At 40.3% G+C, this 122,324-nt stretch overlaps 7 protein-coding genes across 9 annotated transcripts; 5 read left to right on the forward strand and 2 right to left on the reverse strand.

The window, feature by feature from the left end:
• The first annotated feature begins 10,954 nt into the window (after nucleotides 1-10,954).
• nkx1.2lb (NK1 transcription factor related 2-like,b) lies at nucleotides 10,955-15,320 on the forward strand. The gene is made up of 2 exons (XM_084430041.1): nucleotides 10,955-11,285; nucleotides 13,296-15,320. Exons 1-2 carry the CDS (start codon nucleotides 10,970-10,972, stop codon nucleotides 13,952-13,954), a joined length of 975 nt encoding a protein of 324 aa, XP_084286167.1. The 5' UTR covers nucleotides 10,955-10,969; the 3' UTR covers nucleotides 13,955-15,320.
• Nucleotides 15,321-16,208: 888 nt separating this feature from the next.
• uvssa (UV-stimulated scaffold protein A) lies at nucleotides 16,209-58,827 on the reverse strand. 2 transcript variants are annotated; one of them, XM_084430163.1, is made up of 14 exons: nucleotides 58,687-58,827; nucleotides 58,259-58,380; nucleotides 56,399-56,729; nucleotides 56,006-56,126; nucleotides 48,490-48,816; nucleotides 48,253-48,362; nucleotides 46,300-46,428; nucleotides 34,676-34,781; nucleotides 27,590-27,791; nucleotides 26,064-26,204; nucleotides 25,509-25,692; nucleotides 25,323-25,434; nucleotides 16,712-16,901; nucleotides 16,209-16,575 (listed from the first exon to the last, which is right to left on the reverse strand). In XM_084430163.1, exons 2-14 carry the CDS (start codon nucleotides 58,366-58,368, stop codon nucleotides 16,482-16,484), a joined length of 2,157 nt encoding a protein of 718 aa, XP_084286289.1. In that variant the 5' UTR covers nucleotides 58,369-58,380; nucleotides 58,687-58,827; the 3' UTR covers nucleotides 16,209-16,481. The 2 variants fall into 2 exon arrangements, with proteins under 2 accessions (XP_084286289.1, XP_084286290.1); XM_084430164.1 differs by having other exon boundaries at nucleotides 58,046-58,380; nucleotides 58,687-58,816.
• Nucleotides 58,828-59,162: 335 nt separating this feature from the next.
• Nucleotides 59,163-60,093, forward strand: LOC311304338 (trypsin inhibitor ClTI-1-like). Its single transcript, XM_084431297.1, has 4 exons — nucleotides 59,163-59,373; nucleotides 59,557-59,597; nucleotides 59,684-59,793; nucleotides 59,890-60,093. The coding sequence occupies exons 1-4, from the start codon at nucleotides 59,337-59,339 to the stop codon at nucleotides 59,933-59,935; spliced, it is 234 nt and encodes a 77-aa protein (XP_084287423.1). The 5' UTR covers nucleotides 59,163-59,336; the 3' UTR covers nucleotides 59,936-60,093.
• A 3,386-nt stretch (nucleotides 60,094-63,479) lies between these two features.
• LOC311304224 (PI-actitoxin-Avd5a-like) lies at nucleotides 63,480-64,430 on the forward strand. The gene is made up of 4 exons (XM_084431128.1): nucleotides 63,480-63,558; nucleotides 63,928-63,953; nucleotides 64,041-64,147; nucleotides 64,245-64,430. Exons 1-4 carry the CDS (start codon nucleotides 63,519-63,521, stop codon nucleotides 64,309-64,311), a joined length of 240 nt encoding a protein of 79 aa, XP_084287254.1. The 5' UTR covers nucleotides 63,480-63,518; the 3' UTR covers nucleotides 64,312-64,430.
• Nucleotides 64,431-77,578: 13,148 nt separating this feature from the next.
• LOC311303339 (uncharacterized protein) lies at nucleotides 77,579-84,407 on the reverse strand (the record flags this gene model as incomplete). The annotated part of the gene is made up of 2 exons (XM_084429765.1): nucleotides 77,579-77,651; nucleotides 78,144-84,407. The coding sequence occupies one exon, from the start codon at nucleotides 84,405-84,407 to the stop codon at nucleotides 78,348-78,350; it is 6,060 nt and encodes a 2,019-aa protein (XP_084285891.1). The 3' UTR covers nucleotides 77,579-77,651; nucleotides 78,144-78,347.
• Nucleotides 84,408-90,996: 6,589 nt separating this feature from the next.
• Nucleotides 90,997-92,524, forward strand: LOC311304184 (uncharacterized protein). The gene is made up of 3 exons (XM_084431059.1): nucleotides 90,997-91,266; nucleotides 91,609-91,746; nucleotides 91,994-92,524. The coding sequence occupies exons 1-3, from the start codon at nucleotides 91,182-91,184 to the stop codon at nucleotides 92,419-92,421; spliced, it is 651 nt and encodes a 216-aa protein (XP_084287185.1). The 5' UTR covers nucleotides 90,997-91,181; the 3' UTR covers nucleotides 92,422-92,524.
• Nucleotides 92,525-100,010: 7,486 nt separating this feature from the next.
• Nucleotides 100,011-101,759, forward strand: LOC311304185 (uncharacterized protein). Of its 2 annotated transcripts, none has more exons than XM_084431061.1 (2): nucleotides 100,011-100,598; nucleotides 101,210-101,753. In XM_084431061.1, exons 1-2 carry the CDS (start codon nucleotides 100,514-100,516, stop codon nucleotides 101,653-101,655), a joined length of 531 nt encoding a protein of 176 aa, XP_084287187.1. In that variant the 5' UTR covers nucleotides 100,011-100,513; the 3' UTR covers nucleotides 101,656-101,753. The 2 variants fall into 2 exon arrangements, with proteins under 2 accessions (XP_084287187.1, XP_084287186.1); XM_084431060.1 differs by having other exon boundaries at nucleotides 100,208-100,598; nucleotides 101,078-101,759.
• Nucleotides 101,760-122,324: the final 20,565 nt, after the last annotated feature.

Raw genomic sequence — 122,324 nt, forward strand, 5'->3', positions numbered from 1 at the left:
AAGTTTAGCTTGTAATAAGCAGAAGATCAACATTTTCTCACCAGAACTAGTTAAAGTGCAAGTCACAGGGAAAATATTTAATATACAAAGTTTAGGACATGGGGACATTTTGTTTCAACACCAATGATAAAAAGTCTAAAACCTTTTCCCAAAAAGGTGGAACTTGGGGACACTTCCATAAGCAATGATATAAAGTTCCTATATAAGTTACATTTTAGACATTGATTGGGAATGTTGGGATTAAATGTATGTAGTAATTCTGGAGTTATGTATACTCTCATAATCCACTTTGACTGCAGAAGTTTAAACATGGTATTAATTGGGTTTATATATATATATATATATATATATATATATAATAAAGGGTTTATTAAAGGGATAGTTCACCCTAAAATGAAAATTAAGTCATAATTTACTCACCCTGGTGTTGTTCTAATGCCATACGCCTTTCTTTCTTTTTAATGTTGTGCTCGTCCATATAAATGGCAGTGCATAAAAGCTTTAAAAAAGATGCAAAAGTATCCCAGAATGATCCATATTCCACGTGTTCTGCGGGTTTATGATGGGGTTTGGTGAAAAACTAACAGAGATTTAATGTATTATTTAATGAAAATCCTGCCGTTGATCTTCTGTGCTCGACTGTGTTCATGAGACTCTATTATATTGCACTGCAAACACAGCTTTAAGTTGGCAATGTTGGCAAATGGCCATGGTATAAGCAGGATAATCCACTGCTAGCTGTGCGTTAAACCATTTGAAAGCACTCCGCTTCACATCGGGCGGTTCTTTGCCTCCACGTCGAGCATTAAAATCATTCAATGCACAGCTATAAATGTAGCATAACTATAATGTGTACAGTATCTTGTGCTTGCTGTCGTACTGGATTGGTGTCATGAGATTTAAATGCTCTAAGGTAAGAATGGTAAACAGGTTACTAGTGTAAATCCTGCCGGAGGTTCAGTTGACACTTAGCAATGAGCAATCAGTTTTTCTTCTGGACAGTGCATACATCATTCATACCTAATCCCAGGGCCGTGCAGAGACCTCTGGAGGGGCAGGTGCTCAAAGTATAAAAGGGGGGCACATGGAACAAGGCTTTAAATGGGGCTGTGCTTTTCCTGGCTTAAAATGAGGCGGAGGTGGTAAAATCCTAATAATGTATTTTAATAATAAGATAATAAAATGTGTATTTTTTTGTAGATCATCATATAGCCTAATGTGTTTCCCACATTTTTGAAAATTTTGTACATTTTAAAGATAAATTCATTAATCTGGTGCACTTTGAGTCACCCGAATCTGCCCGAATCCACTGTTAAAAATAAATAATCCACCCGCAAACCGCCCATATTCTTTGATTTAGATATCTGCATCTGATCATCACATTACAATTATTCAAATTCTTAGTGTTAAGCATGATAGTATGGTAACATATCACACTGAAGTAGGCTGATTTAAAATGAACATTTAATTAAAATAAAAGTTCTTCTTTTGGCAAAATGACATTTCCTTAATAGCCTAAACAGAGGCTTTTCTCCCTTCAAACTTAAATTGTCAATGTTTCATTACATCACTGTTTGAAATCTCTAATTTCTTGTATCTTTTATAAAGAGCATCTTTCCCTTAATTTTATTAAATGTATGCTCCAACTTTCATTTCAAATTCTTAAATTTGATCAATATATTATAGTTATTATATTATAGTTACCAATCACATTAAATAATTTACATTGAAAAATTATAACTGTATTAAATTAGATTATTTTAAATATTTTTGAATATACAAAAATAAGGAATGTTGAAAAGATGATACTTTATGAAACTAAACCGCCAGTAGGAGGCGGCAGGCGACCGTTTTAATGAGCGAGTCATTGAGTCATTCATTCAAACGATTCGTTCAATCGGCTGATTTATTCAGAATGAGGCAGTTTGTGAATGGGTAATTGAATCTTTGACTCAACCGATTCGTTCAAAACGCTGAATCATTCAGTAATGCAACAAGTGTTGCTGTGAGATGCGCTATGGTTCTGCGGTGATATTTGTTTGGAACTATTTTCGCTGCTGAAACAGAACAAAAACAGTCATTGTGTCTAAAATGTAAGTGACTTAATTTTAACTATTTGTTTATTGACCTGTTATGAAATCAGTCTCGGTTTTAATCTTGATGGCATTCAGGAAAACAGTTACTTCTACCTCCTACACACTGCAATATAAACAACATCTCTGCATGCTCTCTTCACGTCATCCTTGTAAAATAATAATAATAAGTAAACAAACATCAAAATCACTTCGCTGAAAATGAAACGCCACTTACCAGCAGCCGCAGATTTTAAGATATCTTCTGGTAGTGCGCGTAGCCGCGCGAAATTAAAGAATGTGCGTGAGGAATAGTTCCGGATGAGTTCGTCAGGTGAAAGGTCATCATGTGGATCATTTCATTTACGGCTAAATTAATATTTATTAATTTTACTAATAGTTAGGTTGGGCAGGCATCCACAAAAGGGCCTTTAATTACAAAAAAAGGAGAGGAAATTTTGCCTTGACAAAAGGGCACTTTGGCCACCAAGGGGCAAAGGGGCAGGTGCTCGAGCACCCAACGCCCCCCCCTCTGCACGTGCCTGCCTAATCCTAACCTTTAAACACACAGAATGAGTCGAATCATATCCAGAGCACAGGCCTGAAGACTGAACCATCAGAATATTACATTAATAGGTTTTATGGATGAAGCCAGTTTCATCTGGACTCATTCTTGAGATTTGACGTCGTGCGAGGCAATGGCGCTCATATGAATACTGATTGATTGATCTAGTGATGGAGTGAATGGCGTTCTCTCTTCAGTATAAGTGTGTAGGTATGGTGGATTTACAGGCGGCGTCCAGTGTGTTCATTTAGCTTATAGGACTCCTGGTTTCAATGCATTTAAACAGCTTCTGTCTGCTGTGATGCACAACTCAGAGCTCCAGATACCAGATACCAGAGCGGACCTGCATAAATCCCCCAAACACACTGAGAAATAAGAGGAATCAGACTGTCATCAATATGTCCTCTTGCCTCAGTGGCCGGGGAATGTTTATCTGCGAGCCGAAGGGCCGTATTGCATATTGACTGCGGCCCCGTAACCTCGGCGTGACACTAGAGCAGAGCCTCTCACCTGAAGACATCGTCCCAGCACACGTTTGTCTCCGGCCTTCAACATCCTGGATGAATATCACCCCAACATTCTCATTACCAGAGTGAATCTGCCAGGAGATTTTTTATTTATTTTTTGTGATTACCATAATCTCACTGATGATTCTGATAACAAATACTGTGATAATGTTTTTTTCACATGTATTCCCAGAGAGCAACACAGATCTGGCCGTGTGGAATCCATGTGTACCAGATGTGGGCCGGATCTCGGCCGACACTATGTTGCTGTTTTTTAAAACCATCTTTGTACATTTTTTTTTCTTTAAAACTTTTTTATGCATTACAGTAATGAGAATTGTGAGGAATGTGATTCATTTTCAAAACTGTCATTGATATTGTCACAGTATAAACCAATTAATGGTCAATAAATCAAAAATGACTGTAAAGGTTTACATTGTATAAAAAAAAAAAAAAAAAAAAAACTATCAGTTTCCACAAACATACGAACCGTTTTCAACATTAATAATAATCATAAATGTTTCTTGATCGTCAAATCATCATATTAGAGTGATTTGTGAAGGATCATGTGACACTGAAGACTGGAGTAATGATGCTGAAAATTCAGCTTTGATCACAGGAATAAATTACACTTTACTAGATATTCACATAGAAAACTGTTTTAAATCGTTATTTTTTATCAAATAAATGCAGCCATGTTGAACATGAAAAACATTTAAAAAAAAAAAAAATCTCAACCATCCCAAACTTATGAACAGTAGTGTATTTGTTCATCTTAATATGATGTGAATTGTGCCATAATACAGAATACTTTTTTTTTTTTTTTTTTTTTGCCTTTAATTTTAGTTACAATTATTTCCATTGTTATTGGTAAAAGCATTCCAGTAATTTGATTAATAACTTTTATCTTGGTAACACTTGATGGTCCACTTTAGACATTCTACTAAGTAAGTAACTTTATCAACTATTGCCCTATTCGGACGGGACTAGTTTAACATGGAGAGGTGGGGTAAAGTAATTATTACCAGAGCTTCTCTGTGATTTTAGTCCCGTCCGAATGTGCATCTCAGTGATCATTACGTATAATGTCAGTAAAGATTACGGCGACTTTTACCTTCAGTAAAAAGGTCCGGAAAAATTACCTCAAGTAATAGGCTACTAATCCCGTGCTGTTGTTAGAGGCACGAAACATCTTTTAGCGTTAGGTAAGTGCCTATTACCAACACAATCCAATCTGAAGTTAATTAATACATCGTTCAACCTGACATAACTGATTTATATAAATATAGGTTATATGTGTTTGCGCACGTGATATCAGGAAGCAGCGTAATACACACATGACGACAGGAGTGATGGCGATGCGCAAATTGAATTACCCCTCCCACTTCTGCTAGTTTTACTGAGATATCATATCCTGTGCGAATTGGCCATTAATATTACAGATGTCCTGTGGTAAAATTGCATTACTCCATATACCATTGTAAAGCTAATCCCATCCAAATAGGGCTAAAGTCAACTATCAGTCATTAGAGTATGAGTGAACTGTCTGCTTAATATCTGCTATCACTATTTTGATGCTCCCCAACAGTCATTCTACTGCCTATAAGTATCTTGGCAACTACATGTCAACTTAACCTACACCATGTCTACTACACAGACGTGAGCGGAGCGACGTGACAAAAGCAAATAGAACGTCTCGGGTTACGACTGTAACCCTTGTTCCCTGAGAAGACTTGGCTCTCCAGAGCACGAGCATTGCAGCCTGCGCGATTGGTCTAGCGATGTCCACCCTAGTGGTCCAGCCCGCCCCGGCGGCCCGCTGCTGCCATCACCCCGCCGCCAGTGGCAGTTCCTCCGCCTGCTCGTTGCCGAGGGCGTCCCCTTGCCGCTGCTTCCGCTCCCGCTCCCGCTAGGCCACCGCATCAGCCTCAGGCCTCAGCGGAGAGCCAACAGCAGGCAGGCCGCCCAGCCTGTGTCAGACACTGCCAAGCCAGGTGGCAAGTGTAAGACCAAGCGTCCCTGACACAGGCCACCCAGGGATGGGGGAATGAGCTCTTCAGATGGTTACCGTTCCGCTGCTGGCTCTCCGGAGTCCAGCGGTACCCAAATTAAAAGAGTGAATTCCTCCGTTCCTGGGTCCCAAGAGGGTCAGACTGGCGGTGTGCGACCCTGTAAAGCCTTGCTCCCCTCGGTCCCCTCTTGTGTCGCCAGCCAGCAGCCGGGTTCGAGGACCCAATTACGCCTTCTCCTGCACCCCCTGCTGACCCGTGGAGACAGGGAAGTGTTGCATCGCACACTCAGACCTGGCTTCGGGCCGCCCCCCGGCCCTTCCGAGCCTGGTCCCTGTCCTCCACCTCACTGCCCCACTCCGTCTGTGGTGTCTCTGGTCCCCCTGGCCCAGTTTGTGGAAGCCTGGAGTGTGCTTCCCAACCGGTCCAGCTGGGTCCTCTGTACCATCAGACTCGGCTACACGATTCAGTTCGCCTGGCATCCGCCCAAGTTCAGTGGTGTTCGTTACACTTCGGTGTTGAGCGAACGTGCCCCTGTCATGCGCGCAGAGATCGCAGTCCTACTGGCGAAGGATGCGATAGAGCCGGTTCCTCTAGCCGATATGAAGACCGGCTTCTACAGCCCGTACATCATTGTACCCAAGAAAGGTGGTAGGTTTCGGCCAATCTTGGACCTTCGACTCTTGAATCAGGCCCTTCACAAGCTTCCGTTCAAGATGCTAATGCAGAAAAACATTTTCAAGTGCATCCGTCCCCGAGATTGGTTTGCAGTGATCGACCTGAAAGACACGTACTTTCATGTCTCTATCCTACCGCGACACAGGCCATTCCTGTGTTTCGCGTTCGAGGGTCGAGCGTATCAGTACAAAGTCCTACCCTTCGGGCTGGCCCTGTTGCCCCACGTCTTTACGAAGGTCGTGGAGGCAACCATTGCTCCCATGTACTCATGGGTTCGTGTACTCAACTATCTCGACGACTGGCTGATACTAGCTCAGTTGTGCTTGGGAAGAGTTGTGCGAAGACAGGGATTTGTTGCTCCAACATATCAGCCAGATAGGTCTTCGGGTCAACTGGGAGGATTTCACGGTATGGAGCTGGACTCGGTCCAATAGACGGCACGCCTCACAGAGGAACGTGTCCAGTCGGTGCTGACCTGCCTGAATACTGTCAAGAGCAGAACAGTGGTCCCACTGAAATTTTTTCAGAGGCTCCTGGGGCATATGGCAGCCGCAGTAACACCGCTCAGCTTGCTCCGTATGAGATCGCTTCAGCACTGGCTTCACGACCGAGTCCCGAGGTGGGCGTGGCACAGCGGCACGCTCAGTGTGAAAATTAACCAAGCCTGCCGCAAAACCTTCGTTTCTCCGGGCTGGAGTGCCCCTAGAACAAGTGTCTAGGCATGCTGTGGTCTCCGTACAACGTGCATGCAGTAGCGGGGATTTGGACGGGCCCCCAACTGCATTGGCACATTAATTGCCTCGAGTTGTTTGCAGTACACCTTGCCTTGAGACGCCTCAAAACGCCACTGCTCGGCAAGCATGTACTGGTCCGTACGGACAGCACTGCAACCGTTGCGTACATCAACCATCAAGGTGGTCTACGCTCCCGTCGTATGTCGCAACTCGCCCGCCACCTGCTCCTATGGAGTCAGAAGCATCTGAGGTCGCTTCGTGCCACTCATATTCCAGGCCTGCTCAATCGTGCCACCGACGAGCTCTCACGACAGCCTGTGGTCTACGGAGAGTGGAGGCTTCATCCCCAGACGGTCCAGCTGATCTGGGACCACTTCGGGGCCGCACAGATAGATCTGTTTGCCTCTCCGGACTCATCTCATTGCCAGTTGTTTTTCGGACACTCGGAGTGTAGCTGCTTCCTGGGCGTTGGCGCAGGGTGCCTCGCTTACAGATGTTTGTAGAGCTGCGGGCTAATATACAAGTTATGTGTACATATTGAAGTGGTGTGTAATGCTGTCAAATCACTAGCCAATTTGGCAGGTTACTCACTTTGCTGGGGAAGTTCGTATAAGCCAAATCTGTGCAGATGTAGCTCCAATACTCAACTTGTGAGTCATCATGAAATATTAAATACAGCATATTGCGCAGAATCTGCTCATATCTGGCTTGCTTGAACATGCACGTCACTAAGCAACAAATAACGGCATGCTTGTTCATTTGCATTGAAGCAATAGCGAAGATTAAAAAACATTTACCCTATGCCTATTTATATATATATATATACAGTGCAATGCATAAGTTAATACACCCATGCTAAAGTTGACTAAAAAGAGGAATAAAAAATCATATTTTGGAAACTGAACTTAATGCCTTAATTTAAAAAATTAGGAAAAATCCAACCTTTAAGGACACCAATTTTCTTTGTGAATGAATAATGAGAGCAATGCAAATCAAACTAGCTTTTAGGCTAACTGAAATAAAACCATGCCAATCTCTTGGTATGGTGAATGCTATGTGATGATGTGGGGCTATTTTAATTCCAAAGGCCAAGGGAACTTTATCAGGATGCATAGTATCCTGGATCCATGAAGTAACTGGCCTTTAAAAATAAAAATCTGCCTGCCTCTATGGGAATTTAACATAGGGGTGTACTAACTTATGCACCATGTATTTTAAGGAAGAACATTTATTTATTTACGATACATTATTCATTCACAAAGAAAATTGGTGTCCTTAAAGGTTGGATTTTTCCTAATTTTTTAAATTAAGGCATTAAGTTCAATTTCCAAAATATGATTTTTTATTCCTCTTTTTAGTCAACTTTAGCATGGGTGTATTAACTTATGCATTGCACTGTATATGAATATTTATGAATATATATATATATATATATATATATATATATATATATATATATATATATATATATATATATATATATATATATAAACTGTGACGTAGTTAATCTGGTTTATTCCTTTTTGGCTAGAAGAAAAAAATTTGTAGCCAAATTGGCCGGTAAGTGAAAAAGTTCATTTCAAATCCTGGTTATTAGAATGTCTAAAGCAGACCAAGACTAAAATTTTTTTTTTTTTTTTTTTTAAGCTTTCATCTTTACATTTTTTCCCCACTCCAGAACTGTTAGTTATGATTCATGTGGAGCTTCTGCATTCTGAGCTCATTGAAGAGAAGCGCGCCCTCCTCTGGCCAGAGTCAGCACTGCTTTCTTCATAGGGCAGATGTCTCTGTATCTGTGTGCACTAACATCGAGATTTTAGCAGAATAAGTGTAGAAATCATAGAGTTTATTTCTGGAGGCTTTTATCAGATTCCACAATAAAATCTAATACAGAACATCATGAAATAATGCTTATAAAATGAGATTATCACGAACAGCACCTCAACCGTAATGACTTTTTTTTTTTTGGCCCAAAAACATTTCTTGAATATAACAACATAAATGTATCATAATCCATAAAGCCCGTGCAGTTGTTCTTTTCCTCGTCTCGTGTGCGTTCACAAGCCCTCGCGCTGAGATTGAAATTCTCCTTCTCATTACCAGTCTTAATAGACTCCTTCGACCTCATCCCACACTGAGATACCATCTGATCCATAGAATTAATTAATTATAGCCCAAATATTACAGATTATTAAAAATAGCATAAGTAATAGTGTAATATCTCAAGCTGTCGGGTTTAATAGTCAACATTGTCTTGGCAGCTCTTATCAGTGGGAGACACCCGGTCAGAATATTGATTTCTAGTCGTTTTAACCATCATCTGCTGTTGTGATGGAGAATTGTCAGGCTTTTACTGCTCTGTGCTCATTTAAAATCATTAGATTGCTTCTGACGCGTTGACTAAAGCTGTCTTTCTCCCAGAGCACTGGAATATTTATATACTGTGAAAACTGACAAAGAATGTGCATGTGTTGTGCCAGAGGAACAAGAGCTGGAATAGTCAAAAATAACATCATTTAGTGCCCTAAAAATCTGCCACGAAACAGCCTTTTTTTCATCTGCCACAATATCTGCATTATATAAATGATCCTTTTCTGAAAAGATTTTGTGCTGATGCATTTAAACCAGTTGAAACCGGAGAGTTTTTAATGATCAACTCGACCAGACTGAAGGAGATTGGTCAAATGATCTGGAATATGTAACTGATTTGTTCTGACATGTCAGAAGTGTCATGTTATTTAATTGTCAATAATGAATATGTTATTATGGTGATTTTCCTCACATATGATGTAGGCTGAAGCAGTGAGGAACTTGGTTCGATGTGAATGGGACAATTTACATGCAAATTATTGCGCATAATATGATTAAATTGCCAAAATCATGCAACGGGCTGCTGGGAGGGAGTTCTTTAATTACAACGGCAATTCGCCCAATCAGCTGGCCGAACAGACACATGAATTGAGTGTTCATGGATAGACATAGGCTATGAAGACATCTACTTTAGGGCTGGTCTGGTTTTATAAAGTTGAACTTATTGTAACTTCAGCGTGGCATGCGCGATGCGCGAATATACGCGACTGTTAAAGACGTCCGTCTAGCGCTTGTTTGTGTAGAAAAATAATGGAAAGGTGTAGTGTAATAGAAAACGCGTTCTGTGTGAACCTGCAAACACAAGGTTTCGTGCTGTAAAATCTGCATTATTTAATCAGCTTGGGATGATGCATTGGGATGATATGTAGATTTTTAGAATTTAGCCTACAGTCTGGAGAAACACTGTGTTTTTGTTTTTTTTTTTTTTTTGGAAAGATGAGATTAAAAGTTGAATGCAGCTCTTCATGATGACGGGATAATCATCTTCATCCTCACCGCTGATCGTTTTACCTATTATTTAGTGCAACTCTTAATTAGTTGCTTCCAAGGCTCATTGCCTTGAGTGATTGCGAAGAACTGACCTTTCATGTCGCACATCTGAAGCAAACAGAAGATTCAGTTTCGTCACACTTCTGTGGTGTTTTTCATGTGAACTACAACATTAGGATTTTCACTCGAGGTTGTTAGAAATTCAAAAACTTACTGCGCTTTCTTGTTTTTTTGTAGACTAATATAGAAGATAATCAAGTATAAATGTACTTTTAGGGTGATGATTCTAGACTGTGATTGAAACAGAATGCATGTTTATATATATATATATATATATATATATATATATATATATATACAGCCTATTTATATTCGTTTCTATAATAGGTGTATGTTTGTGATTTTGTGGTCAAGTGCATTATAAAGACTCGCTGCTTTCAAGTGTCCCGTTCTCTCCTTAATTTCTCTGGAAACAATGATTATCCTAACCTTAAGCCATGCAGTGCGGGAGATGGGAGGGAGAAAGTAAGGAAAAATAAGCCTATTTAGTGTGTTTCCAGTCCAGTGCTCTCGCTGACAGCTGTGTATATCAGGGGCCACATCATCGCTCACTCTCCTCACACTCCTCACACACTCCAGACGGAGATAATAGGCTATTAGAGGCATGGGATTAATTTGTAGCCAATTACCACTCACAGTGGAATATGAATGCATAAATAAGCCACGGCCTGTGTCTAAGTTTTGGCGAGTGTAAAGGGAAGGGGAGGGAAGGGAAGCCAGCTGCGCGCGCGTGTGCGTGTGCGTGTGTGTGTGTGACATAAACGCGGGGTGTCCTGAGGGGACGGTTCAAACCCAAAAAGGACCTGAGCAGGGGGACATCAGCATCTCCAGCTGGATCAACTCCTGACCAGCATCTTACAGACGCGTTTCAGCAGCATGTCTCGTGTTGAGTAAACAGCAGAAGTGCGAGAGCTGGAGAGATATGAACCGGGAGAAGGAGAAGACTGGAGACCCCACCGGAGTGATCGTGGCCCCGCAGGACGGCATGGACGACGCGCTGCCGGTGTTTCACTGCGCCGCGGGGAGAGACGCGTTACCGGCGGACAGCAGAGACACCTCACCGAGACACGAGCACGAGCACGAGCCCGCGGGCGCGCCGCCGACCATACACCGGACCACGTCCTTCTCGGTTCTGGACATTTTGGACCCCAATAAATTTACTAGTAAGAGGCAAGCGCCTAACAGGACAGGTTGTGAGTTCATGTTTGGTGCGGAGAACAGAAGCGAAGACTCGAATCACACGATCGAGCACAAGTCTTATCAGGAGGACTACGACTGTAAAAAAACTGCAGGGATTTTGAGTAAGTGACCGTGGTTATTCCCCTTATTATGGTGTGTGTGTGTGTGTGTGTGTGTGTGTTCAATATTATGTTTAACATGACGCGTTAAAGTAGCATACATAGTTAATAACATGGACATTCTTTTTTCCCCCAAGAATATTTAGGTTCAAATTATTGGAATCTTTTATTAAAAATTGTAATGCGAAATGTGTAAGTGAAATGGGTGTTTTAGCTGGACGGTCACAAAAGTTTTTCGCCGTTATAACACACTTTTTTAATCACTTTTATCCTGTGGTGTGTCAAATGAATTTATAAACGTGCAAATATTTCATGCCGTCTCATAATTATTTAGGACATCAAATAAAAACATTGTTGATTATTAGATTGAGTATAGAATGCCACTGCTTGAAATGTCCTCTACGTTTTAGAGCAAAATTATTTCTTTATTGTTAACAAATGCAACTTGGCCTTTAGCCGTCTTCTTCTTCACCTGGAGGTCCATAAAGAAGGACTTTGACTAAAGTTTATTTACAGAACTAATTAAACTAGTTTTGAAGTAATTACAGTCTCTATAAATGGCCATTTTAAGTCTTTCACGGTTTTGATTGAGTGGTTGTTGTGAAGTGAAAGAAAGTTTTAATAGAATTCGGCTTTTCTTGAGACTGGTGGAAACTTTCACTAAATGTTTGTCACTTGGCATGTGTGTGTGTGTGTGTGTGTCAGGTAAACTCCATGGTAAACTATATGAAAACAACCCCTCAGACGAGTCTTGTGATTAGGACTGCACTTTTTAGTTTTTTGGGACCAGTGATCGATATCACCCTTAATAAGTATAATAGGCTTTAATCTTGTAATTATCCGAATTTTACCTCTATAATTTAGATGTTGAGAGAGAGTTTGCAAGCTGCCTGAAAGAGATATACTCATTTCTATAATAGGATATCGACCAGATCCTCCCCATTATCCGCGTCTTTACGCAGAGACCTGCCTTAAATTAAGCGCAATCGAATGGCTTTAATTGTTTTTTGCTTTAGATGTGTTAGCGCTTTGTCTCGAGTCTAAATGGTGAAAACAGAGAGCGCAGTCTTCACGAGGATCGTCTTATCTTCTGTGCCTGTGTTTGCAAGGACAAATATGTGTCAACCTCTATGATTGATCGGAGGCCGCGCGCGAAAGCAATTCTCAATAAACAGTAATTGTGGGCTGCAATAATTTGATAAGGTTTGTGCTGTTTTTAACAGCCGCTTTAAATGGTTGAGTAAATTGAGAGTTATCGATTAGTTGTGATTTAAGATGTCAAGACGAATTGACACGCCAAAGGAAGTGGCATCTATTCACTCACTTCATAAACGAGACAAAAAACGCTCATACAGAAATAGCAGCTTTATTTCAATTCAATTCAATTAAAAAAAAAATCATTCTGTGTGTTTTTTTTTTTAAACTAGTAATGCTGCAACATAATTATTTAAATCAAAAGGTCCATGCATCTGTGCGACAGTTTATTTCAAACATTTAGGAAGAAAATATTTTTGCGCTAACCAGAGGACAGCCAAAGAAATTTTAGGACAAAATAAAATATAATATTTTAGAATGTTTTATTTACACTTAAAATGAAAGGTTCTTTATCGGCATCGATGGTTCCACAAAGAACATTTAACATCAGTGGAATCTTTCAGTTGCACAAAAGGTTCTTTAGATTATTAAAATGTTTTTCACACTAAGAAAAAAAAAAAAGGTTCTTTTAAGAACTGATCACTTAAAGATTCTTTGGCGAAACAAAAACTGAGAAAGAAAAACAAAAAATCAAGAGGGCCTTTATTTTTAAGAGTGTAAAAGGGCAAAATAACAACATTTATAGCTACTTACTAAAATGCCTATTTTTTCCTTCCCCGTAATAATTTATCGAAATTCGGTGAACCTGTTGGTGGAGACACATCCATGTCAGTGAGTGTGTGTGTGTGTGTGTGTGTAGCTGTGTGATTCACCTGTCCAATGCAGGAGTTTTGACGGGTGTTTTGGTGTGTTCCCCAGAGGACGGGTTCGTGTTCCGGTCAGATGAGCGCGAGTCTGACGGAGAGCTGTGCAGCGAGGAGAGCGCGCTCACCGGGAACAACGACACCGAGTTCGGGCAGCACGAGGACGACGACTCCATCAGCAAGAGCCCGGACGGACAGCAGTCGCAACAGTCCTCGACAAACGGACAGAATCACTCGGCCAAGCCCAAGCGGAAGCGCTCCGGTTCGGACTCGAAGTCAGGCAAACCCAGGAGAGCCCGGACCGCGTTCACGTACGAGCAGCTGGTGGCTCTGGAGAACAAGTTCAAGTCGACGCGATACCTGTCCGTGTGCGAGCGCCTGAACCTGGCGCTGTCCCTGAGCCTGACGGAGACGCAGGTCAAAATATGGTTTCAGAACCGCCGGACCAAGTGGAAGAAGCAGAACCCGGGCGCAGACACCAGCGCGCCGACCGGCGGGAGCGGAGCAGGGCAGAACGGGTCCCTGAGTCCCCTGAGCCCGTCCCCTCCTATGAGCGCACACCTGTCCATGCACACCGGCTACCCGGGCCACGCGCCCGGAGGACTCGTGTGCACGGCGCAGTTGCCGTTTCTGCCGGGTCACGCGGTTCTGTCGCCCTTCATGCTGGGCTCGCAGACTTACGGCGCGCCCACGTTTTACGCGCCGCACTTATAAGAACAGAATCACGGGAGGAGGACAAAGAACACCTCTAACTCGAAGCACTATATTCTCTCACACGCGTGCAAAGACACTCGATAGGTTTGTGATGGGAAGCGAAATGTTTTTCAACCTTTGCTGCACTGTGGCAAACCCAGAACTCAGTTTACGTGCTAATAATTAGATTTCGAATTGCTTCATTTTGATAAAATGTGAATATTTCTCTAGGTCAGACTGTAAATATTCAGTTATTATGAAATGTGTTTAGACTTTAACTTTGAATGCAAATGTAGTAGGGAATAAAACGGTATGTATCGAAACAAAGAATGAGATTGTTGGACTTAAATCGTGTACAAACAAACATAGGCCTAATGAAAAGTTTATCTTGAGTTGTTTTTTTTGTTTTTTTTTACTGTGGGCCACATGATTTAATTCTGAAGTTGCATAGACTATGCTATTATTTAATTGTTTGTCTCACAATTAAAATGTTGAAATGAAATGACTAAGTTGTCAACTATTCCGTTGGCATAAGGCCGCTTTAACGAATAGCAGGAATACATCGCGTTATCATTTCAAAGTTTGAAACCATTGCGTGTAATTATTATGGAAATATTGTGGTCGACTGAATTTATTTGAACTTAACCTAAAAAATTTAATGCGATCTCTTTTTTTTAAAGCAGTTTTAGTGCAAATACAAGAATAAAATTCGGTTCCAGAAGGTTTAAAACATTCGAATTCGTTTAGAATATAATGTAGAAAATGTTACATTTTACATTCTAAATATTTACGGTCTTTTTTTTTTCTATTTGAGCACTAATGAGACATAATGTCCTCTTTAAATCGACTTATTGATTTGAGAGTTGCTTAAATATCAATAACGATGTCAGCTGATGGCTTTAGAAGGGCAGGTGAAAAGTAGGCTACTAAAATATTTCGATCGCAATTTACAGTTTATTGTTCGTTAAAAATATTGTTTTGGTCAATTAGGCTATTGCTGTTATTAATATATTTCCGTGTATTAATTCAATTCATTCGATTGTAAATGTTTAACACGGGTCTCTATTAAATCGTTTCTGAAATCTGCGCACTTTTTGCGATATTAAAGAGTCAAACACTTCGAGATGAAATCGTCAAATATGCGGCTAAATGTCGCGTGATTTCCAGCTTCACGCGATTGTTTTCAGTGCATGCTTTGTAGTTATTTTGCTTCCTTAATATTTGAATGACATACAATTTTACATTACACCCATGTGTATACCAAACTGTTCATTTAATCAATTATAGCCTATTCCACAGGATAATATTGTTAGCGATTTTTTTTTAAATGAGTTTTGCGTCAAAATTGTAAATGATTCTAAATTCGTTACTTCATTGTTTTTTTCCAATATAGTTTCGTGGCCAGAAATATAAATACACAATTTAAATGGCTGCTAAATCCAAATTTTCACAAGTTTACTACATATTTACTACTACGTATAATTATAATTATTAGGCTACAATTCGTTTTTTATTATGAGCTATTATAAATAATAGGTCCGTGTGTTTTGTTTTGTAGCTTGTGATGTGCATTTCACAAGTTTACTATTATTATTATTATTAAAACAATTGAAATCTTTATTATTAACTATTATAAATATTATAATCACAATGTGCATGTGAAATAACTATAATTTTTATTGTTATATTGCTGACATATGAAAAGACGGACTCGTTCATGATATTTTTACATAGATACAGGATTATTTTTGTCCGATTCGCGCTCGTTTATAAATCATCTTATACATGTTTCTATAGGCTATCTCTATACACAAGTTTGATTTCCGCTGCCGAACAAACGCGCGTGAGGAATATGAGCTGAAGATGGAGGAAAACAGGGTTTATGAGCTGAAGATGGAGGAAAACAGGGTTTATGTTTCTGAAAGAGTGAAATAAGCGAAGCTTTAAGCCAGTTTCCTTCTATCATTAGAAATGTCGTAGTTTTCTACAATGCAGTGTCCTGTTGAATTTAAATGTTCAACAAATGATGCAAAACTAACACAGTTTTCCCGCTGTTTTAAAATGACAGTCACCTTGTGAATAATTGACCAAATGATATATTAATATAATTTCTACACATATGATCGTAATAAACAGTTGCAGTGAGTGTTTCAGCAGGTCTAATGGATCAAGGGGAAACTGTGAGTATACAGTGAGACTGAAGAACATGCGAACCTTTATCATTAATATATCAATCTTCTCCATTACAAATATAAGAAAATCCTCAAAATACATGTTTGCTGTGGGGCATTTTTAATATTTACAACAAAGGAACCCTCAAGTGAAAAACAAGTTTACTCTATTAATATTCAAATACGACACATTAACAACACACTAATGTTTTAAATTCTGAAATATATAAATATTACAATGTAGCAAACAATGACAAAAGTTGGATTCAAAATTTAAATTAGTTATATTCCAGGCAGATACAAAAAAAAAAATCATAAATTATTAAAAAAAAAGACAATCTATGACATCTAAAGTTCATTTATACTGGTGTGAAGCCTCAGTTCAGAGCGTAGTTAAACTGATTGGCAAATTTGTCATGTTTCCTCTTGTCCATCTTGTTCATGACGTCCGTCACTCGTCTCATGGAGCTCCTGTGAGGAAAACATGCGCTTGACATTCAGATTATTCAGATTACTGAAATGTTCAATACACATGTACTCGTCTCCTAATATAAGACACAAATATGAGTCCTTTTTAGATTTGAATCTTGAACATCAATGCACTCACTTGTTGAAGACTTTCTTCTCTAATCTGGAACGAGACGTATTGGCATTTTGCTTCAGGTCTGTAAGGTTTGGGTACTTTTTCCTTGACTTCCCCTTTCCGCCCTTCTTCCCCTTCCCGTAAGTCCTGGATGATCCCAGATCTTCTCCGGTCGCCGCCTCGATGTCCCTCATGAGCTCTGGGTCTCTCCAGTCTGAAACAGTGTGAGGATGCTCACTGTATGCCATCGACACACACAACACACGTCTGCCATCGACACACACACACACACACACACAACACACTTCTGCCATCGACACACACAACACACTTCTGCCATCGACACACACACACACACACATACTTCTGCCATCGACACACACACAACACACTTCTGCCATCGACACACACAACACACTTCTGCCATCGACACACACACACAACACACTTCTGCCATCGACACACACACAACACACTTCTGCCATCGACACACACACAACACACTTCTGCCATCGACACACACAACACACTTCTGCCATCGACACACACACACAACACACTTCTGCCATCGACACACACACAACACACTTCTGCCATCGACACACACACAACACACTTCTGCCATCGACACACACACACATACTTCTGCCATCGACACACACACACAACACACTTCTGCCATCGACACACACACACACACACACACTTCTGCCATCAACACACACAACACACTTCTGCCATCGACACACACAACACACTTCTGCCATCGACACACACACACACACACACTTCTGCCATCGACACACACAACACACTTCTGCCATCGACACACACACACACACACGACACATACTTCTGCCATCGGCACACACAACACACTTCTGCCATCGACACACACAACACACTTCTGCCATCGACACACACACACTTCTGCCATCGAGACACACACACACACACTTCTGCCATCGACACACACAACACACTTCTGCCATCGACACACACAACACACTTCTGCCATCGACACACACAACACACTTCTGCCATCGACACACACACACACACTTCTGCCATTAACACATTATGCTGTGGAATAAAGATCTGATCACGGCCTCATCCTCTGCGTTTGGTATTATGTGTGTGAGAGTAATGCATTCTTAACTTGACAGTGTTGAAAAAGATAAACCTATAAATGCTGATTCGGTGGTCAGGAATAATTTCTTGTTATTATCATGTTGAGAAGAGTTGTGCTGCTTAATATTTTTGTGGAAACCGTGATACTTTTTTCCATGATTCTTGACGAAGTTAAAAAGGACAGAATTGATTTGAAATAGAAATCTTTTGTATTATTATAAATGTCACTTTTGATCAATTTAATGCATCTCTGCAGAATACAAATATTGATTGCTTTTTGAAAAAAATATTGTAAAATTTGAATGATAGAGACAGACAGATATATAGATATATATATATATATATAGATAGATAGATAGATAGATAGATAGATAGATAAGTAGACAGACAGACAGACAGACAGACAGATAGATAGATAAAGTAGATAGATAAAGTAGATAGAAAAGTAGATAGAGATAGATAGATAGATAGATAGATAGATAGATAGATAGATAGATAGATAGATAGATAGATAGATAGATAGATAGATAGATAGATAGATAGAGATAGACAGACAGACAGACAGATAGATAGATAAAGTAGATAGAAAAGTAGATAGAGATAGATAGATAGATAGATAGATAGATAGAGATAGACAGACAGACAGATAGATATAGATAGAGATAGATAGATAGATAGACAGACAGACAGATAGATAAAGTAGAGAGATATATATATATATATAGATATAGATAAGTAGATAGATAGATAGATAGATAGATAGATAGATAGATAGATAGATAGATAGATAGATAGATAGATAGATAGACTATAAAAAGAGTAAAAATTAAAGTGACACACAAAATGTGTATTTAAAAGGTAAAGCAGGAATATCTGGAATATTGTCCAGGTTTAGTAACGGTTCCTCTCAGTTCTCCAACGCTTCGTAGATCTGTCTTGTGTGAGACTCGGCACTCAGAATCATCAACTCTTCATTAAACACGTCCCTTACCGGCGAACATGCATCTCGCAATGATAAAACGGTAGCCGTTAAATTATTTACAATCTCTAAAGTGTTTAATTGCACAGAGCACTGCGCTTCATCAGTCTGAGGAAGACATGTGACCAACTAACAGCGTTTCAGAAGAACCCGAGGAGCGCTAGCGGGATTAATGTAGCCTTCAGGCTGAGGAGGAGGAGGAGGAGGAGGAGGAAGATGACGGGGTTAACTTGAGCTGAGCAGCAGGACTCACTCCTCTGTCAACAGCTCGCATCTGCAACAGCTGCACAACACACACTCACACACACACCAGTGCTACAGATAACACACGTGTGGAGTCCTGCTCTCTGGGAGGCTTGCACCTTCCTCAGAAAGGAAAAGGAATACGCTGGGATCAAAGTTAAGTTCAAGAAATAACAAACTCATCTTTCGTTTTCTATGAAAGAAAATCAGGCACTTAAAACGGAAGTGAACGAGATAATTTTGTGGAGGACAGAAATGCATAAATATAAAGCTTATACTTTTATAAAAGCACTTTCATTAATCTTTGTGTTATTTCATCTCATTTTAGGGTTTATGGCAACAAAGTTGTAAAATTGCATATAACTTTACTCAGAAAAGGTTATTAATTGATTTTTCATATTAACATGCGTATTGTTTACATCTTGTGGCTGTAGGCCCTACTTTAGAAACAGCGATTATTTTAATTAGTGCTGGGCAACGGTTACGATTAATCACATCCAAAATAAAAGTTTGTGTTTACATAATATATGTGTGTGTAGGCCCTACTGTGTATAACTATTTTGTATATAAATACACACACACATGCATACAGTATTTAAGAAAAATGTGTTATTTATATTTATTACATAGCTTGGTTGCGAAGTATAACACCGTTGCCATGAAAAACAGAGCGTTGCTATGGACTCGGAACGGACTATTTTCTTTAGCGAAAGCAATACAATCGTTTTTAAATCAATAAACTCCTTTTTAAATCAATAAACTCCTTTTTAAATCAATATGTTGTGTCAAATTATTGATTTATTTGGTAGGCAGTGACGTGCGGTGATGTCTTAAAGAGGCTAGGCACTGAGTTATGAAAGCCAGATTACCTGATTTATTGTTTAGGCTAATAATACATAATAACAGTAAACGTTACGCACAAGCGCGGCATATCAAGAAATGTACAAATCAGGATGTATATCGCGTGTATTCTCTCTCTCTCTCTCTCTCTCTCTCTCACACACACACACATACACACATACATACATACACGCACGTCGCACACACACAAGCGCGGCACACAGGCACACACAGCTCAGCATTAGAATGCAACCATTCTTAATCCTTATTGTTGCACAGCGGCCAAAAGTAAAAGTAAAATCACACACTGCTCAACAGAATATGAAGGCAAATGGCTTGCATTAATTCAACCATATTTATCAATTCAATATTAAGCCCAAAATAGTTTTTGACTCACCAATCGGTAGATTTGTAGCCTAAGTTACATAAAATTCATCCACAGCCCTTTCCTCGTGAAGACGTCGATCACAGCTTTGTAAATCTCGTCTTTACGGGCCTTCAGTTTGCAAAGTCTCTGGCACTCAATTTAAAACATTTAACTCTGTGATGACGGCCTTTTAACTCGGGTGCACTGCTGTCATTTTGGCTTTGAATTTGGCGCGGGGATTAGGCATATGGGCTAGCTGTGGTGTAACGTTAATGACGTTAGCTGCGCAAATGTCCAGTAATATCTCGATTTTAATTGGTCCATGTCTGATATGTTACGGAGATGTTACGGGCATACCATATTTACGTCCAAAGGCACAGCAGAGTTGTGCTTTTTGACGTACATGTTAAAGAATACAGGATCGAAGTGCGCATGCGCAACATGGGTTTTTCGCTTGCCGTCTGCAATGAATGGACAGTAAAAGCACTGCTTATTCTACGATTTGTTTTTTATTTGATTATGCGTAACTGCTACATTTGTCATCATAACGTCTAAATAATTGGAATAACACACATATTACATATATAAATCACAAGAATAAACAGTAAAAATACAAATACAAGTTTATTATTTAATAAACAATTTTATTTTTGAATTTTGGCAGGGTAGGCAGTGCCTAGTTTGCCTACCCAGACCGCACGTCACTGTTGGTAGGTAGCCATGTAATAAGCGGGATTAATGAATAGCGAGGCGGTTGTTATAGTGAATAACAACCCCTTCAGGCTGATTCAAAATCCCTCCGCTTCTCGTCCATAGACAGTGTTCTCGTCAGGGTCCAGTTCAGCCTGTCAGGGTTGTTATTCGCTATAACAACCGCCTTGCTATTCATTATCCCGCTTATTACATGGCTACCTACAAAATATATTTCTACATTATCCCTTACATAAAATATTTCTATTTATATAAAATATAAATTTTGTATAAATATATATACAGTATATACATGCAAATATTTCTTAAATATACATGCATGTCTGTGTGTATTTATCTAATTATACACAGTACACACACATATGTAAACACAAACTTTTATTTTGGATGTGATTAATCGTAACCGTCGCCCAGCACTAACTATAATGTTTCGGAGTTCCCCTCAATCGTCTCACTGCAACACATTTTCTATAGGAAAGGAGGGACAGGTGTAAATTAATTATTGCCACATTATGCAACAAATGCTGTCGACTGTTCTTAACCTATACTGAACCTACAGAACCAGAAACAAGTGTTCGTCCGACACGTTCCTTCAAAAGCATTGGCCACTGAAACAGGATTAGTAATTATTCCAGCTCTAGACACACTTACCATTCAACTTACTTTCAGATAGTCGATCTTCAAGAACTGAACTGACCAAAGCTGTAGCAATGGTGACAATACAACATACTTGCCTTTCCTGGAAAAGTGTTCATATGAAACCAAAGTGAACTCAGGCACAATACTTACAAACTGTAGTCCATACTGATCCATTACATTACACATTTAATATACAATCTGACTACTTTTGAACGAACTTGTTTATCATATTGATTTGAATATGATTTTCTTGCACCATATACTGACATAAAACTACAAAAAGAGAGAAAATACATTCCATCTTTGTTATCAACAACATAAAGTCCATTAAACATTACATTACTTCAGGGTTTCCTCTGGGTTCACGGAGGAACGGCAAGGGTTTGTGAGTTTAATTAAAGGATATTAAGTGATCATAAAAATGTGTTTGAAAGAAAAGGGTTTCCAAAGACATAGCAATACATGGTTAAATGACTCACTGAGTGATAATTCAAATAATAACTAATGTGTTCATTAGGAGTCTGATATGTAATGTTGCAAATGATCTCTGTAAATCCAGTGGTCAAATGTAATTATAGACACCTATTTCACAAAACTAGAAGACTTTCTGAATGTGCATAAGCAATATGCTTTCTTAGAAAGGAATATTTAAAAGAAGGGTTAGACTATATTTTAATGTGTCCTTGTAACAGTGTAACTACATGAACTTACTATAGGGTTAAGATCAGGATTAGGGTTTGGTTGAGGGTTAGTTGCATGTAATTATGCCTAATTTATAGTTATTACTATAGTAAATACATGTAACGTGTAACAACGACACATTACAATAAAGTGTTGCCAACAGAAGAATTGGGGAGACAATAAATTATGAATGAATTAATGCCATTGTGTGAATAATATGTAATCATGATTTAATCAATAAAAAAGTAACTGTAGTCTAATTACAACTAACTAACAACTTAAAGTCCCCCTGTGGTGAAAGTCCAGCTTTTAATGTTGTTTATGTGTCTATGTGGTGTTTTTAATATGCTTTAAGACAAACCATGTGTAAGTTCATAAGTCGACACCATTGCTGAGTATTTCCTCCTTAAAACTGCAGTGAACCAAAGACAGTCTCAAACACACGCTTTGAAATCGCTGGTGTTTCTGACGTCACAAACTACCTTGTAACCAATCAGATCAACGTGTGATCGTCAACCAGTGGATCTCTGAGCTGAGTGAGTGAGTGGAGGCGGGGCTCATTTGCATATTCATAGAACCGCGCATACTAAATGAGGCAAGGGTGTCGAGTTACATTCAAGCTGTTTTAAGGCATGAGGAATTATTTACATACGTTTAAATGTCATTTTAGTGATCAAAGATGAGTTTTAAGGGATACAATTATTGACTACAGGGGGACTTTAATTACAAGTACCCATTTTTTGGAATTGGATTATGTAATCCAGACAAAATTGTAAAAAAAATTCCCTGAGAGTCTATGATATTCTGATCTCTAGAAATGCCTCAGGTCTCTACTTGAATGTAAATCAATATGATTTTTCATCGAATTGCAAGATTGCTAGATCACACTTACTGTAGATCAGGGGTTTGTTTAAACTCAAGAGAACGAGAAACTTGCGTCAGACACACAGAACAAGCACAGTGTTGAGAGTCACGAGCATCAGAAGTGTTTGGTCGGGCTGAAGCAGAATTCAATGGTTCGAGTGTTCAGTCGAGGGGCTGATGGACACCGGCAGCGGGTGTGTGTGTGTGTGTGTGGGGGGGGTCCTGCGGTTACCCTGAGAACCGGCATGTCCACGGCACAGGGCGTGACGGAGTCGCCGGGATCGATAGCTTACTTAGTTACAAAAGATGCTATTTCACAAGCCAGTGGTCAGCGGGCCCTGAAGTCAGTTGCCTCAGATAACTGTTTGTTAACAAGTAAAGTGTGGCCAAAGAAAGCACATCCGACGCTCCAGTGACAGCATGGAGACGCCGCTTAATTGGCTTTTAGCACCCGACTCCACAAGAAAAGAAGCCAGGGAGAGAAAGAGAAGGAGTGAGATGCAGCCTGTCCTATTATCTGAGTATTGATGATGACTTGGATGGGATTGCATCAGTTCATCTCTTCCTGGAGTCCCGCAGACTGTGGGTGATGGATGTCTGGGATTTGGGATTCGGCCTGGACACTGGCTACTGAAGGGCTGGGGGTCTCCGAAACACGAGGGGAAATGAAAGAAGATTATCAGGCTTTCAGGTCTGGTGTGTGTGTGAGGTCGATTTGGCAAGGATGCATTAAACACAGGGTTTGACAAATGAAAAAAAAAATGCTAATAATTACATCAAATGTGACATTAAAATAAAAACACATGACTGCACAATTAATCTGAAGAAGTAAATGCTGCTTTTCAACTCCATCTATGTATGTACAGCGAGTTTGACGTGCATTTAGGGAATGCGATGTGCGCTTGGTTCACCTAATTTGCATAATTCCCAACATTTTGTGGACAGAAGTTTACAGCATTTCACCAGCATTCCTCCAAAATACAAGTTTGAGGATTTGAATGTGAGAATTTAAGGCATAAATATTAATGATGCGAGTTATTAATGATGTAATAATTATTAGAATTATAAAAAAAAAAGTTATTTTACAGGACCATTTTAATTTACGACAGTAATATATTTATATCTATGGAAGCTTGTTTCCGCCACAGAATAAAAAATAAAAAAAGTAACTGCGAGTTTATTTCTCACAATTCTGAGAAAAGATGTCATGATTGCGAGATATAAACTCGCAATTGTGAGAGAAAAAGTCGCAATTATCTTTTAAAATGTTTTATTCTGTGGCGGAAACAAGCTTCCATAATATCTTCACATAATAACAATAATCCCTTTATATGTCCAACCCTGTTTATAAAAAAAAACATGTCATGTGACCATTAACCAACATTACAGAACCGCAAACATGTGAATGAGTTGTTGTTACATTAATAAAATATGATTTAAAATTACAGGGAGCATATCGGCGGACAAAAAAGCCTGAAGACAAGAGGTTTGGCAAACATTTTAAGAGGCAGTTCCCCAGATAAGACAAAAGGAGATATTTTAAAGAATGCTCACGCTGCTCTTTTCCATACAATGCCTGTGTATAAGCACTGTCACGCTCCGAAATTACAAAAAACACCATTAAAAGTAATCCACTGTGTAAATTAAATCTACCTAAAGATTAAATAAAGGTTTATTTTTTTACTAAATAATTATTTGTCATTTTTTACTAGTGTGTTCAGGACACTATAGTTCATTTATGTAAGTGAGGAGAGCAAAGATAAAGTAAACTGTGACATATTATACCCAAAAATTCTTCATTCAGTGAAATACCAGTAACATTTATACAAATTAGGGACCAAAAATGATTCAGACACTTTGACCTGATCATGTTTTGCTGAAGTGTTTTCTCTTTAATAACTAATGCTCTTTTTACACACAGACTGAACACAATGAAGCACTGCTTGGTGATTGGTTGAGCTAAACTGGTATTATCTAATTGTGTAGTTAAATTTAACAGCTGACAGATATTCAACATAATTCATGTGTGAGACAGTCTAACAGAAGGACGGACAAAACCAGTCAAATATCAACTGAGTTCTGCTCATATTTATCACCATTATAGCGAATAAACTGTGATAATGTGTTGAATGTGTCTGAATACATGTTGGTTTGACTGTATATTGCATGAATTGTCTGACCTGGCTGCTGCTCCTGGCGTTTCCACTTCTCCTTCTCCAACCGCAGCGCATCTTCCGGGTTAACGGGCCTTCCCAGCTCATCCCGAGGGATAATGCGTCCATGGAACGGGCACTGAAATTACATCACATTTCATTTCAGTACTTTATTCAGTGTGTGTCCCGCTCGCACGCTGTTGCTCGTCTGACCTTTACTCTATCTTGACGTTCACACAAAGATCCATCTGGCATCGGTGCTTTGCACTTGTGCTCCACAGGTTTGAATTTCCCAGCGAACGTGATGTATCTCGACTTCATCTCTGCAGAAAGCTCCTCGTTTTCCACTTCTTCTTCCACCTCGTGAGGAACCCAGAACTGGTGCTGTGATGTGTGCCTGAAAACCAGTGAAAAAAAACAGGTCTGACTGAAAGAAAACACACACATCACATCATCATGTAGAAATTGCCTTCACAAAGTGCATTTTGTGCATGACTGTCATTGATCTCAATGACTTCTCCAGCCCGTGAGATGATGATTTCCTGATATTTCCAGGTTCTTCATGACTCTATATTGTGCACATTAATCTTGCATCACGATGCCAAACAGTAAATCTCCAGATCAATGTTTTCATCAGTTAATTTAGGAGAACAGGAGTTGATGTGAAGTCATGCAATGGTGCTCTCTAGTGGTCACTTCCCAGCACACATTGCACAATCCATTCAGTCAATGAGAGACGGATGGATGCATGTTTCTCATGAAGCGTACTTGATGATTTTCCCGGCGGTGGGCTGCTCCTCTCCCCAGTAGTAAAGGTCCACTCCGAACGGGACGACGGGCGCCTCCACCGAGGCTTTCTCTTCGTTCATGCCCTCCTGGCCACGGCTGCTCACCACGGACTCAGACACACTGAAACAACCACAACACACTTCTTCATCAAAACAACTTCTGCGTTTTGGTCATTCATTCACACGACAAATGCGTTTTGGGGCCTGAAACGCAAACTTTTGAAAACGATACCAGTATCGTCTCCGTGTAAAACTACAAAAACGTGAATTTGTGTAAACGGTGATATCATGCGCATGTGTGTTACATGTTCAGTGTATAGACGCGTAGTGTTTCTTTATAAAGTGACATCGCCATCTACTGGCCTGGCAGCAGAATACAGCGTTTTCGTGGATCCGTGTGAACGGGGATCTGGTTGTGCTTCGGCTCTGTGTGACTGCGGATGAATATGATTATTTTGCATAACTAAAGCGAGAGAGATTATTATCCTCCTGCTCATTTACAGATTATTAACATTCCCTGCTAGTCTTAAGAGAAATAAGCAGTTTAGATGAAAGATCTCAAGCTGACTAGATGAAGACGTTACTGTAGTTTTACACATTAATAAACACGATACTTCCTCGAGAATAAACTCCAGCACAACAACCATAATGAACTGATCTTCACAACAGATAAAGCTTTACAGTGAACTCTGTTAGAGAGACACATATGACAGTTTATCTGTTCAATAAAACACTTCCTCTCCTGTTGAGGAATAAAACACCATCATCTCCACCTCGCTTTACAACACTTCACATCCCTCAGGTCTCTCCATCTCCTGAAGCCAAGCTCATGTTGATTCTTGTTTTATTACCAGCTCACACACACACACACACACACACACACACACACACACACACACAGGATCTGATGTTGATTCTTGTTTTATTACGAGCTCTGTGTACCTGTGAATATTTTAATATAAAAATACGAAAAACATAATAAAATGTTTTTAAAATCATTAAATATAGAATCTGTATTTCTCTTACAAATCTAACTCTGTTACAGTAATAGAGGAGGGGAACATTTAAAGACACACGTTGAAAGCTCATAGTCAGAACTGCACTGTTAGACTGTTATAGAATACAGTATAGTATAGATAGTCATGTTAGTAGTGGTCAGCCAATACAGTTTTTAAAAGCTATTTTATATTTAATGTACACAACATTTTCTCAGATTTCATTAAAACACTTGACAATATTCCATACTGTTAAATCCTTTTGAGCATTTAATAATTTCCATATATTTCAGTCTTTCACTGCTATAATTTTTTTCTTCACTCTCAGAAAAAAGCTCCAGAAGCTGTCCCTGGGGCGGTCCCTTTCAAAAGCTACACCTCTGTACCCGAGGAGTGCATATTAATACCTCAAAGGCACATATTGTTACCAAAAGTGTAAATATTAGTACATAAATGGTACATATTAGAACTTTTTCTATCAGTGTGTGTGAACTGATGGAGGGCAGATCACCTGGTGGACGGGGCAGGGTCGAGCCTCTGTCGGAGCACACGCAGCGTGGCGGCAGCACAGGTGGGGTCCTGCTCTTCATCACTCATCTTCCTCCTGAGTCGAGACAGGCTGGCGGACACGAGGGGAACGGGCCGTTTGACCGCAGCTCTCGACGGCTTTGCTTTGACCTCAGAGGCTGATGTTGAGGGAGCTTCATCAAGTCCTGTGAGAGACAACGAGAAGAAGGACAAAAACGGGTCAAACGTTCAGAAGGCCACATCTAGACTGTGTTGTTCAGGATCCCAGCACACGCACCGGTGGTCTGATGGACTGAGCGGGGTCCTGTGGGAGTGTGCAGGGGCTTAAGCTGGACTTAAGAGAGACACGAAGATCTGAGACTCACCCGAAAGCTTCCCAGCTTAAAACTTGAAAGTACGGTGAATTCCTCATACGACTGTTTACGGGACACCTGACCACTATACATCAATGAGGACCTGGGTCTGTTCTTACAGCTTATCAACTATAAGGCTTTTAAAAGTCTACATAATGGGCAGTATTTTCAGATACATTTAATAAATACTGTATGTGTATATAGATTTTTTTTTTACAATAAATAACGGTATTTTATTTGACTTCACAAACATTTTCATGTATTTGTGCCCATTCCTGTTCAACTTTAGCTTTAGCTTGCAGCAAAACTAGGGCTGTGCAACGATTAATTGCGATTAATCACATCCAAAATAAAAGTTTGTGTTTACATAATATATGTGTGTACGGTGAATAATTATTTTGTATATAAATACACACACATGCATGTATATATTTAAGAAAAATCTGTTATTTATATATAAAATATTTATATTTATATATAATATAAATGATTTATAAATATATATACAGTATATACATGCAAATATTTCATATTTATATATATACATACATATACATGCATGTGTGTGTGTGTGTGTGTATTTATACAAAATAATTATACACAGTACACACACATATAATATGTAAACACAAACTTTTATTTTGGATGCGATTAATCGTTGCACAACCCTAAAAATATATGTTTGAGGTTTCAGGTCCCTCCTCCAGTGTAAGCCTAAGGCCGTGTGTCCACCAAAGCGTTCTTTCACGCGGCTGGCGTGTTTTTTCAATTGTCTTCAATGGGAGCGCCGCGTTTTTAAAACGCCATGAGCGTAACGAGGCGCTGAGCGTCTTTTTTCACACTGAAGCGCTGATCACTCAGTGTTTTTTACAGGTCGCCGAGAGTTGAAGAATGTTCAACTTTGGGTAAAACGCAGCGCTCATCACTGTCACTTTTTACCCAACCGTCCAATCACAGTGGAGGAGGGGCGGGGCTAATACCACAACCGTCACATTCTGCTTGTATAACGTCAACAGACGACAACAAGAAACATAATAACAGAACAAAATAATTTAAAACAAGAGCCAGAGAAAAGACATTACATTGTATCGACATTTTAATACAGAATCAACACAGAAACAAAATATGTGTGAAATGAGATACTAGTAACACTTTCGCGGATATTTCGTATCATAACAAGCAAAGCGTCTCAACTGGAAAAAACGAAACGCAACGCTGCCAAAACGCTCTCAAGCGCCCATAGCTAGGCGTTTTCAGCTGGCTAAAAACGCTTTGGTGGACACACGGCCTATGAGAATTTTTGGCCTGTTTTACTGTCCCCGTGTAAATATAACTCTGATCACTTATCAACAAATCTCTAACCCTAAATATAAACAATAGTGAAAGTGATGCCTTAGTTCAATTAAGCAGAGAGAGTGGTTTACACACTAAAGAAACTATGTTAAGGTCTAAGGACAGGATGAGAAACGAACGGCCAGATTCGTACGATCCTGATCTCCATCCTCTGGTGTGTACAGTTAATCCAGGCTCACTCCCTTTCAACGACTCACTGCATTACAGCGGCGCTCGAGTGTGTGGAATCATGAAATACGACCAAATCCTTTCTTTTTCTGTTCAAATTGACCAAAATGGTAGCTATTTGTCTGAAGCAATAAAGTTGCAGGTGCTAAAGAGATAAATCAATAAGAGGAAATAGAGAGGCCCAGCAGTAGACATAGAGTTGAGCTGCCAATGGTGGCGTTATTGATTTTCCTGAGTTCAGCAGGCCTTGTAATTAAAATGTAAATTTTGAGAGAGATAACGTCCTGACAGGAACGCTGGGATAAAGGGATAGATAAAAGCTGTTGTGAAAGGAACGGCGAAAGAGAGAGAGAGAGAGAGAGAGAAAGGAGGAGAGGAACAGACAAAATACCTTTCGAATGAAAAGGTTTCTCTCTGGATGAGAGAGCCGGAGCGATTTTGAAAGAAAGAAAGAAAGAAAGAAAGGGAAAGATTAGCCAGAGATGAGCTGGAGTCCTGTGACAGGTTGATGTAATATTAAATGAAACGGCTGATGCTAACTTGCGCTGATTGATAAATCTGAAATGATGGAGTTAACTTGGCAGTAAATCAGAATTATATTTCCCACGTCCCGTTTTAGGAGTGTTTAAATTATACTGCGAATGGTTGCGCTCTTAATGCACAATTTCCATTTTCAATCTATATTCCTTTGCATATAGAGTGCAGCAAAAAAAAATAAAAAATTTGTGCTTTTCGCATTTAATTCAATAGAAAAGAACTGACATACACGCGTCTCTAATCAGCCTCAGGTCTGATTCACTGCGGTACATGATTGCTGGTGGCGTTTGCTAAGGTAAGCATCACTAGTGCTATTGCTCATATTTGGGGTTAAGATCTAGATCAGACCCCTAACCGGAAGTATTAAAGGGGTCATGACATGAGAAATCAAACTTGCCTTGATCTTTTGACATTCAGGAGATCTTTGTACCATTAAATCAGCCTGCAAGATTCAGCGAGTAAAACTTCCTCATTTGAGTAAAACACAAAGCATTTATTTAATCAAAGCTTGCACGGGCAAATACATTCGCATATGACATCGGCGAATATTTTTACATCATCGCACCATCATCGCCCACTGGTCACTTAAAGGGATACTCCACTTTTTGTGGAAATAGGCTCATTTTACAACTCCCCCAGAGTTACACAGTTGAGTTTTACCGTTTTCGAATCCATTCAGCCGATCTCCGGGTCTGGCGGTACCACTTTTAGCATAGCTTAGCATAGATCATTGAATCGGACAGGACCATTAGCATCTCTCTCAAAAAAATGACCAAAGAGTTTCGATATTTTTCCTATTTAAATCTTCTGTAGTTACATCGTGTACTAAGACCGACGGAAAATGTAAAGTTGCGATTTTCTAGGCTGATATGGCTAGGAACTATACTCTCATTCCTGCGTAATAATCAAGAAACTTTGCTGCCGTACCATGAGTGCAGCAGGCGTAATGATATGACGCAGCGCCTGAAAATAGGCTAACTTCCGTCAACATAACCAACGTGACAACCTGCTTGCCGACTGAAACTACACAAACTTAGTGCCGGTCACGTTGGAAGTTACCGAGCTGGGGACTATTTTCAGGTGCTGCGTCATATCATTACGCCTGCTGGACTCATGGTACGGCAGCAAAGTTTCTTGATTATTACGCAGGAATGAGAGTATAGTTCCTAGCCATATCAGCCTAGAAAATCGCAACTTTACATTTTCCGTCGGTCTTAGTACACGATGTAACTACAGAAGAGTCCAGTTTTAAATAGGAAAAATATCAAAACTCTTTGGTCATTTTTTTGAGAGAGATGCTAATGGTCCTGTCCGATTCAATGATCTATGCTAAGCTATGCTAAAAGTGGTACCGCCAGACCCGGAGTTCGGCTGAATGGATTCGAAAACGGTAAAACTCAACTGTTTAACTGTTTAAGTTGTAAAATGAGCCTCCCTTTAACGGCTAACGTTTGCCTACGCTGGATGTGAGCGTCGTGTTAAAAGCAAGCAGAAGCCATTATAATGACTGACGCTGTCTACACTGTCCAGTTTAAACAGCTGGTTTGTGTCTCTGTACAGACTTCAGAAGGTTTCCAGCATCTGGAACAAGTGGATGGCTTATTTTAATGGCGTCCCGGATTAGTCGGATGATTATATGTTTGTTCGGAGCATTTTATTTTGTAATCGAGGCACAGTGCAATGGAGAGTTCGCAAAAAAACATTAGTTGAAAGATGAAGCATCACAAATCGCAAGTCAATGATTTCAAAATGCTTTGTCTGTAAATGTTTTATATGGATAATGTTTTCAGATCACTTACTCGTATGCAATAGCGAGTGTGTGTTGATCCTGTTTCCTATGCAGTGACATTAGCCAATCATAACAGTGTCTGTTTACTGACAAGCCTTAAATGAGCCGCACATTAAAAACTGATCATTTCAGACAGAAGGTCAGAATGAGGGTTGCATATTTACATATATATTATTTTGTTTTTGTGCAAAAGACTTTATTAACATTATAAGTGAAGTTCAAGGAACATTTTAAAGTAATAAAAAAGTCCACGTCATGACCCCTTTAAACTTCAGCACGTCCCTCATGTGGTTTGTGAAGAGTTTAGCGCACAGAAGCAGGTGTAAATCACCGCTCTAAGCTAATGGGCGCTCATTAACACCAGCGCATTGTTAATTTGGCATGGCCAGTGCACTGATCATTACATACTTTACTGCAGAAAGCAGCTTGGCTCTGTGAAGTTGTAGAAATGATATCCTAATGAATCTTCAGTTACAGCCTGCTTAGAGATGCTGAGAGGGAACGAATGAAGAAAGAGAACAGAGTCGCATCTCATCATTACTGTACGGCGTGGAGTTCATCAGACATTCGCAGGAAAATCTGGAAATTACTAAACCACTGCATGAACCTCATTAGCTACTGTAATCGATTATTTTCATGGCAGTAAATTCAAAACGGGACAGGATTTGAGGTCAAATATAATCTGTGGTATTTAGCTGGCGTTTGACCTATTGCGTGACCTCTGTCTTTCGCCTGTGGTCTTCCTGTCGATAGAGCTGTCCTTGCCCAGATGGACAACAATCTTCTGCATGTACAAATAGTCAGCTGTCAAAACAGATTTGTATCTGCGGCCCCAGGTTATAATTGATTTAAAACGAGGCTTAAAGCAATTTATTACCTTTCAAAAAGAGATCCGAGTTTATTAAACGTGCAGCTGTTTTACAGTGAATGTGATATTATTGTGCTTCTCACATTTCACACCAAATGATCATCAAACGGTGATTCTTATAACAGAAATGATTATTTTACCTATAAATCAACAAATTAAAGGCAGCATAACAAATGCATAATATTACTATGATGTGTAAATACTTTGCAATTTAAGCTTTTTTTTTTTTTATATATATAATTTAGGGGAAAGTGCTTAATTGTCATAAAATGTCACAATGCAAAAATCATTATTTTTCCTTTAATTTTGTAGTGACCAGGAAATAAATGTTCTTGACAGATTTGATGAGACTCATCTTTATAATAATACAACATATTTGTTAAGATATGAATCAGTTATTTTTCCGATTTAATCATCCTAATGGATTAAAAAAATGTTTCAACTAAAAACATGTGTATCTAATCAGTAACTTCTCATTAATGAGCGAACGCACAAAAGTTGCAAAGTTTTGAATGTTACCATGTTTTACCATGTTATTACTTCATTTACCCCCTTTTTATTAATTAAAACAATGAAGAAGTTCAAGAACTAGAGCAAAAACCAGTGTGATGCAGGATAATATATATTTCTCTCAATATTTATTAGACATTTTATTTTAATATATCATATTATCATTAGATGAAACTTATAAGAACATATAATAAGAAAATCACCAGAATGAACTCCACTAACTTCAATGGATTGAATTAAATTCATTTTAAAACTCATAACTGTTCAAAACAGTCTAAATTTATGAAACCTACATTTTTCTTTTCTAACAAAACAACATCAGTATTACTCTGAAATGGTTTCAAACTAAATATATTCATGATTTTACTAGCAAAAACGTTTACTTTCATATGGAAAAAAGACGATAAACAGCTTGAATCTCAAATGTTCATCAATAAGGAGGCAGAAAAATGTGGGCTTTTCCTTTACCAAACACCATTTAGACTGTTTGGTCTATGAACGTTTGCTCTACAAGCACATTAAGAGTGTATTTACACGACAACAATGAACTACGCATCTGCAAAATGTATTTTATTTATTAATTATCATGCATGGCAGGCCAGTAGTTGGCGATGCCACTTTGTCAAGAAACACAAACAGTTTGCACAAATTTGCGTTTTTGTTGTTTACACGGAGACGGTAAAGGCTTTGTTTTCAAAAACTTGCACTTTGAAGCCGGTTTTAAAGGTTTTTAGGAAGTTTTCAGGTTCCCAAAACACAAATAAACGTCCAAAACACATGAAAAGTTTTCCGTTTTCAGTTGAAAACAATGTTGTGTAAACATACCCTAAGACATTCATTTGTTTATGTCATTTTGTTTTAATTTCCGAATTATTGTGTGTGTGTATGCGCAAGCATGTTTATAAACTATCAAGGAAACTATAAAGGAGTGTAGGAAAGAGACTAAATGTATTTTACACAATCAATTTGAGACAAATCTAACTAAAAAATAGATGAAAAAAATCAGCATAATTTCCTTTCGGATCAAAACGGACCCGAACGCAAAAGGTGTAACAATTTAGCTTAAATGGCTATATCTTTTTTTTTTTTTTTGTAAAAAACAATCTGAAAATAAATAAATAATGTGTATTTTGACAGTCTTAACACACTTACAAAATTATGGATAAAAAATAAATAAATCAAAACGGACCCGAAGGCAATGGTTTTAATGCACTGTCAAATGACCTATTTTTGAAGTAAAACTTACAGCTTTTTGTCGTACGTTTCATGCTTTACACCTAAACTCTCAAAAACAAACTTTCCTTTAGCGCTTTGAACCTTTCAACGGCTAACCTTCTCAACTAAACTCCCCAATCCCACACTGAAATATCCCCTGCCCCGCACTGCAAACAAACAGGCTTCCCCGGAGGACTTAGACGCGTCACCATAAGTGTGTGGTCATATCCACCAGAGATTATGTGGATTATGCATGATGCACCTGAACAAACTCACCGTACTCAGCCCGCAGATGTTCAGGAACATGAGGCTCATAGCCCTCCTTCTCCGGCACGTCCACAAACTCCTCCTCGCTGTCCTCTCCATCCTCAGGAGCTCTCATCTAGCTCAGGAAACAGACATTACAGTAAATAACACTTAATAAAGAGGTGTTTTTTCTCGGTTTTCTCCAACTCTATGCGTGCTGTAAAAACTACTGTTGCAAAACACATCCAGTTTTTTTTGGTGGTTCTCCAACAAACAGCGCTGGTCTGCTGACAGTGTGTAATTCTCTGCGGGCTGATTAACACTCAGATGGGATATTCACTGTGGCCTCAGGATATAACACAGATTTACAGCACTCTCAACCGCAAACTCTGCAGTAACGTGGTGGGACATCTTAACATTTTAATTCAAAGCCTTAATAGAATTTCCACTCGACCACATCCAATTTTTTTTTTTTCTGGTGCTAGTCTATCTGAGTATTGTCCCAGCTAACTGTGACTGTATAAAATAGTGCTGGTTATGCTAAATACGTTTTCCAGCATCTGTCAGCATGCAAAGGAGACCTTAATAACTTGCTGGGTTTCAGAAAGCGGGGCAACATGGGACGACCCCGAATAAACCAGATCTGCCGGTGGATTCGCACTTGTGCTGGGTGTCTTAGTCTTAGGTCGAACTGTTTCTGATAACATCTTTTTGCAGGCTGTTCTACAAAAGAGAGGGTGATAGGAGTCTGTGTTCACATCACGCGGTGACTTTAAGGAGACCAGCTGGCACTAGATAAACCCGTCTTAACAGAGACCAGACCAGATCCAGACTATAGACCTGATCTTAAGCTGAGCTGAAAAGCTTTCATAAGTCTCGTGGTTTGAAAGAAAGTCAATGCCAAAGCTTATCGGTGCACTTTTAACACTTGTATGTGACGGATTTGATTTTACAAAATGATTTCAGTGAATTTTGAGCAAATATTGTGTAAAATAAGCACTTTTTTAAAATACTCGGGGGCAAAAGTTTGGGATAAATATGATTTTTTTCATGTTTCTGAAATACGTTTCTTCTGCTCACCAAGGCTGCATTTATTTGATCAAAAATACAGTAAAAATTCTGAAATATTATTATAATATAAATCATCTGTTTTCTATGTGAATATCTAGTAAAGTGTAATTTATTCCTGTGATCAAAGCTGAATGTTCAGCATCATTACTCCAGTCTTCAGTGTCACATGATCCTTCAGAAATCAGTATAATATGATGATTTGATGATCAAAAAACATTTATGATTATTATTAATGTTGAAAACAGTTGTGCTGCTTTAGGTTTTTATGCAAATTCTACCATCAAAAATATGGAGTAAGATCGATCTTGAAAAAAATAAAATAATAATACTTTTATTCAACAAGGACGCATTAAATTGATTAAAGTGACAGTCATAAAGACAAAAGATCATGTGACACTGAAGACTGGAGTAATGATGCTTTGATCACAGGAATAAATGACATTTTACTATATATTCACATAGAAAACAGATGATTTACATTGTAATAATATTTCATAATTTTCTTTTTGAAATAAATAAATTCAGCCATTTTGAGCATGACATTAAAAAAAAACATTAAAAATTCTTAATTATTCCAAGCTTTTGCCTGCCAGTGTAAGCAACAATTAAATAGTGAGTAAAACATTAATGTCAGCATTTTTTACTAGCAAATTTTTTAACAAAAAAACATCTCAATCAACCACTATATTTGCGGTAGGCCTATCACGTGAGTGCATTCAGCAAACAACGCTGGACACTTCAATACTTATGGTTATTAACTCTGAGTAGCCTACGTTCAATGAAAAAGAAGTGATGACTTAGCAAACACAACTAATTAAAAGAATAAAGCTCTATAATCATATTGTGCGTCCGTAAGTGGCGGAGACGAATGTGGCTGGTGTCTTCAGGTGCGCTTCACTCTCTCTCTCCCTCCGCCTCATCCATCACTCGCGCTGTAAGTTTTGTTATCACTCCAACACTAATCAAAAGAGAAAACTGTCACTGCCACTGACCTGTGGAACCTCCCAATTATGCTCTTCGAGAGCGACAGCAGCACTTAACTTCCACTGCCGGCTAAATGACCACCATCAATCTGCGCTGAATAGCAATGAGCCACCGGGCTGCAAATGATTTTTTTTTTTTTTTTTTTTTTTAAGGTACAGAAATCCCAAGCCTGGAATTTATGAAAGGTGAAAAGCAACTCAAGGCTGTTTTCCCCCTCCTCGCTCAGACTCGCGGGCCTGGGGAGACCACGACGTCTGCATTAGTGCTAAACACAATTTATGCCTTTTAATTTACTCAAAAGGTGCTTAAGCGGCCCGTGCGCTACAATGCAGAACAGAATGGCAGTTTTTAAATATGGGGGTCGTTGGAATAAAACGGTTTATATAATCTGCGTGCCCTTCCTCTTTCGAGGGCACTGCTTAAAGTCTAGCGTTCCTTTTCCATTTATTCTGTCTAATTGTCTCGGTGATGAGCTCGATATAAAGCACTAAAGATTCTAGCTTGCTTTGCTTTTATTTTTCATTATTGCGGGCCGGCTATATGTTGACAGTTGCAGATTGAGGTATAAACTGTCTTTGCATGAGGTCTCAATTACGTGCACTGGTGGCGTTTCTCCAGACACGAGCGCGCCCTCTATAGTGAACACACACACACACACACACTGTGGCTGTGAAATTAACTAATCCCTAATGTTCAAGCGCTGTAGTCGCAATCTAAAATCTGTAAGGCAATGAGTAGTGATACTTTAAAGTCAGCATAATATCAAAACGATTATTTCTCATCTTGTATTAAAATACAACACCCTGCTGCATACATCCTTCATGTGAATGTCCTGTCTAGTGCTGTCAATCAATTAAAATAAAAAATAACGAGATTAATCACACATTTTTTCTGTGATTAATCGCGATTAATCGCAACTAAAAACACTTACGTTTTTTTTATATATTTTATAATGTAATAATTTCAGTTATTCTCCAAATTAATGTAGAGATAACATAAAGACAGTATATATTTATATATTATTTATGTTTTTTATATATTTTATAATGTAATAATTTCACAGTTATTCTCCAAATTAATGTAGAGATAACATAAAGACAGTATATATTTATATATTATGTTATTTATATATTTTATAATGTAATAATTTCACAGCTATTCTCCAAATTAATGTAGAGATAACATAAAGACAGTATATATTTATATATTATGTTATTTATATATTTTATAATGTAATAATTTCAGTTATTCTCCAAATGAATGTAGAGATAACATAAAGACAGAATATATTTATATATTATGTTATTTATATATTTTATAATGTAATAATTTCACAGCTATTCTCCAAATTAATGTAGAGATAACATAAAGACAGTATATATTTATATATTATGTTATTTATATATTTTATAATGTAATAATTTCAGTTATTCTCCAAATGAATGTAGAGATAACATAAAGACAGAATATATTTATATATTATGTTATTTATATATTTTATAATGTAATAATTTCACAGCTATTCTCCAAATTAATGTAGAGATAACATAAAGACAGTATTATATTTATATATTATTTATACGTTTTTTTATATTTTATAATGTAATAATTTCAGTTATTCTCCAAATTAATGTAGATAACATAAAGACAGTATATATTTATATATTATTTATACGTTTTTTATATATTTTATAATGTAATATAATTTCACAGTTATTCTCCAAATTAAAGTAGAGATAACATAAAGACAGTATATATTTATATATTATGTTATTTATATATTTTATAATGTAATAATTTCACAGTTATTCTCCAAATTAATGTAGAGATAACAAAGACAGAATATTTTAAAAAAAAAACTTGTTTAATGGCATATTTTTTTATGAATGAAGGCCACTGATACTAATACAGCTACTGATGTCTCATTTTAAACATTAATTATAGCCATTCAACATTACAATGTAATTAAAAGCTATCAATATTTTAACATTAATGTTAAAAAATAAATAATATAATAAATTATATTAATTAATATTAATAATATAAATTAATAAATAAATTATATTAATAATAAATAAATTTATTAGGCTTAAAAAAAAGCATGTGCATGAAGAAGAGCGTGATAATGTAACTCTAGCCAAAGGATGACAGAAAAAAACATATACTGCGTTAATTGTAATAAATGTTTTTAACGCGTTAAACTAGGAAAAATGATTCGGATGCCTCTCGGACAGCACTAATCCTGTCTCACCCCCCGGGTATATTTGAGATTCAGGTTGATCAGTGTGTTCACTGTTGTTGCATTTAAACATATGTTTTTTTTTTTTCACTCCACATTTCCCTCACGGCTGGTACTTGAGAGTTTAATTAGTTGCTTCCACGTTTTTCCTAGTATTTAACACATGTAAACAGCACTGCTAATAGCCGATAGAGTCCACAGGGAAACAGGGAAACGGGAAAGTCTGTCACCGCTTTAAAAAAAAGAAAAGGGAAGGTAACATTCTACTTAAATTGAAACATTGATCAGTCTTTCTGCAACCTGCAGCTAATTACAATCTCTGAACATCATTTCAATCTCACCTAGACTGTTTTATGCCTGGTTGTCCACCAGATGAAGAACAGACTGTTTATTCATCTTGTCTTTATTTAACCCAATGCAGTTACTTTCTTGATAGATTAAAGTACATTGCACAATGGAAATTGTAGCTGTTATGTTTAAATCACTTTAATTCTTTTGCGATAAAATCAGCACCGTCAACCTGCGAAGGCACAAGGCAGTATTATAATTCTCGGCCTGGAGTGTGTGGACACTGAGAACGAGTGTGTCTTTGCTGACGCAGGTGTTGCTGACATTTGAAGAAAACCACCTTTGCATTTAAAACACTCATTCTCTCGGCTTCCACCGTGATTTGTGTGCGAGGACAATAAAACACCTGACAATCAGGTAAAGTAGCCCAGGAAAGTTTCTAGGGAATGATACAAAACATTTGGAGAATTTGATTCTTTCGTAGTTCACAAAACGATATCAGCGTAATTATTGCATGCTGAAACATGTCATTCCTGCTCAAAATAAACTAATTATGTATAAGTATAAGTATAAGTATAAAATAATCATAATATTTAAATGAATGTATAGACTAGATTCATTATAGACTAGATTTAGTATAAACTGCAGAATTAACATTTGTAATGTTTTATGCTTTTGCCGTGTTGCTGTATTTTCTACTATGCAATAATAGGTATAAAAATTTTTTTAATACTGGGATATTGTCCCTCCAATCAGGGTTATTATAGTAAACAAAAACTAAAACAAAAATTAAAACCATTAAAAAAATATATATATTTGTGTTACTTGAAATAAAATAAATGCTAACTGAATTAAAATAAAATATATTTATAAAAAAAATAAAACTTATTTGATGTCAGCTAGTTGCCAAACATTTCTTAATTTTATTTAGTTTAAGCAAGCATAACTGGGAGAATCAGACTAACTGCAACAATTAAAGACATTTTTAGATTATTTTAGTCAAAATGTCTGAAATATCACAAATACAATCACTACTAATGTGAATTGTTTATCACTTTTGACCAATAGGTGGCACTGTTATCAAATTATGATGGTGTGGTCAGTGTGAGCCGACGAACAGAGTTTGGTGTCAATATGGCAAAGGGTTGTGGAGTTACAGCCTCAGAATCAGCTTGGCATCATGCCATCACATTTTATTGATATAAATAACATCAAAAATCAAAAAGCGTTTAATAACTTTTTGCCAGCATGTGTGAAGATGATCTGAGCCGACTTTGGTGAAAATTGGACCAATGGTCAAGGAGGGGTTAAAAAAAAAAAAAGAGTAGGTTTTCAAAGAAATTCAAAATGGGGGACAGCAATTTTCAATGTCTCACAATTGGTATCATTGTTCTAGGCATGACCCAAGGAACCTATCAAGACCACTTTCATTAAAATCGGCAAAATTCATCAAAAGCTATTCGCATTTTTTTCATTTCATTATCAATTTTGACCAGAATGTGGCGTTATTCTGTAAGCACCTTCAGATGACACATACCGAGTTTCATAACCATACACTAATGCATTTCCAAAATACAGCATTATACCACAACATTCAAAATGGCCGACATTGGAAAATTGGGGATCATTCGACTCGGTGTGGTGCACTGAATTAAAAGAGACCAGTTTTATGAAATTATAATTATAAAAAAAAAATCATATCTTCTAACCAGTAGGTGGCACTGTGTTGAAAAGCTGAACGTAGCCTCAGGTTTGTGATGACATGCACCATGACTCATCTCAATACGCTAAAGCATTGTGGAGATAAAGAATTTTGATTCTAGCCCTTACGGTTCAGAAGTTATTAGCATAAACGTGAGTGCAACTTTGGACAGTTGGTGGCGCTAGAGGGATTGAGTTAGAGACTAGAAAATTGCTGTGGTTAATGTTCAGACGGTCCTCTATCAGTGTGCCAAATTTCACAACTTTTTACCATTCGGTTAAATTGGTTGCCATAGACTCAATAGCAGAAGTAGAAGAAAAAGAAGAAGAACACTTACGATTACAACAGGTGCCGTAACTCAGTGCTTGGCCCCTAATTACTAAACATTAACAAAAATGGAAAATATACAAAAAATATATTAATATATTAGTATATTAATAGCACTGTCTCTAAGCTCTCTGACTGGTCTCATCAGTAGACACGCACATATTAGAATAATGTAGACTAAACGAGTGTACAGCAGTCAGACGTTTACAGTGAACTCTATTGATCCCGCGCCGGCCTCTACCCTGAGACCGGTCCAGATAATGAGTTTCCGGTTAAATGTCCCCCACTTACTGGGAAAAACACATTCCAGCAGGGCTAAAGTGCTCCTCGCGCCCTCCAATATATTTTGTACGGTCTAATTAACTCTGTAAGCAATCTCAATTACTTTGTGCCCAGGGAAGCGTTGGCCAGGCACACTCCTTAAGCAAGTCTGTTATCCTTTTAAAAAATGAGCCGAGGAGGTACAGCCTCGGACAACTGAGCCCTACACTTCATTTGTCTTTGGCCAAGTTTGATAGCTATGCGTTTAAAAACCCATTCAATCTTATAAACCAAAAATTAAATGTACTCAGCTGTGATGGTCCTCTGTGCATCTGCTATTTATATGCTAATCTCCTCTCTTACGGGGAAGGTCTCGCAAATTATTACGGCAAACCAATAACTCAGGTGTATGGACTAGCGGGCTAGCTGACCGAAGAACAAGAACGAAATGCGCTTTGTCACGAGGACGCGTTCTAGACAGCCTGGAGTGAGGCTCCATGAAGTTTCCTGTCATATTTCAATTTGAAAGCACATAATGTTGCGTATATGTGTGTGTGTGTGTGTGTGTACGCTATAGCATGTTATTGTTTTCAGTTATTAACCTTTCTTTTGCCCTGGAATGTACTTAAAATTAAGTTCTTTCTTCTGCCCAAAACAATAAGCCCAGGAACATGTACAGTATACTGAAAAATTTGGTAACACTTTATTTTTACAGTGTCCTTGTTACACATGTAACATGTTACATGTACTTACTATAGTAATAACAGTAAATTATGCATAATTACATGCAACCAAACCCTCATCCTAACCCTATAGTAAGTACATGTTGTTAATTAATATCACTCAGTACTTAAATATATAATTACACTGAAACAAGGACACCTTATAATAAAGTGTAATCAAAATGTTTAACTGTGTTTAATGTTTAATCATTATGAAAATTGTAGTTAGTAACAATCTTTGATACTCATTTTAGGTATGTATTTATACATGAATGCTGAATAAATGTACTTACGCCACCTCTGTTTGACAATACAAAGGGCCCTATCTTGCACCCAGCGCAAGTGACTTTGTACAGCGACGCATGTATCATTCCTATTTTCCACCCGACACACAGCACACTTTTCCCTCCACAGAAGCACGTCGGTAAATTAGGGAATGAACTTGCACTCCCGGGGGCGGTTCAGCGAAAAGAGGAGGCGTGTTCCGGCGCAAACGTTCCCTGGTGCTATTTTGCAGTTTCAGAAAACAATTCCACCACTGACCAGGACAAACCTCGTCTAAAGTCAGTGGCTCGTTGCGCATGTTATTCAGATGCTATTTTAAGGGGCGCATGCTTGGCCATAATGTAGCGTGTGCACTACATGCATACACTTTGCTTCTCTCATCTACACACAGACGTAGCAGTTCCAGATTATTAGGAATATCACTGTTTTAATTCCTGAGAGAAGTTTCTTGTTTTACCAGTATGTGATATCAGGAAACTAGATGAGGTCAAATAAACCATGCGTATGGGTTGACATTCTCTTGATTTGTGCTTAAGTTTTCATTGATTAAAACTAAATTGAGACATTTTGTCCACTAAAATTTGACTTAACAAAACTAGTATAGGGTTGACTAAATATGATGAAAACTATAAAGTACATATGACACAGGACTAAACCAGCCGACAAAATGAACACTTCTACCCAGCACTGTGTTTAATTATGAGTAACCAAAAGGTGTCATTTCTTCCATGTGATGACAAATAATAGCATGGGATGGTGATCAACATGGTGATAAATAAACACTGGATAGTTCAGGATAATGGGCCTTATCACTGCATGTGCTGGGAGTTTTTGTTGGTTTTGTCATGCATTAGAATACACCTGATCATTTATATGATTATAACACACAGAGAGAGGCAGAACTGCAGTTTCACCCAAAATGCACTTAGGTCACGATCAGATGTATGACTGTCACTGCATTAGATACAAACGTCAAAGCAATGATCTCCGTTTTATCTCAGCGTCTTAACCATCTGGTGATTTTTAGTGGTCAGTTCACACAGATTTTTTTTTATTCTTTTTTGAAACTGAAACTCATTATCATGTGATAAAGGCAACACTTATAAATAGTCATTTTACAGCTTTCTCAGATAGGCAGGAGTTTAAGGAGTCGAAAGCAATTTTCGTCCCATGTCAGAGCAATGATACAGGGAATAAAGTAATGGAACGCTTTTAAGAGTAAAAAGGAAAAACTAATTATGATAAAGACCTTTTAGCTGTTTCTTTATCACAAAGCACCGACTTTTTGCATTGAAAGTCATCACTGAGAGTGATAAACCTCTCTGGCATGCAGTCGAGTGCTCTGTCAATGTCACGCCCCTCCTTTCTCTGTTCTTTTCGCCCAGTTAAAAACGGATAACATGTGTCATAATGATGTGTCTTCTAACTGCTCGCTGTGTCCCATTCCACCCTAGACTGAGCAAATCTCCATTAGCACATGAGCCGTGCCCCGCCGCACTGGAGCGATCTCGTGCTGTCGATGCAGAGATGCTCCACCAAATACCATAAACACTGTAATCTAAAAATGTACACTACACAAATATTCTCAACTCTTCTCATCTTGTGGTGCACATGGATCACTTGTGACAAGCAAACATTATCCTCCCAAGCACAGTATTTAGACAAAAGTCCAGTAATGTGTGAGGAAAGGGCGCCCTCCTCTGGGAATAATGCATTATTGTTCAGTTGCTGTGTTCAGAATGGTTATATTAGCGCACTGCTTTACTGTGTGTTGTGCTGCATGTCATCTTACAACACACTCAACACAGAACAGTCAGTTGTGAGTTTGATGAGTTTAGCGATGGGAAAATGGACAAGTTTAGGTTATAAACTTGTTGAAAATGAATGTATTGTATTATTAACTTTAGTAAGTTAACATTGCTGTAGCTGTATGGTTAAAAACAAAAGATGATTTAAAGAGGATCTTATGATGTTGTTTCAGGCTCTACTAGAACAGGTTTTCCTGCTTGAATGTTGATTATGTTCCTCATATTCTCCATTGTTGCGGCTCCTCTCTTCCCAGTCTGTCAGTAACGCTCTGTTTAGTTCCTGTCTCTATGAAGCCCCTCCTTCTGAAAAGCACACTGTGCTATGATTGGTCGGCTGGATCAGTGTGTTGCGATTGGTCGAGCGCTTCAGTGTGTTTGAGAAATGTCCCGCCCCTTCCCATAACCGCCAGTTTCAACACACTACTAACTAACTCAACCAGGCCCCGCCCCTTTATTCTGCGTATGAATTATTATAATGAGGAATATTGTGACAGTGTTTGTTCCCGGAAGAAACTCAAGACTACAATGGAGACGTTTCAGGGAGTTCAGAAACAGAAACACTGATTAAGAGAACAACTCAGAGCTTTTTCATGCTCAAACAGCAACATTACACACTAAAGACAGCACAATAGGTCCTTTTTAAGCAGACAACACCAGAAACATTACAATCTGGCTTTGATGTAGCGGTAAAAATTAAAAGGGGTCCTATGTACACTTTTACAAAATGTCTTGATTTTGTTTTTGGGGTGTACTAGAATACGTTCACATGCTTGATTGTTCACATATTTTACATTATTACAGCTCTTTCCCCAGTCTGGCTCGAAAACCCCGATTTCGATGAAGCCCCTCCTTCTGAAATACGACATGTGCTGTGATTGGTTAGCTAGCCCATTGTGTTGTGATTGGCAGTGCTTAGCTGAGTTTGGGAAATGTCCCGTCCCTTCATAACTGCAAGTTCTTCTCTAGTGTAAATATTGAGGATGGCGTCAATTTCAAAACAATTCGAGCCTGATTCAGACCCTGACAATGTTAACGAATAAGAGGATCGATTTCATGCACTGACTTTGCAAGCACGGGATTTGCAATTTCACAGGACGTTTCAGAGTGATATATTTTTGTTATTTTCTTATACATTATCGATACGATGTTATCCACCGTTTAATCATGATATTTGTCAGAAAATGAAGGTAATACAAACAGCAATCGATCGAAAAACCATGATTAATTTAATAATTTTCCTAAGGAGCGGTGAACCGTCTTACAAAAGCAACAGAAAACAAACTCTCCATTAAAAATGTGCAGCGCACAGATAAACGTTGGGGTTATAACGTTCAGGAACAGTGTTTAAAATAAGTTTTAACCACTCTAAGTTTGTCAGCCTTAGGAAGGTCAAACAAATGAGTTTTGGAAACGTTGTGGAAAAAACAGTGTCTCTTTGACAGAGACAACACTGTATTCTCTAATGCAGCTCATCCAGACCTCGTCCCCCTTTCTGTGTATTCTGTGGGCGGAGATTATTTAAATGAGGAACATAAGATCCGGATAAAAAAATGCGAGCCGTTCGTTGTAGTTTGTAAAAAGGGGATTCTGTTAAATGAAATATCTCCCTTTGGAGGGACTTTGAGCTTTGCAACCGTGCAGATCTTTGTTACGCTCAAACAGCAACATTACACACTAACTAAAGCTGAAAAAGTAGATCATCACAACAGTTGAGCTAATTAGTTGATATGTAATTTGAATAACATAAACCCTTTAAAATGTAGTGATCAAAATTGATATTTGGCATCGTAAAATCCTTTAAGATGGACGAATCGACACCTGTCAGTCAACTGAAGGTGCAGAGCCACACCACACAGATGCTTTCAATGAAGGAGATACTGGGAGAGTCTAGTACTATCAGCACTGCTTAATGCATCAGAATCAGTGCAGAAAAGTCTAAAACAAATCTGTCTGGAAAACAATCTCACCACTCTCCTCTCTCTGTTCTTGTAGTCTATATGAAGATCCTCATGCTTTCTCAAGGCGAGCTCCAGTGACTTCTTCAACTCGGTGGCTCTCCTCATCAGTTCTTCCTCAACGCCTACCTTTGTAAAGACCTGTAATACACATTACAAATCACACAATAAACAACTTCGTTCAAGTAAATAGTACATTTATGAGATGTATGAAAGAAAATCCAACGGTTTTAGAGCGATATGCCACAATTTGCAACATCATCAACACACAAATTGATTTCTGTTTGGATCATTGATCATCATTTTCCTGTTATCACTTTAAAGCTGCTTTGAAATCATCTGTATTGTATAAAGCGCTATAGACATAAAGGTGATTTAAAGCCTTTAACAGTTTCTGTAATGGTAACTGTATAATATCATACTACTCTTACTATTTCTGCAGTATGCCATATTAATATTTTCTTATTTCTCAGCCTCCACTTTTGAATATTCTTGTGTAAGACTGGCCTTGTGTAACTTCTTTTCGTTATCTTATGTGTACGTCATGAACACAGCTAGACTAAACCAGAACTAGGCCTTGGACACACACACACGCACACAAACAAGAACTCAAGACTCACACAAACATTTTAACATCTGACCTCTCGTTATTGTATCTCTAAATATGCCATATATGGTAGGACTTGATCTTTGAGCACTATGATTGGATGGCCTGGACAGCGTGGATGATTCAGCTTGTGTATAAATATCTTCTTTCACTGTCTCTGTGTCTGCTTGATCATTATCTCGAAGAGCCGGTTTCCACCTGATGACTGACAGCTTCAAGGCTGCAGAAAGTCTACCTGAAATACCATAGTACTTCATACTTACTTACTTAAGTACTTCGTACTTTCCGAGAGCCTCCTCTGCTCTGATTGGTCAGATAACCCAGTCTGTTGTGTTTGGTCTACTCTGCTCTGATTGGTCAGATGACCCAGTCTGTTGTGTTTGGTCTACTCTGCTCTGATTGGTCAGATGACCCAGTCTGTTGTGTTTGGTCTACTCTGCTCTGATTGGTCAGATGACCCAGTCTGTTGTGTTTGGTCTACTCTGCTCTGATTGGTCAGATGACCCAGTCTGTTGTGTTTGGTCTACTCTGCTCTGATTGGTCAGATGACCCAGTCTGTTGTGATTGGTCTACTCTGCTCTGATTGGTCAGATGACCCAGTCTGTTGTGTTTGGTCTACTCTGCTCTGATTGGTCAGATGCATCTGCATGAACAACACAAACCAAACTCTTCCAGTTTTAGCTACAACTACACAGTTTGAGGGCCGGGCAAAGTAGATGTTATTACTGACGACTCATTTCAGGCAGTTCAGAATCAGTTCTTTCTTTCAGGAGACAATCACTACATTTATCTGCACTTTGATCTTTGTAACTTTTCAGACCTTTTACATTCACAAACAGCTACATTATACACTACATGAAAAGGAATATCCAAAAACGCAGAATAGGGGCAGCTTAAAATGTTTTTACATAAAAAAAAGAAAAAAGAAAAAAAAAAAGTTGTGTGTAAAAGAGCAGCTTGAACATTCTGCTAAGGATCTCCTTCTGAATAAACAATGACAGATTGTTAATTTGGGGATGAATGATTCCTTTAAAGGTCCAATCACCGACAGGGGTGGGTGTTGTGAGGTTTTCGCGTGCAGCCGTCATAGGCAGCCGTACACGAGCGCAAAACCTCACAACACCCACCCCTGTCGGTGATTGGTTGGAACACTATTTATTTTGGTTGAGTGGTTGGTGATACCAATTGTTTTTGTGTGCAGATCTCAGAGCCTAGGCTGCCTACGGAGACGCGGTTTTTTGACGGCTTGCTTATGGGGCGGGCAGCTAGCGGATCGTTAGGAAAGATAAGATGAATGTGATAATTTATGTTTGGGCCTGAAATCGCTGATACAACCTTTAAGCGGTCGCAGGGTTTACCTGGATCCAGGACTGCACCAGAGGCAGGTGTCTGGTTGTGACGAGTCTATGAAGATCCCTCACCGTGTTTACCAACGCCTCATTCTCTTCCGTCTCTTTCAATTGTAAATCTGCGGACATGATTCAGATGGTTACTCACAAAATCTCCCAATAAGAGCTCCAATTCCATGCCATGCTATGACATGATGGAGGACACATATCATCAGACCGGCTGTGAACCCGATCACTCAGACGCACCTGTGGACACACTGAGCTCCAGCTGATATTTGTAAGACATTAAACCAGTGCTGCGGAGAAACACATTCACATCAGGAACATCCCCCGTGTCACTCTCGTCACTAGACTCGTCTGTTTGCCCTTCGTCGTTCCTCTTCTCTGGCATCTTTCCGTTCTGCTCATTGCTCAGGTCTTTACTGCAGCAGGGCTGGTCAGATTTGTCCTCGTCTCCCGTAGAGCTGTTAGCAACTTCTGCTTCCTCGTTAAACAGGTTTAAGTCATCGGGTGCAAGCAGTTTTATGCAGTTGTTCATCTCAGTCAAGGTTTCCTCAATCCCAGTCGTCATTTCTTAATGAAAGAGACAGAAAAACAAGCATTATAGCTTGGGAACGCACACTGTTTTCACATCTTTAACTATGGATCAGTAGCCTGGGTGCCAGCCCGAACCCCGCCCACAACATTTTTTGGTCGGGAAGTTCGGTCTGGACTCGCTCCGTTGAGGAGCTATTATGCCCGAACAAAAATTGTTCGGACCAATCAAATTGTCAGGGCGGGCTTTATACGATGATGGACAGATGAGCAACGCAACGTAATCGTCCACGTCACCAAAGAGCGCTTGATTTGAATTAGTTTACAACAAAGACGACTGCTGCTGGAGAATTGAGATTTCACGAGTTCACATTTACAAATAAGTCAGATAGAATAAATGCGTATATAAGATTTCACACAAATAAGTCGATAGAATAAATGCGTATATGACGTGCTGTCCGAGGAGGAGAGGGCTGTGGGCTCGGTAGCCATACTCCCCCGTATTCCTGGTTGTGAGAGAACAAGACAAGAGTGAGGATTCGGGGTGGTGGAGGGATGCTGAAAAACTGTCAAGGAGTGTTAGGTAAGTTGACAGAGTGAATATGCTTCCTCATGCTGATAGATAGGGTAACGTTAGACATGGTATTGTTTGATGACAAGTTGATATTGGATTGATTATTTGTACGTGCTCCTCCCGAACTTTGTTTATGAAACATCATGTGTAGATTCCGCCATCGCGTCTGTTATAGAAGATATCGGCAGCGCATTCATTTTAAAAGAGGAACAGAGAGCCGAGACATTTTGTTGGTTGAAAATATGAATGAAGAACATGCGTCATTTACTCCGTTGCTCTGATTGGTTGTAGGTCTATCCAATTGAGTGCAGAGTTTTTTTTTTTCCTGGTTTGGTTGAGACACGCCCCATAATCAAATCTCTATGGAGAAGTATCAGACTCACATTCTGACTAGAATCTGAGTATGACGACGTCAGGCTAATGGATCAGTGGTTAAATCCATAATTATGTTTTGACACCTGGTTAAACTTAGGCAAGCATCACTATTACTCCTTTTTTGAATGCAGTTTGTGTTCGTTTTTACAATCATTCTGGCACTAATTTCAGAAACATCATGTCATTTTTCAAAACTCTAGTCACAAAACCAAGTCATCACAGCCAGTCCAATGTACTAAACCTGCATTGTGCATTCATATTTTGTATGTAAAAAATGTTTTATATATATATATATATATATATATATATATATATATATATATATAAATATGTTTTATAAAAAATAAATAAATAAAAAACTATTTTAACATTAAATACCATAGGAACATTCATTTAGATCATGCACACATAAGATTCACTGTGCAGTTGTTGGCACAGTCATTACATTTTTTTTATTTATTTTTTTTATGCCATGCCAGCTTCTTTGGCTATTTTCATGGTGAAAACCATACTTATATATATATATTTATATCCATACTTAATTATTTAAAATAGAAAAAATAAAATTCTAAAATTAAAATTGGATTAACTTGATTAAAAAACGTTTCCCAGGTATTAACATAATTAAACAATTGTCTCAGAGGAGTAGAAATTATTAAATATTGTAGTACAAAATATGTGATTTTTTTCATCATGGTGCACATAAATACATCACTTTAAAGGACTAATAGAGAGAACACTACAGGAAAGAGGGAAACATGCTAGCGTTTTGAAAAATTACATCAATGTTTTAATAATAAGTGACTGTAAAAAAACTGTAAATATTCAATTTCACCTACCTTTTACTTTTCAAAGCAAGTCATTAACTACTTGTGGCAAGGCCTTTGTAGTCAAGAAGTTATTAATTGAAATTATTGATTTATTGAGGTAAATATTTGGCAGTTTTTTTTTTTTTACAATATTATACCTTTTCCAGGATATAGTTAATTTATTTTACAGCATGTCCTGGAAACTGTCTCTTGATGTTTAACTATCATACAAATTATTTGCTTAACAATATTGATATTTATTAATATTGATTCTTGGTGGAGCTGTGAAAGCTTAACATATGGATTAAAAAAATGTAACATGCTTTATCGCAAGCAGACATACAGGAATAGAGGTAATGGAATTTAAAATGTACACAAGGTTTACATGCACATCATTTAAATATCTTCTAGCTGTGCATTTAATGACAGCAATTCAGACCATATTTTAGTAAGCCCAACCGCAGGGCATCAATGAACAGACGATATCGTGAATGACCCAGTGCGCTGTGTATCAGTCGGAAAGGATTGGTTTTCAAGGACATAATGTATGTGAAAGCATTGAATTTGCACAGGATAAGCTATACAGACATTGCAGAGATAGGTGTGCCTACTGTATAGTGTATACTGTATTATATCTAGGATTATCAGGAGAAAGTGATTTAATCCCAGAAAGTGGTACAACAAATACTATAAGATAAGCCTGTAATACTTGAATGAACACCCTGGTATACAGTGCGATGCCTCGTCTGTCAGCTGATCTGATGTTCGATACTGTAAAGAAGATAAACATAACGTGCTGAACATAAACTCCTGTTTTTTACATGAACAACTACGTAAGACTCTCTGACTCGACTCAACTCTCTGAGAAAACAAAGGAAATTAACAGTTGAACTCACTCTTGTGCACGCAAGTCTCACCTCAGAATCATCCTAATGTACATCTCTTTCCCTCTTCCCCCATTCCTTCTCCCTCATGCTGAGATCACCAACATTCACCATAAGGTGCGGAGAGTTCAGAGATGTCTTGTTAACTGCTGTGGGTGTGTATCCCCCCATGTAAATCACCCTCTGTCCCCAGTAAGTCTGGGACGGTGATTAATGCAAATTCCCACTGTGAACTCATGTCTACATCTGAAAAGAGGTTTCTGCCTTGGTCTGAGTATTTAGGGAGATGCTGAAGAGGCTTGTGGCGATTTGTAGCTCAAATTAGCCTGTGATGCGGAGAGTGGCCGAGTCTCTCCGCATCATGTATTTTCTAATGTCAGGTTCACATATTTTCTCTTTATTCCAGAGCATTTGATGTTTTGTATTTATTATCTTTGAACGGATTATGAAATTGGCATGAGACATTTACCTGACATAATAAATTGAAACATCTGATTTTATTCTGACTGACTCTGAAATTGTTTTCCCAAGTAGATTGAACGGATTTGTATGTTCCCGTCAGATTAGCGACGACTAATATTTGGCATCAGTTCAAGTGTACTTGGTTTGCAAAGACAAGAAGTGAATTTCCGTTTAGAACAGCAAACGCTGCTTGACCAACCTAAATCTGGGTGTCTTACCTCTGTTTTAATTTAATGTTAGATAAGTGTTCGTGGGAAACCACGGCATGGCCAATCCAAAGCTATTATAAGATAAGTAATGTTGGTCAGCTTATATCTGTAGTAGTGGCCATACCTCTACTGAAGCAAACATTAAAGGGTTAGTTCACCCAAAAATGAAAATTCTGTCAGTAATTACTCACCCTCATGTTGTTCCAACCATGTAAGTCTTTCGTTCATCTTCGGAACACAAATTAAGATATTTTTGATGAAATCTGACAGAATTTTGACTCCTCCATAGGCTTCCAGTGTGACCGAAACTCACCGGCCCAGAATAGTTATTAAAACATTGTTAAAATAGTCCAAGTAACTACAGTGGCACTACATTAAGTTTATCATGCGACGAGAATACTTTTTGTGCGCAAAAACAAACAAAAATAACGACTTTATTCCACTTTTCATTTCCTTCTCTCTGGGCCTCGTAGTGTTTTTGCGCTGCGCGTCTGTGTTGCACGTCATCACGCAACACACACATGACCGGCGTCGACCAATAGTCAGCCTACGTGGTGACGTGTAACACAGACGCGCTGCGCAAAAACACTACGCGAACCAACTAGAGGTCGAGAGAGAAGGAAATGAATAGTGGAATAAAGTCGTTATTTTTGTTTGTTTTTGCGCACAAAAAGTATTCTCGTCGCTTGATATACTTAAGATTGAGCCACTGGAGTCACTTGGACTATATTAACGATCTCTTTAATAACTTTTCTGGGCCAGCAAGTTTCGGTCACATAGAAGCCTATGGAGGAGTGAGACAAGGCTCAGATTTCATCAAAAATAGCTTAATTTGTGTTCCGAAGATGAACGAAGGTCTTACGGGGTTGGAACAACATGAGGGTGAGTAATTACTGACAGAATTTTTATTTTTGGGTGAACTAACCCTTTAAGTTAAATTCAAGTGTATGCAATCCCACGGGGGCTATACCAAGGTATCTTTGATTGTGTAAGCGTGAATGTGACCGATCTCAGGTATATAGCATTTACCTCTGTTTGGTGACTAAACCTGATGAGCTTGTGAACGTGAGACCGTTAAACAGAAGACGTGAGGACCTCTGAGCAGCTTCCTGATCTGAACGGGGTAAAATATACTTACAGAGTTAAAAAGAATAATCAAACATTCGCTCACTTTTAATGATGCTCAGATATCATTAAAACCCTTTTCATTTATGGAGTAAGATGACATAACGAGGTAATACATACGAGAAAATGTATTTCATTTCATCTTGTTGTGTTGCGTAAAAGGAAAGACAGTAACGCGCAGAGACCTTCACCCATTTTAGCAAAAACTCCCATTTGGACCGATAAACGGGCTTATAACTATTTACTAACTATTTACTGTGGAAATTCTGCAGTACAGGCCGACTGCGGATCCAAAAACAGAGACTGGATGGGTAATGTTTACTTTACTATCCAGAATGTGTGGAAATACAAACATGGCAACGCGGTGACTTCAATGTTATGTTGTCATCAGCAAGCCAGCTATCTGTAATTCCACTTCCAGGAATCTGAGGTTAATTACTCGGCGAGACACGTGTAAATAAATGTAGACAACAGGTCAATAGTGCACTTCCACTCAATCGGCTCAAAGACTTGCATTATGAACAGTGTCGTGGCATTACAGGACCATTTGCCACATTGCCAGCACTATATGTAAGAATTTTCATGTATTCATTTTTTTTTTCTATTGCCAATGTGTGAACAGCTTATAACAAAACTTAAAAAACAAGGCCTTTCGAGACTTCCTAGGTTGTCTATGAAAGCCTGAAGACTGATTTTTATGTGAAGGACACGAAAATCAAAAGAAAGTGGCATTTACGCTCCCAAGAATGATGACACAAGACATGAATGCTTATTCAGGATAATACCGAAAGAGCCGTTCTGTCCAAATGTGTCATGCAAAGAAATGGATTCATTCAAACTATAGTCTCACATAGTCAGATCTATATATATATAGCCTAAAAATACTTTATAATCAAACTATCATAGCGGTGTGATTTTAATGAGCTCATCTGTCGACATGATGCCGCTGACTCTCAGCTCTGCTGCAAACACTTCCACATCACTGTGATCGGATGCTTTCTGAACTGCTGTTTTCTCACCGCTGTTTATTTTGTAATTGAGAGGAAAGTGTGCAGCACATATTTACATATTCATCAAACCGTCGCTCTCATTAGCGTGGACGGCGTCGGGTGTTTGCTAACAGTATATCACTGTAAAGGTATTTCACACGTCTGTTTCCATCTAAGCAAAGAATAAAAAAATTAGTACTGCTGCAGTTCACTTAACGGCCACCGGTGGCGCTAATAACAAGGGCTTCTGAATTCTACATACAGCCCCTTTAAGGTTCAGGGTACGTTTCCGCAACAATCGGGAAATATTTTTTCTTTGTATTTTTCACGTACATACAACAACGTTGTCTAAACGATCCCCATTCACACGGATCCATGAAAACAATTTCACTCGCTGTATTCTGCTACCAGGCCAGTAGATGGCGATGTCACTTTGTAAAGAAACACTACGCGCCACTGAACACATAATACACAAGACATCACCGTTTACACAAATTCACGTTTTTGTGAGACAATAACGGTATCATTTTCAAAAACTTGCACTTTGAACCCCATTTTCAAAAAAAAAAATTTGTTTGTTTTTAAGTTTGGGGTTTTTAGGCCCCAAAAATGCCATTGTCGCCAAAACACACAAAAAGTTTTCTGCCTTTAGTTGAAAACGGTGTCGTGTAAACGGCTGTAAATCTGTAAATATATAATGAAATAATGTATAAAAAATTCTATAATTATTTTATTATTAATTATTTTGTTCATTTTATTCATTTATTTTCATGTTTAAGTACTAATCTGTAAATAGACGGATTTTTTTTTTTTTTTTTTTATAGACCAGTGTCCATGTTATCAGGAGAACTGCATGTCCTCAGTACCACACTGTTCAAACACAGTGAACTCTGTGTTGACTTTTCACAGCTATATCACTGAAGATTTGAGCTAGTACTTCCATCCTACTGTTGACCTGCTTGTCAAGTCTACTACTGGTCTTATGTCTTATTAGCATGTCAGTATTGCCTTAGAATGTCATAAATGAAAATGCAGTCAGTGAATGCTATTTTATTCTACACTCTTAAAAATAAAGGTTCTTTATTTCCACTGATGGAACCTTTAACATCCATAGAATCTCTCCATTGGAAAATCGGTTATTTACACAGTAAAACATTTTGGGTTATTTTTGTAACCCAACCGTTGGGTTACACATATTGGGTCACTATGTTGGAATATTTTCCAAAAATGTTGGGTCATTTTTTAAATCGTTGGGTAATTTATAGTAATTACTTGGCTGCTGGGTTAACTGTTGGGTTACGTATGTTGTTAGTACACTCGTGTATTTTGAATTTATGTACACATTTTATGTATATTTACATTAAATTCTGGACTCCTCAATATTTAATTTGTCATTTAAAAATATGTTTGTTGACACATATTTATTGTTTTATACAAATAAACAATCTGTATTTGAAAACAAAGTGTATGATAATGTCATAAATAAAAATAAATAGTTAGCTTAACTGTTGGGTTACTTTTAACCCAACTGGCTTTTAACCCAATACACTGGGTTAAAATAACCCACAGTTGGGAAGGTGCTACACACCCCATAGTTGGGTTACTCGTTGGGTTATTTTTAACCCAACATTATTAAGTGAGTATAAAGGAAAAGGGTTCTTTAGATAATTAAAATATTCTTCACGCTAAGAAAAAAATCCCTGAAGAATTCTTTGAGGTTCATCTAAAACCCACTTTTAGAAGCTTTATTTTTAAGAGAGTAGTGTCAACAGGGCTGCCGTTTATGAACGTAAGAATGTACCTTCCATCTGCTGTTTGGCCTTTTCAAGCCTCTCTTTGTAAATTCTTTCCAATCTCTTCTGTTTCTCCTCTTGTCTCTTTCTTTCAGCCAGTGTTCTCGCTTCAACATCATGAAAATCTACCTGAGAAAAATATGCAATGTGTGATCAGACATATCACTATTATTGAGACAAATTATGTTTACCGATTATAAATCTGCCCAAAACAAGTATTAGAAAAATAAATAAAATACTATTTTGTTCTTCAGTTGTTCATTACCTTTCATTAAACAGCTAAACTCCACTCTTTTCCCATTACAATCTTTAATTACATAACAACAGTGACGTGTTCCAGGGTGCAAACTGATGTTATTATTAAATACTGTTTACTGTTAGAGGTGCAGCCGGATTAATACCTTTTTAATCTGCTTAAGAAAGTGATATCCCAGAGACAGTTTCTTATACGCCTCTCCATACGTGGCCTGCCACGACTGCACCGTCTGAATGGCGAGTGTCCTGAGTTTTCTGGCCACCTCTTTAGGTGGAGGCAGCGGCTGCTCGGCGTCGGTCTCGACTGTGAGCTCCAGGAACTCCTGGAAGTTCGTGATCAGAAGACCTCTGAAGTGATGCGACCGGCTGAAGATCTCACTGAGCATCTGGAAGGCAGAGAGCCGGATCTCCGCATGCTCTTGGTTCAGCTGGGTCATAATCAAGTGGTAGAAATGATCAATGTAGTCATTGGAAACTCTGCGGTCAGAAAAAGAAGAGGGATTTAACAAGAAGGCGCATGTGGTCACATGTCCAGTGCTGCTCTATGGACTCAAGAACAAACACTATACAAACACACAGGCACATATCCATTATAAACTACTTGCTTATAAATTAAATTTGACATATAACTGTTTGTATCTTCATAACTGACAACACTGATAAATAAACGCTGGGCAAGGCCAGTTCCTCATCCTGTGAGTGGACAATCAGTTCTCTATTCTCAAGAAGACTTTGGGCAGAGCTGGGAACCAAAGCTAATGTTGGGTTAAAAGTAACCCAACAGTTAAGATAACTATTTATTTTTAAGTATGACATTATTTCAATAAATAAAATACACTTTGTTTTCAAATACAGATTGTTTATTTGTTTAAAACAATAAATATGGCTCAACAAATATATTTTTAAATTACAAACTACATATTGGGGAGTCTAGAATTTAATGTAAATATACATCATTGTGTACATAAATTCAAAATACACAAGTGTACATACAACATACGTATTTAACCCAACAGCCGGGTTAATACTAGAAATCACCCAACGGTTTTAAAAATGACCCAACATTTTTTGGGGAAAATAACCCAACATAGTGACCCAATATGTGTAACCCAACGTTTTTTTTACTGTGTATTTATGATGCACTGTACTGTGATAATAGCATGGCTGTCTGAAATCAAAAATTGTGGAAGCATTTTTGTCTCACACCTGGTTGCCAGCACAGTTAAGCAAAAGATTGTAACCAGTTTAAACTCTTACTTCACTCCCAGGTAAAGTTCAACCGGCTCTAGACTAGGGTAATGGCCGTTTACTAATGCAGTGGATGTGAGGGGGCAAAATCTCTCACTATCAGCAAAACAAATTAGATATTCTGTTAGGAAGAGTGTGTTTTTGGAGATATGGACAAATTTACTGCAGTAAAATAATTTCATGTGAGGTATGCATATAGTATGGGACGTCCCCTATAAGAGCTGGTCATTATTTTCTTCTACTGGTTAAAAATTAGGTCTTTATAAGTGTATAAAGTGCAATTATGTGACATATCTCCAAACCGCTGCAGTGAAATGGTTACATATGAGGTGTGCATTTAGTATGGGTCGTCCCCTATAAGAACTGGCCATTCGTTTTGTCTACGTCTTAGTAATGAGGTTTTTATAGCTGTATGAAATGAAATATTGTCATAAAACTCCAAAACACTGCAGTAAAATGGTTTCATATGAGGTGTGCATATAGTATGGGATGTCCCTAATTATTAGAAATTAGGTCTTTATTGGCTAAAAAACAAATTCACATACCTCCAAAATGCTGCCGTAAAATGGTTTCAAATGAGATGTGCATATAGTATGGGTCGTCCCCTATAAGAACAGGCCATTCCTGATCCAATGAAATCTTTCCCAGAATGTTCTGAATCTATTCACTTTATGTTGTCTTTTTTTTTTCTTATTTTTCTTTTTCTGTGAAACGGTGTTTGTGAACAAAACGATACAACCAAAAGCTCTATATCATACTTGCACATTTTCTTCACTTCCTTCATTTTGTCTTGATTCAACTGTGGTTCTCCAGAGGTTGTCAACTCCTCAACCAGTTGTGAGAGCTTATCTCGCAGTGTTTGGTCCATCTTGATATAACCCTAAAACAGAATGAATAGAGGATTAAAGGATTAAAGTATAAGTCAAAGAACAATCACTGAGAAATAGTTGCTCCTCTATGTCATCATTACTCACTGTTACTTGTGTTATGCAACTGCTGTTATAGATAGATAGATAGATAGATAGATAGATAGATAGATAGATAGATAGATAGATAGATAGATAGATAGATAGATAGATAGAATCTAACGTCACTAGTGACAGAGAGCTTCTCGTTTCATCTGACTATCTGTATCAGAAGTGTATCTTTCCTCAGTTGAATAGGACGAATGACACACAACACGTACCTCCTCATCCACTTGCTGTACTGAAAATGGCTTTATTAATTACTGGTATTGTATAAAATGTATGTTTCCGTGTGGGGATGAAGTGCACTCATCTCAGTGTCTTCAGTGCGACTGAGCAGGGAATGTAAACAAAGATACAGTGAGCAAATGTAGCAGTGAAGAGTCAACCATTTTCAAAATAAAAGTCTCGCTCGTGTAACATTTCACTGAAAACTGACTTAACTACAGCCGAAACATAATCATTAATATAATTTTATAACAATTACTTTCACTGTAAAGTTGAATATGGGTGTGCCTATTACAGTTACACGTGCGGGAATCGCTTATGATTATTAATTAGATGCTGCTGACGTTGCTTACGTAACAAAAAAAAAAAAAAATCATTAGCCGAGCCTTCCTTAATTCTTATTCGCCACGCTAACATCCGCCCACTTTACCCACGTCTGGTTGTCAGCCAATCAGTGAGGCAGATTAATGAATATTCAAAAGCCAAGCCTTTGGCGTAGTAGGATTCGAGTGACGCACTTTGTAAATGTGTAACTTTTCTGTGGGCGGGAGTAAGAAACGTTAATAAAAAGAGCAATAAAGGTTCTCACCACACCTGAAAGTTATTGATTACATAGTCAACACAACGCTGTAAACAAACAATCATGCTGGGACGGATTTTGCTAGTATTCTGCTTGGCAGGTGAGTTTATCACTGGTTTTGGCAATAAGGATAATCAAAGTTTTGATGTTTTGAGCGTGTTTTGTAACAAAGACGACGTTATTTTTTATCTTTAATCCTTAAAAGTTCAAACCACAAAAAGTATAAAGCAGACTCTTCATATCACGTAGTTATGTTTTGTGTGTGTACGTTTCTTCTATACAGCCTTGGCAAGCGCAGCTGTGATCCCTGATGGCTCTAAAGTGGTGGGTTGATGATTATAACCTATTCCTTATAACCTTAATTTAACCACTACATGCATTTAATGTATTCTGTGTGCTTCTCTTGAAAGCCAAAGTGCTCTGAATACTTTCTTCCCATGTGTACCCGGGAATATAACCCTGTGTGTGGAACTGATGGAGTCACTTACCCAAACGAGTGCATGCTGTGTCTGGAAAACATGTATGTAAATCAAGTTTCTAACGTTTCAGTTTGAATGCTCATAATGTTCTTCCTAGTGTCCTACTGAAACCGTGTTGTTTGTCTGTCTTGTCATAGGGAGCTCAAGGTGAACATTGCGATCTCCGGGAGGGGAGAATGCTGAGACGGATCCACTCGTTTATATTTGGGATGACATGAAGGCTGGAACCACATGCTGCTTTTAAAAAAAAAAGTTTTAATGATGAAATGAAGTGTTTGTTCCCTGTTGTGTGTCCTTTTTTAAATTGTTCTAATCCTTAAATAAAGCCTTTTATGTAGTAACTCGCTGCTTTGTGCTTTTTGTCTCGAGTTTAAATGTTTAAATTAATCTCTCACATCAAAAAACAGACAAAGGAGTATTAGACAAAATGGCCATGAATGGCAGTTGTTCAACACGAGTAAACTCAGACCTTATTCAATGAGGTAATACGAACATTGTGTGTATGTTTTCCATTTGCTTCAGAGAGAAAGGAGTGATGGATCAGTGTGTGAACACCAAAAAAACAATGGTAATGTCAAAGTTTGATTTAATGGCCTAATTTAACTTAGTAGAGCATTTGAGTGATGGAAAAATGACATGAGTATTTCTAAATCAAACGGCACAAAAACAACTTTATAAATGACGCCAAGTAGTTACAACACACTCCAGGATTGCACTGGATAAACAGTCAAACACAACATTACTCCCACTGCGTGGGCCAATCATCTTCTACAGTGGTATCATATCTCGCATCTCTGACACAATGAAGGCAAGAGAACAAACTTTGTCCCACATCATATACACTAAATATTTACAACAAACAGGACAGGCTGTTTTATATAAAACTTCTGATGGCCTATGGCTATAACTAAGGTACATTTTTATGTGTTTTTTATTAAAATGTTATACTACTGTAGAACTCATGACTCATAATCACTAAAGAACATCAAATACTGCTGTTGATTTAATGAAATCTAAATATAATTTAGAAATCGTTATGTGAAGTCTTCTAATATAAATATAATTTCATAAGGTCAAGATGCAAAACTACTATCCAAGTCCAAGGCTAACATTTATTTTCACATTGTCATGGCAATGTTATGAAGAAATCCCTCAGTAACAATTGTACGGGCAGAGATGGACATAAATACATGGAAATACACAAAATACATGTGAAATTGGCCATCCAGTGCAGGTATAGGTCACAGTGAATGAAGAAACTACATAGGCCGACTGACTTTTCATTCCTAACCACATCTCTGCCCTCTCTGTCATTCTTTCTTTCTTTCTTTCTGGCAATTACAAATAAACTTATGCAAAATAGCAGCCATTTATATACTTATTTCTGGTTACAATGTAGTCTATTACTTGTGGTGAACACACACAAAAAAATAATACTGTATGTAAAACTGTGGGAACCTTTTCTGCTCTCTAGCAAAGAATATGGATGGGCGATATGACCAAGATCTCAATTTTACTTAACAGTAACAATATCATGGTTTCACAATTCTCAATATCAGTTTTGATTCCACAGCATAAACTGAATTTCAAACTCTGTCGATTTTTATTTTTATTTTATTTTTTGCAGGTAGTCCGATGCTTTTTAACTAATTTTATGTTTATTTTATGTAAAGTTTATTAAGTTTATTAGAATTAGAAAGTGTATCTAAAATTTAAAATTAGAATTAATTTAGATTCATTTGACACTATTTACCCCTTTTTTGTTATTATTTTTTATGTACAATAAAACTAAAAGCTAAAGATGTTTGTGGTGTATCATTCATCAGTGCTTCTTTTTCCACTCCAACGTTCCAATAATTCCTGCCCACTAAAAGCTGCACGGATAAATTTGCTTATACCTCACAAACAGGCCCATCTATGTAAACGATTTAGAAAAAGTTCCATCAATTCAAACTTTTTATCATCGCTATGATATGTAGAGTCATATCACCCAGCCCTAACATGCAGTAATGCTTTACACACATTTGACAAGCTAGTTGATAAAAATCAAAAACCGGTCAAGACTGATTGGCTAACGCTATTTTCCCACTTGTCTGTGCTCTTTTATTCTTTCATGTTAACTGAAGTGAATAATGCACTATTTTAACTTTAATCAACAAGTAGAATTGATCATGACATTCTCACCTTATACCAAAAAAAAAAAAGCTGAGCTAGTGAATGTCTGAACTAGTTGATGCACAAAATCAGTACCCTGATAAAGAGGTTGACTGGCAAAAAGTATTTTATGTATTTTGAAAATAAAAAAATACTCATCTTAAATGTATTTAAATACAAATTACATTTGATTTTTTCCAAAGACTTTAAAATACAAAATAGTATTTTGTATTTCAAATACGTATTTTAAATACATGTATCTGAAAATACTGCCCATCCCTGTGTACTTATCAGTATACTCACATGTCCAACAGGGCTCAGAGTCCCTGAGGTTTATGATGATGATCAAAGTTGCATTTTTCATACTTTTGGGTCCTATTTTGTATATTTTATTAGTGCCGCATGCAAATGGTTGCAGATATTTACACATCATTTTTTTTTTTAATTATTAAATGAACAGACATGGAATGGACAAGCTAAGTTTATTAATTTCATAAAACACATTTAAAAACAACAGACATTGAAACCAAACTGCTGTACAACAAATGTAAAACAAACTTAAAACAAATTTAGACGTGAAGATACAAAAAAATGGATACTTGGAAATTTTACAACCTCAAACAGAATTAAAACATAATGAATAAAAATGACTATGTGGGATTGAAAATAACACCAATGTTTTTAACACAGTCTCGTACATTAGAAAACAGGGGACCAAGCTGATTAACAATGCCAGAAGACAGACCTGTTGGGTCAAAAGCAATTATTTCAGTGTTATTACTATTTAAGAAATCCACGTCCATCCAGCATTTAATGTTTTGGAGACATGCAATCAGATTAGACACAGAACAGTTGTGGTTTTTAACAGGAAGATAAAGCTGAGTGTCATCTGCATAGAAATCATACAAAATGTTGGGTTTCTGAATAATACAAGCATATATAAGGCAAAAAGAAGAGGACCCAGAATAGAGACTTGTGGGACACCTTAGGAGATTTGAGAATGAGATGAGAAACATTTCCCCAAATAAACAGAAAAAGTTCTGTCCTTAAGGTAAGATGCAAACCAAATTCAGCACAGATCCCTGAAACCCAGCTACATGATCAAGTCTTTGCAAAAGGATGTCATGATCTACTGTGTCAAATGAGACACAAATCAGTGGAGATCTCTAATGGGGATTTAAAAATGCATTAATTGTACTAAAAAGGACCTTCGGCCTTTGTGCATTTTGTGCAAGACAAAACAAAAGTTTGATTTTCTGTACTTTGTACAGAACACCTTTTTTGAAGAAGCTCTGAACTCAGAAAATAGTTCCCCAGTTGAGTAGTTTTACTGGAACTGAGTGATTTGGTGGAGTCAGAGAGATTAAACTGTATTTGTTATCCATGATTGACTTTGTACAACTCAAGTGATTATTCATTTGACATTACACACATCTACCAGCCAAAGTAAATAAACTATTAAACTAAAGGTGCTTAGTGTGTGTGATGTGATGAATCGGTGGGATGGACGGTCCACTCCCACGTTAAGAGGCGGATACAGTATTGATATAAATAGGTGGATCATTATATCTCTGATCATATCGTCAGTGAGTTGAATCTCAGGTTGTGAACAATGTTTGCACGAGGAATCATCGTCCTTCTCTGCGTCCTAGGTGAGTAATATAATCATTTCATTTACAAAACAACTGATATTAGGATGTTGGTAATTTGTCACATGAGGACCTGTGATACACACTGATACTCAGCAACAGTCTAATTTGGTTCATAATGAAGAGTTTTCAATAAAGTCTGCACATTCTTTAGAGTCTTAATTCATCTTTGCCAAGTAGGACAAATGAAAAATGTTTAAGATAAGTCACATTCAGACATTTTTAAGTGCGATTTAAGGGATAGTTCACAAAACAAAAAGTCTAAAGTTCTGTTTTTGTTCAATGGGCAAACCTAGAAGTTAGCATGTGTTATTTCCTCATGTCATATCATGATAAACTTTAATCCTTGTTTTTCCTTCTTGACACAAACAGTGGCCATATCTGATGGAGCAACAGAGGTGAGTAAATAAAGGCTGTAGAATTGCTTCTTTCCACGTGACAATAACTCAATAAATTAACTTTTTTTTTCCTTTTTATGTGACCAGCCTAATTGCAGGCACTCGTCTAACATATGCACAATGCACTATTCACCCGTGTGTGGATCCGATGGAATAACGTACGGCAATGAATGCATGCTGTGTGGTGCCATCAAGTGAGTTTAAAAATACATGTATTTTAAAATAAAGTACTGTAGGTTTAAAAACAGTTTAGAGTCGGTCACTTTCAAACTTTAATCTCTCTCTTTTTAGGGCATCAAAAACTAAAATCTTGATCCAGAAACAAGGCCCATGTGAAAATGAACATCTGGAGGAGTGACACAGGAATGGCACCATGATTCAGCTTGACAGTCCTTTAGTCAGCTACTCATGTCTCATTCATTATGAGCTGAATGTGTAATGTGTATGGTTTAATCCATAAATAAATGTTGCATATTGAAGCTGTTCTGTTTGGTTCTGTTTTCTTCCTCAAGTCAAATTTGAAAGACAAGATGATAAAATAGGGGGAAATAGGTGAAGGTTTACTTTGAAAGAGGCACCCAAACCATATCTAGAGAGTAGAATATTATAAAGGTATCACAAATACCATAATTTGTCTTAAATAAGAGGCGATCTGTCGCTGTAATGTGTTGTTTTTAAAGTCCCCTTTGGTGAAAATCAAGTTTTTAATGTTGTTTATATGTGGTGTTTTTAAAGTGTCATGAAACACTTTAGTCTGGTCGTTTACACCTCAGAGTTGCAAAAAGTCTCAAGAAATGGGAGTGTAAAGCTGTGGAAAATTGGGAGTGTAGAAGGTGGGAAAAGGGGAGACAACCACCAATAAAACACAGACCTGCAACACACTCATTATACAGACACATGGATATTAAAATATGACCACGGAGAAAAATAAAATAAAACTCTAAAAATCGAACCCTTCATAACAACAAACTCCTAAAACGAGGCAGAAACGCAGAAGAACATTTATTAAATTTAAGAGCACTAAACTAAGCTCTGTCTACATCATCTTCTGTGTATCAGAATAATCCATTGTGTCATTGCGTTCATGATCAGTACAGCTGTGTCAGTGTTCTTATTTGCACATTTTCATTTGAAGAAGACGTAATTAATTTTGTGCGCATACACGGTGCTGGTTTTAGAGCACTAGTCTAGAGTATATGAGATACACTATATTGCCAAAAGTATTGGGACACCCCTCTGAATCATTGAATTCAGGTGTTCCAATCACTTCCATTGCCACAGTTATATAAAATCAAGCACTAGGCATGCAGACGCTTCTACAAACATTTGTGAAAGAATGGGTCAGGAGCTCAGTGAATTCAAGCATGGAACTGTGATAGGTTGACATCTGTGCAATAAGTCCATTCGTGAAATTTCCTCACTACTAAATATTCCACGGTCACCTGTTAGTAGTATTATAACAAAGTAGAAGTTTTAGGTCACGTAAAATCCCTGAGCGGGTCAGCACATGCTGAGGCTCAGAGTGTGCAGAAGTCACCAACTTTCTGCAGAGTCAATAGCTACAGACCTCCAAACTTTGTGTGGCCTTCAGATTAGCTCATGAATAGTGCGAGAGCTTCATGGAATGGGTTTCCATGGCCGAGCATCTGCATCCAAGCCTTACATCTCCAAGTGGTGTAAAGCTTGGGATGCAGTGGTGTAAAGCTTGGGATGCAGTGGTGTAAAGCGTGAGATGCAGTGGTGTTAAAGCGTTGGATGCAGTGGTGTAAAGCGTGGGATGCAGTGGTGTAAAGCTTGAGATGCAGTGGTGTAAAGCGTGGGATGCAGTGGTGTAAAGCATGGGATGCAGTGGTGTAAAGCTTGAGATGCAGTGGCGTAAAGCGTGGGATGTAGTGGTGTAAAGCATGGGATGCAGTGGTGTATAGTGTGGGATGAAGCAGCGTAAAGCGTGGAATGCAGTGGTGTAAAGCGTGGGATGCAGTGGTGTAAAGCATGGGATGCAGTGGTGTAAAGAGTGGGATGCAGTGGTGTAAAGTGTGGGATGCAGTGGTGTAAAGCGTGGGATGCAGTGGTGTAAAGTGCCGAATGCAGTGGTGTAAAGCGTGGGATGCAGTGGTGTAAAGTGTGGGATGCAGTGGTGTAAAGTGTGGGATGCAGTAGTGTAAAGTGTGGGATGCAGCGGTGTAAAGCATGGGATGCAGTGGTGTAAAGTGCCGAATGCAGTGGTGTAAAGTGTGGGATGCAGTGGTGTAAAGTGTGGGATGCAGTGGTGTAAAGTGTGGGATGCAGTGGTGTAAAGAGTGGGATGCAGTGGTGTAAAGCATGGGATGCAGTGGTGTAAAGTGCCGAATGCAGCGGTGTAAAGCATGAGATGCAGTGGTGTAAAGTGCCGAATGCAGCGGTGTAAAGCATGGGATGCAGTGGTGTAAAGTGCCGAGTGCAGTGGTGTAAAGCGTGGGATGCAGTGGTGTAAAGCGTTGGATGCAGTGGTGTAAAGTGTGGGATGCAGTGGTGTAAAGTGTGGGATGCAGTGGTGTAAAGAGTGGGATGCAGTGGTGTAAAGAGTGGGATGCAGTGGTGTAAAGCATGGGATGCAGTGGTGTAAAGTGCCGAATGCAGCGGTGTAAAGCATGGGATGCAGTGGTGTAAAGTGCCAAATGCAGTGGTGTAAAGCGTGGGATGCAGTGGTGTAAAGTGCCGAATGCAGTGGTGTAAAGCGTGGGATGCAGTGGTGTAAAGTGTGGGATGCAGTGGTGTAAAGTGTGGGATGCAGTGGTGTAAATTGTGGGATGCAGTGGTGTAAAGAGTGGGATGCAGTGGTGTAAAGCATCAGATGCAGTGGTGTAAAGCGTGGGAAGCAGTGGTGTAAAGCCTGGGATGCAGTGGTGTAAAGCATGGGATGCAGTGGTGTAAAGAGTGGGATGCAGTGGTGTAAAGTGCGGGATGCAGTGGTGTAAAGTGTGGGATGCAGTGGTGTGAAGCGTGGGATGCAGTGGTGTAAAGAGTGGGATGCAGTGGTGTAAAGCATGGGATGCAGTGGTGTAAAGTGTCAGATGCAGTGGTGTAAAGCGTGGGAAGCAGTGGTGTAAAGCGTGGGATGAAGCAGCGTAAAGCATGGGATGCAGTGGTGTAAAGCGTGGGATGCAGTGGTGTAAAGCGTGGGATGCAATGGCGTAAAGTGTCAGATACAGTGGTGTAAAGCGTGGGATGCAGTGTTGTAAAGCGTCAGATGCAGTGGTGTAAAGTGTCAGATGCAGTGGTGTAAAGCATGGGATGCAGTGTTGTAAAGCGTCAGATGCAGTGGTGTAAAGTGTCAGATGCAGAGGTGTAAAGCATGGGATGCAGTGTTGTAAAGCGTCAGATGCAGTGGTGTAAAGTGTCAGATGCAGAGGTGTAAAGCATGGGGTGCAGTGGTGTAAAGTGTCGGATGCAGCAGTGTAAAGCGTGGGATGCAGCGGTGTAAAGCATGGGATGCAGTGGTGTAAAGTGCGGGATGCAGTGGTGTAAAGTGTGGGATGCAGTGATGTAAAGTGTCAGATCCAGTGGTGTTAAGCATGGGATGCAGTGGTGTAAAGCACGTCGTCACTGGACTCTAGAGCAGTGGAGACGTGTTCTCTGGAGTGAAGAACACACTTCTCTTTCTGGCAATCTGATGGACGAGTCTGGGTTTGGCGGTTGCCAGGAGAACGGTACTTGCCTGACTACATTGTGCCAGGTGTAAAGTTTGGTGGAGGAGGGATTAACGTGTGGGGTTGTTTTTCAGGGGTTGGGCTTGGCCCCTTAGTTCCAGTGAAAGGAATTCCCAATGCTTCAGCATACCAAGACATTTTGGACAATTTTGGACAATTTCATGCTCCCAACTTTGTGGGAACAGTTTGGGTTTGGCCTCTTCCTGTTCTAACATGACTTTGCACCAGTTCTGACCTCAACCTGATAGAACACCTTTGGGATGAATTAGAGCGGAGACTGTGAGCCATCTATCACTCTGTTACGGAGTCCCCCTAGTCCCACTTTGTCAAAAAAAATCTTGAGGCCACGAGTTACTATCTTGAGGCCACGAGTTACTATCTTGAGGCCACGAGATTATAATTATTTTATTTTTTGACAAAGTGGGACTAGGGGGGCTCTGTACTCGGTCTCTTCTCCACCAATAAGTTTTCTTTTTCAAAAAGAAAAACTAATTTTGTAAACATGCTAAATAAAATAAAAAAACTTCATAAAACCTGCCAAAAGGCTTCCACCTTTTTACACCTTCATACACACACATACTTTTTTTTAAAACATTTTTATGTACAGTTCATGTAATTTTATATAAGATTACTAAAGCAAATAATCTTGCCTTCTTCTCACACCATGTGCTCCTGTGACCATTTGTTGACATGACATGGTTAGACTCAGATGGTAAATAAATATATATTAAGCTGGGTGTCCACCCTAGAGATTACAATATTTATAATGAAACCATCATATTTTAAAATATGATATTAATCTTATCATATAATAAAATATATTTTATTGTTGCTACTGCAAATCTATATTAAATTATTATGGGATCACCTATGATTCCAGAATCTTTACTTTTCAAAATAATTTTGTGTCTGTATTTTTTTTAAATATATTTTTTATATTAACATTATTAATGACAGTATATTTATTGAACAAAGATGAATACTTTTATTTGTCAAAATAAACAGAAAATAGTATAAACTTTGCTAAAGTGGTTTTGAAAAAGTATTAACGTAGACATTACTAAAAACATATTATCATATTATTCTTCTTTTTTTTCTTCTTCTTTTTTTTTACATAAAAGAAAAATATTAAGTGTTTATCAGAGGGGTCCAAGACCCCAGGACTTTATATATATATGTGTGTGTGTGTGTGTGTGTGTGTGTGTGTGTGTGTGTGTGTGTGTGTGTGTGTGTGGATTCGAGGAGTTTTTTGGTTGGTTTGGGTTTTTTCAGCTTTTTGAACATAGAAGTACGATAAAGGCATGATATGCTATACAAATTTTATGTGGATAAAGACATATTTTGTGCATGACGACACATGTCCTTATAAGGCCTAGAAAATATGTTGTTTTAACAACATAACATCTCGTTATTACAAGAAAAATATGACGTTTTAACGACATAACATCTAATTTTTACATAAAAATTATATATATATAAAAAAATAAACGACATAACATTTCGTTATTATGACATAATTGAGTGGAAAAAATAATATGTATGTGGCAGCAATATATCTGAAATATCTGAATGCATACTGAAGTTCAACTGACTTTATGACCCAGAGGAACAGCTCAGTTGCTCCATATAGAGCTATAAGGCCATCTAGTGGCAAGAGTCATGAAATATCATGTTATATTATTTATTTTCCACAAGAGGTCGGCAAAGACACCCAATGTAAGATATTTTGAGCTGAATTAAAAGGATTATGCATGAAATTGTGTTACTTTGAATGTAAGTTGAAAGAATGTGAGGAATGTGCTTAAATTAGTAAATTACTATTTATTTATTGTTTAAATCTAGTAATTTAAAGGTAAATAAAATAAAAGATAACAAAACAATCTCCAAAAAAATTGCATTAAAAAATATTATCAAAATGAAATAAAATAAGCTTTCTGGACCAAAAAAAAAAAAAAAGCATAATTTTAGGGCTTTGTGCGAGGGAAGGATTTGTTAAAGGACGCGAGGGAAGGATGGGGGTTAAGCTAAAGTATTTATATCAATAATGTGTGTCTTTTGCCCCGTGCTGGTTTTGCCCCTTGTGTCTAAAAGGCCCTCCTGGCCACATCATACATATAAGATCTTTAAACAAAACAAAACACTTTTGTGATTTATTTTCACACAAAATATTTTGCTCCATCAATGTTCAGCACAAAAATTTTCCACCGGACAAAATTGCGATTGTTAACTCATGATTTCTGTTCTGTCTGTGCGCACCAATCTTGCACTTCTATCTACTCCTCAACCAGACCACCTAGAGACTTCGGGTTTTCGGCATTATGTTAAGGAAGGTCTAATCTCGGGAACGCACAAAAAAAAATCCAGGAAAAGATTTACTATCTCTTAGTGTTGTGATCCCATGACGTCAGAAAATTGCGCTAAAACACTCACTGAGTTTTTATTACTTGTTTTTATGCAATCATACGCTAGTGAAAAGCAATTTTTTCTTAAGGTGTGCCTTTAGCCCTGTTGAACCCTATATAGAAGAGTAGTGTAGTGGTTTTTATTCTGCGGTTTATGGCACGGCAAAATATAAATGAAAGATTAATATTCAGTTCGCACTTTTACAAAAAGCCAAATGTTTTTGGCTTTATCGATCTGATTAATGTTAACATCATCAGCTTTCAAGGATTAGATGTGAATTTGTGAAACTGTTTAAAATTAGTTAAATTGTACGATGTAAATATCATATATTATTGTGATGTAAATATCATATGATCTGTGAAAATATGAATACATTTATGTCTTTAGTGTCTGTTTATCTAAGTGATAAAGAGAGAGTTGTTGATCATTTACTATTATATTAGCAGGGGATGTTTTAGTTTTGATTCATTGATTAATGTTTTTATGTTTTGCATAGGCTGTTGCATAAAGTTGTTCAGTAACATCATTCTTTAATCAAAACACTTGTTCATATTTTATTAACCTCAGTATTAGGAAAAGGCGACAGATGTTTCAGGGAAAGTGAAAGGCCGTGGATGAACAAGTGTGTGTGTTTCCAGCAGAGGGAGACAACATTACGCAAATTATGTCATGAACATTAATTTCTATAATTTCTCTCTCCCACCTCAGAACGGTTAATCATGATACACGCGTAAACATAAAGCTTCTTTGTTTGCATCAATGTTTCCATGAGGAACCTTCAACATTCCCACTGCATGTTTCTTTATGGTTGAAAAAAGGTTCTTTAGATTATTAAAATGTTCTTCACACTAAGAAAAAAAGAGTTATTTTAAGAACTGATCTCTGGAAGGTTCTTTGAGGCTATTTTCAAGATGAATATGATTTTAAAGAGTAATTTAGTCAGCAATTGAGTTCTGGTTGACTCTTAAAGGTTTGTTTGTCACGATCATGAATCAGAGGATGAAGGAGGAATACTTCTAGATTCCTTTATTTGTCATTTTTATGCTCCACATAAAAAGCCATAAATCTAAACAAGCTGTGTTCAAACTTTTAGGTTGATATCTCAAAAAAAAAAAAGCTTTTGTTTGACCGATCTAAATCAGTCTAGCCAAAACAATCATGATCATACACCTGAAGGTATGCAGACATTATTCTCAAACTGGGTAAAGTGTCTTTTATTACATTATAGAAGAGAACTGTATACTTCTATCACTGTGAGGTGATCATTCATGACTCATGATCACTAAAGAACATCAAATACTGCTTTTGATTAAAAGAAATGAAATAGTGAGTCTGTGAGTTGAACTTGAGGTCTTGCTTGTTTCATTCAACTGCATTTCTTCTTATGCAAAATATCATTCAATTTAAAACTGCTGTTGCCTAAATATCATTTAACAATGGTTATGTAAAATCTTCTGATATAAATATAATTGATCAAGTCAGGCTAGATGCAAAACTGTCCAAGTCCAAGACTAAAGTTTATTTTCACATTGTTATGAAGAAATCCCTCAGTAAAGGCCCTTTCACACTGGACGCGATTTTGACGCACGAATAATTCGCGCGATGGTTTTATTTTTCGATCAGCTGTTTGTGTAATGAGTGCTTCCACACCGAACGCGAATGTGCTGCGGCGAAAAAACGACTTTTATTTTATTCGCTTCGATGTCGATTTTTTTTTACTTTTGCGGCGACAGAATAGGCTTCAGCCAATCATATACTACAAGGACAACGATTTGAAAGACAATGTGTGGCGTAGCATTGCCAACCAACACGGTTATCACGACTGTGAGTGTGTTGTGTGATAGTTTTAGTCGTTGTATAGTCCTATGCTGTGTAGGCTAGCAGGCTAAACTATATTTGGGATAGAAAGCTAACACTATTACGTCAAAGATAGAGACCGTGTTTACTTTGAACATGTAACAAAATGTAGTGAGACTATGCTGCTTTTAGTATACTATACATTCTTTGTGTGATATCTACAGTTTCTAGTCGAATGATTTTAACTTGTTACACACACACACACACACACACACACACACACACACTCGCTCACTCACTCGCGCGCACACACACACACACACACACACACTCGCTCACTTCGTGTGTTACATGTAATGTGTAGTGACATTACAAAACGCACTGTGTGAAGACGCAAAAAACTGCACATAAGCATACTCCCCTTCAGACTCTGTTCTTTAAGATTGGGTGCACCCAAAACCTTCTTTTCTGTCCTTTCCTTCTTTTCTGACAAGTGTCCATGTTTTCTCAGCTGTCGGCGCGAAAGTTTTGGAATGTTGAAGCTCTCTGAACGTCACAGACGTCGCAAATTCGCGTCGCGGCTGATGTGAATGGTTTTGACGCGAACTATTCGCACACGAACTATTCGCTTTTTCGTTTCGCTTTTTCGTTACGCATCCGGTGTGAAAGGGCCTTAATGATTGTACGGGTATCACAGGATTTCTGCGGATCCTTAAAAAGGATTAAATTAGTTTTTGTTTTGTTTTTAATTTAAGGTCATAAAAAGTCTTACAAAGTCTTATTTTTTACTAATGAGAGGTCTTAAATTTTACATGATACTTTGACTTAGACATATCTAAATAATGTGTTCTTTTCCATAATCCAACAAGCTTTTCAAAGAGACAGCCTTGGTTCGTGTTATGAATGACCTGCTTGTCTCAGCTTACTCTGGAGGCTCTACCTTCTTGGTCTTGTTAGATCTCAGTGCAGCTTTCGACACAGTGTGCCATTCTATCCTGCTAAATAGGCGGGAGAGCTGGCTTGGTATCACTGGTACTGTGCTTAACTGGTTCAAATCTTACCTCACTGATTGTTTCCAGTTTGTTGTCTTGGGAAACAACAAATCTGAAATTGGACAAGTCCGCCATGGTGTTCCTCAGGGATCTGTCCTGGGTCCCATATTGTTTAGTGTTTATATGCTTTCTTTGGGGAAAAAAATATAGGAAATATGGTTTGGGGTATCACTTTTATGCTGATGATACTCAAATTTACATCAGTTCCAAATCTGATCCTACTGTCACTGAGTGTGTGCAGGAAATAAAAACGTGGATGCACCATCATTTTTTAAAATTGAATTCTTCCAAGACAGATATTCTACTCATTGGCACACCTGCGGCTACTCACAAAGTATGACATTTTTATTTGATTATGGATGATAGTGTTTTATTTCCATCTTCTTATGCTCGTAACCTTGGTGTGATCTTGGTGTGATCGCTCACCTAACACTAGACTCACATATTAAGATTCACTAGTTCACACTTACAAATAAGTCAGATAGAATAAATGCGTATTTGGCGTGCTGTCCGAGGAGAGGGCTCCGGGCTCGGTATTCGGCCCGAACCCAGAGTACTCCCCCGTATTCCTGGCTGTGAAAGAACAAGCCAAGGGTGAGGAGTCGGGGGGGTGGAGGGATGCTGAAACTGTCAAGGAAGTTAGGTGAGTTGACAGAGTGAATATAAATATGCTTCCTCTCATGCTGATAGGGTAGACATGGTAATTGTTTGATGAGATGATTGATAGATTGGTTGATTGATTGATTATTTGAACGTGCTCCTCCCGAACTTTGTTTATAAAACATCATGTATTACAAAATCTGCATTCCATTATCTCAGTGTGCTTACATACACTTCACCACGTCAGCACATTACAGGCATGCTTTATAGCTTGCATTGGCTTCCTGTTCAGTCGTGTATTGCTTTTAAAACTCTTACACTAACGTACAAAGCTATGCACATAGCCCTTTCTTATATCTGTGACTTAGTCAGCCTGTACGCGCCTTCCCGTTCCCTTCGGTCTACTGATTCACTTACTCTTCAGCAGCCTCCCAGTAGATTAAAATCTATGGGGGAGAGAGCTTTATCTGTTGCTGCACCCAGGTTATGAAATGCACTTTCTCTTATTGTTAGAAATGGTCCCACATTAGCCAGTTTCAAGAAGTTGTTAAAAACTCATCTTTTTAAAATTGCTTATATAGACTGTCATGATTAGTATATTACTGTGTTGTACTGAAATGATTATTTTTGTATTACTCTTGTACTTTATTTTCTTTTACTGTCTGTAGCGCTTTGGATTTTAGAAAAGCGCATCAGAAATAAAATGTATTATTATTATTATTATTATTATTATCATCATCATATCTACTTATGTAAGGGATAATCCACGGCTAGCCATGCATTAAAGGATTTTAATGCACGACGTAGAGGCGAAGAACCACCCGACGCGAAGCGGAGGGTGGTTGCCTCTATGAAGTGCAATAAAATTCTTTAATGCATGGCTAGCCGTGGATTATCCCGCTTATACCTTGGTTATTTGCCAAGTTAAAAATAAGTTAAAGCTGTAACTGATGTTTACAGTGTAATTTTTTAACAGACGTGTAAAAATGACGGTTATTTCTTAAGTTAAGGCTCGTCAGTTCTTGCACTCCGTCCGCTTTAAATAAAGTAGAGCCATCGGATTGCTTTTATTTGAATGAATTCATTTATTTAAATTCATTATTAAAAGAGAGAGACAGAGAACTGAAGGAGAAGGAACAGAGAGAGAGAGAGAGATGCGTGCGCGAGTTACCTGTGTGCGTCGATCTCTTCTTTAAAGTCTAGCAGCTACAGTCCCCTCATTGCTTAAGCATATAGCTAACTTAATGATTCTTTAATGGATTTATTACAATTATTTATGAATGACAGGCAACACTGATACAAATTAAACGATATTCAAAAATCATCCATTTAGCCTACCTAAACGTTTTCATATGCGTCTCTCACTCTGCTTGCAAGTGTATCTGTGTTACTATGGTTACCAATGTAGCGGATTAATTTCGAACTGTAATCAAACTGACTGGAACTACCTGTGCATTAAACGGTTTTACTGCACACCTTCCAGCCAATCAGAATCGAGTATTTAAACAGCCCATGGTATAAATTGTGTTATCATTCTTGATTTTTTTATTATTCAGTTTTCCCACTTTGACTCAGGCAATGTTTGCTGTGCTGTAATGTGTTGAAAAATATTATTTAAAAAAATAAAATATTTTGAGCATTGCATTGTGAATGTTATTTACTCTATAAGGTATTTCTATATTGTTAGTAAATTAATAAATTGTTTATTCTTTGAACTTTTAAGTCCCAAATTGTATATAAAAAAAACTGTAAAACATGTGATCATGTGGATTCAAAACTGCTCATGAGACTTCATGGTGGCTGTTTTAAGGGCACTGCACGTTGGCATTTTTAAAGGGATAGTTCACCAAAAAATGAAAATTAGCCCATGATTTACTCACCCTGAAGCCATCCTAGGTGTATATGACATTCTTCTTTCAGACGAATACAATCAGAGTTATATAAAAAAATGTCCTGGCTCTTCCAAGCTTGAGACTGAATGGCTATTTGACTTTGGAAGTACATTATAGCACATCTATAGAGGGTTTTCACGACGCGTCATCAATCCGGAAGTCGGCCATTTTGGAGGCACTGAACGTAAACAGTGCCATTGAACTGAACGGACTCGCAAATTTGGCTGATTATTGCTTCTGAAAAATGGTCAAGGTTTGGTCTGTACTCATCGGTCGCACCGAGAAAAAACATTTATAGTTCTATAGACTGCCGAAAGTTAAAGAGAAGAGTGCAAAAAACTGATGAAAGATGGCGTTTGTGGTTGAGAGAGGCACAGCATCAGCCACATGTGTAAATGAAGCGTTAACTATGGCTAAAATTTTGACGTAAAATAGTTAACTATGGGTACATACACACTGTCAATCCCATTATCTTTGTATCCGATTGGAATATGATCTAAAATGATGTCCACACTGTATTGCAACTGTTCAGGTCCGATTTGTGTGTCCACGCAGCTCTTTGACAACACGGCAATGGTGTTGCGTTGATGGAGGGGTTTGCATTTGCAATATAAATGTTTTCTTATTTAAATTTTACAATATGGAGATGTGTAGCCGGCTGCGCTGGACTACTGCGTCTCGAGCTGCAGAACTGTAGGAGGCTGGTAGGTTACTGTATGCACAACTCTTTTTCCGCGCCGGTTTCAAAATACTTTTCAAAAATAATAATTTTCTGCTTGTCCGGCACTTTGCAACAACACAGCCTTGTTTCGGCAGCGACTTTCAGCATGTTCCCTATAACAACGTCTGATGTTTACATTTTACGTGGCGTGAGAAAGTCACATAAACCACGCGAAAGAGCGTTCAGACTGGTGGATTTCCTGATATGTGATTTGAATAGGATATTAAACCACATATGGATGTAGCTTGAAACGGATTTCATGTGCTTTTTTTTTGGACTGACAATCTGAACGTAGCCAATGTCAAAATAGAAGTAAGGACTAGTTGGAGAAGCTAGCTCGTTCAGATCTTTACCACATATTACCTTAAGTTTGTCAAAATGTTGAGCTCTTTCCTGCTTTAAGTCCTTCTCTATATGATTTCGCAGCTTCCATGTGTTGTTCCCGTGGTTTAGACATCAGAAATTAGTGTAACAATGTGTTCAGTAGTACATAAACAGTGCAATCCATGCTGTTGTTTACATCTGAGTACCTCCAATATGGCCGTGCATCCGGGTAACTGACCAAATCGTGACGTAGGTGAAAACCCTCTATTCATGGTTAAAGTGCTCAACACGGATCGTGGGGGTTAATAAAGGTCTTCTGAAGTGAAGCGTATTCGTGTAAGAAACACGAATCAGCCTCTCAGGAGCACAGCCCAGACTCGCTGCACCACAAGGAAGAGAGCACGCACTTCACCGGAGCACCCACCCTAATCCTTCACTGGGTTTTGTCACCTTGTAAATAAATCCACCCTCCTTCAATCCACTTTGTTTGAGCTATCCTTGTCGTGTGAATGTTTTTTTTTTTTTCTTTCAAAGGTTCAAATGGTCACTTATATCTTACCTCAATGCGATTTTGTAGGCTAGTGTATTCTTTTTATTATGTACACAAATGGACCATGGTGAACATACAGGTTTTCAACCCTGTTTGAATATAAAACTCAGTTTAATATAAAAAAGTCCAGTGCAAACGTTACTCCTGCTCGTCATCGGCAGCTGTCACAGTTGCCAGGCGACAAGAATAATTCCTCCGTAGGCTAGACCGGTCCGAGCGCTTCAGATGAGCCCTTTGATATGGGACGCAGCTGTAGTTAGCAACAATTTGTTAATATTGTGACAATAGGCCTACATTTTGTTACTTTAATTTTCGGAACTACATACTTCGTTAAGTATTCACGTACAAATGTGAAGTAACCTAAGATGTGAGAAGTACTTTTTTTTCCCTCACAGGACGGCAACACTACAAAATTATGTTCTTTTACAATATGATGCATTGTCTTACATTAAACTACACAAAAGTACACTCACCTAAAGGATTATTAGGAACACCTGTTGTTAAAGATGTATGTGCATAGATGTACTGGTTTGTAAACATCTAATCCTCAACCTCGATCAGAAGGTTTGTAAGCAAAGAAGTTCATGACAGCTCCAGTTCCCAAGCATTGATTTATTCCAATAAATCCACAAGTTGTTTGTAGGTTTATGAGTGTGATTGTGTGTGGTTTCTGAAATAAATGAATAACAATAAATAAATTAAATAAACGTATCAAATATTTAAATACAATGCTGGCAAATATATATTGCAGTAATAAAGAAACACTGAATTGGAAATTGCAGTATTAAATGAAATTAAACTAATAACCACTAGGCGGAGCTCTTGCTCCAGTAATAGAACAGAGTCACCAAATTTGGTGCTAAACAAGATCAAATGGGCCTACTCGTGATAAATCACTTAAACAATACCCTCAAACAGTAAATAGAATACTAAATGATAACATCACACAAATATTCCAGCGACCAATATCAGCATGGTTAATATATGCATCTGCAATAAACACAGAATGTGATCGTCTATTTGTCAATGTCTGTTAATCGAAACTCTATTCTTAGCACATGCATAAATATCACGACAAAACAACAATATAGCATTGAATAAACATACATATGTCTACTTATACACATACATGTTCATCTAAAGTATATTAATGGAAACTTACGTTGTCAAGAACGCACACACATCAAACAAACAATGATGTCTCGTTACAGCGGCAGATATAAACTTGTTCGTTCATGCCCCTGACTCCGCCCACATGTGATGTCACAGAATAATTAAAAATAAGAGTTCGACAGGGATTTTATACAGCCGCCCCCTAATTTGTGCAGCAAATTAGAAATCAAATAAAGGTCCCTGTTCTTTGAAGCTATGTGCCATGGGTATCAGTGGGCATCTCTGGTAGCACAATAAGTTTAGAAACAGGGCGACTGTAAATGCGGTTTCCAACAGTTACTTTCGCCACTCTTATTGTTCCATCGCTGCTGGGAACAACTTGGTTTACTCTGCCTACTGGCCAGAGGGATCTGGGCAATTGGGAATCCATAACCATAACTACTTGTCCCACTGTTAGATTTGGTGTAGGCTTCCGCCACTTCGCACGGGGTTGTAGACTTGGCAAGTAGTTCTGAATGAACTGCTTCCAGAACTGGTCAGCTATGACTTGGCTATGTCGCCATTTCCTCTTTCCAATCAATTCTCTTGTGCCATAAACCACTTGGGGGAGGGAGGCATCCCGCCGCCCCATGAGCAAGAGATTTGGAGTAACTGGGTCTGCGTCTGATATCTCAGATGATACATAACCAAGTGGTTTAGAATTTAGTATTCCCTCCACTTCAACAAGAACAGTAGACAGTACTTCGTCAGATACAATTTGGTCTTTAAGTACTACTTGAAGACAGGATTTTACGGAGCGAATTTCACGCTCCCAGGCTCCACCAAAATGAGGTGCATGTGGAGGATTAAACTGAAATGAAATACTCTGTTCACTTAGTTTCTCTTTGATTGCTGGCTCAAGTGCAGAGAAACTTTCTTGAAGTTCTCGATTCCCACCTCTGAAATTTGTGCCCTGGTCTGATATTAATTCGAAGGGTTTGCCTCGTCGTGCAGTGAAACGACGTAAAGCCATGAGAAAGGAGTCAGTGTCCATATTATGCAGAAGGTCTAAGTGGATACACCTTGTAGTGAGACACTTGAGAATTATTCCCCAGCGTTTTTCATGTCTCCTGCCTATCTTTACTGTAAATGGTCCGAAGCAATCAACTCCAGTTGACCAGAAAGGAGGCTGGTATAAGCGAAGGCGAGCAGCAGGGAGATCAGCCATTTTGGGGTTAACCGGATGACTGCGCCATTTCCTGCAGTCTATGCATTGATGTTGATATTTCTTTATAGCTTGTCGGCCTCGGATAATCCAATATGTTCTTCGTATCTCTGCGAAGACACGTTCAGGACCAGGATGAAGCAGTCGGTTGTCGTAGTCTTGTATTATGAGTTTAGTGATAGGGTGATCAGGTGCCAGTACAAGAGGATGTAAAGTATCAATCTCAAGTTTCTCAGCTTTGCGAAGACGACCTCCTACCCGAATTAATCCCATGGTTTGATCATATTCAGGTGACAAATTACTTAACCTACTGTTGGCACGTATGACCTTAGCATTCTGAAGTGCATGGACTTCATCAGGGAAACTATCCCGCTGGGCTTGTCTCAGAAGAAGCAGTTCAGTGTCAACACGCTGTGAAGCTGACATTGGGGGTGAGGCTGTCCCGTGTTCAGACTGGTAGGTAGCTTGGACTAAGTCTGCCCATGTTGTGTGCTGCTTTGGATCTGGTAGCGAGGACTGAAGTATGGCAACATGAGCACAGAAAAATGATTTTCTTAACTCATTCTCATCAGTTGACTGTAAGGTAGGTTGTGTTGGCCAGTTTTCTGTTGACTCTTGTAGGAACTGAGGGCCTTGATTCCACTGACATGCATGAGAGAGATCATAAAGAGATTTCCCTCTTGTAATATCATCAGCAGGGTTTAGTTTGGAGTTCACATATCTCCAGTTCTCTGAACTGGTCAACTCCTGTATTTCGGCAATCCGTGTGCCAACAAACACTTTGAAATGACAGGATTCAGATTTGATCCAAGTGAGAACTGTGGTTGAGTCTGTCCAGAAAACAGTGTTATGAATGGGTAGAGTAATTTCAGTTAAGAGGAGTTTAGCCAGTTGGGCTCCGGTAAGGGCACCACACAGTTCCAGTCTGGGCATCGATAGTTGCTTTTTTGGTGCAACACGGGATCTGGCCATAACAAATGAGGTATGAATTCCTCCATCCTTGTCCTGTAGACGCAGATATGCTACTGAACCGTAAGCCCGTTCAGAGGCATCACAGAACACGTGCAATTCGATCTTGTCATCGTCAGGTTCTGGACAAACTGGAAAATAGCACCTTGGCATGCCTACCATAGGAAGATACTGCAGCTCATCGGTCCACTCTTGCCATTTGTTGAGCATCTCATCTTCAATGCAGTCATCCCAGCCTCTTTTGTTTATCCATAGAGCTTGAATAAGTATTTTTGCCCGGGTGGTATAAGGCAAAATATACCCAAGAGGGTCATATTGAGAAGCCAGCACTCTATAAATATTGCGCATGGTAGGCTCCTCTGTTGATAGTGGCCTGTTTCGATAGCCAAGCTTGTCAGAGGGACAGTGCCAAGAGAGCCCGAGTGTCGATTCTTGTGGGTCTGTTTTGTTCACGGTCAGCCATAACTCACAGCTTTCCGATCGCGCCTCAGTTGGTAGATGAGCAATTACCTCTGGGTAGTTACTGGCCCATTGTCTTATTTCAAACCCCCCAGCTGATAGCACAGCTCTCATTTTGTCTATCAGCTGTTTGGCTTCATAGACTGTGGGAAGGGACTGCAAACAGTTATCCACATAGAAGGATTTCAATACTGAGTCTGCCACCTCTTCATTGCCGTTGCGATGGTCCAAGGCATGGCGCTGGAGGGCATAGATGGCACAACATGGACTACTTGTGGTTCCGAATGGCAGAACACGCCACTCATAGATGTCAGGACTCCTATCCCTTTCCAGATCTCTCCACAAGAAGCGCACCAATGGCTGATCCTCTGGAAGTAGGCGCACTTGGTGAAACATTGAACGAATGTCACCACTGATGGCCACAGGATATTGTCGGAATCTGAGAAGAACTCCCAGTAAAGATGGACCCAACGTAGGTCCTGGAAGTAACTGATCATTCAGAGAAGCTTGGTGGAACTGATAAGAACAGTTAAACACAACCCTAGCTTTGTTATTGTGATGCACGAGGTGGTGAGGAATAAACCAAGACTCTTTTGTACCTTTAGCCTCTTCAGGAGTGAGTTTTATTGCATATCCTGCTTGCTCCAGTTTGTGGATTTCCTTATTGTAGACATCTGCTAGCTCAGAATTTTGATTCAAACGACGCTCAGTGGCCCTTAAAAGAGCCATGACTGATTCTGGACCTGCATGCAAGACCTTTGCGCTACCTCTGCGAAGAAGAGGAGTTGCATAGCGAGAGACTCCATCCACTTCAACTCTCTTCGTTTTCATTTCCAGCATCTGAAGAGCATCTCTGTCTTGCTTAGATCGTGTAATGTCTTTCATAGACTGAAAAGGAAGTATGTCTAATTGCCATAACTTTTCAACATGATGAGACAGATCTTGTGTAGGAGCATGGAACAGCGAGATGTTCAAACAGGTAGTCTCCAATGGCTGATCTAGGAATGTAGTTGGACCCTGGATGGCCCAGCCCAAACGTGTACTAACTGCCACAGGACTGCCTAATGGGCCCATAAGTACTGGATCTATCGGTGTGATGAGTTGTGGGTAATCGGAACCGATAAGAAGCATGGGCTGTACCTCTTTGAAAGGTAAAATAGGAACATCTCTCAGATGTACAAACTTGTGCTTTAGAATCTCTACAGGGCAGGATTGCTTGGCAATGTTTAACTCTTGTGCTGTAAAAGCAGTGTGTATCTTGTGACGAATGCTCGGATTCACAGAGGCAGACACTTCAAATGAGACTGATGCACCCTGGATCTCTACTACCTCTTGTCTAATTGTTCTGAGGGCAAGTGATTCATCTGCCTTATCCAGATCAAGGTAATGCACTGCTGTGGGAAGAATTATGGTCCTTTCAGACCCATCATCTAGAATGGCATACGTGTCCAATATTCTCCCTTTGCTATGGAGTCTGACCTGGACCACTTTCAACATGACACGGCCAGAATGAGTAACCTGATCAAGGTAAACTGTGCTAGGTACTGTGTTCACAGTAAGGACGCTCTTATTGAAGTTGGATGCAATTTCATGGAGAACTGACAAATGTTGTTCACCGCAATTGGAGCATGGCTTTTTCAGGGTGCAGTTTGAAGGCTCATGTCCTCTACCACACCTCCAGCATCTGTTGTTGTCCTTTATCCATGTTGTTATTTGTGCAACATTTAATTTGCCAAATTCAGGACAAGAATTGAGGTAATGCTGTTGACATTTGCAGAAGGGGCAGTACGGCTTAAAACTTTCACGTTTCTTGACCTTTGTCTGGAAAGATGATGTTGAGGAGGCAGAAGGCTTCTCTTTCGTATGTTCCATGCCATAGTAGATTGTGGATTGTACCTTTGGTGGCCTTGGTGGTTTTTGTTCTCTATTCTCAAAGCGAGGTCTATCTGCACTGTAGATCTCTGCGGCTCTCCTCGATATCTGAAGCGCTTGTGATTTTTTCTCTAGCCATTCTGCAAACTCAGGAAGAGTGTAGGTTCTATCAGTGCCATTCTGGAGAATGCCCTTGGCTATACAGTATTCAACGAAACTATCTCTATGAGAGGATGTGAGCTTGGTGAGCAATCTATCGACATGGGAACCACACATAAGTTCAGTCTTGGAAGGCCCCTCCAATGTATTGAGGAGACCAACCAAAGTGCTAACTGATAAAGCAAAGTCCTCAAAACCTTGAGCATCCCCTGGTTTCAATGGAGGTGTGTGGAGAATGTTGCCAATTTCTCCCTGTACCAGTTGTCGGGGCTGCCCATAGCGATGTTGCAAAGCTTGCATGGCTCGAGTATAAGGCATAGGATCATACATGTATCTCTTTGCTATTTGGAAGGCAGCTGGAAATCTGAGATGGTCAAGTAAAACTTGAAATTTATAATCCTCTGTCAAATGAATATGTGGGCCAAGAATGCCATCAAGTCCCTTTTTTAACAGAGCAAAGTCGCTCTCCTTCCCAGTTGTGAAATTAATGAGTTTAGGCTTAGGTATTCCATAAGAGGATGCGATAGCCATATCCAACATGCTTGGAACTTGAACTGCTGGCTGTACAGTGGAAGAGAATGCTGCAGAATATGGCTGTTGCTGAAGTATTGCTTCTGGGGGTCTGGTAGGCTGATAGCCCTGTGTGTATGGATCTGAGTAATTCACAGATTGCAGTGGGGGAGGTTCTGAGTACTGAAACATCGGAGGCTGTGCATGAGCAAATGTTGGTAATGACTGTGTGATCTGTGGTCGTACATAATTGGGATGTACAGTATTACTCTGCACAGAGGTCATAGGAAGTGCATAAACAGGTGGTACAGTTCGGTACACCGTAGACGTAGACGTCATTGGGGGTATGCATCGTTGTCCGAAGGACTGGACTTGTGACTGAAATCTCTGCTGAAGATCTCCAGGTTGTTGATGAATATATGGCTGATGTATCATACCTGCTGGAGCAGACGTGGGCCTTGGCTCATGTTGTGCTACATGACGCTCTGTAACAGGGACAGATGCTGGACGAGACAAGGGCTGTTGAGCCTGAGGTAATAACTCTGGTGGCAGGTGGACTGGAGATTGACTTTGTGGCTGAGGTAAACCTGTGGTTGAGTGTGCAGGTGTCATTTGAGAAGAGTACCTTGATATTCCAAGATTATCAGGGCTTTGTGTACCTGGTCTTGTGTCTGCATAGAGAAAAGGCAAGCTGGCACTACGTTGCTGGATGGATTGCTGCTGACTGCCTGAGTGAAGGACTGACCTTTGATGTCCAGCACCTGTGGCATGAGAGTTTAATACATCTTGATGCATGCGTGGTGAACCTTTGCCTTGCTCTAAAGACATTTGTAATGTGGTTTGTAGTTCTTTGAGTTGTTCTTGAACATTCCAAACACACTCCTCAACTCTACGTAACCTTGTAGTCTCAGTGTACTGCTCAGTCCAAAGTCTATCAGGAGTTGAAGTTCGATAGTCCACATCTGGAGCAGAAAAAGTCTCACTAATATGCATATGGCGTGAATCCTCTTGCAAGGGGGGTGAAACAAGCTGCCGTGGTTGGGAAGTAAGCACAAAGTCCTCCAGATGTCCAGGAATTCGTCGGATCCTGCTAGGACGGAGACTCTGATGTTCTTCAATATAATCCCGAGATGCTGCCATGAGGATAAGATGTTACATCCGGCTCGAAGGACCACTTTGTTAAAGATGTATGTGCATAAATGTACTGGTTTGTAAACATCTAATCCTCAACCTCGATCAGAAGGTTTGTAAGCAAAGAAGTTCATGACAGCTCCAGTTCCCAAGCATTGATTTATTCCAATAAATCCACAAGTTGTTTGTAGGTTTATGAGTGTGATTGTGTGTGGTTTCTGAAATAAATGAATAACAATAAATAAATTAAATAAACGTATCAAATATTTAAATACAATGCTGGCAAATATATATTGCAGTAATAAAGAAACACTGAATTGGAAATTGCAGTATTAAATGAAATTAAACTAATAACCACTAGGCGGAGCTCTTGCTCCAGTAATAGAACAGAGTCACCAAATTTGGTGCTAAACAAGATCAAATGGGCCTACTCGTGATAAATCACTTAAACAATACCCTCAAACAGTAAATAGAATACTAAATGATAACATCACACAAATATTCCAGCGACCAATATCAGCATGGTTAATATATGCATCTGCAATAAACACAGAATGTGATCGTCTATTTGTCAATGTCTGTTAATCGAAACTCTATTCTTAGCACATGCATAAATATCACGACAAAACAACAATATAGCATTGGATAAACATACATATGTCTACTTATACACATACATGTTCATCTAAAGTATATTAATGGAAACTTACGTTGTCAAGAACGCACACACATCAAACAAACAATGATGTCTCGTTACAGCGGCATATATAAACTTGTTCGTTCATGCCCCTGACTCCGCCCACATGTGATGTCACAGAATAATTACAAATAAGAGTTCGACAGGGATTTTATACACCTGTTCAATTTCTCATTAATGCAATTATCTAATCAACCAATCACATGGCAGTTGCTTCAATGCATTTAGGGGTGTGGTCCTGGTCAAGACAATCTCCTGAACTCCAAACTGAATGTCAGAATGGGAAAGAAAGGTGATTTAAGCAATTTTGAGCGTGGCATGGTTGTTGGTGCCAGACGGGCCGGTCTGAGTATTTCACAATCTGCTCAGTTACTGGGATTTTCACGCACAACCATTTCTAGGGTTTACAAAGAATGGTGTAAAAAGGGAAAAACATCCAGTATGCGGCAGTCCTGTGGGCGAAAATGCCTTGTTGATGCTAGAGGTCAGAGGAGAATGGGCCGACTGATTCAAGCTGATAGAAGAGCAACTTTGACTGAAATAACCACTCGTTACAACCGAGGTATGCAGCAAAGCATTTGTGAAGCCACAACACGCACAACCTTGAGGCGGATGGGCTACAACAGCAGAAGACCCCACCGGGTACCACTCATCTCCACTACAAATAGGAAAAAGAGGCTACAATTTGCACGCCCTTACAGAACAAAAATATATGAAAATATACTGCAAAACATAATGCAATATATTACATAATACATTTCCATAAATGGGAAACTAGTGCTTATATTTTTTTCAATATACTGCAATATGCATTGACCATTAATGGCTATATACTGTATATAGTTTAAATGTAACAATCTTAAAAATATTCAGAAGTAAAATGCAACATATGCAGTAATGCAGTAATAGAGAAATATACTCTTTCTGAAAAAAATCTCAGTGACATGGCAGCTGTCGATTGAGTCAGCCCTGCAAACCTGTTGGTTGACAACTTAGTAGATAGTGGAAATATCCACTCGAACACTCTGGAGACCATCCCAGATGATGTCCCACCAGCAGAGAGGCCTTACCCGGGTCTCTATTGTGGCAGCCCATCCCGGTCCAGCAGTACCACCAGGGTCTCCCTGCTCAGCTCAGTACAAGTCTACATCATTTTTTCTTATTTTATGTAATGTAAATTTAAATGTTTATGTTGATTTTGATATGTTTAATGTATGTTGTAAATAGTTGGAAAATGTACTTTTATGTAGCCTATAGAACAAATGATTTTCAGAAGAATTTGTTTAATGTAGAAAATATGAAATTATGTCCAGAACAATTCATTCTCTTTTATTTACACATTTAAAGTTGCATAAAAATAAATAATGTACAGGATTTTCTTTCCTTTTAAAAAATAAGTGAAAAAAGTGAATCAAGAATATATAGAAAAAAATATATATTTTTCAATCATTCTCTCAAGAAGAGAAAACAGCCTGTCCATCCTCTCCCTACTCTCCTGTGCTCTCCTCGCCTCTGCCACCCTCTGTAGTTGCATGTCTTCTCTGATCAAGTCCAAAAACGTATCCTCTCTGTCTCGCCGCCTTCGTGCTGCTGCTGGTGCTCCTGGTGCTGGTACTGCTGCTGCTGCTGCTGCTGCTGCTGCTGCTGCTCCTGGTGCTGGTGCTGGTACTGCTGCTGCTGCTGCTGCTGGTGCTGGTGCTCCTGGTGCTGGTACTGCTGCTGCTGGTGCTCCTGGTGCTGGTGCTGGTGCTGGTGCTGGTACTGGTACTGCTGCTGCTGCTGCTGCTGCTGCTGGTGCTCCTGGTGCTGGTGCTGGTACTGGTACTGCTGGTGCTGGTGCTCCTGGTGCTGGTGCTGGTGCTGGTCCTCCTGGTGCTGGTGCTGGTGTTAAGTACAAGGAAAGATTCCGACGAGAATTTGTAGAGCTAAATAAGCTGCAACGACAATTGTTAGGGACATGCAATATAGCCATAACATACTCCGGACCGATGAACTTGTCGTTAGTCAATGTTCATCCACTTCTAATGGGTAGAGTAATTGTACAGTAAGTCTCCTTACGAGTACTTGTACAGTAAGTCTCCTCTCCACCAGTAAGCTGGTGTGTGGTGGGCGTTCTGGCGCAATATGGCTGCCGTCGCATCATCCAAGTGGATGCTGCACATTGGTGGTGGTTGAGGAGATTCCCCCTTTCATGTAAAGCGCTTTGAGTACCTAGAAAAGCGCTATATAAATGTAATGAATTATTAATTATTATTACAGGTCTCCTAAACACAAATCCAGACGGCAATCGGACAGCACATGATCTGATTTTACCGTCTCTTCCCATGAAAGTCTCGTCAATCTGTCCCATCTTCCACATATGCTTGAGTTGTTTATAATCATGAATCAATACAACATCTCCAATTTTAAATGTAGATTGTTTAAATGTGTTACTCACATGGTGTGCAGAATGAATATAAATAATAGAACGCACCATAAGAACTGGCAAAATTGTGACACCTTATAAACAAGTAACATGATCTTAGAGATAATTCTATCGAAACAGCAACTATTTTTAAAACGGAGTAATTGACTCCAGCATTCAGTACTTTGAAGACGTGCCAATGCTTTGTTATCAATTCCAAAGTAAAGAGTTGCAGTAGTGCGTACAAAGCTCTCGCTCGCACAATCTGCAGGGGCGATCTCAAGGATGCTTACTTTAATATAAGCATCTATTCAGCGCACTGTGAAGTATATCAGTTTTTCCTTTCAGAGCGAAGTGTACACATTTTTTTACTCTTTGTAGTTTGCAGCCGAGTGTAAAGCGGCTGGGATGAGAATCAGCACCTCCAAATCCGAGGCCATGGTTCTCAGTCGGAAAAGGGTGGTTCAGGTTGGTGGAGAGTTCCTGCCTCAAGTGGAGGAGTTCAAGTATCTTGGGCTCTTGTTCACGAGTGAGGGAAGGATGGAACGGGAGTTTGACAGACGGATCGGTGCAGCTTCTGCAGTAATGCGGTCGCTGTACCGGTCTGTCGTGGTGAAGAAAGAGCTGAGCCGCAAGGCGAAGCTCTCGATTTACCAGTCAATCTACGTTCCTACTCTCACCTATGGTCATGAGCTGTGGGTCATGACCGAAAGGACAAGATCCCGGATACAGGCGGCCGAAATGAGCTTTCTCCGCAGGGTGACTGGGCGATCCCTTAGAGATAGGGTGAGAAGCTCGGTCACTCGGGAGGAGCTCAGAGTAGAGCCGCTGCTCCTCCACATCGAGAGGGGCCAGCTGAGGTGGCTCGGGCATCTTTTCCGGATGCCTCCTGGACGCCTTCCCAGGAAGGTGTTCCGGGCATGTCCCACCGGGAGGAGACCCCGGGGAAGATCTAGGACACGCTGGAGGGACTATGTCTCCCGGCTGGCCTGGGAACGCCTCGGTGTCTCCCCGGAAGAGCTGGAGGAAGTGTCTAGGGAGAGGGAAGTCTGGGCATCCCTGCTTAGACTGCTGCCCCCGCGACCCGGCCCCGGATAAGTGGAAGAAGATGGATGGATGGATGGATGGAAATGAAACATTTGTACCAGTCGCACTGTGACATTTCAAATGATACCAAACATGAAAAATACTTGGTGATAATCATTCACATTAAACCATATATTCTTGGGTGAGTTTTTGGTGATCTTCGCATGGGGGAGAAGGAGAGGGGGGATGAGGGAAAGAGATGTAGATTAGGATGACTCTGAGGTGAGACTTTCGTCTCAATAGTGCACGAGGGGGAGTTCAAATGTTAATTTCCAAAGAGGTCCTTTGTCCTCTCAGGGTCTGGTCACTCTTCATCCAGACTGTCCGGCATCTCCTAATTTCTCAATTCTTACAGTTTTATACTTGTGCTTATGCGATATCATGATTTTTGATCGTGGATGATTTAATGTCTCCACGATCTGCTTTTGAAGAAATATGGTAGTATCGTGCTACAGCGCACATTCTATCAGCTACAGTTCTGGCGCCTTAGTCCCAATACTGTAAAACTCAACGTACATTCACATCACATGTTAATGCAGTGGTAGAGTTACACTCACAGGACACTGCACTTATTCACAATCCCAAAAGATCATTATTTGCTTGGGCTTTAAAGCTTTTCCGGGTAAACATTTCAGTGGCGTTCTGTTCTGACATGATTCTCTTATTCTGAGTGCGTACACCCGAAGCGCGCGCGCACTGTCAGCGCCAAACTTTTAAAGGGGGGGTGAAATGCTATTTCATGCATACTGAGTTTTTTACACTGTTAAAGAGTTGGATTCCCATGCTAAGCATGGACAAAGTTTCAAAAATTAAGTTCGTTTGATGGAGTATTTCTGTGCCAAAAATACTCCTTCCGGTTTGTCACAAGTTTCGGAAAGTTTTTTTCGAGTATGGGCATGTGTGACTTCAGATGGGGCCAGACCAGAGCGAGAGAGCGAAAGCAGTAACGTTACACCCATCAAAGTGCTGTGCTCGGCTTTAGGGAAGTTGCCAGGGCAAGACAACCCTGCACAGATTTCCCAAAGAACCCAGCGTTAAGGGACCAGTGGATGGAGTTTGTTTTTCCAGGGCATCAATGGAGTTGTGCAAGTGTTCTTGTTTGTTCCCTTGCATTTCGATGATGATTGTTTTATAAACAAGGCCCAGTTCGACGCCGGATTTGCAGATCGTCTAATGCTTAAGGATGGAGCAGTCCCAACGATAAAGGTTCACGGTCGTGCGTTGGCGGTGAGTAAAACTGCTTCAAATGTCTATGTGTTGTTAGCTATCGGCGCGTAAGCACAGCAAGTAAACACGGCGCTCGTGAATCTTCCGCCCACACGGCACGCCTCCAGCCGCTCGTTTTTTTCCGGAAAGACTCGGTACAGCCTATCTTTCTTTTATAAATATAATAAAACTAAAGACTTTTTGGAGATATGAAGTATGCAATACTACTCTATAGGTACTCAAGATTAACATGAGATTGACTGAAACTGAGTGTTTCACCCACCCTTTAAAAAAAGCGGCAAAGACTTTATCTTTCGCGGCTGATTGTGCTAATACTCCCAAATACACACAAAACAGGACGAAAACAGTTGAGAGAAAATCTCAAAGTGACAGCACCTAGTAAACATGCTGTCGCTTGTCCTTAAAGGGCTAGATCACCCCAAAATAATTTGTCATGATTTACTCACTCTCATGTTGTTCCAAGCCTGTATTAATTTACTTCTTGTGCTTAACTCAAAAGAAGATATTTTGAAGAATGTGGGTATTAACAGTTGCTGGTCCCCAATGACTTCCATAGTACGAAGAAAAAATAAATAATTATAAGTCATTGAGTACCAGCAACTGTTGGCCGCATTCTTCAAAAACTTTTATGTTCAACATAAATATCAGGTTTAAAACAACTTGAGAGTGAGTAAATGATGACAGAATTTTCATTTTTAGCTGAACTATCCCTATGTTAATGAAACAACAAAAGATAAAATCACTCACTACTCTTGACTGAAGAACTTTAATACAGTAGCTTTAAAGATATTTTACAATTCCCTAACCTCAATAGAGGACAATTGTAAAGCTGTTAAGACATACAGGCTGTTGAAAAAGATAACTTATGTTCTATTTGTATGATTTTGATTTAAAAAAAAAGTATTTCATTGTTTTATAGATTAAAGTGTTTTTATGGCTCTGTATTCCCCTATTGTTAACTCAATAAAAAATGTTTCAGTCTAAATTCTATCTGGTCATCATTAATATATATATATACCATGTGACCATTTTGTCATTGATAGTGTTCCCATAGAAACAGTCAATCTTCTAATTATGTCATATGGCGTGACCGCAGTGCTCCACTCCTCCAAACCTAATCAAACACACCTGAACAAGCTAATCAAGGTCTTCAAGATTAGGCTACTAGAAAGCTACACGCAGGTGAGTTTCATCAGGGTTGGAGTTACCCAGACTTCCTTGGTTCTATAAATCTTTGGATAGCAATTTATGTTAAGGGATTCAGCAGCACATGTTTTCGGTGTAGTTTTGTGTGTCTCACTGTCCCTACTGACTGACTAATTCAGCGTGTTTTCCAGTGGAGTTGATTGTGAGATCACAAGTTGAGAGGATGACAGCTCAAGGATACTGCTCGTTGAGTGTTGTTTTATTGTGTCTGTCTGCATGTTTGAGCATAAACCACGCTGGAGTCATAGGTGAGAAGATCTTTTAGCTTCATTACACTGCCTGAAGAAATGCATAAATAAATGCCTTACAAAATATGATGTTCAGTACAATTAGTTGTAATATTAAACTTATGAACAACATATTGATGGATGTCTTCTTTCTGCATTGTGCTTCTATAACACACCTTACCAGTAGTGGGGTTGGTTGTAATGGCACTCTTTGTCTTTGAAACTAATTGTCAGTTTAGTTATAAATAGTATTTCTACTTGACTTGAAGCAGATAAATGTAGAAAGACTGAACTAGTATTTTCTTGTAAAACCTACTCTGATCTTTGACCACTTTCTTCATTTGTCATGTGTCTGTATCACAGAAAAGCCAGGACAGTGTCCAAGCACAAAATCTGGAGGACGAAATTGTGTTCCGTTGTGTTCCTATGATAGTGACTGTCCGAAACATGAGAAATGCTGCAGCAATGGATGTGGACGTCAGTGTATGGCTCCATTTACAGGTATGTGTTCTATTAGTGTTTGAGTCAGCCTTCTCGTTATTTCAGTTGGATTTATTTTATCGTTCACCGTGTCAAACGTATAGAGCTGATAGCACATTTTCCAGCACAGGATTGCTTTACAAATTTAATAGATGAATGACTTAAAATACAATTCTTTCTGTTCATGCTTTGCGTGTTTTGTGCTGTACATCTAAGACTGAATGTTGCAAAATGGACTGACTAACGCTGACTATCTGAATCCATGCAGTGAAGCCTGCAGCTGAACCAGCAAAGTTTGCAGTATGTGCTGAAAACTGCCAAAAAACTCACCCTGATGGCCAATGTCCTGGCCCTAAGGGGGGTTATCCAGAGCCTGTAGTGAAGCCTGCGGCCGAACCAGCAAAGCCTCCAGTGAAGCCTGCAGTATGTGCTGAAAACTGCCAAAAAACTCACCCTGATGGCCAATGTCCTGGCCCTAAGGGGGGTCCTTCAGAGCCTGTAGTGAAGCCTGCAGTATGTGCTCAAAACTGCCAAAAATCTCACCCTGATGGCCAATGTCCTGGCCCTAAGGGGGGTCCTCCAGAGCCTGTAGTGAAGCCTGTGGCCGAACCAGTGAAGCCTGCAGTATGTGCTGAAAACTGCCAAAAATCTCACCCTGATGGCCAATGTCCTGGCCCTAAGGGGGGATCCTCCTAGCCATAAAGAATGTGGCCATGCATGCAGTTAACGGAGTTGATTTTACCGTTGATGTATGGGATGTTTTTCCTGTTTAACAAATAAATCTCATACTTTAAGTCTCTTTATTTGATTAATTTGCCTGAAGAGTTTCATTTTTATATTGCAGCAGCTGTTGCCCAAAGTGGTTCACAATAACTAAACAAATAATAGTACAGAGAAACAACAAAAAAACATAGACAAGGTAATGATCAAACACCCATCATGAAGATGTCCAGGAAGTCTTAAAAGATGTGCTTTTAACATGGCCTTAAATTTCAGTAGTGACTTTACAGAAAGTGGGAGTTCATTCCAAAGTTTGGTTCTGACATGAGAACTCTGTTGCCATTATCTCAAGATGGATTATAAAATGCCAGCATCCTAGAAAGATAACTGGCAAAATTGTGTGACACCTTATAAACAAGTAACATGATCTTCTATCAAAACGGCCACTATTTTAAAAACGAAGTAATTGACTAAATTTTTTTTTGGCTGACTTGAGCATTCTCGCCAGCGTTCTGTATTTTGAAGACGTGCCAGTGCTGTTGTTGTCAATTCCAAAGTAAAGAGTTGCATTAGTGCGTACAAAGCTCTCGCTCGCACAATCTGCAGGGGTGATCTCAAGGATGCTTATTTTCATATAAGCATCTGTCCTGCACACAGGAAATATATCAGTTTTTCCTTTCAGAGCAAAGTGTACAATTTTTTTTTTTATTCTTCCATTCAGGCTCAGCCTAACTCTGCACGGGTTCAGCAGGTGCGGAGAGGCAGCGTTATCAGTGCTGAGACAAAATGAGCTCAGAATATCTGCTTATCTGGACGATTTTCTGGTATGTGCTCACTCACGGGAGTGTGCGGAATGGGACACAGAGATGCTCACGTCTCATCTCATGAATCTGGGATCCAGAATCAACTTTGGGGATGTGCGGCAGGGCTGCCGTAGATCTCTTCGCCTTGCAGGCAAACGCAAAGTGTCCGCTGTATGTTTCCCTTTCAGGGATGAAAATGTGCCTTTGGGTGTGGATGCACTGGAACATTTGTGGCCAAACGTGTTGCTATGCATTCCCACCGCTGAGTCTAATTTCTCCCACCCTGGACAGAGTAAGAGAAAACGAATGATCTATCCGTCTGATAGCCCCTCGTTGGCCGGTGTTGGAAACTTTATTCCTTCATCGAAGCAAGACCAGGAGACGTTGGGATCGCGTTCAAACAGAAGTTATTCTTTATTGAGAACTTCACGTTGCGTTGCTGCAGTTCTTCCAACAGTCTAATCTAAAGTAAGTGTACATGGTATCTTATAGGCATTTTAGGAGGAGGGACTTCTGGAGGTGGAGACAAATTCAAACAAAGCATGCAAATGAAGTATACAGGTTAAGGAACCCCCCTAGACTCCAGCGTGTTACCAGTCTCAATCCAATCAGCATAACTATTCAAACGCATATATGCTAATCCAATCAGCCCAACCATTCAACGTCTGGAGCTGGGACTTTGGCTCCAAGAGCCATCAAAGACAAAAGGTTAGAGTCTTTGGGTGCTTCTCAATATCCCTCCTCGTCTCCTCTCTCCTCCGTCCTCCATCCTATGACCCGGAAACCGATCGAGCACAGCCATCTTGAAGGACATCTCAATTCTCTAATTGCACTGCGAGGAGTCGAGGATCGAGGAGTGAGGAGGCTTCCAGAGGAGTCATGAGCGAGGATACACAGGTGTATCCTATGCGGAAGAGTTTTATCGACTAAAACGTGACGCACGTATAAATTCTCCTCCCCCTTCACATCGGTCACAATAATTTTGATTTATACTTTACTTTTGCAGTTTATATAAACCACACATCTCACATATTTCAACAGGGTATCTTTCTTTATTATTATTTATTATGAATTTCTTAAATAAACAAATTTCAACAACATGAGGGCAGATCCTCTGAGCGCTGCTGATGACGCGATGAAGTGACGCTCGAGTGATCAAGGATTCCAATGTATAAAAAAAGCTTTCATTCGATCCCTCCGTCCTCGCGTCTTTTCCTTGCAGCCTTCCCTCGCATCCTACAGGGGGCGGAGCTGAGACGCGAGGAAAGGAAGCGAGGAGAGGAAACGAGGATGCACAAATAAGAATTGAGAAGCACCCTCTGTGATCTGACTCATTTAACCTACACTGGAAAAAACCTGCTGGCAGGAATCTCTTGCTGATATAAGATAAGGTGCAGGTGTGGTGAATCAGTATTCCGGGGAGAGTGAACGAGTGGGCGGAGTGTGCAGATCTGGTGGAACCCTGACAATGATATGACTCTTTTGCAGTTTCGTTTTAGGCCACATTTACACATAGCCGGGTATTTAGAGAAACAAATATTTCTCCCCCTCCGTTTTCAAAAATAACATTGTGCACACAACATCGTTTTCAAAAACGTTGTCGTTAAAGGGATAGTTCACCCAAAAATGAAAATTCTAGCATTTTTTACTCACCCTCAAGTTGTTCCAAACCTGTATGAGTTTCTTTGTTCTGCTGAACACAAAGGAAGATATTTGGAAGAATGTTTGTAACCAAACAGATCTTGGTCCCCATTGACTACCATAGTATATTTTTTTCCTACTATGGAAGTCAATGGGGACCGAGATCTGTTGATTACAAACGTTCTTCCAAATATCATCCTTTGTGTTCAGCAGAACAAAGAAACTCATACAGGTTTGGAACAACTTGAGGGTGAGTAAACAATGATAAAATTTTAATTTTTGGGTGAACTATCCCTTTAACATCAACCCGCATAAATACGCTGTCGAGCAACATCATAATTATGCCAAACCTATGGGCGGCAGTGTAGGGAGAAGGATAAAGCCATGCAAGCCAATCAGAATCCTCAAAATTGACAACAACGAATAGCACGAGCGACTTCCAGTTTCGTTTTCGTTTGTGTGGACAGACAGCGAAGCAAATGCAAACAGGCCAAAAACGTTTGCACAAAAGTAAAAATGAGTACCACCTTAACAGCATCCATGATCAAATAGTAGCCAAACAAACTCTAAACATAGGGCGCAATGACGCATAAACATAGGGCTCACATGACGTAAGCATTTTTTGGCGCATAATGTGACGTTTGAGAACCTAAAACCCTGTTTCTCCCAGTTGACACGGCAACACATAACTGGCGTTTTCAGAAATCTCCACTTTGGCCGGAGTTTTTAGAAATAATCGTTTTCTTGGATAAAAACTGCGTTTTCGTGTAAATGACAGGCCAAAACGCAGGGAAATATCTGCGTTTTCCCATCGTGTAAACAGGGCCTTATTTCCAGTCTATTAGTAGTATATTCTGGCCCTTGCGTGGCCTCACACACTGCAGTACTGTAACCTGTAATGACAACTTTTGGGTAAGTTAATATGTTTTGCAGAAACGCAATAGAGTTCTGATGTTCCAGCAAACAGTTGTGACAATCGAACTTACAGTTCAGAGAATAAGAAAAATGTGCCAAAGCAACTGAGAAAAACGTCTCGGGTTACGACTGTGTAAAATAATGTGACTGACACAGAGCTTCAGTACCGTATCGAGCTTGATCATCTGACACATGCGGTGGAGGATGAAATACCTGTAGAATTATAGACCGTGCCACATTTATCGGCACCATAGGCACAAAGCCGGGTCTAGGATGGAGAATAGCTCTCACTCTGCCAGGAGCAAACTTGAGGCAAGAGGGCCGAACGGATAGCGCCTGCAGGTCCCTGACTGCTTAGAAGGCGCAATCTCAGGTCCCCCTGTCGATTTATATATGAGACCACCGTCGTATTGTCTGTTCGGACTAAAACATGATGGCCTCTGAGGTCCGGAAGAAAATGTCTGAGAGCCAGAAATACTGCCAACATCTCCAGGCAATTGATGTGCCACGAAAGATGGTGGTCCTTCCAAAGACCCCTGGTATAGCGGCCCTCCATGACCGCTCCCAAGCCTGTGAGGGACACATCCATGGTCACTATTTTTCTTTGACACTGTACTGGGAGGGCCCTGGGACAGGAACCGTGGTTTGTTCCACATGACCAAAGAATGAAGGCATCTGCGCGTTACTTTGATCGTGCGATATGGGTTCCCCCTCGGGGAAAACCCTCTGGTCCTGAGACACCACTGCAGGGCCCTCATATACAACAGGCCAAAATGTATCACGTTGGATGCTGCTGCCAGAAGACCCAGAACCCTTTAAAAATGTTTGAGAGTGATGGCCTGGCCTAGCATGATACTCGTGAATGTGGTCAAGATGGTGTTTATACGAGCAGGAGACAACTGTGCCCGCATCATAACTGAATCCCACACTACCCCCAGGACTATCGTTCTCTGTAGAGGAATTAGTGAACTCTTCTTGACATTGAGTCTCAACCCCAAGCACCTCAGATGGTTCAGAACAACATCTCTATGTTGAACAGCCATCTCCTCAGACTGTGCCAGAATGAGCCAGTCGTCGATTTAGTTGAGAATGCGAATGCCCTGAAGTCTCAGTGGAGCTAGAGCTGCATCCATGCATTTCGTGAAGGTGCGAGGTGTCAGTGCTTGGCTGAATGGAAGAACTCTATATTGATACGCTTTTCCCCCAAAAGCAAACCTCAGAAACTTCCTGTGATGGGGAAGGATGGATATGGGGAAGGATGGATATGTGGAAGTACGCGTCCTTTAGATCTACCGTGAAAAACCAGTCCTCGGACCTGATCTGACTCACGATAATAGGTATGGTTAGCATTTTGAACCTGAATCTCCTCAGAGACCGGCTCAATATCTATTATAGGACGTAACCCCCCATCCTTTTTGGGAACTATGAAGTACCGGCTGTAGAACCCGGCTTCCCTCTCCTGAGGAGGAACCTGCTCTATGGCTTCCTTTGCTGAGGGACTGAACTTCTTGTTCCATGACTCGACCCTGCTCGGGGCTGACAAGCGTGTGCACAACCCTGCTGAATTTCGGTGGACGATACTCGAACTGAATTCTGTACCCCTTTTCCACTGTGCGCAGGACCCACTGAGATATATTTCGAAGACCCTTCCAGGTGTCTAGATATTTTACTAGGGGGACCAGTCTCTCGAGACTGACCTTGGGATGTTATATTTTGGATAGGCGCCCTCAGAGGCCTGCGCATTACGTCAGGACTTCTTAGCCGAAGCCTTCCTCGCCTGAATGACAGTCCTCAGATCTGTTTTCGGCTTGGAGGACTTCGGCTGAGGGTGTTGCCTCTGGCCCCAGGCCTTTTAAGAGGCAACACTCTCCTTCTGCTGCTGCGGGTGCGAGGAGCTGGTGGCTGCCTCGTGGGACTGCCCCCTGGCAGCAGACCCACAAGATCTGGAACGAGAGCGGGTGATTAATTGCTTGAATGTGCCTGACTATCGATTCGGTTCTTGAAACCTTTCGACGACAGCGTTGACTGCGTCGCCGAAGAGGCCAGAAGGCAAAAGTGGGGCATCGAGGAGGAAAGCCCTGTCCTTCTTCCCAATGCCCGACAAGTTCAGCCACAAGTGCCTCTCCATTGCTATCCATGCTGACATGGAGGGGACGATGGCACGGGCCATCTCCTTGGTAGCATGGAGAGACAACTCAGCCGCACAACGCAGTTCTTTAATGTCGTCGAGGGCGACCTCCCCGCTAGGCTTAGTATGCCTTCAAAAGCCCCATCGTATGCAGGCATGCACCAGCCCAACCTGCCGCCACATATGCTTTCCCCACCAAGGCTGATGTAGTACGGCAGGGATTGGAGGGGAGCGCCGGAGCTCTCAGGGACGATGCAGTGTCTGACGAGAGATATGATGCTAACGTCTCTTCGACCCGCAGCATCGTCCCATAGCCCTTATTCCACGATCTCGACACCTCGACACCAAAAAAATGGGAGGCTCCGGTGCGAAGGCTGTGACCGGGCTTGCAGGAAGAGCTCATCTAGTTTACTTTTTGCTTTTCTGCTGGCCAATCGATATGTAATTTGGCCACTGCCCTGGTTACACTGCCCCTCCAGCAGCTCCTCGAAGGCAGGAGAATGATGTGGCGAAAATATCTAACTCCTCGGAGCCAGATAATTAGAGTATCGGGTCCTCGTCATGGGCGAAAGAAACTGCAGAGCGGGCTTCTGACCCGTGTGCAGGACCCAATGGCTGCTGAATGCTGAGAAAGGGCCGAAGCCGTCTCAACATCATCTGCCAGCTCCATTTGCGATCCCCATGTGTGCAGGCTGCCTCAACAGACGCGGGACCTGACCCACGGGGAGCACGAGCCTGGCCTGATTCATCGAACAGGCTCAAGTGGAAGCAGAGCGTTCTCAGGGGCATTAGATCACAGTTTGCACAGGCATGCCCATGCATGCTCCACTCCCAGACAAACAAGTGTGTGTCAGCCTCGCTCAAATAGCACGGGAAAGGGGACGCACACTGCCTGAATTGTTTCTCCTTACTCGCCATTATTTTTCTTTTAAATATGTGCTTGAGTGAGTACGTTAGACAGACAACGCCAAATAAGACAAAACAGTCACACAGAACGCTTGCTGAAGATCAGAAAGCTGACGCTGTTGTGATCCGGCGTCCCTTTATTGCTTCTGCATCACCGTCACATGCGACGTCACGAGTGACGTAATGACGCAACACCAATCGAGATTGGACTAGTTCCATACAGGCTTCAGACGCGTCATGCTGAAGGCGTTCCCCAATGTGTCGATTCTCGACGCAGCGCGAGTTCCCTCGAAAGGGAACTGTAATAGTTTAATAAAAAAATTATTTTTTGTGACTAAGGATTTTGATAATTTACCATTTAGTAATACCATAATATTACTAAATAATTCACCATTTAGAAAAATATATACAGATATACATTAAATTATATAGATACTAGGTCATGAAATTCATCCACAGGTTTTCTCGTTTTTCCAGGAAAACAAAACAAACACGCGTTGACACATATATGTCACAATGTATGCAATTTGTGTGTGCTGGGCTTCAGTGAAGTTTCACCAGAAACAGTTAGAAAGCGACCAGGCGTGACACTAGACAACCAGTCTAGTGTCTGTCGAAGAGCCTACGTGATCGAAATGTTATCCTCAGTGTGGGAGTCTACTATTACATTTTTTTGGAGCCGTGGTGTGCCAGCTTTTATCTGCTTTTTATTATTTCCCTTGTTGAGCACCAAATTTGAGCAACAAATTGTTTTGCTGTAGATGTGCATGCTTTGGATCTGGTTTTACTATAGACAACCAGCAAATGCAACTCCCTAGAAAAATATACTGATACTGAGATTTTGAGATACTGATAAAAAGATACTGAGATACTTAATGCACACTAAACCCACACTGAAGCGGTATTCGAGGCTCATGTATTATGTTCTGGAACTCATGTGCCCTGAAATCGCAAGATGTCGAGGTAAACATTCCACTATAATTAGATAGCCTACATATAATTTGGTAGTAAAAACATAGTGTTGCACATTTTATTGGTGCAAAGATGAGTATGATATGTGTAGGCCTATTTTGTACAACATTTGCAACTGGTTTTATCACTTAATTAGAAGCATCACAATTTAAAAATTTGTTTTATGTTAGTTACATAGCGACTACTGAACAGACATGCAAAGGTTTTTTTTTTTTTTTTTTTTTTTTTTTATGCAAAGTTTTGCAAGCCTATAAGTGTGTCCAATCGAGTAATCAAGAGTTGAAAACTTGGGCCAAATAGAGGAATACGTCATGCAAGTAGACAAGTGGTCAAGTGCAAAGACACAAGTGTGGGTATTTGGACAAGGCATTAGTCATAATACTAATTACGGTTATTATTACGACATCTGGCGTGAACGCAGTGCTCCGCTCCTCCAAACCTAATCAAACACACCTGAACAAGCTAATCAAGGTCTTCAAGATTAGGCTACTAGAAAGCTACACGCAGGTGAGTTCCATCAGGGTTGGAGTTATCCAGACCTCCTTGGATCTTTAAAAACGCGTTTTCAAAAAACTTTTATAGGCCTACAGTGATTCAGCAGCACGTGTTTGTATTGGAGTATTGTGTTTTTCACTGTCCTTTCTGACTGATTGATTCAGTGTGTTTTCCAGCAGAGCTCATTGTGAGATTACAGGTCGAGAGGATGACAGCTCAAGTGTACTGCTGGTTGAGTGTTGTTTTATTGTGCCTGTCTGCATGTTTGTGCACAACACACGCTGGAGTTGCAGGTGAGAAAATCTTTTAGCTTCGTTACACAGTCTGAAGAAATGCATAAATGAATGCCTTACAAAATATGAGTTCTTTTGAACATGTAGCTACAGTACATTTAGTTGCAATAGTAAACTTATGAAAAACACATTAACTGTCCTTGTCTCCTATCTGCATTGTGCTTGTATTACACCCCTCACTGCTCTTGTCTTTAAAACTGATTGACAGTTTAGTGATTAAATGTTTTTGTTTTTAAGCAGATAAATATGCATATTTTCAAGTTCAAGACCTATAAAGTTTGAGACCCCCCCCCCCCCCAAGTGTCTTCTATAATTCTTTTGTCATATCCTACTCCATGACATTTAGCACATAGCAGTTTCACAGAATGGCTTTACAAAATTATTAAACATGATAAATACTTAAAATACAATTCACTCTGTAACATTGCTATTCATGATTTGAGAAAGGACAGACTAAAGATGACTCTGTATCCCTCCAGTGAAGCCTGCGGCCGAACCTCAAAAGCCTGCCGTGAAGCCTGTGGCCGAACCTCAAAAGCCTGCAGTGAAGCCTGCGGCCGAACCTCAAAAGCCTGCCGTGAAGCCTGCGGCCGAACCTCAAAAGCCTGCAGTGAAGCCTGCGGCCGAACCTCAAAAGCCTGCAGTGAAGCCTGTGGCCGAACCTCAAAAGCCTGCCGTGAAGCCTGTGGCCGAACCTCAAAAGCCTGCAGTGAAGCCTGTGGCCGAACCTCAAAAGCCTGCCGTGAAGCCTGCGGCCGAACCTCAAAAGCCTGCAGTGAAGCCTGTGGCCGAACCACCAAAGCCTGCCGTGAAGCCTGCGGCCGAACCTCAAAAGCCTGCAGAGAAGCCTATGGCCGAACCGCCAAAGCAGCCCGAGTGGGATGGAGACCATGACGGCCACCGTGGACGAGGACACGGCCACCGTGGACGAGGACACGGCCACCGTGGACGTGGACACGGCCACCGTGGACACGGCCACCATGACGGCCACCGTGGACACGGTCACCATGACGGCCACCGCGATCACGGTGGCCATAATGGTCAATCTAAATCATGACATTGATTTTGCCGAACTCACGCTGAAGTTCTTTTACATATCAATTCAGTGCTTTATTTGTATGGAATGTTCCCTGTTTATCACCAAATAAATCGTTTAATGACATTTTTGCTTGATTTTGAGTTTTTGGTAAAAAAAAGTACTTCTCTTTCTGTACATTACACTGCAGCTCGATCAAACGGGTGTTCGTGTAGGCTGTTAATTGTAAGACTTGCTTTGTGAAGTCTTCATGTTATTTATGAGAGGCAGTATTGCCATTTCTTTTACACAACGGTCTACAGTTTCACACACTTTCACACACTTTCACGTGTCTCTTCCATCTGCCGACGGTGTCGCCATTTCTCATTTCACCTGTTTTTGTGCATACGCCTGGGTCAGAGTTTGCGTGAAGTACAGCACATTTTCCCGTCAAGTTTGCTTTTTATAAATACTAATTATTGCGTAGAGAGCGGCGTACGCCTTTTGTGCGTACGCAACGTTTATAAATGAGGCCCCAGGGCCCTCATTTATCAACAGTGTGTAGAAAAGGTTCTATATTTTGTCCAACGAATGAAATTTAGAATGTGCCTAAGTACAAGAAAATCCGCATTTATCAAACGTGCGCATTCTGTTCTTACGCACATGAGTAAGCAATCATTGTTGATAAATACCACATGTGCGTAAGTACCATGCTCGTTCACATTCATGGTCATTAGCATTCGGAAACGCCTCCAATTAACCATATATGGTGACAACACTTCCCTTTAAAAATTACGTGATTGTGTTTTTTCCTCACTGCAATAATGGCAAAGAGAGCAAAGAAGAGGAACTTCACAAACACAGAATTAGAGATACTTGTAAATGAAGTTGAATCCAACCAACAGATATTGTTTAGTTCATTCACTGCAGGAGGAATTACAAATAAAAGAAAAAATGCTGCATGGGAGAATGTCACCAATGCAGTTAATTCTGTTGGGTCTGAGGAGAGAACTGTCCCAGAAAAAAAAAAAAAAATTTGATATTAAAGTATTGGCTAAAAAACGTGTCACAGCACACAGACGAGAAATGTCCGCAACTGGAGGAGGACAGACAACAACGGAACTTTCCCCATTGGACAACCGCATAGCCTGCATCATCGGAGACACGGCTCTGTCCGGGATTACTAAGGACGGTGAAACTGATGCTCTTGCGACAGAACAAACCGGGCCATCTAACACCCAAAGTGAAGGTAAAATAAACCAACTGGAATAGGATATTGTGTTTGCATACATTTTATTTCAATTTGTAAACTTTTAATGAAATCATTCATAGGATAAACTCAATTAAATTAATGTGAACATGTGTTTCCTTAATAGCGACACCCGTTGTGCCTGAGGAGCTTGAGGAGCCGGGCCCATCCATTGCCCCTTCCATGCGCCGTGCGCCAAGAGTGCTGAGTGAGGCGGTGCTACAAAATCAAGAGGAAACAACAAAATCCATTAATGACCTAAAGCAGGGTTCACCAATCTCGGTCCTGGAGGGCCGCTGTCCTGTAGAGTTTAGCTCCAACCAGCTCCAACACACCTGTTTGAAAGTTTCTAGTATGCCTAGTGAGACCTTGATTAGCTGGTTCAGGTGTGTTTAATTGGGGTTGGAGCTAAACTCTGCAGGACAGCGGCCCTCCAGGACCGAGATTGGTGAACCCTGACCTAAAGGATCAACTGAGCAACATAACGAATGTATTGATTCAAATCAACGAGTCTCTGAAACAGATTGCCTCTTGCGCAAATACAATTGCTAATAAACCATAAACCGCTGACTAAAGTGATTTCAGTTATTTGTTTCCACGAAGCTGCAAAACACAAAATGAAATCGCTGTAATGTTTCTGCACTCGACCAATGGGCCAGACTTACCTAAAATGTCTGTATGATCCTCTGTCTTGTCTGAATGCCAGCGGCATTAGGAGGTGGCAGGGGCACTGCATCGGCCATAGGGCCATCTGGTCTTGGGGGTTCCTGCAGAGGGATGCCCTGTCTGATGGCCAAGTTGTGTAGCACACTGCAAGCCATGATGATTTTGCATGCTTTTTCTGGCTGATACTGCAGTGTCCCTCCCGTGCTTGACAGACACAGCCATCGTCCTTTCAGCAGGCCTATTGCGCGCTCAACTGTGCTCCTTGAGCGCGCATGGGCACGGTTGTACGCCTGTTCCTGCTCGGTCCTCGGGTTGGTTAGGGGGGTCATTAGCCATGGCTTTAGCGGGTAACCTTGATCACCTAATGATGAAATAGTTTTAAGTAATTGTACATAGCCCTACAATAGCATTTTAAACATGTTGTAGCCTTAAATTCACCAATGAGCCAGCCATCCTCAACAGCGCCTTCTTGGAGACACACACCCACAGAGCTATTCTGCAGAACGAACGAGTCGTGTGTTCCTCCAGGCCACCGCGTAATGACGTTTAATAACAACAAATTTGCATCACAAATTATTTGCACGTTAACAGAATGAAACCCTTTTCTATTTACATAATTAAATTTTATGCTTTTATGGCGATGTGGGTGCAGTCTATAGCTCCAATTATGTTTGGGAATCTAGCAATGGCATGAAAGTCCTGTTTTATTGCGGCTTGTTGAGGATTTCGATAAGGGAACTGGATGTAGGTTGGGGCCAAGGAAATAATTGCATCCAACACTGTCGGCATGATCCTACTCACTGATGGCTGGGATATACCACATATGTCTCCAACCTCACGCTGAAATGTGCCAGTAGCTAAAAATCCAAGGGTGGACAGGAGTTGGATGTGCACGGGAATGGCTTTCGTGCGATTTGTTTCTCTCTCCAACACTGGTCCTAAATCACGACACAAATCCAGCAGTACATTTTTGGGAAAGCGGTACCTACTTAGAAGCCACTCTGTGCTCTCGCCAAGCAGATCAGCGCGATCTTGGAAAACGCGCTCTCTGCGGAGCGCATTGTTTGCCAAGTCTTCCAATAACGCAAGATAAGCCATTGCTTTCACATCTGTCTTTTATAGGGTTTGACACCAATTAAGCATCGTGTTTAAAACTAGACAAATTATAAATTTAGTGTTTTAAAGGAAACACAGGACATATGTGGATTGCTTAATGCTTACTGTGACACTCTTAAATGCTTTTTATGTGTAGTGTCGCTATTCTACCACTAGATTATCTGCGTAAGCATGCTCAGAGGTGTGCTTATATTTACACACATTTCTACGTATAGGTACAACTTGGTGAATCCCACACTTTGCGTGAAATTGTTCTTACAAATCTGTCCGTACGCACCATTGATAAATGAGGGCCCAGGTCTTTTCAGCTTGCCACTATAAATTGCTCTTTTTCTGCACTAAACTAGTGAATTTTGCCAAGATATATTCAGAGATAATAGACAAGATGTTATAGAATAATTTAATAAAAACCCAATTTTGACAACTGACATTGGATCTATTTTTAGATTTTACTGAAAACGTGCCAGCGTGACTTCTGACGGGTTTTCCCAGATCACATCACATATGGTATGCTGGTGTGGTATGGAGGCAGCTGATAAAAAGGCTTTGCAGAGAGTACTAAAGACCGCACAGAACATTACAAATCAACAGCTACCTGCCGTGGATGACATTTTCACCTCTTGTTGTCTGCTGAAAAAACACAACATTCTGAAGGACCCGTATCACCCAGCCCATCATTTATTTGAACTACTGCCATCCGGAAAACGCTACAGGTCTATCAAATCACGCACAACGAGATTCATCAACAGCTTCTATACCAAAGCTATCATGATAATGAACTATGAACTGAAAACACATCCCCAAAATCACCACAACACATTCTTGACATATATGGGATTAATATCCTGCCATGATTCAAAACTGAAAATAAAGTTCTGAAAGGTTGAAACTAAGTGTTCGAAAACTCAAAATCTTACAAAAAAAAGTTTTGCAAGATCGAAAAATAAGATTTGCAAGCTTGCAAAATGTAAAAAAATATATATATATCTCTGCAAACATTTTGTTGTTTTTGAGATTTCCTTCTTCAGAACTGCAACATTTTTTTTACGATGTTGCGCAAACAATTTTTCAGAGTTTCAAATTTGTCAGTGTTCTTCCACTGTATTAGTTTGTTTTCCAGGTTTGAAACCTTGTAAATGGTGATTTGAAAACTGGTGTGCGAATGTGTGAAAAAAAGTTTTGAAACTCTGAAAACTGAGGTTCGAAATGGCGAAACTTATTACATTATTACATTTGCACTCCTATTGCAGACTATTTTTTCAGAGCTGAGTTTACAACACCCACTTTGCGGAGATACGCCCACACAGTTGCGAACTTGCGACTCACGTGATTTGTGGCAGCGTTGTCACGCAGCTCTGCTCTGAAACTCTGAAACTCAGACTGAGCAAAAATGAAGCTTTGCAACCTCGCAACTTAAAAAAAAACCCTGGAGGGAGAGCCTTCTGCTCTTGGCCAATGCTTTGCTGTCTGCTGACGTACAGTCCAATCACAAGTCGTATTTACTGGAAAGGTGGGATTGACCAACTGCTCCGCCAATGACGAAATTCTCACTCTCGAAATTCTCATGCTCACTCTCCTCACACAGCCAGCGACTCACTTTCCTCAGCTGGCGACTCATTCTCACTCTCCTCACACAGTGAGCGACTGACTTTCCTCAGCTGGCGACTCATTCTCACTCTCCTCACACAGCGAGCGACTCACTTTCCTCAGCTGGCGACTCACTCTCCTCACACAGTGAGCGACTGACTTTCCTCAGCTGGCGACTCATTCTCACTCTCCTCACACAGCGAGCGACTCACTTTCCTCAGCTGGCGACTCACTCTCCTCACACAGTGAGCGACTCACTTTCCTCAGCTGGCGACTCATTCTCACTCTCCTCACACAGTGAGCGACTGACTTTCCTCAGCTGGCGACTCACTCTCACTCTCACTCTCCTCACACAGCGAGCGACTCACTTTCCTCAGCTGGCGACTCATTCTCACTCTCCTCACACAGTGAGCGACTCACTTTCCTCAGCTGGCAACTCACTCTCACTCTCCTCACACAGTGAGCGACTCACTTTCCTCAGCTGGCGACTCACTCTCACTCTCCTCACACAGCGAGCGACTGACTTTCCTCAGCTGGCGACTCACTCTCCTCACACAGCGAGCGACTCACTTTCCTCAGCTGGCGACTCATTCTCACTCTCCTCACACAGCGAGCGACTCACTTTCCTCAGCTGGCGACTCACTTTCCTCACACAGCGAGCGACTCACTTTCCTCACACAGCGAGCGACTCACTTTCCTCAGCTGGCGACTCATTCTCACTCTCCTCACACAGCGAGCGACTCACTTTCCTCAGCTGGCGACTCACTCTCACTCTCTTCACACAGTGAGCGACTCACTTTCCTCAGCTGGCGACTCATTCTCACTCTCCTCACACAGCGAGCGACTCACTTTCCTCAGCTGGCGACTCATTCTCACTCTCCTCACACAGCGAGCGACTCACTTTCCTCAGCTGGCGACTCATTCTCACTCTCCTCACACAGCGAGCGACTCACTTTCCTCAGCTGGCGACTCATTCTCACTCTCCTCACACAGCGAGCGACTCACTTTCCTCAGCTGGCGACTCATTCTCACTCTCCTCACACAGCGAGCGACTCACTTTCCTCAGCTGGCGACTCATTCTCACTCTCCTCACACAGCGAGCGACTCACTTTCCTCAGCTGGCGACTCATTCTCACTCTCCTCACACAGCGAGCGACTCACTTTCCTCAGCTGGCGACTCACTCTCACTCTCCTCACACAGCGAGCGACTCACTTTCCTCAGCTGGCGACTCACTTTCCTCACACAGCGAGCGACTCACTTTCCTCAGCTGGCGACTCATTCTCACTCTCCTCACACAGTGAGCGACTGACTTTCCTCAGCTGGCGACTCACTCTCACTCTCCTCACACAGTGAGCGACTGACTTTCCTCAGCTGGCGACTCAGTCTCACTCTCCTCACACAGCGAGCGACTCACTTTCAAGTCAAGTCAAGTCAAGTCATCTTCATTTCACGAGTTCACATGTTAATGAAATCTGATGTAATAATATAATGCGTATTTGGCTTGCTGTCCGGGGGGAGGGCTCCGAGCTCGGAATTCGGCCCGACCCCAGAGTACTCCCCCCTATGAATGTATAGATCATAGGTATCTATGATCATAGGCATCTGAATGTGAGGTGATGGGGTGGTGGCGGGATGCTCAGAAATTTGTCATGAGACAGGAGGTAAGGGAAGGCTTTATTTATACTGGCTTCTTCTTGTGCTGATTGGATGATTACCTGAACATGCTCCTCCCGAACTTTGTTACATAAAACTTCATTTATATAGCGCTTTTAACAACGTAGATTGTTTCAAAGCAGCTTCACAGAGATAAGCGTATAATTTAAGGTAACAGATATTGTTTTGGCTTTATAGCAGAGTTAAGTTATTTTCCATCTAAAGTTAGTTTTGATTGATTTGCTTCCGTCGCAACGATCATTTGTTATTAAATTAGGGGCCGCTAAGACGACACCATTCTCTCTACACAGACTTTAAACGCGAACCTGTGAGAAACGCTGATGGCGTTCACATGCGCATTTAGAATGGGTTCTATAGTTATGTGCATTTGAAAATACGCAGGTTTGGAATTCCCTACAAGCCAAGCCTAAACAAAGTACTTGTCTTTCCTTATAAATTTTGATAAAGAATTTTATTTTATTTTGTTGCTTTGGGGTAGGAACGCGAAACAAATTTTCCCGACAACGCCTTATCTGTATAGTGGTAGAGGGATCCTCCATAGGGAGAGACTAGTTGGCACTTCAGCACTGCGTTGTCATCGGTCCAGGCGAAGGTCCTTCGTCAGATCTGGATACGGCCTGGATCCGGCAGGCTGCAGGAAAACCTCGGGATAAACACAGACACTAAAATTAGCGTAGATGCCATTCTTCTCATGATGTAACGAGTACATCAGGAGTTATGGGAAGTGTTCCCGGTTCCGGCTGACCTAATCTATGCAGCCTAACATTAAATTATAGAAGTCTATAATGTATTATGTGAAAGCTAGGTCAAAGAGATGTGTTTTTAGTCTAGCTTTGAACTGACAGAGTGTGTCTGCTTCCTGGACAATGGTAGGAAGACTGTTCCAGAGTTTTGGTGCTAAATAGGAAAAGGATCTACCGCCAGCAGTCGATTTTGATATTCTAGGTATTAGTAACTGGCCGGAATTTTGAGATCGCAATAGACGTGACGGACTATAATGCGTTAAGAGCTCACTCAAGTACTGCGGAGCTAAACCATTTAGTGCTTTGTAAGTAATCAGCAATATTTTAAAATTGATGCGATGTTTAATAATTTTTTAACTTTCCTCAGCTGGCGACTCATTCTCACTCTCCTCACACAGCGAGCGACTCACTTTCCTCAGCTGGCGACTCATTCTCACTCTCCTCACACAGTGAGCGACTCACTTTCCTCCGCTGGCGACTCACTCTCCTCACACAGTGAGCGACTCACTTTCTTCAGCTGGCGACCAGTAGCGGTTTTTGGCACGGGCGAACCGGGCAATTGCCCAGGGCGGCATTTTTGGGGGGGCGGCGCCGCCGGCACGAGCAGAAAAAATAAATAAATCTGCGTCGCGAAGCGGTTTTCTATTATCTATCATTTCACTGTGTGGGGAATTGGCAAATTTGCGCCCTCTGCAGCTGCAGGCGCCCCTTCTTGCTGAGAAGATGCCGTGCAGAGAAGCTGTTTGTTTGAGAACGGGAAAGGGGAGGGGGCGCGGAGGCACGGGCGCGGATGAGGTTCACCTCTGGGTCTCTCCCAAATGGAACGGACAAGGGGGGGTATCCATATAGTTATCTAAGTCAGTCACACCTCGACTTTCTTCCAAATAACGCACATTTCATTCAGAATATTATAAATACAGGCCTCTATATTTCCTGAACATTTTTGTTTTTCTGAATTGTCTGAATGGCTAATAAAAATAGGTAATACAAAACGATTACTTGGTCACCACCACCACCAAGGTGAATTGGTTTAGTCTTGACTTCTGGTCGTGACTCGTGAGTGACAGTTGGTATGGGGGGGCTCAGGGGGAATCTGTTGATTGTCGATGTCGAGTGCCAAATAAGAGATGGACAAGAAAGGTCAAAGCCATCAGGTGCCCAATTTAGAAACGAGCGAAAGATAAAGGTATGCAACTATGTTTTCTCTGTATGATTACGGTATCCATGTCATGAATGAAGGGGCAATATTAATTGGTGGGTATAACTCTTATTTGTTAGCCTTTTTGCCATGATTCTTGCTATGCTTAACAATAATTCGGTTTTAACTCAAACACGAGATCTAATTTCACCATAATATTGTGCTTTGCAACAAAACTGTTACAAGTTCAGTTATTACACTGCAAAAAATGCTTTTCTTACTTAGTATTTTTGTCTTGTTTCCAGTCCAAATATCAAACATTTCTTAAATAAAGATGCATAACGTTATATTACTTAAGTAGTAAAATGACATAAGATATTAAGTCTTGTTTTTTGGGGAATGAATAAAAATTGAGTTTTTGCTTACAAGTAAAACATGATCTGCCAATGGGGTAAGAAAAATTATTTTCCTTCCCTCGAAGGGGTCTCGCCCAGGGTGTAATTCAATGTAGAACCGCCACTGCTGGGGACTCATTCTCACTCTCCTCACACAGCGAGCGACTCACTTTCCTCAGCTGGGGACTCACTCTCACTCTCCTCACACAGCGAGCGACTCACTTTCCTCAGCTGGCGACTCACTCTCCTCACACAGTGAGCGACTCACTTTCCTCAGCTGGCGACTCATTCTCACTCTCCTCACACAGTGAGCGACTGACTTTCCTCAGCTGGCGACTCACTCTCACTCTCACTCTCCTCACACAGCGAGCGACTCACTTTCCTCAGCTGGCGACTCATTCTCACTCTCCTCACACAGTGAGCGACTCACTTTCCTCAGCTGGCAACTCACTCTCACTCTCCTCACACAGTGAGCGACTCACTTTCCTCAGCTGGCGACTCACTCTCACTCTCCTCACACAGCGAGCGACTGACTTTCCTCAGCTGGCGACTCACTCTCCTCACACAGCGAGCGACTCACTTTCCTCAGCTGGCGACTCATTCTCACTCTCCTCACACAGCGAGCGACTCACTTTCCTCAGCTGGCGACTCACTTTCCTCACACAGCGAGCGACTCACTTTCCTCACACAGCGAGCGACTCACTTTCCTCAGCTGGCGACTCATTCTCACTCTCCTCACACAGCGAGCGACTCACTTTCCTCAGCTGGCGACTCACTCTCACTCTCTTCACACAGTGAGCGACTCACTTTCCTCAGCTGGCGACTCATTCTCACTCTCCTCACACAGCGAGCGACTCACTTTCCTCAGCTGGCGACTCATTCTCACTCTCCTCACACAGCGAGCGACTCACTTTCCTCAGCTGGCGACTCATTCTCACTCTCCTCACACAGCGAGCGACTCACTTTCCTCAGCTGGCGACTCATTCTCACTCTCCTCACACAGCGAGCGACTCACTTTCCTCAGCTGGCGACTCATTCTCACTCTCCTCACACAGCGAGCGACTCACTTTCCTCAGCTGCCGACTCATTCTCACTCTCCTCACACAGCGAGCGACTCACTTTCCTCAGCTGGCGACTCATTCTCACTCTCCTCACACAGCGAGCGACTCACTTTCCTCAGCTGGCGACTCACTCTCACTCTCCTCACACAGCGAGCGACTCACTTTCCTCAGCTGGCGACTCACTTTCCTCACACAGCGAGCGACTCACTTTCCTCAGCTGGCGACTCATTCTCACTCTCCTCACACAGCGAGCGACTCACTTTCCTCAGCTGGCGACTCATTCTCACTCTCCTCACACAGCGAGCGACTCACTTTCCTCAGCTGGCGACTCATTCTCACTCTCCTCACACAGCGAGCGACTCACTTTCCTCAGCTGGCGACTCACTCTCACTCTCCTCACACAGCGAGCGACTCACTTTCCTCAGCTGGCGACTCACTTTCCTCACACAGCGAGCGACTCACTTTCCTCAGCTGGCGACTCATTCTCACTCTCCTCACACAGTGAGCGACTGACTTTCCTCAGCTGGCGACTCACTCTCACTCTCCTCACACAGTGAGCGACTGACTTTCCTCAGCTGGCGACTCAGTCTCACTCTCCTCACACAGCGAGCGACTCACTTTCAAGTCAAGTCAAGTCAAGTCATCTTCATTTCACGAGTTCACATGTTAATGAAATCTGATGTAATAATATAATGCGTATTTGGCTTGCTGTCCGGGGGGAGGGCTCCGAGCTCGGAATTCGGCCCGACCCCAGAGTACTCCCCCCTATGAATGTATAGATCATAGGTATCTATGATCATAGGCATCTGAATGTGAGGTGATGGGGTGGTGGCGGGATGCTCAGAAATTTGTCATGAGACAGGAGGTAAGGGAAGGCTTTATTTATACTGGCTTCTTCTTGTGCTGATTGGATGATTACCTGAACATGCTCCTCCCGAACTTTGTTACATAAAACTTCATTTATATAGCGCTTTTAACAACGTAGATTGTTTCAAAGCAGCTTCACAGAGATAAGCGTATAATTTAAGGTAACAGATATTGTTTTGGCTTTATAGCAGAGTTAAGTTATTTTCCATCTAAAGTTAGTTTTGATTGATTTGCTTCCGTCGCAACGATCATTTGTTATTAAATTAGGGGCCGCTAAGACGACACCATTCTCTCTACACAGACTTTAAACGCGAACCTGTGAGAAACGCTGATGGCGTTCACATGCGCATTTAGAATGGGTTCTATAGTTATGTGCATTTGAAAATACGCAGGTTTGGAATTCCCTACAAGCCAAGCCTAAACAAAGTACTTGTCTTTCCTTATAAATTTTGATAAAGAATTTTATTTTATTTTGTTGCTTTGGGGTAGGAACGCGAAACAAATTTTCCCGACAACGCCTTATCTGTATAGTGGTAGAGGGATCCTCCATAGGGAGAGACTAGTTGGCACTTCAGCACTGCGTTGTCATCGGTCCAGGCGAAGGTCCTTCGTCAGATCTGGATACGGCCTGGATCCGGCAGGCTGCAGGAAAACCTCGGGATAAACACAGACACTAAAATTAGCGTAGATGCCATTCTTCTCATGATGTAACGAGTACATCAGGAGTTATGGGAAGTGTTCCCGGTTCCGGCTGACCTAATCTATGCAGCCTAACATTAAATTATAGAAGTCTATAATGTATTATGTGAAAGCTAGGTCAAAGAGATGTGTTTTTAGTCTAGCTTTGAACTGACAGAGTGTGTCTGCTTCCTGGACAATGGTAGGAAGACTGTTCCAGAGTTTTGGTGCTAAATAGGAAAAGGATCTACCGCCAGCAGTCGATTTTGATATTCTAGGTATTAGTAACTGGCCGGAATTTTGAGATCGCAATAGACGTGACGGACTATAATGCGTTAAGAGCTCACTCAAGTACTGCGGAGCTAAACCATTTAGTGCTTTGTAAGTAATCAGCAATATTTTAAAATTGATGCGATGTTTAATAATTTTTTAACTTTCCTCAGCTGGCGACTCATTCTCACTCTCCTCACACAGCGAGCGACTCACTTTCCTCAGCTGGCGACTCATTCTCACTCTCCTCACACAGTGAGCGACTCACTTTCCTCCGCTGGCGACTCACTCTCCTCACACAGTGAGCGACTCACTTTCTTCAGCTGGCGACCAGTAGCGGTTTTTGGCACGGGCGAACCGGGCAATTGCCCAGGGCGGCATTTTTGGGGGGGCGGCGCCGCCGGCACGAGCAGAAAAAATAAATAAATCTGCGTCGCGAAGCGGTTTTCTATTATCTATCATTTCACTGTGTGGGGAATTGGCAAATTTGCGCCCTCTGCAGCTGCAGGCGCCCCTTCTTGCTGAGAAGATGCCGTGCAGAGAAGCTGTTTGTTTGAGAACGGGAAAGGGGAGGGGGCGCGGAGGCACGGGCGCGGATGAGGTTCACCTCTGGGTCTCTCCCAAATGGAACGGACAAGGGGGGGTATCCATATAGTTATCTAAGTCAGTCACACCTCGACTTTCTTCCAAATAACGCACATTTCATTCAGAATATTATAAATACAGGCCTCTATATTTCCTGAACATTTTTGTTTTTCTGAATTGTCTGAATGGCTAATAAAAATAGGTAATACAAAACGATTACTTGGTCACCACCACCACCAAGGTGAATTGGTTTAGTCTTGACTTCTGGTCGTGACTCGTGAGTGACAGTTGGTATGGGGGGGCTCAGGGGGAATCTGTTGATTGTCGATGTCGAGTGCCAAATAAGAGATGGACAAGAAAGGTCAAAGCCATCAGGTGCCCAATTTAGAAACGAGCGAAAGATAAAGGTATGCAACTATGTTTTCTCTGTATGATTACGGTATCCATGTCATGAATGAAGGGGCAATATTAATTGGTGGGTATAACTCTTATTTGTTAGCCTTTTTGCCATGATTCTTGCTATGCTTAACAATAATTCGGTTTTAACTCAAACACGAGATCTAATTTCACCATAATATTGTGCTTTGCAACAAAACTGTTACAAGTTCAGTTATTACACTGCAAAAAATGCTTTTCTTACTTAGTATTTTTGTCTTGTTTCCAGTCCAAATATCAAACATTTCTTAAATAAAGATGCATAACGTTATATTACTTAAGTAGTAAAATGACATAAGATATTAAGTCTTGTTTTTTGGGGAATGAATAAAAATTGAGTTTTTGCTTACAAGTAAAACATGATCTGCCAATGGGGTAAGAAAAATTATTTTCCTTCCCTCGAAGGGGTCTCGCCCAGGGTGTAATTCAATGTAGAACCGCCACTGCTGGGGACTCATTCTCACTCTCCTCACACAGCGAGCGACTCACTTTCCTCAGCTGGGGACTCACTCTCACTCTCCTCACACAGCGAGCGAGTCACTTTCCTCAGCTGGCGACTCATTCTCACTCTCCTCACACAGCGAGCGACTCACTTTCCTCAGCTGGCGACTCACTTTCCTCACACAGCGAGCGACTCACTTTCCTCAGCTGGCGACTCATTCTCACTCTCCTCACACAGCGAGCGACTCACTTTCCTCAGCTGGCGACTCACTCTCACTCTCCTCACACAGCGAGCGACTCACTTTCCTCAGCTGGCGACTCACTTTCCTCACACAGCGAGCGACTCACTTTCCTCAGCTGGCGACTCATTCTCACTCTCCTCACACAGCGAGCGACTCACTTTCCTCAGCTGGCGACTCATTCTCACTCTCCTCACACAGCGAGCGACTCACTTTCCTCAGCTGGCGACTCACTTTCCTCACACAGCGAGCGACTCACTTTCCTCAGCTGGCGACTCATTCTCACTCTCCTCACACAGCGAGCGACTCACTTTCCTCAGCTGGCGACTCATTCTCACTCTCCTCACACAGCGAGCGACTCACTTTCCTCAGCTGGCGACTCACTCTCACTCTCCTCACACAGTGAGCGACTGACTTTACTCAGCTGGCGACTCATTCTCACTCTCCTCACACAGCGAGCGACTCACTTTCCTCAGCTGGCGACTCATTCTCACTCTCCTCACACAGCGAGCGACTCACTTTCCTCAGCTGGCGACTCATTCTCACTCTCCTCACACAGCGAGCGACTCACTTTCCTCAGCTGGCGACTCACTCTCCTCACACAGCGAACGACTCACTTTCCTCAGCTGGCGACTCACTTTCCTCACACAGCGAGCGACTCACTTTCCTCAGCTGGCGACTCATTCTCACTCTCCTCACACAGCGAGCGACTCACTTTCCTCAGCTGGCGACTCATTCTCACTCTCCTCACACAGTGAGCGACTCACTTTCTTCAGCTGGCGACTCACTTTCCTCACACAGCAAGCGACTCACTCTCACTCTCACACAGCGAGGGACTCACTCTCCACACACAGCGAGCGACTCACTCTCCTCACACAGCGAGCGACTCACTTTCCTCAGCTGGCAACTCACTCTCACTCTCACTCTCCTCACACAGCGAGCGACTGACTCTCCTCACACAGCAAGCGACTGACTTTCCTCAGCTGGCAACTCACTCTCACTCTCCTCACACAGCGAGCGACTCACTTTCCTCAGCTGGCGACTCATTCTCACTCTCCTCACACAGCGAGCGACTCACTTTCCTCAGCTGGCAACTCACTCTCACTCTCACTCTCCTCACACAGCGAGCGACTGACTCTCCTCACACAGCAAGCGACTGACTTTCCTCAGCTGGCAACTCACTCTCACTCTCCTCACACAGCGAGCGACTCACTTTCCTCAGCTGGCGACTCATTCTCACTCTCCTCACACAGCGAGCGACTCACTTTCCTCAGCTGGCGACTCATTCTCACTCTCCTCACACAGCGAGCGACTCACTTTCCTCAGCTGGCGACTCACTCTCACTCTCCTCACACAGCGAGCGACTCCCTTTCCTTAGCTGGCGACTCATTCTCACTCTCCTCACACAGCGAGCGACTCACTTTCCTCAGCTGGCGACTCACTTTCCTCACACAGCGAGCGACTCACTTTCCTCAGCTGGCGACTCATTCTCACTCTCCTCACACAGTGAGCGACTGACTTTACTCAGCTGGCGACTCATTCTCACTCTCCTCACACAGCGAGTGACTCACTTTCCTCAGCTGGCGACTCATTCTCACTCTCCTCACACAGCGAGCGACTCACTTTCCTCAGCTGGCGACTCATTCTCACTCTCCTCACACAGCGAGCGACTCACTTTCCTCAGCTGGCGACTCACTCTCCTCACACAGCGAACGACTCACTTTCCTCAGCTGGCGACTCACTTTCCTCACACAGCGAGCGACTCACTTTCCTCAGCTGGCGACTCATTCTCACTCTCCTCACACAGCGAGCGACTGACTTTACTCAGCTGGCGACTCATTCTCACTCTCCTCACACAGCGAGCGACTCACTTTCCTCAGCTGGCGACTCATTCTCACTCTCCTCACACAGCGAGCGACTGACTTTACTCAGCTGGCGACTCATTCTCACTCTCCTCACACAGCGAGCGACTCACTTTCCTCAGCTGGCGACTCATTCTCACTCTCCTCACACAGCGAGCGACTCACTTTCCTCAGCTGGCGACTCACTTTCCTCACACAGCGAGCGACTCACTTTCCTCAGCTGGCGACTCATTCTCACTCTCCTCACACAGTGAGCGACTCACTTTCTTCAGCTGGCGACTCACTTTCCTCACACAGCAAGCGACTCACTCTCACTCTCACACAGCGAGGGACTCACTCTCCACACACAGCGAGCGACTCACTCTCCTCACACAGCGAGCGACTCACTTTCCTCAGCTGGCAACTCACTCTCACTCTCACTCTCCTCACACAGCGAGCGACTGACTCTCCTCACACAGCAAGCGACTGACTTTCCTCAGCTGGCAACTCACTCTCACTCTCCTCACACAGCGAGCGACTCACTTTCCTCAGCTGGCGACTCATTCTCACTCTCCTCACACAGCGAGCGACTCACTTTCCTCAGCTGGCAACTCACTCTCACTCTCACTCTCCTCACACAGCGAGCGACTGACTCTCCTCACACAGCAAGCGACTGACTTTCCTCAGCTGGCAACTCACTCTCACTCTCCTCACACAGCGAGCGACTCACTTTCCTCAGCTGGCGACTCATTCTCACTCTCCTCACACAGCGAGCGACTCACTTTCCTCAGCTGGCGACTCATTCTCACTCTCCTCACACAGCAAGCGACTGACTTTCCTCAGCTGGCGACTCACTCTCTCTCTCCTCACACAGCGAGCGACTCACTCTCACTCTCACACAGCGAGCGACTCACTCTCCTCACACAGCGAGCGACTGACTTTCCTCAGCCGGCGACTCACTCTTACTCTCCTCACACAGCGAGCGACTCAGTCATGTACATTGGCCTAATATTATAATAAAATCTCAAGTACTGTATTGGTGCAATAACTAACTTCAGTAAACTGTTCAATTTTTGTGTTGTAAAAGTAATTTATTCTGAACCAATAATCTTAAATTGATTCTCATTGCATTTTTTTTAAAACATTTATAAAGGCAATTTCCCCCTAACTGTCATCTTTCAAGTCAAATTCTATACATTTTAAGTCACTATATTGCTTTTACCAATCAAATTGACTAGTATCAACAAAAAAAAAAAAATTCCCACTGCAGAGAAAACAGAATCTGCATCAGAGGTGGCATTTATAAAAAGTTTAATATGCAAAACAAGCATTAAAAAAAAAAAAATTGTTTTGGAATCAAATATTCAACATGAATGCATGGGAAAAAATAATAAAAAATGTTGTGTATATTATGTGTATTTTATGTTTGTTTAATTACTTCTGCTGGCCAATAAAAAAGCCAATAAAACTTATGAATACAATTGGAGTTAAAAAACAAAAAATAATCATAAACCATAATGGGGCATTCATGTTGAATATTCTTTCAAATAATAATCTGTTATAATCTGATAGAGAAAAACACCATGCAAGTAATTTATAGGCCTACAGTTAACTAATGTGATCTTTACAAAAACATAATGGTGTATGTAACTTTGAAATGTGTTTTACCTATTTTGATACCAATGTGAATCAGCAAAAATGGAAATGTCATTCTAAAGATAAAGTTTTAAAAAAGCCGTGCATCCTGTTCGGAGCAGTCGGTCAATCCCACCTATCCAGTAAATACGACTTGTGATTGGACTGTACGTCAGCAGACAGCAAAGCATTGGCCAAGAGCAGAAGGCCCTCCCTCCAGGGTTTTTTTTTAAGTTGCAAGGTTGCAAAGCTTCATTTTCGCTCAGTCTGAGTTTCAGAGTTTCAGAGCAGAGCTGCGTGACAACGCTGCCACAAATCACGTGAGTCGCAAGCTCGCAACTGTGTGGGCGTATCTCCGCAAAGTGGGTGTTGTAAACTCAGGTCTGAAAAAATAGTCTGCAATAGGAGTGCAAATGTAATGTAATGCAATAAGTTTCACCATTTCGAACCTCAGTTTTCAGAGTTTCAAAACTTTTTTTTTTCACCTATTCGCACACCAGTTTTCAAATCACCATTTACAAGGTTTCAAACCTGGAAAACAAACTAATACAGTGGGAGAACACTGACAAATTTGAAAAATTGTTTGCGCAACATCGTAAAAAAAATGTTGCAGTTCTGAAGAAGGAAATCTCAAAAACAACATAATGTTTGCATTTTTTATTTTTTTACATTTTGCAAGCTTGCAAATCTTATTTTTCAATCTTGCAAAACTTTTTTTTTTTTTTGTGATTATCTTTTTATTTCACTACCACAGGATATATACATTTTATGTTATTATACATCAAGTATATAAACATCCAAATTAAAACTATTTACAGTTGCCAAAGCCTTGAAAAATAAATAATAATACTAATAGATGCAAAATAAATAAAATGCAATGCAATTTGTGGCATTGTTAAGACCCATTTAAATTATGCATTAAACCTGAGGAAAAACAGGTGGTTTCAAAAGAGCGACAATAGCTTTGTTCCAAACATCCAAAGTTGAACTTCGTGCTTTATGAATGACAGCCAGTGATCTTTCTATAAGAACAATATCTCTGAAGTAATTATACCATTCTTTTATTGATGGGGATCCAGAAGAAAACCAAGAATGAATTATGGTCTTTTTTGCAGCAGTTAAACCTGCAAATATAATTTTCTTAGAAGCCAATTTAGTACCAATAATAAGTGATGAGTCATCATTAAATAAAAATAAAGTAAGCCGTTTAGGAATTGGGAACTCTAATATATCTTCAAGAAAAGCTGCCACTTGAGACCAAAGGTTAGAAACATCTGGGCAGTCCCAGAAGATATGCAAGTAAGTGCCAACCGTATTCAAATCACATTTTTCACAATTTGGGGTATCTATAAGCTTCATTTTAAAACGTCTGTATGGGGAAAGGTACAATTTCTGCACAAACTTAAAATTGATTAATTGGTGTGCAGGATTCTTTGATGACAAAAACAAATTGCTCCATACATTGTCCCAGTCCAGTTCCATGTGTCTCTCTTTGAGGTCATGATTCCACGATTTTATCACTCCCAGGGGTTTATCACGTTTTGTGATTAACTGTGCATGTATTCTAGACACCAGTCCGCTGCATGATGTTCCTGGATAAATCCACAGACTCAGCGGATGAGCACAGAGGGGAGAGTCCCAGGGAACTCCATGAGCTTTGATAGCTGACCTTAGTTGCAAGTACAAAAACCAGGAAAATCCAGGAAGAGAGTATTTTTCTTTAAGGTCCTGAAATGATTTTAAGCCATTTTGTCCATATAGATCCTGCAAAGTATAAACTCCTTTAGAGGCCCAACTTGTGTTGAAATATGGGCCATGCTTCTGCAATAGATTATAATTGTGCCATATAGGGGAGCGATCACAGAGTTTAGTAGTGCAGCCCATTTGACTCTGAACAGCTGACCAAACCTGCAGAGAGTTACCTATAATTGGCCCGAACATCTCATGTGCAGATTTAGGTTTAAGTCCTGCAAATAACAGATCTTCAATTCTATGTGGTCTTACAATTTCTTGTTCTATCTGACGCCAGGGAAGTACAGAGTGTTTGTCACACCAATTTGTAAGTGATTTCACCTGAAAGGACCAATAATACAATAGTGCAAGACCACCAGACAATTTCATCCGCTGAAGAGTACTAAGACGGATACGGGGTTTTTTACCATCCCAAATAAAATTAGAGATTCGAGACTGCAGCTCCTCAAAATATTTTACAGGTGGAGCTAAAGGAATCATAGAAAAAAGAAAATGTAACCCACCCAAAACATTCATTTTTATTACTGAAATTCTACCTTGTAGTGACATTTTGAGATTGGACCATCTCTGCATATCTGCGAAGATTTCAAGTTTAAGTTTATCATAATTTATGCGTGATATATTCGACAAATTTGTTATTTTTAACCCTAAATATGTAAATGCTGTGTCATGCCACTGGATATGAGGAATAGGTGGTAATGGAAGGCATTTTGCAGAGGCATTCAATGGAAAAAGAAGGGATTTATCCCAGTTTATTTTATAGCCAGAGAATTTATTAAACTGGGAGAATACTTTTATTGTTTGAGGTAAGGAGACATGTATATTAGTAAAATATAAGAGTATGTCATCTGCATAAAGAGAAATTTTATGCTGAGTTCCTTGTATGACTATGGGTGATATCAGAGAATCAAGTCGAATTGATTGTGCTAGTGGTTCTAATGACAATGCAAAAAGTATGGGGGATAGTGGGCAGCCCTGGCGGGTGCCACGATGCAGAGCAAATGACTTTGACAGAATGTTACCTGTTGATACTACTGCATAAGGGTTAGTATAGAGTGTTTTGACCATAGATATGAATGTTTTTCCGAAGCCAAATTCCTCTAGAACTAACCAAAGATATTCCCAACTGACCCGATCAAAGGCCTTTTGTGCATCTAAACTAAAGGCCGCTGCAGGTTGAATATCAATTTCAGAAGCATGTATAATATGCAGAAGACGTCTAATATTATCAGATGCAAGACTCCCTCTTAAAAATCCAGATTGATCAAAATGAATTAATTTGCATACATATAAGTCAAGTCTTTTAACTAAAAGTTTAGCAAAAAGCTTCAACTCTGTTGAAATTAAAGATATTGGCCTGTAACTACCGCACTTCAGAGGGGACTTGCCCTTCTTTAGCAACACAGAAATAAGTGATGTATTTTGCTCACGATGAAATGAACCAGTGCTAAGAGCATAGTTGATTGAATTTAGAAGAAGTGGACCAATACTATCCCACAATTCCAGGAATAGCTCCGGAGGAAAACCATCTAGTCCTGGGGATTTGCCCCTTTTCATTGAAGACAGTGCATCTTTTAGTTCTGTAATAGTGGGAGATTTATCAAGAAATTCTGCTTCTTCCTTGGACAGGGAGGGTAAATTAAGCTTTGACAGATATAATTTAAGGACAGTAGGGTCAAAGAATGCTTCGGATTCATAAAGATTTGAATAGAAAAGTCTAAAAGTATCATTAATTTCCTCTGCATCATAGGTAACAGATCCTAATGGGGTTTCAATTGCATTGATGATGGAAAATGATTCATTTTGTTTTATTTTTGCAGCTAAAAGTCTGCTTGAGCTTTCACTTTGACTATAATAAGTCACTCTTGTGCGGTGGATAGAGAATTCTGCCTTCGATTTCAGTAGGTTATTTAATTCAAATTTTAAAGTTGAAAGAAATGTCTGTTTTTGGTCAGAAAACTGTCGCTTTTGATCTGCTTCTAATAGTCGAATTTCATTTTCTAATTGTACAATTCTGCAATTTCTGGACGCCTCCATATTAGAAGCAAATGAGATAGCTTCTCCTCTAATAAAGCATTTGGTTGTTTCCCAAAGTATTTGGGGTGATGATGCTGACTCTAGATTAATTTCTAGAAACAGTTTCAGATTAGCTCTCAACTGTTTCAGGAACTCTGAGTTCTGAAGTAACATTGTATTAAACCGCCATCTGTGTGCGTGTTTGCTAGGCTTCCATGTAAGTTCAAAAGTATATACCACAGGAGCGTGATCTGAAATAATAATAGGAAGAATGTCTGCAGATTTGATTAAATTATTTAATTGAGGCGAAACAACAATGTAG

Source organism: Rutilus rutilus (assembly GCF_951802725.1).
Source record: "Rutilus rutilus genome assembly, chromosome: 14".
NCBI lineage: Eukaryota > Metazoa > Chordata > Actinopteri > Cypriniformes > Leuciscidae > Rutilus > Rutilus rutilus.

What these genes read in the sequence shown, in the direction of transcription:
- nkx1.2lb (XM_084430041.1), top strand. Translation starts at nt 10,970, where the DNA reads ATGGACGACGCGCTGCCGGTGTTTCACTGCGCCGCGGGGAGAGACGCG. An exon ending in AAAAACTGCAGGGATTTTGA is followed by an intron (nt 11,286 to 13,295) that starts GTAAGTGACCGT and finishes TGTGTTCCCCAG; the next exon opens with AGGACGGGTTCGTGTTCCGG.
- uvssa (XM_084430163.1), bottom strand. Translation starts at nt 58,368, where the DNA reads ATGGACCAAACACTGCGAGATAAGCTCTCACAACTGGTTGAGGAGTTG. An exon ending in AACGTCAAGATAGAGTAAAG is followed by an intron (nt 25,435 to 25,508) that starts GTCAGACGAGCA and finishes ATGTAATTTCAG; the next exon opens with TGCCCGTTCCATGGACGCAT. An exon ending in ACGCCAGGAGCAGCAGCCAG is followed by an intron (nt 16,902 to 25,322) that starts GTCAGACAATTC and finishes ACACTGTTTCAG; the next exon opens with ACTGGAGAGACCCAGAGCTC.
- LOC311304338 (XM_084431297.1), top strand. Translation starts at nt 59,337, where the DNA reads ATGCTGGGACGGATTTTGCTAGTATTCTGCTTGGCAG. An exon ending in TCCCTGATGGCTCTAAAGTG is followed by an intron (nt 59,598 to 59,683) that starts GTGGGTTGATGA and finishes TTCTCTTGAAAG; the next exon opens with CCAAAGTGCTCTGAATACTT. An exon ending in ATGCTGTGTCTGGAAAACAT is followed by an intron (nt 59,794 to 59,889) that starts GTATGTAAATCA and finishes GTCTTGTCATAG; the next exon opens with GGAGCTCAAGGTGAACATTG.
- LOC311304224 (XM_084431128.1), top strand. Translation starts at nt 63,519, where the DNA reads ATGTTTGCACGAGGAATCATCGTCCTTCTCTGCGTCCTAG. An exon ending in CGTCCTTCTCTGCGTCCTAG is followed by an intron (nt 63,559 to 63,927) that starts GTGAGTAATATA and finishes TGACACAAACAG; the next exon opens with TGGCCATATCTGATGGAGCA. An exon ending in TATCTGATGGAGCAACAGAG is followed by an intron (nt 63,954 to 64,040) that starts GTGAGTAAATAA and finishes TTATGTGACCAG; the next exon opens with CCTAATTGCAGGCACTCGTC.
- LOC311304184 (XM_084431059.1), top strand. Translation starts at nt 91,182, where the DNA reads ATGACAGCTCAAGGATACTGCTCGTTGAGTGTTGTTTTATTGTGTCTG. An exon ending in AAACCACGCTGGAGTCATAG is followed by an intron (nt 91,267 to 91,608) that starts GTGAGAAGATCT and finishes TCTGTATCACAG; the next exon opens with AAAAGCCAGGACAGTGTCCA. An exon ending in GTGTATGGCTCCATTTACAG is followed by an intron (nt 91,747 to 91,993) that starts GTATGTGTTCTA and finishes GAATCCATGCAG; the next exon opens with TGAAGCCTGCAGCTGAACCA.
- LOC311304185 (XM_084431060.1), top strand. Translation starts at nt 100,514, where the DNA reads ATGACAGCTCAAGTGTACTGCTGGTTGAGTGTTGTTTTATTGTGCCTG. An exon ending in AACACACGCTGGAGTTGCAG is followed by an intron (nt 100,599 to 101,077) that starts GTGAGAAAATCT and finishes GTATCCCTCCAG; the next exon opens with TGAAGCCTGCGGCCGAACCT.